The sequence below is a fragment of the Martes martes genome (assembly GCF_963455335.1).
Source record: "Martes martes genome assembly, chromosome: 2".
Taxonomy (NCBI): domain Eukaryota; kingdom Metazoa; phylum Chordata; class Mammalia; order Carnivora; family Mustelidae; genus Martes; species Martes martes.
The window spans coordinates 193,630,071-193,733,782 of NC_137889.1; the positions used below are offsets into that span (position 1 = coordinate 193,630,071).

Below are 103,712 nucleotides of genomic sequence, written 5' to 3' on the forward strand. Positions count from 1 at the left end.
GGGTGTGGTGAAAAAACAATGAATACTGTTATGCTGAAAATAAAAAAATAAAAAAAAATAAAAAAAACAATACAGATGATGAAAGGTGGTGATTAAAACTATTAAGAAGGAAGTCCCATACATTTATGAAATTTCTCTTTCTGAACATATTTGAAAAGGGGGCAGCTGAACATCATTTACAGAGAATACCTAGGTTTTGGGGGTGGAAAGAGAAGGACATCTGACAGAATGATCTCTTTATCTGTGAAACTATACTTTTAAATAAAATGTGGGAGATAGATTCTGTCAATGGAATGAAATGCATAAAAATAGAACTTCACAGGAAATCTATGACAACTGATTAGGATTCTCTTTATTGCATAGTTTTGTTACTCAAATTTTTTTTAAATAATCCAAAATATAGACTAAAATATTACAAAGTAGAGTATTTAAAATATGCTCTGTTAAATGCTCACTTTGGACTAATTTTGATATTTTCCATAGTCAACTACATAATAACTTTTAAAAGGTTTCGAGTAGGAAAAAGAAATGTTCCCAGTAGATTGATTATAGAGTTCTCCAATATATTATAGTAAAATATGCTTTGGATTATAATCATTCTTATTTTTTTAGATTTTATTTGTTTATTTATTTTTTTGAGACAGAGAAAGAGAGAGAGGGTACGCAGGTGGGGGGAGGGAGAGGGACAAGCACACTACGCTGAGGGGGGACTTGATCTCATACAGTGGAGTACTTGATCTCATGACCCTGAGATCATGACCTGAACTGAAATCATAAGGCATGCAGGTGCCCCTGGATTATAATCATTCTTAAAGCCATCAAATAAAAAACAATTTCATTTGCCTATTTTTCTTTTTTCAGTAAATTAACATTAATAATTATACATAGGAGTTGTATTTATATTATTTCTTTTCAAGCAAATGATATACACAATTTCAACAAAACAATAGTATTTGCAAAATATACAAAGCAACAGTATTGATAAATGAAAATGGTAACATTGTATAAAAACTTAATGACTATCTTAGGGGAAGTTTGACATCAACTGTGCTGATACCAGTATCCAGTAATATGCTTTGCACTTTTCAAACAGGTTTTAAACATTCTCTGACTTTTGGATGTTATTATTCACAGGAAAGTTTCATAAACATCATGAGGTAGTTAAATGAATGTTCCATTTCACAGATTGAAAGCAGTAGGAAGCAAAATTTTGTTTTTTTAATTGTATGATGTGATTGCATTGCTCTCATCTCTTATTAACTATAGTTAAAACTTTAAGGCAAGGAAAATATTGAAACCTGTAAAAGGATGTTTATTGTATTTACAAAAACAGCTTAATCAAAAATTTTAATTTGCTGCATTTTAATGGGCTTTATGTAGTTTTATCTGCTTATAAAATAAATTTTCTAGTGTGGCAGTAAAAAGACCAAAGAGAAAAACAGACATTTGCTATATTAGTAGAATTCAAAATCTTTTGTTGGTCCTCATTTAAAAATAGTACAGATTTTTAATTTATGCCATATTTAGGCTTTAAATTACTGCCAATTTAACTAGTTCTACAGCTTTGCCTCATTAAAATTATCCCCAGGTGTAGTTGGATATACTTTTAAGTGGTGGTGTTTGTCTCAATTATAGAACTGTTTTGGTCCAGTGATACTTTGTTGAAAACCATGTGAATTTGATTTATCTCACCTTTTCTTTCCTTTCCTTTCCTTTCCTTTCCTTTCCTTTCCTTTCCTTTCCTTTCCTTTCCTTTCCTTTCCTTTCCTTTCCTTTCCTTTCCTTTCCTTTCCTTTCCTTCTTTCTTTCTTTCTTTCTTTCTTTCTTTCTTTCTTTCTTTCTTTCTTTCTTTCTTTCTTTCCTTTCTTTCTTTCTCTTTCTTTTTGGAAGGAGAAACAGTGGATTGGCAACAATCTAATTCCAGTGACTTCTAGAACTGCAGTGTTCCTGGCTAGTGACATCTCCATAACTCAGATGAGAGTGGTGAGGAGAAGATGAGACTAGCCAAGGCCTATTTCATTTTCATGACTTCATGAGGGGATGACTTAGACATATCCCCTCTCCCTCAAACAAACATATTAACAAAGTGACATATATATTCAGTTGAAAAGGGTAGATTCCCATTAAGGTATTTTTGTTCTTATTGTTGAATTATGAATTTCATTGAGAGTTGGTTAAACACTGCAAAAATTTTGGTCCAGTCTTGGACCAAATCTTGCTCTATCATTAAAAACTAATGCTTTAGTTCTCATGGCACCCCAATTCCATCAGGATTCTGCAGGGATTATGTGCCGTATTATGTTTACTGTCCGCTTAATGAATTTGACCTGTCTTTTAAAGCAATGCATCAAACAAATTGTAGTTTTTGTGTTTGTTTGTTTGTTTTAAATATGCCAGTATTACTGTAACATTTACAACACAGGAAGCAAAACCAAGTTTGCTTTTTTTTATGCACAATATTTTTGCTAAATTCACAAGGCAATACTATTGATAAATAAAAATATCAACACCGTAAAAAAAAAAAAGCCCCTTTTTACAGTCTAAATATATTTGCACCATCGTCTGTACTGGTAACAGTTTACAATGATACACTTAGCATTTTTTAGCAGGCTTTAAACATTCTTTGACTTTTCAATTTATTATTCAATTGGAAAGCCTCACAACAATGCCATGAGGTAGATCATTTAATGTCCCATTTGGTAGGTGGAAAACATGAGGTAAAAGAAACTTGTGCAAGGACACGCAGTTCATATGGGGCAGAGCCAAAACATGAGATAACATCACTCAACATGTCAGATATCAAACGAAAAATAGGACATATAAATCACGTTTTAAAAATGTACTTTTCCAAAAATAAATCTACTTTTCCATTTTTCAGATTACTTATGGCCTTCTGCTTTTATTTTTCTCATTTGTGTTAAAATGTTATTGAATTGAATTGAGCATTGAATTATTTAAATCAGTGTATAGTTTCACACGTACTTAACAAAAAATCTATCAGCCTTATGAAATGTAAATATAGTTACACAAAAGCACATATTCATTGTTATAGAACTTACATAGCAGAAATTTATTTATTTTGTAGACAGATTTTTTTTTCCTGTTTCTACCAAAGACTGAATTTACCTTTTATATAAAAAGGTCTGCCTTCAATCAGACACATCTTAAATTTGCTAAATATTGTCCAGAAAGCCTTGGATATTTTTCTGCATATAAAAGGAAGTGTAAACATTTGTTTTTTTCTGATTTTTCTATTGATATTTAGTTAATAGTAGTCATCAACTCAGAAATTTGGTGACATTTTCTTTTTAAAAGGAAAGTGTACATGGATGACCTTTTTTAATTATATCTTAATATTAAGACGTAAATAACAACTAGGACATTTTTAAGGTTGTATTTATCTTGTTTGCATATATTGCAGCTAAATTCACATACATAGAAATTAACAAAACTGTCATTAAAAAAACAGAAAGGTTAGATTTTTCTCTGATAAATTGGAACAAATCTAGCACTTGAGATCTCACATCTGCACCTTGAAGATGAATACTGCTACATGTCTCTAGTCACAACCCTGGTGACAGATGACCACGCAGCTGCAGCTGTGCCTATGAGCAGACACAGTCCCAAATATACTGAGATATCAAAAATGATTCTGAAAATCTAGTAGATCATTTAAGGTTTTCTTAAAAATTTTTTACAGTGTAATTTAAGCATTCTGAAACTAATTACATGATTCTAAGGAAGGGACAGTTTTAAAAAAGTATATTGGTTTATGGAGTCCAAGGTACATTAATAATAATTCATAGTAAGTAGTCCATATTGAGATACTGTGTGCAGACAGTGTTCCAAGTGCTTTACTTTCATGAATGCATTTAATCCTCATAACAACCATATGAGGTAGGTACTATTTTTATTCCTATTGTAGAGATGAGAGTGCTAATGCACAGAGCTGTTAAGAAACCTGTGCAAGGGGGCACCTGGGTGGCTCAGTGGGTTAAGCCTCTGCCTTCGGCTCAGGTCATGGTCCCAGGGTTCTAGGATTGAGCCCCACATCCAGACTCTCTGCTCAGCAGGGAGCAGGCTTCCCCCTTCCTCTTTGCCTACCTCTCTGCCTACTTGTGATATCTCTCTCTCTGTCAAATAAATAAATAAAATCTTAAAAAAAAAAAAAAAAGAACCCTGTGCAAGGACACACAGTTCATATGGGGCAGAGCCAATATTTAAGCTTGGGCAGCCTGGTTCCAAAGCCTGTGCTCTCTACCACTAGACTCTGGGCTATATTTAAGCCCCAATGTCATTCACTCATTTGACAAATTAAATTAATTTATCTTAAAGCTCACAGAAGCTTTCCTTTCCTCCATATACAGGAAACATCCATGTTGTGCTTAATATATACGAGGTACTATCCTAAGTGCTTATACGAATCAGTTCTCCTGACATGATAGATATCTGACCTATCAGAGAGCTAAAGACTTACAGAGGTACCAGTTACCATCTGCTGATGTAGAAATTTCTAAATAAATAATTGGATAGCTCATTCCACCGAAAATCTGAGAAGTGTTTTCGCTGCTGTTAATCTTTTGAAAGCAACTCTGCTAGCCTATGTCCCATCTTTTTATCTTTCTCATACACATGGAAGAATGCTCCCAAGTTTCTTCTTTTTCCTTCTTTCTGGTTTAACTTCATTTGATATATGAATGGCAAGATGCTGTTAAAGAATAAATCAGAAATGTTTCTTAACAATACAACATGCTTCCTGAAGCTAGTTTTTGCATATATAACAATATTAACAGTAAGTTCAGATATACTCAAACATGTTTTAAGTGGCAACTCTTCTTGTTAATGATAATCCTTTGTATTATTATTCACAAACCCTGGTTGGAGTTCCAGTTATATTGTAAATCTGTGTTTCTCCATTCCAGCCATTGAATGTCCAGCTATCAGTCCCAGAATGTTGAAACTCTGAATTCTCAGGGAGTGATATTTTGCAACAAGAGTTACAGGTGCTCCAGGTACAGTAGGTTTTTGGCAGCCCAGCAGCTCCTCATATCCTGTGAAAAGTGATGTTCTTTGTCTTCCATTGGGGGAAACCATTTATAAATACTGATCTTATTAATAAGTATCACAGTTTCTCTTCTGAGTGAGGAGTTGGTGTTATTGCCGTTTGCTGTGTCTTCCTCCCTCAGGGTAGAGAAAGAGCTCAGTCACTTGTATGCAAAGACCACCTTGTGATACTAGATTGGTCTGAGTCAGAGGATTTCTTGACATCCAGAAAAACCACTGATCCAAACCACATGATTATAAATAATATACAATATGCAGTCATTTCAGCTTCGTGTGCCATGGACAATTCACACTAGATACCAGTCTTGGAGGCAATCCATTCTCGATACTGAGTCACTCTGGTGTAAACCCCAGGTTTTTTGGGAAGAGCACATGATTGTCCCCAACTTACTATACCAACTAAGTACCAGATGTCATGATTATCATAAACCAGCGGTCCACCAGAATCACCCTTGAAAAAAAAAAACACAAAAATATATTTAAAATTATTAACTCTAATTTAATTTAGGAGGAAGGTCATTACAATCCTCTCTCTTCCACAGGGAAAAAAAAAAAAGGAAATTAGTACATGGTATAGGCATCTAGATTAGAGATAGGTTATATAATGTTTCTCTGAATTGAGATACAATTTTGTCCTAAACATTAAAGTGCATTGTTTCCCAGAAAGACTAAACCTCATTCACATGGAATTTTTACGTTATTTCTGGTTCAACATTCTTAGATTTTTTTTGTTAGTTTGATTAGACACTTCATGCATGGTTTAGTAAGTACGTATATAAAATATTAAATATGAAGTTAACATTTGCAAGAATAGGTGAAAGGTTTTGATGATGTCTGAATATTGTTAGGTAGACTCTATATTATTGATTGATTCTTGGTCTCCTTGTCTTTCATGCCCCTAATTCTAATTTATGCTTGCTTGCTTAATTTTATATAAGCCCCTTTAAATCTGTTTGGAACAAGGACAATTATGTAAATAAACAGATACACATGTAGAGGTTGAAAAAGTAGTCTTAGTAGTTGAACTGTCAGGTTTCAGGACTAGCTCTATTAATTATGGACTGTGTGACTTAGGATAAGATACTTAACTTCTCTGTGCCCCTTCTACCTCATTCATTTGTTCTTTTATCAACTATCTATTGAGTTCCAATTATGTGTCCCAGGCATTTTGAAGGGCATTCAGGATTCAATGATGACTGAAAGTGAATGGTCCCCATACTCATAAACTTGAAGTTTAGGTTATAAAAACATTAAACAAACCCATGAATAAATGCAAAGTGACAGCTATGATAAATGCTAAGGAAACATACATAAGGGAATGTGACTGGTCAGGGAGGTCAAGAAAGTTTTTCTTGATGAGATGTAATTGAGTTGATATCTAAATGATTTAACCATGAAAAGGAAGGTGGTGACATAACATGTTCTAGGCAGAGCAAACGACACTACAAATGCTCTGTAGAATGGAGGAGACTGGTATATGCAAAAGTCTGGGGAATAAAAAGGGGGACTGAAGAGAAGACAGCAAGGGGGCAAGTGGTGTGTGATGAAGCCGGAGAAGTCAGGAGACTAGCTCTTGAGGAACCCTGTGGATCTTTCTTAGAAGTTATATTTTCTATCTTAAGAAAGAAGGTAAGCCACTGAAGTGTTTTAAGGATTTTGACATGATCAGATTAGCACCTTATTAGAAATCATCCTGGCTTTCATTTGGCTAATGCAGTAAAGGAGCATAAGCGTGAATATAAGGAAATTAGCTAGATGTCTAATTCCTTTGAGGGAGCGGTAAGGAAAAAGTAGGGAAAGGGGAGCAAGAGATGACAGTGATATTTAAGGAGGTAAAATCCTTGGGATTAGGTAATCAATTGGGTAAGGGGTAGGGAAAGAAAGCTAGAGTGCCTTCTATCTGGGGCTGAACAGAATTAAAGGAGATGTTGTTCTTAGAGACGAAGAAAGAAAATCAGGTGGGGAGGCAGAAAAGCAAAATCAGGTGTACCATTCTGAATTTGAGATACCTTTGAAATGTCCAAGGGGAGTTGCCAAGTAGGAGTTGAATATGTAAGTCTGGAGATCAAAGGGGAGGTTGGGACTAAAAGTATAAATTTGTGAATTATCCGTCAAAGGATGGTTTTTGGAGCTAAGGAAGAAAGTCAGATCTTTTAGAGAGAAAGTATAGCATAAAAAGAGGAGCAGAGACAGAATAGATCAAAATTTAATGGCTAGGATTAAGAGAATGAACTTGAAAAGAAAGGAAAGAGAAAAAGCAGAGATGTAAGATGAAAATCATTACAAGCCAAGGAAGACAAGAAAGAGGGAGAGGTAATCATTATTAAATGGTGCTAAGAGGTGGGGGGAAAAAAAAGAATAGGACAAAATTAACAAGACAGTAAACAAGTATTGGAGAGGGTGTGGAGAAAGGGGAACCCTCTTACACTGTTGGTGGGAATGCGAGTTGGTGCAGCCACTTTGGAAAACAGTGTGGAGATTCCTTAAGAAATTAAAAATAGAGCTACCCTATGACCCTGCAATTGCACTATTGGGTATTTACCCCAACAATACAGATGTAATGAAAAGAAGGGCCATCTGTACCCCAATGTTCATAGCAGCAATGGCCACGGTCGCCAAACTGTGGAAAGAACCAAGATGACCTTCAACGGACAAATGGATAAAGAAGATATGGTCCATATATACAATGGAGTATTATGCCTCCATCAGAAAGGATGAATACCCAACTTTTATATCAACATGGACGGGACTGGAAGAGATTATGCTGAGTGAAATAAGTCAAGCAGAGAGAGTCAAGTATCGTATGGTTTTACTTACTTGTGGAGCATAAGGAATAACATGGAGGACATGGGGAGATGGAGAGAAAAAGTGAGTTGGGGGAAATCAGAGGTGGAGACAAAGCATGAGAGACTGTGGACTTGAGAAACAAACTGAGGCTTTTGAAGGGGAGGGGGGGTGGGGGGATAGGTGAGCCTGGTGGTGGGTATTATGGAGGGCACATATTGCATGGAGCAGAGTGTGGCGCATAAACAATGAATTTTGGAATACTGAAAAAGAAATAAGATAAAATGAAATGGAAAAAATACATTTATTGGAGGTCATGGGGGGGTCAGTGGAAACCTCAGGAAGAGCTATTTTGATGAATTGATAGGGCAGAAACCATATTGAGATGGTTTAAAGGGAGGTGAGAAAATTGAGATAATGGGTATGGACATTTCCCCCAATATTTCATAGTAAAGAGATAAGATATGGTGCTGGTTGGAGGCATTATGGGTCAAGAAAAAGTTGTTGTTGTTTTTTCCACCTAACTTAAGAGAGATGAATAGAAAAGGATCTAGCTACAAGAGAAATGTTGACTATGAAAAGAGAGAAAATAATGTTAATGTAAACTTCCCCCAAAGGCCAAGAAGAACCTGAGCAGAGAAGGGATCAGCCTTAGAAAATAGGTTACTTTTCTGTTGTGACCTAAGCTGAAGGTGGATGAAATGGGTTCAAATGAAGGTAGGTCTGCCTGCTTGGTGCTAGGAAGATGAGGAAATTCTCTGCTTATGACTTACATTCTTCTTTGAAAACTGGAAAACAAAATCATCAGTTGAGAACAAAAAGGTAAAAAAACCCCACAGAAATTAGGGAAAGTGGAAAATGTTGGGAATATCCAGAGAAAGGTGGATTTGAAAAAAACAAACAAAAATAGTATGATTGTCCCTTTTATTATCTAGAACCTACTATAGTAGAACCAATGTGTTCTGTTGTATTTTTTCCAGGAGCATTTGACTTCATAGGTGTAGGCAGAGAGAGAGAGAGATTAAATAAGTTCTTCCAGCTTTGGGACTTTGTCAGACAGAAACACTGAAAAGAGAGATCGACAAGAAAACTTGAAATATTACAGAAGTGTTCAGAAAATGATTAATAGTGAAATCTAAGTTGGACAAATTGACAGTGGAAGAAAGGATTAATGGAACATGATAAGGCAAGGAAGCAATGGTCTGTAGATCCTTATGAAGTTGAAGATAAGTGATATTTTATTCAGCCAAAAGATTTTTGTGCCAGTCACTGTGTTAGCTCTTGGTAATACAGTGGTAAATCAAATCGACACCTCCTCAAAATCTGTGCCTTCATGCAATTTATATTCTAGTTTAGTGGGAGAAACAATCAACCATCTAAATAAAATATATTTTAGGGGCACCTGGGTGTCTCAGTGGGTTAAAGCCTCTGCCTTCAGCTCAGGTCATGATCTCAGGGTCCTGGGATCAAGCCCCACATTGGGCTGTCTGCTCAGCAGAGAGCCTGCTTCCCCCTCTCTCTCTGTCTGCCTCTCTGCCTACTTGTGATCTCTCTCTGTCAAATAAATAAATAAAATTTTAAAAAATATATATTGTATACTGGATGGTGATAAAAGCTAAAAGGCAAAATAAAACAATGAAAGGATTCAATCTACATATGTGTGGCATGTATGTTTGGGGGTGAGGACTGGTAGGTTGGGGTGTAACAGAGAGTGTGGCCTAGGGAGCAGGAATCGTTTGAAATGCAAGCAGGAAGGATTGAAGATAATTGTTAAATAGGAAGATTTGGGGAATTAGTATTTTTGGAGATGCAACAATTTTTGGTGACAAGGCTCAAGATGTGACCCTAGAAATAGTGACTGAGAAGAAGTGCAGACCAATGGGGGTTAGCAGGTCTAGTAACTGAGAGTCCAGCATTTCAATGGGTCTGTGTTAGTACTGCAGTCTTGGGATGGAGAGGAAGTGTGTTTCAGGTGTCAAGGTCATTGAAGAGGGGTAGGGACAAAGAGAGAGACTTGGAGGCCAGGGGATGAAAACACCATGCAAGAGAGATGATGCCAAAGCTGAATAAAGTGGTTTTCAGAGGACAGGTTTCTCTGTCTTCTGTTTCCAATTTTGTTAAAAAAAAAAAAAATAACAGAAGAGTAATTGTTTGAACCAGAAATAGGGAGCAATAGACTTTAATCTCCTAATTTATAAAATAGGCATAACAGTACCTCTTCAATTTCACTATAGTAAATGAAATAATATATATAATGTGCTTAGCACTTGGCTTGGCCTACATAAACACTCAATACAAGAATTTTTAATATTATGATTATTAAATAAACTGAATTCTTAGTGAAATAAGTGACTTTTTTTCCTCACCTAGGGGAAATATATGCCAAATTTAGAAATAGCTAATGGAAATTTTCTTTTCCAAGTTTTGACCTTGACTTTGGACTTACTTTACATGCATCTACTTTTCCTTCCATGAATCCAGCACACAGCATTCCTGAAGTGATCAAGCCATCATATACATCCTTCCTATTACACACATCAGTGCTTATGGTTTCCACCCTGGCTTGCCGAAGTTTATTTTGTGTGGGTCCTATTACACAAGCAAACATACACATACAAACTTTTTTGAATATAACTGTATCTAAAACATGGAAAACACATATGTTGTATATTCCTAGGAACAAAAACACAAAAACAAAAGAATATAAACATTAATTATAATTCCTTATTGCCTACTTTATGTTCTGTATGATAAATGCCTAAATGCAAGGAACTATAAACATACATCCCCCAATACTATATCATATTTGTGAATCTTCAAGTTATTAGAACCCCTACAATTATATGTAATAGTGTGCGTATACACTTTTTTTCTGTGAAGAGAGGGTTCATTCCATTCACCTTGACCAACTGGTACCCTTTTCTGTATATGGAAATCAAGGCTAAGGGAAGTACATTTGTTTTCTGAGATAGTCAAGAAGAAACCAGTGCATGAGCTGCACAGAGCTATTTGCCCTATTCTGTGCTATGTGCATTATTTAGGGGTGCCTTGAAGCTTGGGAAACAACCACTGCCCAAGATATGCCAGCAATCTGATGCCATTACAGAGCAAGGCTGGTGGTTATGGGAAGGAAGGAAGTAGCTTAGGACTCCAGAACAAAACCATTGGTGAGTAGTCCTAAACTAGTGATAAGGACAGAGAACAAGAAAGGAGACTTTTAGCAACATCTCACAAAGTCCAGTTGGACATGCATGGGGCATTTGGGAAATTTTACGCATGATAGAGTTTTGTCAAGTAAAGAAAAGCCAGGGGCACCTGAGTGGCTTTGTTGGTTAAATGTCTGTCTTCAGCTTAGGTCATGATCTCAGGGTCCTGGGATCCAGCCCTGCATCCGGGTCCCCGCTCAGCAGGGAGTCTGTTTCTCCTTCTCCCTCTTCACCAACCCCCTGCTTGTGCTCTCTCTCTCTCTCTCAAATAAATAAATAAAATCTTTAAAAATAAACAAAAGCAAAGAAAAAAAAAGCCAGATTAAGATATATTAGCGTTTGTCTCTTACTTTCTTCAGGATGATCTTTGATAGAACCTTAAACATTTCTTATTTCCCACTTTAAAACATTCAGCTACTCTCTCTCTTTAGAGTGGAATGAGCTAATAACTAAAAATTTTCAGTTCTAGTCTTTCATTTATAAAACGTGTTTCTTTCAACCACCCAGGAACTGAGACAGATGAAAATAAATATATGTTAAATTAACTAACCCAAATGAAGATTCTCAAAACATTCACAAAACACTTTCACATTTATAATCATCAGAAATCCTCATTAAAATGGGGAAACATTTAGACAAAAGAGAGAGAGAGAGAGAGAGAGAGAGAGAAGGAGAAAAAAGGAAAGAAGAGAAAGGAAAAAAAAAGAAAAGAAAAGCAAAAAGAAAAAAGCTATCACTGGGTGCCTCAGTGGCTCAGTCAGTTAAGTTTCTGACTCAGGTTTCAGCTCAAGTCATGGTCTCAGTGTCGTTAGATCGAACCCTGTGTTGCCCTCTGTGCTTAGTGTGGAAACTGCTTGAGATTCTCTCTCTCTCTTTTTCCTTCTCTCCCTCCGCTTCTGCCCCTCCTCCCACTTGCATGCATACACTCTCTTTCCCTAAAATCAATCAATCAATCAATCAATCTTTTTTTAAAAAAGCTATCATTAAGATCGTGATCTGAACTGTATGCTAACTAGGAGTTTCTACATCTGGGAAATGTACAATTTAGAATCATTTACTCCCCTGTAGCCCCATAGTATTTTGTCCCTTTATTGTAGCACCTAAAACAGTCTGTTCTGTTCTTCTATATTAGCTTCTCCCCTTTCTCACCACTGCTATAATTAAGTGTGAACTCAACGAAAGAGACCTGATTCCTTCTCCTTTTCGAACCCACAGCTTCCAGTTCTACTCTGGGCCATATACACTGGAGACATCAACATTATTTTTATGAAAAGTTTGAAAGTGGATTCCCTAGGACAGCTCGTTAGAGCTCAAGACAAATTTGCACTAAGTGTATTAGTTTGAACTACTCACCATCATCTACAATGGATCCGAAGCCTGTGACAAATACACTTGTTTTAGGTGGCAACTTTATGGATGAATCTGGAAGGCAAACTCTCTGGACTATATTTGAAAACTCAACTCGAGTAGTAAGCTGAGCCAAAGCAATGTCATTTTCATTTGTTTCTCTGTGGTAGTTTTCATGAACAATAATTTTCCCCAGGCTTCGTTGCACTGCAGGTGGTGTTATCGTTGTACCAAAAGTAGCAATCCATTGACTTGGGTCTTTATTTCTGCAAAAAATGAAAGGGTCAGGTTTGTGATGTTTGAGGGCATCCTTTAAAAGAGACTGAGATCGTATTTCTTCCAACTATTGGGATTATGCTCCCGAAAGATCTCTAAACTCACAGTATCCTAGTCTTTCTTCCATTCTCTCTTGAATTTATTCCCATCCCCATCATACCACAATACTGATTTCTCTTATGAAGGTCACCAGTGATCTCTACTTTATCACACTCAGTGGCTGGTTCCTGTTAGGTCTGTTGTCACACAGAGGCTGCCCTGGACCTGCTGAGATGTGTACTTCAATCACTGTATCTTATATTCCTCACTAGATATTAATAAATTGACATTCCGGGTTTATTTATGTTACATTTATGTAAATAGAGGTCTGTCATAAACTAAAATGGAAGTCACTCTCCAAAACAAGTACTATATTAACCCCCCAAATCAGAAAGCCTTTAATTAGCGGAACTCAAGTTCCCCCAAGGCATAAGGCTAGTTATTCTGAGGACTGTAAATGTGTATAAGTGAATCTCTTTTTTCTTCTCTAGTGAGAGAGTGACAATCACCTTAAATTCCTTAGGTCATTCTCATTACACCTCTACACATAAAGAAAGGTGTAGCCACCTTGGAACAATTTGGGTGTTACCCTTGGAAGAATGGTCAAGATTCTCCTCATATTACCAAGAATAGTTTTCTCTGAAAGGGAATGTGAACAGTGCCACTGGCCAGGGCTTTACTCAGAGCTTTTGTCTTTTGAGAGTTTAAAAGAAACCTCAGGGAGGAAAGATGATGTGTGCTTGACCTCCTGGGGCAACGTGGTGCCTGGGTATGTCCATGCATGTAAATTAACACAGTTGAGTCTTAAAAACTATAACTGTGAAAGCCCAAGCATCACACTCTTACCAGGTCGTATAGGACCAGTCTTCAATACGGTGGGGACAGTGGGACAGGTGATAGGTCACTCCAGTCATCTACACACCTTTCTGGACCACACAGCACACATGGATTCTTGAAGGAATAGCTCCAAGAGTGATGCCCTTTATTTTTTTCTTATTTTTAAAGTGATGGCGGATGTTGACAGAGGGAGGATAGCCCTCTGTTAGAGGCCCTCTGCACCTAAGAGCAAAACTTAAGCCCGCATCCAACTGTGTATATTACTCAGGAGAAAAGAATAATAACAGAAGCAGCTGAATTTTCTCCTTGAGCATGTGAAAGGGTTTATACTTGTTATGTGTATAACAGTCAGTCCTTACACTAAAATAATTTATGATATAGTAGAAAAGATAATACTAGTGTCATGACAATATAGGAAAATATGTGCTAGGAACCAGGAGAGTGATACAAACCAAACATCATAAATATTGAGAAAAGAGAGAGGGGCGCACGTGGAGGGGGTGTAGAGCAAGCGTAATGCATTCAGAGGACAGAGCAGGGCCCGTTTGGAATGGAGCAGAGGGGAAACTGCTGAGCTGGGCTCTTCCCAAGTGCTGAATTGATGACAGTCAACGACTGGGCAAGGAAGACTCACAACAGCCCTGCGGACTTACTTGCGGAAGCAGTGAGCGGCTGTGAGCAGCCAGGTGTTACTGATGAGGCTGGCTCCGCACTGATGGCCTGCCCCTATGAGCTGGAGGCTGACCTGCCATGGCCACTCCCCTTCCAGAGCTGTTTCCCTCCCTCGGACGATCCTTTCAGTAGAGGAGGATGCTGGTAAAGGCATATTTGAAGATGTCATCCTTATTCCACAGCCTGTCACAGAAACATACGTTAGCTTGTTTTCATGAAAAAGAGGAGGGAAAGAACGTATGCTGGTTTGCACTGGGTACAGATGCTTTGGCAGTCCACTGTGCCTGCTGTTTTTAACCCCTTTCTAGGACTCAGCGTCTGAGGTTAGTCCATAGGGGTCAACCTGATCCTTTGAGGCTCAAAAGAAACACTAACAGGTCAAGACCTCCAGCCCGGGAATTCACTTCTCTGTCTATTAAGCATATGTAGATGATTAAATAGATAAAACATTTATTGAACAATAAAAAAATATATATCCTCTACTAAATGTTTTAGGTTTATTTATAATAACACAAACAGAGCCTTGGAAAGAGAACTTAAATTAATAGAGGTCGCCCAGCTGGTAAGTGACGTAAGATTCGGAGGATCTACATCAAATTTGTGTGTTCTTGCCCCTGAGAGAGAGCCCAGTACTAAATGCAGGTCATGATTCTCCCTTGACATGAATTTATACATTGCCTTTGCAAGCCCTGAATTTAAATAGTCTTAATCATGATATTTTTGATTTTCTAAAATTTTAAAGTCTAGTTTCTAAAAAAATTCTGATTCCCTGGCAACAAACTCTGAATTTGTTAGAGTTCAATCAACCTCAATAAGACCTGAAAACATATTGATATATTTTATTAATGTGACTTTTATTTTTTTATTTATTTGTTTAAAGATTTTATTAATTTATGTATTTATGTATTTAGTTATCTATGAGAGAGAGAGAAAGCAGTGAGGGGGTTAGTGAGCGGAAGAGCAGAGGGGGAGGAAGAGGGACAAGCAGACTCTGTGCTGAGTCCAGAGCTTAATATGGGTCTCCATCTTAGGACCCTGACAGAGATCATGACCTGAGCCAAAATCAAGTCAGATGCTTACCTGGCTGAGCCACACATGCACCCTTATTTTTATCTTTTAAAAATAAACTCTATACCTAATGTGGGGCTCAAACTCATGACCCCACATTCAAGAGTGGTATGCTCTACCTACTAGCCAGCTAGGAGCCCCTATTAATGGAACTTTTAATTATTTATATTTTTATTAAAAATACTAGTTTTTTTTAAAAAGAAATTTTTTCAGAAACAGGTTAAAATATATGCCTGAAATCATATTTATAGATTCATCATAATTTTCTCAAAATTAAATAGCTCCAGTTTACAGTGACCATAAAATTGAACAAATAGGATTTCTGGGTTAATATAATGCCATATTGGTAGTGCTCAACTTCCTCTTAAAATAGGCATAGAAGTAACACTAATATAAATAATGTCTACTAGTTTTGAGCCAGGCCCTATAGGTAGTGTTACATATATTTTCTCCAATTTTCACAACAACTGTCTATGTTAGGTGTCATCCTCATATTGTAGATGAAAAATCTGAGTCTATGCTATTTTTCAAAGGCAAAAGGAGCAAATTCACGAAAACTTATGGAAAGATAAGAAAAAAATTTACAAATTCTGGTAAAAACTGCAATATCCAAAGGGGTTTGAAAGCAATTTCTTGGACCACGCAAGCTCTAACCTGTGAACCAGAATTGTGTGGGGAATCCTGGTAAGCTTGACAAAGCCTTTGGCTCCCTGCTATTGTGATTCCTCAGCCCAGGAAATTAAACTACACTGCACTTGTTCCTAGCCAAGCAGAAACTATAGTTTAAACCATCCCACTGTGACTCATAAACTCTTTTCTTCCTCTCCATGTATGCAGAAGCCACATTTCCTGGCACACCATCCTATCAGGACATACAGAAAAGATCAGAAGTTCTATGAAATGCAGTTACCCCATGAAGTGGTCTGAATGTGAACCCCTCACATTTATGTTAAAATCCTGACTCTTCGAGGTCATTGTATTAGCAGGTGAGGACTTTGGGAGATGCTTAACTCACCAGGGTGGAGCCCTGAATCCCACGAATGGGATTATGTCTTATTAAAGAGTCCAACTGCCTTATTAAAGAGTTTCCAGAGAGAGGGGCACCTGGGTGGCTCGGTGGGTTAAGCCTCTGCCTTCGGCTCAGGTCATGGTCTCAGGGTCCTGGGATCGAGCCCAAATCCGGCTCTCTGCTCAGCAGGGAGCCTGCTTCCCCATTTCTCTTTGCCTTTCTGCCTACTTGTGATCTCAATCTCTCTGTGTCAAATAAATAAATAAAATCTTAAAAAAAAAAAAAAGTTTCCAGAGAGATCCCTAGCCCCTTCTGCTCATGGCATGATGATACTTGAAATCTGTGAGTTGGAAGAGGTGCCTCACTTAGCCATGCTGGCATCCTGATCTGACACTTCCAGCCTCCAGAACTGTTAGCAATAAATTTCTGCTATTTATAAACCACCCAGTCCATGATATTTGGTTATGGCACCAAGAATGGAATGAGATGCCCCACGAAAGCAATTTAAACAGTGAATGGAAGAGCACTGGCATCAGTGCTATATTTGGTGGTACAAACCGGGAGGTTGATGTAGTTTTCATAAACTCTGCATCTAAGATCAAAACTTAAGCCTGCATCCAACTGTATAGCATGGTTAGGGCCCCCCAAATCAGATGATATATAAAATCAGAAGACAGACACATCTCTGGAAGTTATTTTCTACAAAAAATTTTAGGACATGTGTTTGGTATCAGGCAAGTTGTGCAAGAAAACATGACCTTAATGTAACAAAAGCAGCCAAACATAAGGGAAAAAATATACAGTGATGAGAGTACATATAACATAAGAGCTGTCCGTAATTAAATAAAATTCAAGAAATCACAGACACATCATAGGAGATACAAAATTCCCATGGAAGAAGACAAAAAGTGACACTAGACAACTGAGATAAGTGTTCTTGGGGAGTACATAATGGGTAAGATCTTTCTGAATGCAGAGGAGAGTGGAACTCTGAACTGGAACTAAAAATAATGATTGACGTGGAGGGCAGAAAATAGAATTCAAATAAATCACCTGTGTTCCCGAGGAACAGCGAAAAAATAGAACAATTGGAATGGAAATCATTCATCAAATTTATAATGGAAGAACATTTTTCCAGAACAAGAAAAATATATATACAGATTGAAAACATTCATAATATCTAGTCAAAATTCAGTGCAAAATATGCTTACATCTCACTCTCTTGGCAAAAAGTTATAGGGCAAAAGATTTCCTACATTCACCTCAGAACACAAAAGGTAACCTATGTCAGAATAAAAAATGCAACAGTTTTAGATTTCTTCTCTACAACAAAACACTAGTAGAAAATGGAATAATGTATATAGAATTTATAGTTAAAGTTTATGACCCAATAATCTTATAAGAAGTTGAGTTAAAGGAGATGGAAGTGGGAAGGCAGAAAATGTACATGCCAGATATTTCAGCAAGAATACAAGAAAACTGAGAAATTGTAACAGACGAAAACCTAACTAGTTACCACTGTTCTCTTGAGTTGTGAGAGAATGTTAAAATACAACATTAGAAAGATAGTTACAAAATTTATAATATCAATAATAATAACATGTATTTTTTTTTACTACCTCCTGCAAGTCATAAAACTTGAAATAGTAGGGGTATCTGGTGGCTCAGTTGGCTGAGCTACTGACTCTTAATTTTGGCTCAGGGCATGATCTCAGGGTCCTAGGATCAAGCCCTGCATCGGGATCCATGCTCAGTGGGGAGTCTGCTGGAGATTCTCTCTCTCATCTTCTCTCTCTGCCTCTCCCCACTGTGCTCTCTGACTCTCTCTCTCTGTTTCTCTAAAATAAGTGTAAAAACTTAAAAAAACCTCGATGTTGTATTTGGTATAAATTTTTTAAATTTAAATGTTTTAAATATTAAAAAAAAGCAGTAATAAAAACACCAAGTATTTGGTTTACAAAAACACAAGGTGAGCAAAAAAAGGCTTTATAAATTCTACTTCTAACTTTTCTGTGGTTTTTATTCATTATCTTTGTTACGAAATGGATAGTTAATTATGGGTTTTGGAACTTACGGCTGTTGAGAAGATTCCTCATCTTTTTACTGTCAATAGCTGGAATAAAGAAAACATTGAATTATTTGGTAGAAGAATATGTTCCTGTTTTTATGTGATTTTGTTCAAAAAGTCACTATAAGAAACGTTTATTATCCAAAGCATCCATATTTCAAGAGTATGTTATTTTTCATAGCCAACTAATATATACATAATTCTGATTTGATTTGGTCCAAAATGTATAATTTTATTGTAAAATGTAAAGAGAGCATTTTTGTTTTCTGTTTTTTGCTATGAGATCTGAAAAAAGAAATTAGGAAATTAGGAAGGAATGTTAAAGATAAATGTCCCTGATTGCCTTCTTTGGGAGATACAGTGTAACTCGAGGATGCAACCTCCAATTCCCATCACAGTTGGTGCTCAGTATATTAGATGTACCAGCCAATGTGTGTCAGGCATACGCCTGATGGCCAGTGTTGAAAGGGCAGCTCCAGGGAAATAAGGGCGTCATAGGTCCCTCACAGCCCAATTTTCCAGCCCTGGTCTACAAGGGATAGGAATTCACTCAGTGCAAGTTGGTGGCCTTCTCTCACTGAGGATTCTTCCTCAAGATGGATGTTGTAGAAGGTTGAAGCTCAGGCACCAGGAACCCACCCATACCACTTTATGCCTCCCTTCTCTGACATCTTTTTTCCCTTCAAAGTTCTCCTCGTGTTCATTTTAGTTTCATTGTTTGTTGGTTTGGTTTGGTTTGGTGTTTTGTTTTACTTTGGAATATAATTAACAGTGAAGGTAGGGACCATACTCTTCATTATTTCTAGTTACTTCATGAAAGTTGTCATTAATAAGTGTGAGGATTCTGTCTCAAAATGGATTTTAAGGATTTTCCTGATTTCCAACAACAGAGAAATTACCTTTAGACAAACTTTTTCTTAAACTCATGGATGCTTAAGGGGAAAAGACTTTCCAGCCCAAAGGACAAGCCTTATTTCTTGGTAATAGATCAGAAATAGCTGCCCTCGAAGTACTTAATCAGAACAGTGAACACAACTGGAACACCTGTGTGCGAGACTTATGCTAGTGTTTGGAGGGAGGGGTAAGGAACTAAAAAGGCACAGTAGGTACTGTGTGCTGACCTTGAGACTTACCATTTGAAACACATTATTATGCCTTTCTGCTTGGATTCCAACTAGCTGTGAGGTAGTTTTAATTTCTTAACATTTTGACCTCATTTTTTTTCTACTTTTGGGGAAAACCAAAACTTTTCTGATTTTTTTTTTGTAAGGAATAAATGAGGAAATGAATGAAACATCATTTTAAATTGGAAATAATCTAGAGAACCTCTTCATAGATCATGTCAATGGTTTGTCCTCCAGGAGTAAACCTTCATAAAGATGTTTGTTTCCCTGATACTGTAGAAGATAACCCCTGGAAGTGACCTGTAAAGACCTCGGGGAGTCAGAACACCTGTGCTTTAGTTTTGACCCTAAGACTTGCTAATCCCATGTCTTACATTTTCCTTGAGTCTCACTTCCTTAAAATGGCAGAAAATAATACTTATCCTTTCATGCTTTTGAAAAGATCCAACAGGGTATATCGGAAAAAACTTAGAGATCTTAGCAAAAGCCCTAAACAAATATGAAAATAAATTCCTAAAATTAAAGTTTGCCTTATAGTGAATTTCTATCTTAGTTTTTTTCTACACCGATATGTGTATATCAGTAGTGAAGTCTTAAAATGGAAGACACTGACCTAAATTCTTATGAAAAATAGAGAAGATTACAAAGGAACCACAAAGATAGTAAAAGAACTTACATGTGAGTGTAAAGGATGGTTTGTTTATAGTCAAAGGCAATTGTTTTGTCTTCAGACTTTGATATAAAATCCTTTCAATTTTTTTCTTGATTTGCTCAGCACTATCAGTAGATGGGTATCGAAACATGAGCACCATAAGAATTTTCATGCCGTGTTCATCTGGACTGAAGAGCAAAAAAGGAGATAAAGCCATATCTCTAGTCATTAACTACTTTTACCTATTAAGATTCATACTGAATTTTAAAAAACAATGGATGAAATATGTGTATATCAGATTTCTAAATTATCTCTAGAAATACTGGCTCAGTTTTGTAGCTGAAAAAATTGTTCTTGCTCTTTACTTGGCTCATCGTCAGCAGGGGAGTGGGAGAGAAGGAGATGTTCATGAAATCATGCTTTATATATACTTAAACAATTTGCTTTTCAAGACATTCTGAGCCATCATAACCAACAACATTTTTCAGCAGTGATACGGGAGAGACAATGCTCTGTGTTCATGAAACCCGGTTACCTTTGCCTCCTGAACACAGAGGTAGATTTCATTTGCTGGCCTCCTTTGCAGTTTATCAAAACTCTAGTGAATTCTGGGCAATGGAATGTGGGCAGAAAAGAGGTACTCCACCTCCGGCCTAGCCCTGACACCTCCCACGCCACCCTCCATGCTTTCACTCTTCCTGTATTTGCCAACCAGAAGCTGAAGTTCCAGTAGGCAATTTCCATTCCACATCTCCCCCAGCACCCACATCCTTAGTGCCACTTCTGACTCTTTGGATTTTGCCTTGGAAATGAAGTAAACCTTTATTGTGTTAAGCCATTTATTTGGGGGGATTTGATGGTCAGTTAATAAGTGTTTGGTAAGTGGATAATTAGAGAAAGCATTTATTAAAGGAAATCTTTTGATGCAGGGAACCCATATTATACTATAATGTATAGGTCTAGAAAGCCTCCAGCTGCCCTTTGAGGATGATTTTAACCTTAAAATAGATAAAGAATCAAAGAAGGAAGGAAGGAGGGAGGGAGGGAGAAAGCAAAGTAAGGAAGGAACGAAAGTAGAGAGGGGGAGAGAAGAAAAGGCAGGGGCTCCCTAACCACATGTATATTTACTCTGCCATCAAGAAGTGAAGCAGACAAATAAGTGTTAAAAATACTTATATTTGTATATTGATTGATAGCCACAGAAAAAGTCTAAAATTTTTTGTCAAAATAGGTAGAAAATAAGATATATTATGCCAGCAAATGCCAAGCATTTTGGACATCATATAAAAAGTATATTTGAGATGGATTCTAATAATTCATTTGAGTCTCTTACAACAAATATATGTTCCATTTATGCATATTGGCTTTTATCAGGACATAAAAATGAAAAGGTATTAGAAATAATAATAAAATTTTTAAATTTATTATTTAATAATAATTTAATAATTATAATTGAATAATAAAAATTATTAGAAATAATAATAAAAATCCAGTGACATTAAAGAAAAACCTTATTGCAGAGAAAGTCATCATCTGTTGTTGTTGGCTAGGCTTAGAATGAGGATAATTGAAAAGAGCTGTTCTAAATTCCTCTTAGCCCTGAGCTGAAGGAGTAGGTAAGTTACCAATGCCATTCGTCTCCTTCCACTGCCTGATAACTGACACTGACTCTTCACACAGAGCACTTTACATCTTCCTATTGTAACTGGGAAATATCTACACAGTAGAAGCTCCACTGCTCAGGGTTTATGAAATCTCTGTCTTCCTGCAGAGATTTGCTTGGAGGAGCTCGGTAGTCCTGCTGATGGAGTACTTCCTACGGGTACAGGTTTGAAGTTGCAAACTAAATTTACATACCTCAGTTTGATGACATGAGATTTGATAAACCGACTCCCTCCAGAACGTCGAAATATCCTAGACATCTGGTTAGACAAATTAAACAAGAGAAGTATTCATCAAAAAAAAAAAAAAATGCTGCTCCTTGTCTTTCCTAAAGAGTTGAGGCAAAGACAGTTTCAGTTTATTCCCAGACTGGAACTGGTTTATCATAGTGATGAGACTAAAAGAGGTTCTAATCCTTGCATAAACAAATAACTTTAACAAAATTGTGTACTTTTGTTAAGCCTCTGTAAAACAGGATAAAAATAATATCTACCTCATAGAGTTGTTTTGAAGATTAAATGAAATAATGTTTATCACACATTTCACACCTTGCCTAGTGTATAGTAAACTATTGATAATGTTCATTTTGATTGTTGTCAAATTAATTTAAGTATCTATGCTACTTTTAAAGGCAGCATCCTCACTTTTAATTAATAATGTAATTTTTTGAGAGGAAGAGAGAGAGTGAGCCCCTGCAGGGAGGGGAGGGGCAGAGGAAGAGGGAGAGAGAGATAATCCCAAGAAGTCTCCACATGCAGTGAGGAGCCTGATGCGACACGGATCTCACCACCCTGAGATCACAACCTGAGCTGGAATCAAGAATTGGACACTTCACCGACTGAGCCATGCAGGCGCCCCAGCATCCTCACGTTTAAGAAAGCTCATCCTAAATTTGTCTTATTCCCAAATATGGAAACTAGCCCACTATTTGTATCAACTCATTGCTTTATTAAATGATTACCCCATTACTAAAGCACTTGACACAATGAGTAACAATGTGTGCCCTTTGACTCTGACACCTGCACTGGTTACTCACCTTTGTGTCGCAGGCAGGCTTTCACAACTGGGACCAACTTTGGGAATAAGTTTCACCACACTCCATACCATTAGCATTTTATTACTCAGCTTTTCCAGCCGGAGCTGTTGAAGGTTTGGAGGCTCAGTGAGCTGATTTCCTGGAACCTAATTCCCAAAACCTAATTCCCACTGTTGAGGCTGTTCCTCACAGTAAAAAGCACTGGACTGAGTCAGAAATCAGAAATTACAGGTCCACATAAGTTTACACAAGGCCCACCTCCCAGCAAATCTAGCCCCCCTCCCCATATGACATTCTTGGGGAAAGGGATAGAATATTGCCTCCCTCCCCACAAGATTTCTCCCTCTCTCTGACTCCTTTAAACTAGTAATAATGCTCAGTTAGATTTTATCAACTAAATATTGAATCTCCCTCCCTTCCTCCAATTCTACTGCTGTGGTTTGAATTCAGCTCTTTCAAAACTCATGCCTGGGCCTCTGCAGTATCCCCTCACTGGCACGTTTCTGTGATTCTGCTCTGTCTTCTCTCCTCCCAGTTGTTCCCCCACAACGCTACCAATCAGGGTGATATTCCTAAAGCGCAAATCTGAGTATGTTATACTCCTGCTTCAAGCCCAGTATCTCCTTTGGTGTGAGCTGCACAATTTTATGCCTTCATTAACCCTTGCCTCACCTCTACCTTCAAAGCCTATTTTCTTATCTACTGAATGACTAGCTCTTTCCCCATCCCACAGGACTGGTTCACACCTTTATGGCTTTGCACATTCATTTCCTCTCCCTACAATGAACTTTTTTCCTCTGTCAAGTCCTTAAATGACAATTCTGTTAGCACCCAGACACTCTAGGGACAAATAAGTTATCTGTGACTTGCCCTCCTTGAAGTTCAGCACTCCTTTATTTGGGCCACCCCAGCGTGTTGCACGTGAGGCTGTTATGGTGATTGTCATGCTGGTTCACAGTTGTGCCTTTCCCACTCTAGACTGTGAGCTGTATGATGGTTGGGAATCTGTCTGACCCATCTTTTTACCTTCAGTGGTTTTTTTTTTTTTCAAGATTTTATTTATTTATTTGACAGACAGAGATCACAAGTAGGCAGAGAGGCGGGCAGAGAGAGAGGAAGGGAAGCAGGCTCCCCGCTGAGCAGAGAGCCCGATGCGGGACTCGATCCCGGGACCCTGAGATCATGACCTGAGCTGAAGGCAAAGGCTTTAACCCACTGAGCCACCCAGGTGCCCCTACCTTCAGTGTTTTGAACACTGCCTGACCCACAGTAAATACTTGATGCATGTTTGAATAAATCCATGAATGAACAAATGAATTAAGAATCAACAATATGGTAAAGGGAAGAAGATAATAACACATTGTTTTGTTTTATCTGCAAATCATGTTGACAAGTGTAAACAGAAATTCATGGGAATCGAAAGCAAGGAAGGAGCCAGGAGACTCCAGTGGTGACCCTCTTTTGTATGGTCGTTCCAGGGGTTTGGATCACTTTTGAGTTCTGTCACTTATGATTTCACTAAGCTTCTCTGAGCTCATTTTATTTCCATATTTCAGGGAACAGGGAGAAAACCTGACTTTAAGGTCATCAGCACTTTATATAAATGTCCTCTGAAATTCTGAACTGTGCACATAATTGTGTTTGGGGAAAAGATCAAGATTCTGATCATATCAGACTATAAGGAAGTGCTAAGAATCTATTCAAACTAAAATGTGATAATTAGCAAGATGATCGTTCCCTGTGGAGGTGACCTCTGTTTTAAAAATGGGTAGATTCTGGTAGAGTACAGTATTGGTGTGACCACTAATAATAACTTACATGTACTAAGTCCATAGTACAGGGTATGCATTGAGCCAGTTCTTTTGCTCAAACCCCATACCACCATAGGAGTAAAATATTTCTAAAATTCTCATCAGCCTCATTTTAAGATAAAGAAGCTGTGTCAGAACACTTAAGTAAACTTGTCTAAGGTGGCATTGTAAGTGCTGGTTCTAGCATATGAACTCGGGGAATCTGGCACTGGATCTTGTGCTTGTTCTAAAGTATGGTAAGTGACACTGAAAACCCTTATACTTAGATGACAGATGTTCAGGTTGGTGGTGGGTAGAGAGTCCTGGGGAAGGAAACCCTGAAAGAAGACCTCCGATACATCTTTTATTCCCAGAATCAAAACCTCATAAAAGATCATCTCTTGAGAGATTGCTTTTTTCCCAGCTTCTGAAAGACTGTTCCTTTTTTGGACACCTAATCATCACTGTCAGCAATTTCTGGAGAAAATTAATGTACTGTTTATACTTTTCTACTGAGAACTCAGTGACATTACATTTAGTCCAAATTACAAAAACTAATTGAATCCTTCCCTTTTCACAGTTCAAACCTAAGAATAGATTTTTTTTTTTGAGATTATTCTGTTTAAAATAAGAGAGTCTAAGCTAAGATGGGGAAAAAGTTCACCATTAAATCAGATCCTACGTGGAGTCCTTGGTTTGAACTCCAGCATCAAAAAACAAAATGACATATTTGAAAATACGTTTGACTCTAATAGTACATCCAGTTACTATCCTCCACAAGCTTGGGCTTGCACCTTCCCTCTGGCTGGGAACTACATGCAGATTAAGTCCTCATGAAAGATCAGTAGTTACTGGATGCCAGCTAGGGAATCCCTTTCCAGGTCCACCCATGAAAATAAGTCAGGCAAGTTCTGCAGATTTTCTGCTACTGTCAGGGGAATATGTAACAATAGAGGGTGAATACACCAATAAAACAAATCCCTGTCCCTTTCTCTCCAAGAAAACTTCCTGCTAGTTCAAAGGGATTTTCCCTTACTCTGAACTCCTAAAATACTTTTAGTTCATGTCGTATACATCTGACAATTATATTCTGTACTGTGACAGCTCTCATATTGCCATATTGTCTTGTTATCTAATCTATCTACTTTATATTCTTTTCCATGCACCAACTTTCATACACAAACTGTATTATAACTCCAATAAGTCAATAAGAGAAAGACAATATCATATGGTTTCACTCATATGAGGAATACCAGAAAAGCACAGAGGATCATAGGGAAAGGGAGGAAGAAATGGAATAGGAAGACATCAGAGAGGGAGACAAGTCATAAGAGATACTTAACTATAGGAAAGAAACTGAGGGTTTTTGGAAGGGAGGTAGGTGGGGGTATGGGATAGCTGGGTCGGGCATTAAGGAGGGCACATGATGTGATGCGCACTGGGTGTTATATGCAACCGATGAATTACTGAACTCTACATCTGAAACTAATGATGTTCTATATGTTGACTAACCAAATTTAAATTAAAAAAATAAATTCCAATAAGGAAGAAACTGTACTATTTAGACCTTGGCATCCTTCATGGTCTTGCACAAAATAGGAGTACAATAACATTTTCACTAACTAATTGATTCTCCAGTTGTGGTTAATCATAAACAACATTGTGAAGAAAAATATGCCCACTTATGCATCTCTTCATAACTCTTCCACTATGTTCTGTCTCCTTCCTTTTTTTTCTCATTTATTTATTCACTCAGTGCAATTGACTAAGAATATTCTATGTTTAAGGCACTGTGACAACACTGGATAAAAATTATTAAGCAAAAAGTTGTGGTCTCTGGACTCATAGAATAGAAGGATAGACAGTAATCAACAAAAATACATTAATTAAAAGATGTAACTACTAATATAGTAAAGTAATACAGGATAATGGCTCGGGGTATATAATGACTAAGTGTTCTCCAAGGAGGGGCATTTAAGTGATATCTGAAATATCAGAAGGAATAAGCAAAAGAACAAGATCATGGGACGATCTTCCAGGGGGAAGGAACAGAATGTGCAGAGCATCCAAAAAGAAGGCCAATATGGTTAGAGAACAATGAGCAAGGAGGAGAATGCATTGGAGGAATAGTCAGAACCAGAGCATTACATTCCTTGGAGGGCTTCATAAAAAGTTTGGATTTTGTGCTAAGTACATTTGGAAGCCACTTATGAAATTTTATGCAAATTAATATATAATATGTTTTTAAAAGATCATCTGGTTGCTATGTAGACAGGATAATGGAGGAGAGAGCCTGAATGGAGGCAAAGATTGTGGTAAGCCACAACACATTAGCTAGGTCCAGGATGGAGACAGTGAATTAGAAGTAGAAACAGCATTTGTGAATGGATTAGAAACAATGATAAGGGAAAATACTACTGTAGCAACTAGATGGACTGTGATGTCATTGGCCGAGTGGAAAAAATAGGAATTAGAGAGTGAGAAAGAGAATGACTTAAGAATTGGATTTAGATATAACATCAAGATGCCTATGAGAGATCCAAGTGGGAAATGTCAAGTAGACCACTGAATGCACAAGTCTGGGGTTTAGCGATACCTGGGTTAGAGATCAAAATTTTAGAATTAGAGTTATTGTATATTCATCGGTACTCCTCCCCCTCTTTTTTTTTTTCCTGCTAAGAGAACCATTCTTTCCTACAGGGAACTCATTCCATATGGCCCAGATAGAGCTAAACTTGCCCCTTTTCCCATCTACCACAAAGGTGACATAGATTTATTCTCTTGGTCACACTGATTAGTGTAGGATTGAGGAGGTATTCCAACTTTGGCCAACTAGATTGGTTCTTCAAATTTTCCTCCAAGGACTATTATGGAAAATTGTCTTTATCTTTTTCATTTAATACCTGGAAACATGTGAATATAGAGTAGATGTAAGCTGTATCATCTGCCACGTGGAGAAAGCCTGAAGACATAGTTTGAGCCTCTGAATCCCACCATACCTGAAGTCAAATGAATCTCTAGATTTTCCCATCATCTCTCCTCCTTCCCTTCCTCTCTTCCTTCCTTCCTCTTTGACTTGTTCATTGGGTTTCTGCTATTTTCTACCCAAACTGTCCCATTTATTATGGAAATTTACAGAGCAATAGAAGAAAAAGAAGCAAAATCAGGATCATGTCTCGGATGATCTGGAGGCCTAGGCCAATAGGAATTATATTGTCTCTAATCACAAGCAAATGATTTTTTTTCCTCTTAAGAAATTTATTAAGAAGCTGAATTCACATATAGTTGATGAATTGTGGTGAAAGAGGAATTGTAGCAAATATTTGTTTGGTAAAACGGCATTTACTGGGCAAGTGCACAAATGCTCCAGCTTCTACAAGAGTTGATTGGTAACAGCTCACACCAACACTTCTCCAGAGGCCTGCCCTTGTCTGACTCGAGCATCTTACTTATTGATGTCTGGGAGCTTGTGCTTCACCTTGCCTGGACAGCCCTTGTTGGTGTAATAGAAACAGCCCAGCCCTCTCACGTCTGGGTGCAATTACCTCTATGACGTAATTTAGTATTAACCTTTTGTATTATTCTGAGCATTGATTTTCAAAATGATGCTAATGATTCATTGAGGATGTAAAAAATATTAGAACTTCTATTTATATTTATTTTTAAATTAAAAAAAAAAGTTTTCAGAGCACTGTCCCCCAGGTGGGGAATCCTACCAGGAGTGCACTAATTACCTAATGTCTCCAAGGGGAAAGTAAGGATCAGTCTGTTAAAATGACATCTAGCTCAGTGATAGTTTTAGAATAGGTTCTCAGTAATTCCTTGCTGTATTGCTTTGAATTAAATAGTCATACTTCACTCATTGATTTTAACATAATGAAAGTAATAACTCCTAGTTTAAAAAAATAATTGTTATCTTATTTTAATTACTATATTAGGCATTTTTTAACTCTGCTGAGAACAATAGAACACATATTAAAAATAAATCCATTATTCAAACAAAACCATTCTGTGGCAAACACTCCCACACATCTGGCTCTGAGATTTCAGATGGGCCTTGAGGAAGAGAATGACACTAGAGAAAACAACTATCTGTAAAAAATTGTTGCTGAACCTCACATTGGAGCACCTAAATATATAAAACAAATATTAACAGAAATGTGGGGAGAAATAGCAATAAGATGCTAGTAGAGAATTTCAGTACACCACTTGAAACAATGAATAGATCATCTAGTCAGAAAATTAATGCAGAAACAGTGAACTTGAACAATGCTATAAACCAAGTGGCCCTAGCATACATGAATAGAACATTCTACCCAAGAGCAGCTGAATACACATTTTTCTCTCAAGTGTGCATAGAACATTCTCTAAGCTAGATCATATGTTAGGCCACAAAATAAGTCTCAATAAATTTAAGAAGATTCAAGTTTTATCAGTTATCTTTTCTGACCACAATGGTACAAAACTGGAAATCAAAAACAACAGAAAAATAAGAAAATACACAAATGTGGAAATAAAACAGCACATCCCTGAATAACCAATAATTCAAAGAAGAAATCAAAAGCAAAAATTAAAAAAAAAAGGCAAAAAATCTTGAGATAAGTGAATGTGGGTATACAACATACCAAAAACTTGAGCAATGCAGAAAAAATAGTTCTAACAGGGAAGTTTATAGTGATAAACACCTATATTAAGAAAAAAGAAAGATCAGGTACCTGGGTGGCTCAGTTGGTTAAGCCTCTGCCTTTGGCTCAGGTCATGATCCCTGCTCCCTCCCAGGCTCCCTGCTCAGTGAGTGGTAAACCTGCTTGTCCCTCTCCCTGCCCCCTCTCCCAGGCTCATGCTCTCTCTCACTAGCTATCTCTGTCTCTCGCTCTCAAATAAATAATCTTTTAATAAAAAAGAGAAAAAAGAAAATCTCAAATAAACAACCTAACTTCATACCTTAGGAAACTAGAAAAAAAGAAAAAACCCTAAAAACTAAGTCCAAAGCTACCAGAAGGAAGGAAATAACAGACCAGAACAGAAGTAAATGGAATAGGGACTAGAAAAATAATAGAAAAGATCAATGAAACTAGGAGTTGGCTTTTGGAGAAGGTAAACAAAATTGACAAATCTTTAGTTAGACTAAGGAAAAAAGAGAGAAGATGCAAATAAAGTCAAGAATAAAAGAGGAGACATTACAACTGATACCATAGAGATGAAAAAGGATGTTAAGAGACTGCTGTCTCCTGACTGAGAACCCCTGGACTAGACTGTGAGTCACAGAAACACAGCCTAGAAGAAAGTCTATCTGCTCTAAAAACTTTAGGAGAGACTCAGCACTTAGAAATACCAAATACAAAAGAGAAGGGGCATGAAAAGAGATTATAAAAGCCAGTAATATTTCTATACACCAATAAAAACCAGTAAGAAAATGTTCTTTAAAAAGACACTGATTAACAATGATAAAAAAGAGCCTCTAATATTACATTTAACCAAAGATGAACAAGGCCTTTAAGGAAAATATTTTAAAGTTTTAGTGAAATACAGTAAATATGTATAAATAAATGATGATGTTAATTATTTCTCTAGACCTCTAGATTTGAAGCATGCTAAATAAAAATCCCAATATGAAGGCATGCATGTATGTGTGTGTGTATATATATTCCTTGATATGGAAAAGAAAAGGGCCAAAAATAACCAAGACATACCTGGAGAAGATGGTGATAAATTCAGGTGAACTAGGTTGAAGGGTGGCCCCCTAAAGAGATACATCTATCTGGAACATGTGGATGTGACCTTATCGGACAGAGTCTTTGCAGATTCTATGTTAAGGATCTCAAGAAAACAACAATGTGGGCTGTCCGGCAACATCCTGAATCTAATGATACTAATCTCATAATCCAATGTCCTTACTGGACTGGAGAAACACGAAGGTCAGGATGGAGACAGAGACTGCAGCTATGTAGCTATGTGCCAGGGAATGCCTGAAGTTACCAGAAGCTGAAAGAGGCAATGAAGGGTTCTTCCCTAGTGCCTTCCAAGGGAGCCAGCACTGTTGATACTTTGCTTTCATATTTCTGGTTTCCATAACTGTGAGAGAATAAATTTCTATTGTTTTCAGCCACTAGTTTATGGCAATTTGGTACAACAACACTAGGAAACTAATACAACAGGTATCTACACTTATTGTCAAACTATGGAGGATAAAACATTGTAGTATTGACACAGTGGAAAAAAAGCTGATCAACAGAGCAGATTAGAGAGCAGAGCAACATCCTGATTCACACATGGAAACTTGACTTGTGGCAGAAATGGCATGGCAGATCAGGCAAGAAAAGACTGATTGTTCAACCAGTGGTGCTAAGAGAAATGCTTATTCATATAAGGGGGAAAAATGAAATTAAATCCTTAAGTCAAACACATATGCAAATATCAAGTCTATGTAGAATAAAGAAGACTTAAATGCAAAAAGGAAAAATGGTTTTTTTAAGACAGTGATATCAGGGTCAGAAAGGATTTCTTACACAAACACAAAGTACACTAATAATAAAAGAAAAGAATGATGTATATAACTATACTAAAATTCAGAACACTGTTCATTAAAATGTATTATAAAGAAAATGAAAAGCCAAGCCACAAAATGGAAAAAGATTCATTTCTCAAAAGGAAGCATTCATTTCCCAAAAAATCTTTCTCTTTTTCCCAAAAAATGTTTCTGAGAATAAATTAAAAGACAAAATTATAAGAGGAAATGGACATATTACAGTGTATGTTCAGTAAAAAGATAAAGAAAAAAAAGAAATAGGCAAAAAATAATGAGTACCTATCTATAAAGGACAAATGGTTGATAACCACTGATGAACATTATTAATAATAGGGAAAATGCAAATTAAATTCACAATGAGTCACTACTGTACATATGTACATACATACATGTATACATACCAACCAGTTTGGCAAAAGTCAATTTTGTAGAAGATTTTGATGAGAAGGTAGGGCAACATGAATTCATTCCCTGCTGGTGGTGATGCAAATGTCTACAAACCCCCTGGAAAACCATTGATCAGAATCTGCTAAAATTGAGTCTGAGCAAAACCTATGACCCAGCAAATCATCCGCTTGGCTTATGACCTGGGAAGGCTCTTGCACATGCATAGGAGTGCATGCACTAATCTGCAAGGATGTTAATTAGCTGCATTATCATAATTATAAAAGTGAAAATAGCTGAAATATTTGTCCACCTTAGAATGAATTAATAAATAGTAGTATATTCTTTCTAGGACATACTACACAGAAGTGAAAATAAATGATGTAGCTATAGTTACATGCATCAAAATGGGAAAACCTCAAAGAAATAATGTTGAGTGAAATAATGAAGTCACAGAAAGAAATAATATGATTATATTTACATAAATTTCAAATGAGGCAAAATTATATAATACGCTATTTGAGTATTCATACCCTGTGTTAAAACCACAGTATGATTAAATCCAAACTCAAAACAGTTTTTAACTATGAAGAAGAGAGGAAAAAGAACATATAGCAGTTTCCTAGGTACTGGTAAGTTTCTATTTCTGAAATTTGGTGGTGGGTTCTTGGATATTCACCTTAAAATGTTTTATGCTCTTTCTAAAGTATAGTGATATCCCAACAAAAATGAATGAAAGAAAAAATACCAAATACCAAGACACATCATTACAAAATTTCAGAAAACAAAAAGGAGAGTACAAAAGTTTCTAGAGAAAGAAGAGATTACTTAAAAAGAAACACAACTTCTCATATAATGAGTAATAAATATAATGAGTAATAAAAATGAACCAAGGCCTCAGGTGGTCTGAGGGAAAATGATTTTCAATTTAAAGGTTTACATTCTAACTGTCACTTGAGTGGACTGTAGAATAAAAGATTTATTCAACATAAAATAATTAATAAATGTTCTCTCCCATGCACTTTTTCTTTAGGAAGGTGCTTGAGGACATAACCCACCATTATCAAGGAAAATATGAGATGCAGGAAGCAATGGCTCACACACACTACAGCAATCCTGTTTGGACCCGGGTTACCTCTCTGAAGGGGACCTAGAAAGCAACCAGTTCAAATTGAAGCTGAAAGCAAAAAGTTTTGAGAAAGAATTAAAGAAACAGTAAGACTTTGGACATATCTGAGGATATAGTAAAATAACAGAGGACTTAAAATAAATGAGCGAGTTTTATTCAAAACTGCTTTTGGGAACACTCTCGTGTGGCAACACTATTGTAAAAAACACTGTTTTTGTTAAAGGACAAGCACTACTTAAATAGCTATGGAAATGAAAATACTATTCATTGCTTTTCAATATTTAGAATCAATCCATATGAAGATTAAAAAAATAAAATGAAGTACTTTCCTACATTGTTAATAAGTCAAAGAAAGGAAAGTACAGTGAGTGAAGGGTTGAAGTGCTAAAGTCATCTTTTAATTAAGCTAATAAATAATTATACTAATTTAGTCTTCTTTCTATAGAGCTATTCCTTCATTGTTCCAGAATAACTCTCGGAAGCTTTAAGGAGTACACTCTAAGCTAATATACTGGGTTTTGCTAAACAAATCTACGGTCTCCACAGACATGGTTCTCATGGGACAAAAATGGAAGACTATTCTATTTGACTTTCTGCTATGATAGGTAAAGATTTAGTTTGCTAATATACTTTGAAAATTAGAAATGCCTTGATAAATGCACAGTTTTCAAGGGAAACCATGAGTGGCATAAGTAGATTTGAGATTGACATTAAAAGTTTTAGATGCGGGCACCTGGGTTTCTTATGTGGTTAATCGTCTTTATCTTGATTTTGGCTCAGGTCGTGATTTCAGGGTCATGAGATCCAGTCTGCACTGGACTCCACACTGGGCCTGGAGCCTGCTTATGAATCTCTCTCCCTCTCCCTCTGCCCCTCCCTGCCCCAATCTATTTCTCTTTCAAAGAAAAAATTACAGGTGCATATTTTGTATGTGATGCTTTACATGCTTTTTAAAACATAAGTAAGAAAATGATAAGGCAAACATGGAAATCATATGTTCTTATGTTAAAAAAGTTGAAGGAAAATGAACCAGAACAGAAAATCAAGAATTAAAAATAGGAAGTACATCTGTTTCAACCAACACTTTTCTTGGTTGCTAATTAGTAGCCTACTCTAATCTACATATGTTTAATGGTATGTAACATTATTCTAAATATTTTACATATATTAAGTTATTTAATCCTCACAACCGTATGGCTTAGATATTATCTACATTTTGCACAAGAAGAGTTTGAGGCATGGAAACTAAGTTCTTATAGCAACCACACTGAAAGTGAAACAGAAAAACACGTGAACTTTTAAAATTTCTATTAGGCTTACCATTCTCTCAATCTGATGACTCCTTTCTATAAACTCTCTTGAGCTTTTCATTCCATAATTTTCTTTGTACTTTATATTTGTGATTTTAAAAGAGGCAAGGTAATAGAATGACTTATCATCTGAAAGGCAAACATAAATAAAAGATAAATAAATAAATAAATAAATAAATAAATAAAAGATCCATGCTTAAATATAATCAGTTTCTAGTTTCCCAACCCCAGGAAATAGGTTTATTTCTTCTTGGTACAAAAGTTATTATGGACATTTTTCAAACATTTTGTAATTGTATCATTGTATCCAGCTAAAATAGAAAATTCAGGCCTCCAAGTACACTTTAGAATATTTTTTACAGTGTTTATGCATATCAAAATTTTTATACAATTGGACATGCAAAATGAAAAATAAATATTGAAAGCAATTGCTGAAAGTCATGTAAAAATTATCAATTTCCTCAAAGAACTGTAACATAGATTTATTTTAGGTAAGCTGTGTTATGAAGATACATTGAACAGGCTATCAGTTTTCTCTATGCTGCTAATAAATATTAGTATTCATTGTTTTCACTTTTTGCCTATTCACGTCTTAATTCTCAGCAGTCCACTCTTGACATACCACTGAAACTTCCGTTGTCAAGGACAACAGTTGTAATATGTAATAGCTACCTTTTTAAGGGTCTTTTTACTTTTCTTTTTTTAAAATCTTGATTGTTTTTCAGCCTTAATCATATTCCCTGAAACCCCATTTTAGGCCTTGTGGACCCATATTCTAACTTTCTTCCTCCCTGGCCACACTTTTTCAGTGACCTTGGAGAACTCTTTATTTCTACTGCTATCCTTAGCCACCCACTGTTCTATCCTTGCTCGGGACATGTAAATAACCACTTCTGGGTGAGCCTAGCAGAGATATCCTCAACCATCAATTATTTGTTGATGTTAAAAGATCAATTAGGTTGGTGTACCTGGGTGGCTCAGTTGGTTAAGCACCTGCTTTTTCAGCTCAGGTCACGATCTCAGGGTTCTGGGATCAGGCTCCCTGCTCAGTGGGGAGTTCACTTGTCCTTCTCCCTCTGCTCACCCTCTCTGTCTCTCTCTCAAATAAATAAAATCTTCAAAAAAAAAAAATCAACTGGGGCACATTCACATTTTCAAGAGTAAATGTGAACAAATAGTAATTCCAGTTGGGCAACACCAAACCAAAAGTGATCAGGAGCCCTCCACCAACAGGAGTGAGGGGAGGTTTGTATAGAGAAGATGCAGAAGCAAAGCAAGGAAATTATTTGATTGGCTATAGCTTAAGCAGTTGCCTTATATTGGTTTAGGAAAAAAAATATGAAACTTGGTACATGGTGTGATTTGTCTTTAAAGATTAAGCTTTTCACTCTTCTTTCTCATTTTAAAGTTTTATCACTTTAAAAAATTTTTATTTATTTGAGAGAGAGGGCAAGAGAGGAGAGAGAGAGAGAGAGAGAGAGAACTAGTAGGGGTGGGGGAAGAAGGAGGAGAGGGAGAAGCAGAATCCCAGCTGAAGAGTGATCTTGATCCTAGAGTCATGACCTAAACTGAAGGTAGATGCTTAACTGACAGAGCCACCCAGGTACCCCAAAACTATATCGCTTTTAGATGTGTCTATCTATGTAATAATGTTTGTTGCAAGTCTCACTGGCTAGAAATATGTAACACTGAACTCAATACTGGAGCAAACAATAATTTAACATCAATAAGAGATTAGTAATTAAAATTTTAATATCATGCAAATAGTATTTTTTATACGAGAGAATTTCAAGATATTAAGTCACAGAGCACTTAGCATTAGGCAATAGAAATGTGACCTGGATACTTACCCTCAACAACAAAATGCGTGACAATACCAATTGCAATTCCTATGATTGCTACAATTGCCAAAGTGAAAAGAGCTAGACGTATAGGATCCCAAAAATGCTGTCTTCTTTGATATTCAACTCGTGGGTAATCAGCTTCTGAAAATTCAAGTGGTCTGTGATAATAGAAACAATAATAAAACAATAAGAAAGTCATTATGATTCCACTTTATGTCCACTTAATACATTCCTCTAAAAAAATAGTTTATACTGCTAACTAATAATAGGATACTTAGATCTTGAAAAGAACACAAGGATTTGATTTGTATACACTTTTTTTAATTAAAGATTTTATTTATTTATTTGACAGAGAGAGATCACAGTAGACAGGGAGGCAGGCAGAGAGAGAGAGAGCTGAGCAGAGAGCTTGATGCGGGACTCGATCCCAGGACCCTGAGATCATGACCTGAGCCGAAGGCAGCGGCTTAACCCACTGAGCCACCCAGGCGCCCTATACACTTTTCCAATAGCCCAATCACAGTACAAATTTTGGTTAAAGTTCTACTGATACTGACATTCAAGTAAGAATATCTTCTTATGGCATTTTGTCTGACATATTAGCAATTTGATATTTGAATGGTGAAACACAAAGATTAAGTTATTAAAAAGGTAATTTATAAATAACATTTTCATATTTTAATAAGGGAGTTTCTAGCAACAGAATTATACAATAATCTCATCAATTCTACTTGATTAAAAATTTAAAAAAACCTTTACATGAATACTTTTTTAATGACCTTAAGAATTTCTTAATGATTTCTTTTAAAAGTAGCAACATTACTTTTGAAGACCTGATTATGGTTCTTTGTATTTTAGTAGCACTCCCAATGAAATCAGAAATTGTGAATTGTACTTGATAAGTACAGTCCCGAAGAAGACTATTTCCATTTGACTTTTACCTATCCCTACTCACGTACTACCTCCCCACTCAAAATATCTTGTTATTAAGATTATCAATCTTTTGATTATTTATTAATCAAAATTTATTAACTTTATTTTCCAAATGGCAGAATAACATTCAGTGTTTAATATCATTCAAGAAAGATATTTTATGTTTTTATATTTTTAATCTTATTTAACAATATTTATTGTAAACTTTATTCATTAAATGAGATAATAGCATTCTTAGGATGGTACCTACCACACTACAACAATGTTTCAGGAGCAGTTCTAGATGCTTAGAGACACAAAGATTTTAAGATATACTTTTTGCTTATTGGAAACTCACTCTTTTATAAGAGGATACAGATGTAGAATCAAGTAATTAATAAATAGTGTGAAATGTGCCAAAATAAAACTTGATGCAAGAATAGAAAGCAATTAACTTTTTGGGATCTGTGTCAGGATGTTTTATCAGGTGACATGATTAAACTTTGAGTGTTAAAAGTTCTCCAGGCATAAAAAAGGAAAAAAGAAAAGAAAAAAATTAACATATGCAAAAAAAGGGGGGGGTGCTAAGGATGTGAAATGGTATTCATTACTAATATAGTAGTCCCCTTTTATTCCCTTGGAATATGTTCTGAAATCCCCAGTGGATGCCTGGAATTGTGAATAGTGCCAAACCCTTTTTTTTTCTTATACATACATATGTATGATAAAGTTTGATTTATAAATAAGGTATAGTAAGAGATTGACAATAATAATAAAATAGAGCAATTATAACAATATACTGTAATAAAAGTTATGTATATATGATTTCTCTCAAAACATCTTACTGCACCATGCTCATTCTTCTTCTTGTGATGATGCGAGATGAAAAAAATGAATGATATAAGCACTGTGACTAGCATTAAGCTACTACTACCTTCTGACAAGTCAGAAGGAGGATCATCTGCTTCAGGTAGACCATAGGCAACTGAAACCACAGAAAGTCATGTCTCTAATAAATAGGGAGTGTGGGGGGTGCTACTGTAATTAGTACTGGGAGTGAAAATATAAAATACTGCTTTTGCCCTTAAGGAATTTGTGGTCTCCAAAGTATGTGCATGATTGCATTCTTTCTCAGCACTACTGTACTAGAAAGAGGATATGCTAAGGCTGGTGGACTGATTGGGTCATGAGGAGTCCCATAACCCAAAGTAAAAAGTTTGAAATTGACTCTGCAGAAGACGGGGAGCCAATAAAAGCTGTAATCAGACTGAGAATTTAGGATAATCACAGGATGAGGATTAGAGCAGGAGTGCAGACAGGAAGACCAATTTAAAGGTTATTTTGAAGGTCCAGGAGAAAGATGGTGAGGATGGTGAGGACCTGAGCCAAGGCTGAAGCAGTGGGGTGGAGAAGAGATCGATTTAGCTGCAATTCTTGACTTTTGTTGGCTGATTAAGTAGTTGTGGGACAAGGAAAGGATTAATGGCTCCCTCGTTTTGATGTTCAGATAAATGATTGTGCCTCCTGGCGGCACGATGAGAAAGATTAAAGGAAAAGACAGTGATTTCAATTCAGACATCAATGGTGTTAATAACGACCAACGTGCTATCCTTACACTTGGGTCTGAGCCAAATGGAAAGTACCCATTTAATGCCTTTTTCTCTTTGACTTATTTTATTTCAGTGGTGTCACTGACAAATGTTTGCATGACTCTAATAAAAGTAGCTGTTAAGGTTGGCACTACACAGCCCAGAACAAACAAAAATTTATTAGTATCCCCATATACAATACCTCCTTCTTCACCCTAATTGAAGTCTCCATATACAAAATCTGTGGTATTAAGTATTCTTGATTATTTAGTTTGTGGATATTTTGGTTGTCACATTTTTTTCTCACTTCCTTTTTTTCCTAAGTTTTGGCAATTTGGTTGTTTTTATCTGAGCCCTTCAAGATGCAAAAAATGACAAGAATAAAATTCTGTCAAATTTGTGGGGTTATAGACACACAGTAAGTCATGATAACATTGCATCATGGTAAAGAAGATTTTTTACTCCTGACATAAATGTTGCTATTCTTTGAATATATGAAAGCTGAATGTTAGGAACACAGTCCAGATCCTAGATCCGAATAATCATTTGCATACAAAAGCTAAAGAATTCTGAGATGCAACTGTTGGTTCCAGTTCAAGATGGCGACCCAGGAGGGTCCTGAGCTCATCTCTCACTGACACACACAACCTACAGCTACATATGGAACAATGGACTCTGAAAAAACCTGAAAACTACTTGAGTGACTACGGCACTTCAGAAAGTGAGAAGGAAACCTCGTGGAAGTGGGTAGGAGAAGCTGAGATATAATCTCGTGATAAACCCCAACCCTGGCACGGCGACCCACAACTGGGAAGGAATGCAAAACCTGGAGCTTTTTCCTGAGGAGCAAATGGTTTGAATCCCACATTGAGCATCCTAACTTTTCAAACTTGAGAGAGGAGTCCGCAAAACATCTAGCTTTGAAAACCAGCCAAGCTCACCTTCACAAGACTCACGAGTTTGTAGCAAACAGATAATGGCTCTAAAAGAGCTCCCTGGGAGTTTCTCCACTCCAGAGACCAGCTATTTCATTCTTATGACTTAACTCCGGTATATACAGCAGACTAAGTACATTATCCCAGACCGAAACGATGTACATTAAAAAGTTCAATCTTACACCTTTCTCTGCAGACAGCCTCGCAAATGGCCTGATGAAGAGAATAAACATAACCTCTCATACAGCCCCCCTACAACATGTCACTTGTGTAGAATTAACAATTAAGTCTCAGAGTTACGTCTTCTTTTAAAGGCAGTTTCTTTGATGATAAGCACTGTAGTCATACCTAAATAAATAGGTGAGAAAGCTTGCCTCCTCTCAATAACTAGTTGTACTTAGCTCTAAGATTATTGTATAAAAGATGGCTATTAGACATATGAAACTTCTCAGAGAGTTCAGTCTTGAACTTTTAGGAAGTTTATTTAAGCAATTGAAATTGAGTTGCTTTTCCCCAGTTGCTTTTACAGAACTTTTCTTAAAATAGAGACTTTTATAGCAGATAAATTGCAGTTCTAAGTAGCATAGTTTAAGCAGAAATATGCAGAAGGAAGTAGGCCCCCTTTATTATATTTCTGCACATTAAATGGCATGTGTGTTTTTTATGTTAAATCGTAAAAAATGAAGATAGTCTATTTGTATCTAGGTTATTCTTATTCCAGAATTCTCAAAGTTAATCCATTTGTATCCTCTTAAAGAGTTAAATTGAAATATATGTAAGCGGGGACATCTAGGTAGCTCAGTTGGTTAAGCATCTGCCTTTGGCTCAGGTCATGATCTCAGGGTCCTAGGATTGCGTTCCATGATCTCAGGGTCCTAGGACTGAGTTCCATGTCACCCAGTGGGGAGCCTGCTTCTCCCTCTCCCTTTGCCTGCAGCTCCCCCTGCTTGTGCTCTCTCTCTCCTTCTCTATCAAAATAAATTCATAAAATCTTTTTTTAAAAAAAGAAATATATGTAAGCATATATGGTTCAGGTGGACTGTACCAGTCACAAGAGGGCACTTTTAAGGTAAGAGATATCCCCAAGCTAGAGTAAAACTTCCTTAATCACCAAACACAGCTACTGGACATTATTGAGATGGAATAATTAAAAGAGTCAGATGGCAAAAGAATTAATTTTTAATTTCATAATTGGGATTTATATTCTGCCTGTCATTTTGCTTGACATAACTTAAGTCATTAATTTGAGACACTTTGCAGCGTGTGTTTTGGTACAGTACACTGTCTCTTCTTAAAGATTTTATTTATTTATTGGACAGAGAGACAGAGAGAGAGCATGAGAGGGGAGAAGGTCAGAGGGAGAAGCAGACTCCTTGCTAAGCAGGGAGCCCGATGAGGGACTCGATCCCGGGACTCTGGGATCATGACCTGAGCCGAAGGCAGTCTCTTAACCAACTGAGCCACCCAGTCACCCTACACTGTCTCTTTTTAAACCTTAATCTGTTTTAGTTAATTCAGTTATGAAATTGGGATTTGAAACAGTTCGTTACTGAAATACATTGACATTACTTTTCCCATTTCTAAACTTCATATTACAGTATGTGTGTGTGTGTGTGTGTGTATGTGTGTGTGCTTGATTCTCTAAAGTTATATAACTGGAAAGAATTTGTGCTATTATTGAATAATTATTTGTTGGTTTACCATTGGTGTTACTCTTGGTGTTAACATAAAGCATTTGTGCTATTATTGAATAATTATTTGTTGGTTTACCATTGGTGTTACTCTTGGTGTTAACATTGATAGACTAATTCTCAGCTTCTCTAATTACTAATTATAATCTGCTTTTCAGGTCACATACATATATATGTAATAGGTATTTAACAATAACTAATAGAAATATTACATAAATGAAATATCTCTATTATTTATACTATAGTATTTTATTTGTTGATGCAGAAGCAAAGCTTGGTCTATTCCTTGTAAACTCAGTTATTATCTAAGTTCTCTGACCTCCACATAGACTAGAAGCTTTTCCAGTACTTTTTATCTCCCATAGTCTTACTATGTGACTATTGAGTTCATAGTTAAAGGTCCCAAAGTTACATTATCACACTACCATAATAATTACAATTAGTTTATTGATATAAAATGTCAAGTATTTTTAGACAAAGCTCTGCTAGTACTGAATTTGGAACATACCCAGACCCACGTGATGCATGATCTGGTCAGTAGGATTGTTATATGTCCTTTTGCTATACTTAATTCAATTCTACTTAAGAAACTTTTATTATGTACCTAATATATTCCTAGTAGTGGGGATATAAGAATTTAAAAACAAATATACTTTGTATTCAGGGAGATTATGGTAGAGTAGAAAGGTATAAAATAATAATATCAATACAGTGTCATAGGAAAAATAACAGATTTACCCAGTACAGTGATAAGTAAACATGGAGGATTGAATAATAAAGGTTGTTTAGGAAAGGGACAAAAAGGCATACAGGAAAGACTTCTTGGAAGATGTGATGACTGATCAGGGCCCTTGAAGGTCAAGGGCGTTCTCCAGCATGTGATAGTGGTTAAATACATCCTACTCCTGTTTATTCCTTGCTTGCAATTAGAACAACTTCTCATTATCATAAAAGCACCTTTTTAAATAGGAACATGACCACAGAATTTATTGGGAAGTCAAAGAAAACCAATGAATAGTATTTTTCACCACCATGCTAATAAAAAATTGATAAAGTCAATAAAAGAAAACAACTCATGCATTTTGGATAGAAGATGAGAAGTAAGAAGAGTTTAAGAGATTTTGGAAAACCATGTTAATGACTTAAACAGTCTAATTTAGTTCAGCTGATGGTAGTGAGGTTCTTTTTGGGAAATCTCTCTCTCTTTTTTTTTTTAATTTATTTCTTTTCAGCGTAACAGTATTCATTGTCTTTGCACCACACCCAGTGCTCCATGCAATACGTGCCCTCCTTAATACCCACCACCTGGCTCCCCCAACCTCCCACCCCCCACCTTCAAAACCCTCAGGTTGTTTTTCAGTGTCCATAGTCTCTCATGGTTCACCTCCCCTTCCAATTTCCCTCAACTCCCTTCTCCTCTCCATCTCCCCATGTCCTCCATGTTATTTGTTATGCTCCACAAATAAGTGAAACCGCATGATAATTGGCTCTCTCTGCTTGACTTATTTCACTCAGCATAATCTCTTCCAGTCCCATCCATGTTGATACAAAAGTTGGGTATTCATCCTTTCTGATGGAGGCATAATACTCCATAGTATATATGGACCACATCTTCCTTATCCATTCGTCCATTGAAGGTCATCTTGGTTCTTTCCACAGTCTGGCGACCGTGGCCATTGCTGCTATAAACATTGGGGTACAGATGGCCCTTCTTTTCACTATATCTGTATCTTTGGGGTAAATACCCAGTAGTGCAATTGCAGGGTCATAGGGAAGCTCTATTTTTAATTTCTTGAGGAATCTCCACACTGTTCTCCAAAGTGGCTGTACCAACTTGCATTCCCACCAACAGTGTACCTCCCAAAAAACAAGAGCCCAGGACCTGATGGATTCCCTGGGGAATTCTACCAAACTTTCAAAGAAGAAATAACACCTATTCTCCTGAAGCTGTTTCAAAAATTGAAGCAGAAGGGAAATCTCTTTTTATGGAAGACTTGCCAATGATAGAAAATGTGAATCAAAACCTTGTCAGATTGCAGGTAGTAAAGGAGAGGAACTCTCCTTTGTCCTCATTGTGTTGTTGCAGCATTTGAAATAATACAGACATCTATGATGGATACATGGGTTGCTTCCATAATTTGGCTATTGAAAGCAATGCTAAAATAAGCATAGGGGTGCATATACCTTTTTGATTAGAGGGTTTTTTTTTTGGGTGAATGAATATTCAGTAGTGGAATTACTGGATCATATGGTATTTCTATTTTTAATTTGAGGAATATCCCTACTCTTTTCCACAGTGTCAGCACCAATTTACATTTCTTCCAGTAGTGCACGTGGGTTCCATTTTGACACATCCTTAGCAACACTTGTTATTTCTTATCTTTTTGATTTTAGCCACTCTGACAGGCATAAGGTGATATCTCATTATAGTTTTGATTTGCATTTCCATGATGATTAGTGATGATGTTGAGCATCTTTCATGTGTCTATTCATATGTCTTTGGAAGAATGTCTATTCAGCTCCTCTGCCCATTTTTAAATCAAATGGTGTGTGGTTTTTTTTTTTTTTGATGTTGAGTTGTATAAATTTTTTATCTATTTTATTTTTTAAACTCTTATCAGATATATCATTAGTGGACAAGGGAGATATGGTGTGTGTTTATGTGTGTGTGTATGTATAATGGAATATTTTGCAGTCATAAAAAAGAATGAGGTAATGCCACTTGGGACATCACGGAAGAACCTAAAGAATATTATGCTAAATAAAATAAGTCAGACTGGGAAAGACAAATACCATATGATTTCACTCATATGTGGAATCTGAAAAACAAAACAAATGGATAAACGAGAAATAATAATCAGAATCAGACCTATAAATATAGAGAACCAACTGAAGTTTGCCAGAGGGGAGGGGGTGGGGCAAAATGGGTTAAGGGGAGTGGGAGATACAGGTTTCCAGTTATGGAATGAGTAAGTCATGGGAATAAAAGACCCTGCATTGGGAATATAGTCAATGATACTGTTGTAACAGTGTTTCATGGTGACAGATGGTAGCTACACTTGTGGCAAGCACAGCATGACATATAGAGAAGCTGACTCACTATACTGTATACCTGAAATTACTGTAACATTGTATGTCAGCTGTACTTAAGTAAAAAAATTACAATCAATCAATCAGTAATACAGTCATTTAAATAGCGATGACACGTACTTTCATGATGCTTTAGACTTGATAAGAATTTAAAAGACTAGGAACACAAATGAAAGGACTCTGACAAGAAATGCCCTTGGTTTTGTTCAAAAGGCCCATGAGAGCATATCCTAAAACTGTGATAGTAAATGACTACGGCAGCATAAAGAACTAGCAAAGTGGTGGGAAACTGGGGGAATTTCAAGTATGAGTTAGTCATCAAAATTGGGTTCTCTATCAGGTAGAGATTACTGGTTTGGCAGGTAATGGAGAAGGGCAAAGTTTCAGAGTGTGGGCAGAAATCAGATAGCACCCTGCTCCTTTATTGTAATGTGTAATAAGTCTGTACATTGCAGGGGGATGGGTATGTTAATCCCATTAAATCCTCTTTACATAATGTAATAGAATAGAAAAGCATATAGGACATTCTAGGATATTTGTGATAATTTCATGGGCTTTCCAAAGCTTCCTTTAAAAAATTTTTTTTAGACCTATGATTTCTAGATCCAGCATAAGATCTATTCCCCTTTTTAGCTTATCTTCAAAATCATGGTTGCTATCTTCTAAAAACCCAAAGGCAACCTCTTCCCATGCTATAATATTGGCAAGATCAGCTCCACCTCTGTGAAAGCAACTACATGAACAATAACATTTGGTAATTTAATTCTTACAAATATGGAAAACATTTCCATAGTTTTTGTGTGTCCTTCAAAAACACACCAGGCTCTTCAAAATCTTTTATTTTCTGGATGACTAAAAAATTGCATTAGAATGACCACATCTTCTGCCTGAAAAAAGATTTTTGTGGTTATTATGATTGCCAAACACACTGTTGGTCAGACACCTTTGATTTAATTCATTCAGTCAACATATGTTCATTCAGCATCTACTTGTTTCAGGCACTATTTTAGGTTATAGGGATATAGCAGGACTAAAGATACATTCTCTGCCCTCATGCCTCCTGGTTAGGAAGACAGACAGTGAACAACACAAAATATATATATAAATATGGGGGTGGGAGGTGCCTGGGTGGCTCAGTGGGTTAAGCCGCTGCCTTCGGCTCAGGTCATGATCTCAGGGTCCTGGGATCGAGTCCCGCATCGGGCTCTCTGCTCAGCAGGGAGCCTGCTTCCTCCTCTCTCTCTGCCTGCCTCTCTGCCTACTTGTGATCTCTGTCAAATAAATAAATAAAATCTTTAAAAAAATAAATAAATATGGGGGTGAGGTGGGATTAAGGTGATCAGAAGAGATGTCTCTGCAAAGATGACATCTAAGCAGACACAACCAAGTGAAGATGGGGTCACGCAAACTTGTTTGAGGGACAAGTACTATAAACAAAGGGAGCAGTAAGTATGGGTATCCTGAGGTGGGAGCAGATTTGGTATGTGGACAGAAGCCTGAGTAGGTCAATGTGACCTGGATGCAGTGAGCAAGCAGAGGAGAGAAGCCAAGGTCAGAGAGAGTCACATAACAGTTCATAACCTAACCAGCCACTATAAGGACCCTTTTATGTTATCCTGAGTGAGAAGGGAAACCATTACAGAGTTTTGATCAGTGGGATGGAGAGATCTTTTTAAAAGCATCACTCTGTAGAGAACAGACAGTGGTAGAGGGAGAAGATAGCATGAAGGGTAAAAGTAGGGAAGCTTGCTAGGGGACCACTGCAGAAGTTCAGGTGGGAGATGATGGTGGCTTGGACTAGGATGCTAACAGTGGGGAGATCAAAATACATAATTGGACTCAGAATATATTTTGAAGGCCTTGCTGACAGATGTTCCTGATGAATTGGTGCAGAATGTGAAAGAAAGTGTTAAGGAGGACTCCACCATGTTTAGCCTGAGCAAGGGAAAGAAATATTTTGAAGAGGCTGAAAACCCTTTCTCAAATTAACGCTTCATGGAACTCTACTGTATAACACTGATTTAAAACACAGCTGTTCTGTAACAGAGAGGATATATGGAACTCTACCAGTATGTAATTTCCTCACTGAGACACGTTCACAAGAATCAACTGCTAAATGTCATATGAACTCTTTAACATAAGCCTGAAGATTCCCCATGATGGAGCCCTCAACAGCTGTCACATAGCCCCTAATCATCTCTCTCACTTTGAATTCTCCAGCCTTTACCTGTCATGCACCCAAGGAGCACTTTTCCAAGTGGCACCTCTATAAAGTCTTTTCAACATAGGAAACTCCTGAGCAGGCTTTGACCTGTAAGGAATCAGGTGGTAGACATTGACCTAAGCCATTTATTCCCTTTCTGTCAGAGGGCCTCAGAAGAGATAAAGCAAAGCTGGGATTCTAGAGAATAAAGTCCTGGTAAAGAGACCTGCTTCCTCTGAAACTGGTTGCAGATACAAATGTATTTGTGAGTATGGGGGTAGGGACATGACGACTCCTTTTTTGACTTTACCCAGGAATATGTAGATTCTCAGAATTCATAGTTAAATATAACTTATTATTAATCCATTTCACTTACCAATGCTGAAGTCCCCTTTATCGTATCACTACTCTAGACCAACCTGTTCTTAAAACCCTTCCTTCCTGGGGTGCCTGGGTGGCTCATCATTAAGTGTCTGCCTTCGGCTCAGGTCATGACCCCAGGGTCCTGGGATCCAGCCCCACATCGGGCTTTCTGCTGAGTGGGAAGCCGCCTTTTCCCTTTCCCACTCTCCCTGTGTCTCTCTCTGTCAAATGAATAAATAAAATCTTTAAAAAAACAAAAACAGAACCAAAACCCTTCCTTCTTAACTTCTTTGAGGAAGCTCCTCTCACCTTTAAGTAACCTGATGATGGTTTTTAGGAATGCATTCCTAAACATTACATCTATCACACTAGTTATATTTGCTTAGGATTATATAAAATGGATCTAATCCTTCTGTCACATGTAATTCATTAAACAGGTTCTTACTGAGCACCTACTGTATGCCCAGCACCATTATAGGTCTGATTAACAAACCTAATTTCCTGTTGTCATGTAAATTAAAATTGGGTGAAGATTTCCAGTTTCTTCCACCAGTTGGCCAAACCAAAGGATTAAATGTCCTTACTGCCTAGGGAAGACAGTTAGGAATGGGCTGAGAAAGCATTTCCCAAACATCTTTTAAGAATTAAAAAAAAATATTAATAGGAACTATATAATAGGTGAATATAAATGATGAAAGCACAGATCCCTGAGAACTTTATAACTTTATAAATATGCTTTTTTTTTTCATTCTGAATTTAAGGCTTTGGCTTTGATTAAAATCAACCAAGTAAGTGATGTCTCTCAAAATTAGAAACAGAGCCAATAATTTATGTTGAATAAGGTTAGTTTGACTCAGTAACATGAAGAAAAGGGGGAAGAGTTGGCTATGGGTTTAAGTAACAAAAGAGAAGTTATTTTGTGGGGATTATATAAACATCCTTTAACAGAGTATGACCAATATTATTCAATCTTTTTTATCACTTTCACATAACTTCCTCATTGGGCATTATCTCTGTGTTTGTTCTTAATGTCATTAACTGTTACAAAGAAACCCTCTAAAATTAATTTGAAGTGGATGAAGTGACTCTATCAGATAGTTGATGCCATCAGAATGAGAATTTAAATCTCTGATTATCCTTGGTACTAAAGAAATGTAAATAAACAAGTTTAAGGTAAATGATGTACACTCCTCCATGTGCAGCATACATATTTATGCGCTAATCGGGTGTTCTCACAGCAGCAACCCTGAGGGGAAATTCTTTTTATGTCTTACACATGTCTTAACGTATTTGTATTCAACCTGAAGCACAGATACACATTAGATATTCTTTTTGGGAACAGTTCTCTCTACTTCTTGCCAAAAAGCCTTCATTTCTGGGAATGCCCATGATTAATAATAACTCTTTAATGACATGGGTTATCTGAGGTTAATAACTTTCCTTAAAACACACACATAGTGAGGAACACATGTTATTGGAGAGAAACAGCAACAGAAAACAATATAATATTCATTTTAAATGCAATTTTTAATGTACAAAGGAACTTGTGAAACTTAGCAATATCCATAGACTTAGATCGCCTCTCTCTAGTGTTTGGCCATGGATATAGGGCAAAGTAGGATTAAATCACCAACAATGGCCTGTCTTTCACTGTGGTCCACTCTATGGTCAGTTAAAAAGCATAAAGTTTGTTTTGAGTGATTTGAGTTGAGATAAAATATAGTTCTTAGAAGCACCCTCTGGAGCCTGCTACCTCTAAATCCCCATTTTAATGCTTACTAGCTGTGTGACTTTAGCAAGATACTTAACTTTTTTGTGCTTCAGTTTTTTTTTTAAATCAGCAAAATAGGTAATATAGTATCTACTTCCTTTAAAAAAATACTACTTCATAAGTTTCTTGTGAAAATAAAATGAGACTATATATGTAAAGTGCGATGAGTACCATAAATGGTTTCGCAACTATTAAAATGCCATTAACTTGATGATTTTCATTTTTAAAAAGGACAGCTTTTCCAGGTATAATTCAATCCAAGTGTCTTCCCTGCCTTTCAATATGGTCATTTTCACATGGTCAATTTTGATTCTCACTCCAGGAGAATGTTTTTCTGCATTCTTACCTGACTTTCTTCTTGCTTTGAAAAATAAAATGATTCTAGTAAATTCTAAGGATGGGAATGGAGAGTAACAACAATTCAATTATTTTTCAAAGATGGTATTAAGTCCTCTCAAGAGAGCCATGGTCATCATGCATTTTGATCCCATTTTTTTCTTTCATGCCTTATTTAGGTTGAAGCTCAACAAGTAGAGGTGGTTTCTATATAAATCCTGTATTATACTGGATGTTTTACTGTAATATAATTAAACCTCAGCACTGTATTTCTAGAACACAGTTATTTTCCCTTTCTTTACCTTGCTTGCCTAGTTCACATTTTACAGTTGAAGCTTACACATCTACTATCACAATTTCCCTCATCTCAGTTAAGTGTTTCTGAGATCATTCCTTCTATCACATTGAATCTCTAATAAACACATTTTCTTCCCCCAAATTTTAGGAATACTCTTAGGACAATTCAGACATTCTTGCCTGCTGTATTGAGAGACAATGAAACAGATTGCTTAATACTTGCGGATAGCAGATAACTTTTTAATAATCTTTTGTCAAAGAGGTTGCTGCCTGGGTTCTCCTCTAGGATTCTCAAGGTCTCCTGTCTCACATTTAGGGAGGCAGATTTGTGTGTTTCTTACTTTGCAACATCTCCCCTCTGTCAATCATGGTGTTGGGCAGTTGACACATTTTATCTAAAATTTGTCCAATAATTTACCGTGTAGCTATTAATAGTTTCCTTAATGATGAATTAACTAATACTCAGATTAATTTGGACAAGGTAATTTTGGCAAAAACAGGGAAAAGAATTTGAATTCAGGACTATGATTCCAACTCTCCAATTATTTTTGTAATCTACACATTTACCTTTGATAATTAAACCCATAAATAATTAAACTCGGAGATGTGGTTTAAGTCTGTCTCACTATGTTCTTACTGAACTATCAGAATGGAGTTTAAGCTATTCTCTTTGATTTCACTTTTGTACTCTGGAAATTTATCCAACACTCTTGAACAGAAATATTTGAAAAGTGCTTTTCTGATGGTGTTTCTTCTGCTTATATGTCTTCTCCAGCTGCATACTCTCTACTGAATTGAGAATAAAAGGATAGAAAATGATTATGTGTATAGTTACATTTTCAAATATTTCATAATTCAAGCTGTCATATGTCCTCATTATTCTGGCTTTGTAATAGTTTACCCTGAATCACTAAAAAGTCTTAAGTCTGCATCTTTGCATTGAAAGTGTTTTTGTTTGTTTGTTTGTTTGTTTTTTGCTGGCAGAAAAATAGACACATAGATCAATGGAACAGAACAGGAACCCAGGAATGGACTCACAACCATTATGCTCAACTAATCTTCAACAAAGCAGGAGAAAATATCTAATGGAAAAAAGACAGTCTCTTCAAAAAATGATATTGGGGAAACTGGACAGCAACATGCAGAAGAATGAAAGTGGACCACTTTCTTACATCATACACAAGAATAAATTTAAAATGGACGAAAGACCTAAATGTGAGAAAGGACACCTCAAAATCGTGGAGTAGAACACAGGCAGCAACCTCTTTGATATTGGCAATAGCAACTTCTTACTAGACATGTATCTGGAGGTGAGGGAAACAAAAGCAAACATGAGATAGAGGAGTCTAAGATGGCAGAGGAGACTTTGGTTTCTTCTGGCCCCAGGAACTCAGCTAGATAGTTATCAAATCAAATCTTCTTCAGAAGAGACTTTGGTTTCTTCTGGTCCCAGGAACTCAGCTAGATAGTTATCAAATCATTCTGAAGACCTATGAACTCAACCAGAGATCTAAGAATAGCTGCAACACTACAAATAGAAAAGCAACCACTTTTTGCAAGGTAGGAGGTGTGGAGAAGTGAATCTTAGGTGATATATGGGAAGTTAAACTTCAGGGGAAGAGAGTTTCCATAAGCCAGCTATTGGAAAGTGATTAAGAGCGCAGTGCACAATCAGAAATTTTAGAAGTGTGCCCTGGTGTGCGATGTCCCTGCCTGAAAGGTACTCAATTGGCAAAGCAGGGTGGATTCCTAGTTGGGACAGTGTGGTCTCAGGATCCCCAGGCTCACAGAGAGAAGAGGGTGGTGGCTGAGTGAGGCAGAGTTCCCAGGCATTGAAGCATGAAAGCCAGCTGAAATCAGCAAGCCCAGGAGTGAGTGGATTCTCAGCTCAGGGTTGCCATAAACCATGAACAACAATATGGTCAGGCAACTGCTCTCTGACCAGGGGCCCAGCAAACAGCAGAACCACACTGGGACTACCCTTCCTACCCTGGGAGGAGTGGTGTGAGTGCACGCTGCAGGACTTTGTAGGGTTTAGAGAGTCAAAACAAGGTAATATGACTGAGATAGAAACACTTGGTCACAGACTGGGTGAGCATGGAATGAGGATGGAGATCAGGGAGACAGGAGTGACTGACTGCTCTTCCCAGAGGGTGCACTAAGGAGTGGGACCTCGAGGTTTTGGCTCCAGCACTGGAGACTGGGAGGTTGTCAATTTCATTCTCATTCTCTAAAGCATCATGGAAAGCCTACAGGGAACAAAAGCTACATAGAACAATCCAGAGTAGATTACTTAGCCTGGTCCCCTGGCAAAGGAGATGCAATTCCACCTGGGCAAAGACACTTGAGAATCAGCACAACAGGCCCTTTCCCCAGAAGATCAGCAAGAACATCCAACCAAGACCAAGTTTACTGATCAATGAGAACTGCAAAACTTCAGTGCTAGGGGAATACAGTACATAGAATTTATGTTTTTTCCCCCATGATTCTTTTATTCTTTCAATTTTAATTTTTTCTTTCCTTTGTCAAACAATTTCTTATTTTGTCAACTCTTTCCTTAAGTCTTTTTTAATTTTCATTTTTATGTTATATTCTATCCTTTCATTGTATTTAATTATATATATATAGTATAACATATATATTATATATATGTAACATATATATATATATGTGTGTGTGTGTGTGTGTGTGTGTGTGTGTGTGTGTGTTTCTTTATAGTTTTGGGATGTAGCTTCTTCTAACAGACCAAAATACAACCAGGATATAGTATATTGCTCTGCTCTGTTCACCTGTCTTTTTCTTTCTTTTGTCATTCTTTTTCTTTTTTTGTCTTTTAATTTTCATTTTTACAGTCACATTCTATTCTTTCATTATATTTAACTCTATTTTTGTTTATATGTGTTTTTCTTTCTTTACAATTTTGGGATCTAGTTTTCTAACAAACAGACCAAAATACACACAGAATCCAGTTTACTGCTCTGTTCTTTTCACCTGTTTGATTATGTTCTTTTTTTTTTTTCAGGTTTGGGTCTCTTCTGATTTGTTTAGTGTCTATTTCTCTGGAGTCATTGTTGCCATTTTAGAATTTTGGTCTCTCATTCATCTATTCTTTTCTGGACAGGATGACAGGACTGAAAAACTCACCTCAAAAAAGTGAACAAGAGGCAGTACTGACTGCCAGGGAATTATTCAATATGGATACAGTAAGATGTCAGAACTAGAATACAGAGTAATGACTATAAACATACTAGCTGGACTTGAAAAAAAAAAAAACATAGAAGACACTAGAGAATCCCTTTCTGGAGAAATAAAAGAATGAAAATCTAATCAAATCATAATGAAAAAGGCAATTAATGAGATACCAAAAAATGGAAACTCTAACTTCTGGGATAAATGAAGCAGAAGAGAAAATTAGTGATATAGAAGACAAAATGATGGAGAGTAAGGCTGAGAAAAAAGAGCGATAAACAACTACTGGATCACGAGAGGAGAATTTGAGGGCTAAGTGATACCATAAAGTGAAACAATGTTAGAATAATTGGGATCCCAGAAGAAGAGGAAAGAGAGAGGGCAGGGACAGATGGTATATTGGAGCAAGTTATAGCAAGAACTTCCCTAATCTGGGGAAGGAGACAGGCATTCAAATCCTTCCTTAATCTGAGGAAGGAAACAGGCATGGAGATCTCCCTCAAAATCATGTAAATAGGGGCACCTGGGTGGCTCAGTGTGTTAAGCCTCTGCCTCCAGCCCAGGTCATGATCTCAGGGTCCTGAGATCAAGCCGCCCATCATGCTCTCTGCTCAGCAGGAAGCCTGCTTCCCCCACCCCCCCCGCCCATCTGCCTCTCTGACTACTTGTGATTTCTCTCTCTGTGTGTCAAATAAGTAAATAAAATCTTCAAAAAATCAATGTAAATAGATCAACACCTCAACATATAAAAATGAAACTTATAAATCTCAGAGACAAAGAGAAAATCCTGAAAGCAGCTCAGAACAAGAGGTCCATAATGAGGTTAGAAATATTAGGCTCACATCAGATCTATCCACAGAGTTCTGGCAAGCCAAAAACGACCAGCATGCTAAATATCAAAAATATGGAGCCAAGAATACTTTATCCGCAAAGGTTTCATTCAAAATAGAAGGAGAGATAAAAAGCTTCCAGGACAAACAGAAACTAAAAGAATTTGTGATCCCTAAATCAGACCTGCAAGTAATATTAAAGGGTATCCTTTAAGTGAAGAGAGAGTCCAAAAGTAACACAGACCCGAAAGGAACAGAGACAATCTACAGAAATAGTTTCATTATTGGTAATACAATAGCACTAACTTCATATCCTTCAATAGTTCCTATGAATGTAAATGTGCTTACTGCCCCAATCAAAAGACACAGGGTATCAGATTGGATAAAAAAGCAGGACCCGGGCGCCTGGGTGGCTCAGTGGGTTAAGTCACTGCCTTTGGCTCAGGTCATGATCTCGGGGTCCTGGGATCGAGTCCCGCATCGGGCTCTTTGCTCAGCAGGGAGCCTGCTTCCCTCTCTCTCTCTCTGCCTGCCTCTCTGCCTGCTTGTGATCTCCTCTGTCAAATAAATAAATAAAATCTTAAAAAAAAAAAAAGCAGGACCCATCAATATAATGTCTGCCAAAGACACATTTTAGACCCAAAGACACCTCCAGATTTACAATGAGGGGGTGGAAAATCATTTATTATGTTAATGGACATTTAAAGAAAGTTGGATGGACAATCTTTGTATCAGACAAATTAGATTTTAAACCAAAGACTATAATAAGAGATGAAGGAGAACACTATATCATAATTAAAGGGTCTATCCAACAAGAAGATCTAACAATTGTAAATGTTTGTGCCCCTAACATGGGAGTAGCCAATTCTATAAACCCATTAATAACAAAATTAAAGGAACACATTGGTAATAATACAATAATAGTAGGAGACATTCACTGCAATGGGCAGATCATCTAAGCAGAAGGAGAACAAGGAAACAAGGACTTTGAGTGATTCACTGGACTAAATTGGACTGGAACAGAATACACATTACTCCCAAGTACACACTGAACATTCTCCAGAATAGATCACATACTGGGTCACAAATCAGGTCTCAACTGGTACCAAAAGATTGGGATAATTCCCTGCATATTTTCAGACCACAGTGCTTTGAAATTGGAACTCAATCACAAGAGGAATGTTGGAAAGAATCAGATACATGGAGGCTAAAGAACATCATACTAAAGAATGAAGGGGTCAACCAGGAAATTAAAGAATAATTTAAAAATTCATGGAAACAAATGAAACTGTTCAAAACCTCTGAGATACAGCAAAGGCAGACCTCAAAAAGCAATACAAGCCTTTCTTAAGAAACAAGATAGATCTCAAATATTTAAGCTAACCCTACACCTAAAGGAGATGGAGAAAGGACAACAAATAAAGTCTAAACCCAGCAGGAAAAGAGAAGTAATAAAGATCACAGCAGACATCCATGAAATAGAAACCAAAAGAACAAAACAGATCACTGAAACTAAGAGCTAGTTCTTTGAGAGAATTAATAAGATCAATGACCCCCTGGCCAGATTTATCATAAAGAAAAGAGAAAGGACCCAAATAAATAAAATCATGAATGAAAGAGGAGAGATTGCAACCAACATCAAGGAAATACAAATAATTATAAGAACAAATTATGAGCAATTATATGCCAACAAATAGGGTGATAAGGAAGAAATGGATATATTACACTACCAAAACTGAAACAGGAAGAAATAGAAAGCCTGAACAGACCCATAACCAGCAAGGAAATTGAAGCAGTAATCAAAATCTCCAAACAAACAAGGAGTCCAGGGATGGGTGGCTTCCCAGGGGAATTCTACCAAACATTTAAAGAAGGACTTTCTTCTTTATACCTATTCTTCTAAGGCTGTGTCAAAAAATAGAAATGGAAGGAAAACTTTCCAAATCTTTTTATGAGGCCAGTATTACCTTGATCCCCAAACCAGACAAATACCCCACCAAAAAGGAGAATTACAGACAAATGTCCCTGATGAGCTTGGATGCAAAAATTCTCATCAAGATACTAGCCAATAAGATCCAACAGTACATTAAAAGAATTATTCACCACGACCAAATGGGATTTATTCTTGGGCTGCAAAGGTGGTTCAAGATCCTCAAATCAAACAATGTGATACAGTACATTAACAAAAGAAGGGACAAGAACCATATTATCCTCTCGATAGATGCTGAAAAAACATTTGACAAATATTTTTTGAATAAAACCCTTCACAGTGTAGGGATAGAGGGAATATACCTCAATATCATAAAAGCCATATATAAAGGCATATCATGAAAAGCTCAAAGTGAATATCATTCTCAGTAAGGAAAAACTTCAAGCTTTTCCCCTAAGGTCAGGAACCTGACAGGGATGACCACTCTTCCCACTGTTGTTCAACATAGAACTAGAAGTCTTAGCCTCAGCAATCAGCCAACAAAAAGAAACAAAAGTCATTCAAATTTGCAAAGAAGAAGTCAAACTCTCACTCTTTGCAGATGACATGATTCTCTATGTGAAAAACTCAAAAAACTCTTCCCCCAAATTGCTAGAACTCATAGAGGAATTCAGCAATGTGGCAGGATATACAATCAATATACAGAAAGCAGTTGTATTTCTATACACTAACAATGAGACAGAAGAAAGAGAAATTAAGGAGTCAATCCCATTTACAATTGCACTAAAATCCATGATACTTAGGAATAAAGCTAACCAAATAGGCAAAGAATCTGTACTCAGAAAACTATAACACACTCATGAAAGAAATTGAATATGTTCCATGCTCATGGACTGGAAGAACAAATATTGTTAAAGTGTCTATACTACTTAGAGAAATCTACACGTTCAATGCAATCCTTATCAAATGTGTAGCTTAAACTGGAGTATATTATGCTGAGTAAAATAAGTCAATCTGAGAAAGACAATTATCATATGGTTTCACTCCTATGTGGAAGGTTAGAAACAGTGCAGAGGATCATAGGGAAAGGGGAGGGAAATGGAATGGAAATTGGAGAGGGAGACAAACTATGAGAGACTCTTAACTATAGGAAACAAACTGAGGGGAGGTAGTGGGGGGATTGGGCAACTGGGTGATATGCATTAAAGAGGATAAGTGATGTGATGAGCACGGGGCGTTACATGCAACCGATGAATTATTGAACTCTACATCTGAAACTAGCGATGTACTATGTGTTGGCTAAATGAATTTAAATAAAAAATAATAAAAAAAATAAAAAAATAAAAAATAAAAAAAATTTGAGAATAGAGGTACACTACAACCCCGCAATTGCACTAGTGGGTATCTACTTCAAAGATACAAATGTAGTGATCCAAACAGTCACCTCACCCTAATGTTTATAGTAGCAATGTCCACAATGGCCAGACTATGGAAAGATGTCAGATGTCCATTGACAGATGAACGGATAAAGAAGATCTTGTATGTACATACAATGGAATATTACTCAGCCATCAAAAAAAGAAATCTTGCCATTTGCAGTGACATGATGGAACTAGAAGATATTATGCTAAGCAAAATAAGTCAATGAGAGAAAGACAATTATCATATGTTCTCACTCATATGTGGAATTTAAGAAACAAAACAGAAGATCAGAGGGGAAGGAAGGGAAAAATAAAACAAGACAAAACCAGAGAGGGAGACTCTTATCATAGGGAAAAAGCCGAGGGTTGTCAGAGGGGAGGGTCGGGGACGTGGCAGGTGGGGAGAAGGGATAGCTACATGAGGAACATTAAGGAGGGCACAAGATGTAATGAGCACTGGGTGTTATATAAGACTAGCGAATCACTGAACTCTACCTCTGAAACTAATAATAGATTATATGTTAATTATTGAATTTAAATTAGAAATATGCTAACAATAAATAAAATAAATGCACGTAGAAAGATTAAAAAAAGCAAACATGAACTATTGGGACTTCATCAAGATAAAAAGCTTCTGATAATGAAGGAAACAATCAATAAAACTAAAAGGCAACCTATGGAATGGGAGAAGATATTTGCAAACAACATATCTGATAAAGGGTTAGTATCCAAAGTCTATAAAGAACTTACTAAACACAACACCAGAAAAACAAATCATCCATTCGTGAAATAGGCAGAAGATATGAATAGAGATTTTTCCAAAGAAGGTATACAAATGGTAACAGACAGACACATTAAAATACGCTCAAAATCATTCATCATCAGGAAAGTGCAAATCAAAACCACCTCACACCTGTCAGAATGGCTAAAATTAACAACTTAGGAAACAACAGATGTTGGTGAGAATTTGGGAAGGGAAACCCTCTTACACTGTTGGTGGGAATGCAAAGTAGTGCAGCCACTCTGGAAAACAGTATGGAGGTGCCTCAAAAATTTAAAAATACAATTACCCTACATTCTAGCAATTGCACTACTAAGTATTTACCCAAAGGATGGAAAACACTGATTTGAAGGGGCATATTCACCTGGATGTTTACAGCAACATTATCAACAGTAACTAAATTATAGAAAGAGCCCAAATATCCATTGACTGATGGATAAAGAAGAAATGGTATATATATATATATATATATATATATATATATATATATTGCAATATTACTCAGCCACAAAAAAGGATGATATCTTGCCATTTGCAGTGACATGGATGGAGCTAGAGTGTCATGCTAGGTGAAATAAGGAAGTCAGAGAAACAAATAACTATTATGATTTCACTCATATGTGGAATTTAAGAAACAGAACAGATGAATATAGTGAGAGGAAGAAAAAAAAAGGAAGGCAAACCATAAGGGACTATTAACAGTGGAGAACAATTGAGAGTTGCTGGAGGGGAGGTGAATGGGGGATGGGTTAATGGGTGATGGATATTAAGGACACTTGGTAGGACGAGCACTAGGTGTTTTATGTGGGTGATGAATCACTAAATTCTACACCTAAAACCAATAGTACAGTATATGTTAAATAACTACAATTTAAAAAAAAAAAACCTTGAAACAAACAAATTAAAAAAGAAAAGCTCTTTTGCTTGAAATATCCCTTCCCCAGACATCTTTTTGTCTCATGACATGATTTCATTCGGGTGACCATTTGAAAATCATTGCAGAGACGATTTCTGATTAATTTAAGATAGCCCATATCAGTTTCTATCCCTTTATTCTTCTTTGTTGTTTTTGTTGTATTTATCATTATTCAAATTATGATGTATTTTTACTTATTTTTGCCTCTTTCATTAAAATATATTAACTTAATTCCAGGTACATGGTAGCTATCAAGTAACCATCTGATGAATAAATGAACTTAACATTTAACTTAACATTTGCTTTCCTAAAAACAATTGCTGCTGTTTCAGTATTTTATTATACAAACCTCAATCAAGTTGAGTTATAAGTTTATATCAAAGGTGTATTCAGTTGTTTTCATTATTTTTCAGATATACATATAGCTAAACAAGAGATACAGCTGTATATTGTAAATATCTCAAGAGAACAAGTCGTGTCTCATATTGATTTAATATAACATTTAATTTTTTTCTTGTTCACTGCAGTGAATCAGCATCTAAGGGAAATAAATGCCCTTCTAAATTCACCCAGACAGAGAGACTCTGACTCAAAAATTTATTTATTTTTAAATATTTATTATTATTATTATTTTAATTTTAATTTATTTTTGAGAGAAAAAGAGAGTGGTGGGGGGAGAAACAGGGAGAGAGGGAAAGAGAGAATCTTAAGCAGGCTCCATACCCAGTGCAGAGCCTGATGCAGGACCCAGTCTCATGACCTAAGGTGAAATCAAGTCAGTTGCTTACCCAACTGAGCCACCCAGGAGCTCCTTTAAAAATTTAACTGGAAGCAGTTTATGGAGTACCTGCATCACAACCTTTAGTTGGTATTAGAATGATCCCAAGGAGAGAGGGTCACGACACATGGAACACTTTCCTTCACAGAGAAATTCCCATCAGAGCTTTGTCACCATTAGTTTGTATTTAAATATTTAAAAATCTAGTGTAAAGGTTAGAAAGGATTAGTAATAAAACTCTTCCATCAATAAGCATTTTAGTAAAATTTTTGTTATAAATTAATAGTTTTAGTTTTACTTGATAGAACCACAGATAGAAATAGGTTAGTCACAGTAATATTAACATTGAAAACTCATCCTATCAAAACCTGTTCAGTAGGCTTGTAATAACAAAGTGATACCATTTAGATAGTCTCTTTTAGATACATCTCCATTTCGTTATTAAAAACAGAGTCATAGCAGTGTAATGACCAAATGTTCTGGTAGCCTCTGATATTTGAAAGAAATTTATTTACCTGAAAATTAAATATTTAACAAGCACACATATCTGCATATTGACCAATAACCTAGTAAACAAGTTTTTTAATGCTAACAATGTTCCATTAGTATTCATTCACCACTCTTTTTTACTGAACAAATAGAAGCCTACTATGTGGTATAAGCCTAAGGATATGTCAGTAAGTGAAACAGTGTCACCCTCATGAAGCTTACGATGAATGTTCTAACACACTCAGAAAAATAAATGAGTAAAAACTATATAGCATATCAGATGGTAATAAATCCTATGGGAGAAAAATAGAGCAACTCTTGTGTAATAGTGAATTGGGTTGCACGAGTCAAACATTTAATAGAGTGGTTAAGGAAACTCTCACTGTGAAGCCAGCCTTTGAGCAAGACCATATTAAAGTGAAGAAATAAGACATGCATATGGTAAGGAAAGGTTCTCTTAGGCAGAGGCAACATCTTGTGCAATGACGCTAAATCAGGAATGTGCCTGGTGTGCTTAAGAAGTAGCAAGTGGTAGGCATAAAAAAACTTTATTATTTTTAATTGCTTCAAAAGATAATTGATTGTATTAAGCAAAATTAGTAACAACATATTATGAGCTTTATACACTGTGGGATTTAGAATATGAGAAAAAATAAAATGTTTTCCAAAAATAGCCCAAGGGATGGGAGAAAGAAACTGGAACAATACAACATAAACTTCTTATATCAGGTGAAGTGGTATAATATTATTTGAAAATAAATTGTAATAATATAAAGATATATATTGTAAATCATAAAGAGATACTTAAAACTTTTAAGAAAGAGTTATAACTAATAGTAGAGATAAAGTGTATAATAGAGATAAAGTGGAAAAAATATATAATTGACTAATCCAAAAGAAGGCAGAAAAGAGTAAAAGGTGAAAAAGAACAGATGAAACAAATACAAAGCAATTAGCAAAATGGTTACATTTAAATACATTGTGATGAGCACTGGAGGTTGTATATAAATGATGAATCACTAAAGTCTACTCCTGAAGCTAGTATTACACTATATGTTAATTAACTTGAATTTAAATAAAAACTTAAAACAAAATGCCTACATACATACATACAACCATATCAGTAATGACACTAAATGTAAATTATTTTTAAAACTCCAGTTAAGAGGCAAAAATTACTAGATTGGTTATAGAAGTAAGACCCAACTAAATCCTGTCTACAAAAAAACCTACTATACTTATAAAGGTATAAGTTAAAAGTAAAAGGATAGAAAAGTTATGTATTTTACAAAACCAATCAAAAGAAAGATATAGTGACTCTATTAATATTTGACAAAATTGGACCACACACACAAAAAAGGGAATTATGGAGAACTAAAGATGATGCATAATAATAAAGGAGGTCATTTTACCAACATAGCAATGATAGAACAATCCGAAATGTGTGTGTAACGAATAATGGAGCTTCAAAGTACCTGAAGCAGATACCATTATAAGTCAGTGCAGAAATCAACAAATCCACATTGATAGTTTGAAATATCAACACTCCTTAGTAACTGATAGAACTGATAGACTGAAGAAAGGAAACAAAATATCTTAGGAGCATTATCAACCATGATTCCCCAGTTGACACTTTTAGAACGCCCCACCTAACAACAGCGTAATATATATTGTTTTTCACTGCCTACGGAACATTTACCAAGAAAAAACACAATCTGGTTCACACCCCAGTAAATTAAAAATAAATTAAATCTTAACAGGAGAATCAACCTACAAATTGATAACAGAAAGATATCTGGAAAATCCCCCAAATATTGGAAAATTAAATAACAACGTTCTAAGTGACTGACTTATGGATTAAAAAGAAGTCACAATTAGAAATATTTTGAAGGAAAAATTATCTACTGTATAAAAATGTGTGGGATGCACCTAAGACAATGTTTAAGAGAAAATTTTATAGCTTTTTAAATTTATTTATTCATTTTTTTAAAGATTGTATTTATTTGTTTGTTGGGAGAGAGAGAGAGCACACAAGCCAGGGGAGTGGCAGGCAGAGGGAGAAGCTGCTCACCAAGGAGCCTGATATGGGGCTTGACCCCAAGACGCTGGGATCAGGACCTGAGCTGAAGGCAGGCGTTCAACTGACTGAGCCACCCAGGCATCCCCAAATTTTATAGTTTTAAATTTTTTCATTATAAAATAAGAAAATGATAATCTTACCTCTACCTTAAGACACTAGAAAAAAGTAGCGTAAGGTAAACCAAGACAAAGTAAAGGAAGGAATAATAAAGATAAGAGCAAAAGCTAATGAAATTGAAAATAGAAAAACAGATAACGGAGCTTCAAAGTACCTCAATAATCACCAAAAACTTAAAATGACCCAAACATCCATCAACTACTAAATGGATAAAGAAATTGTAGTATAACCATGCAATGTACTCCTCCTCAGCCATAAAAGCCTACATGTTATACATGCAACAAGAAGGATAAACCTCTCAATGGTTTTATGATAGATACAAAAAACTAAGAAAGAAGTTAGACACAAAAGACTATATACTGTTTGACTCCATCTATATGACCTCTGAAAAAGGTAAAATTTTAGGAACAAAAATAAGACCAGCGATTCCTAGAAACTGGGGCAGGAATAGAAGATTCGCTATCAATGGGCACAGGTCACTTTTTAAGGTAATGGATAAAGTCTATATCTTGATTGTATACATTTGTCAAAACTCACAGAACTGTACCACTAGAAGAATAAATTTACCAAAAAGGAAAATTAGGAAGAAAATTCTCATGAATATAAAAGGTAAATCAATCCTCTGGAACATCATGCATAATTATAGTGACTGCACTCAAGGAAAGTGCTAATGGACACAGAGTAAGTCCAAAGAAAGGAAACTAAAATGATCAAGCGGTCCCTAGAACTGCCATATGAGCTTAGAGTAGAAATACTAGACTCAAATCTGAAAAGAGTATAATGCTGAGTAGTGTCATTATCAAAAACTTGTTTAAAGAATCCCAAAAAAGAAAGTGTTAAAAAGAGTGATCATCCTTTAAAAATAAAATCAAGTGAAATAGAAATTAGGACTTCTGAAAATAATACATTTATGAAACTCCTTCCAAGAGGTTGTGCTGATGGGAAACATGGTGGAGAAAAAGAGAACTTGTACATGTTTATAAGTACTGAAACCACAGGGGTGCTTGAGTGGCGCAGTCGGTTAAATGGCTAACTCTTAGTTTTGACTCAGTTGTGATCTCAGGGTCCTGAGATCAAGCCCTGCTTCAGGCTCCATGTTCAGCATGGAGTCTGCTTCAGATTCTCTCTCTCTCTCCCTCTGCCCCTCCTACTTGAGCTCTCTCTCTCTCTAAAATGAATAAATAAATATTTAAAGACTATATATTGAAACTATATATGGCAACTAGAAAATATTGTAGTGTATTTAATCTCTAGCGTTGATAACAGGAAAGCAATGCAGATTATTACATGATACACCATGTCCTGAAGTTGTCACTGGCAACACATTATTAAGCTGGATGGGCCCTTATAAGTGAAGTTCATGACCTTAAGGACATTCAACAAAAATGATTTATTTAGATGTAAGAAAAGAAGAACTCCTTTCCTTCTGTAACAAATATCTTGGTGGGGTCCATGCATTTGTGCCAAGTATTCTTGGAAAATCCTATGTATATTTTGCTTGCTATTTTTTCATGTTAAGACTCTCTTAGTAAGTCTTAGTCCTTATTTAGGAAGATTACCCTCTGTCATAGTAAGATTATTACTAGGTGAAAGGTTCAGCAAGGCTTAGGCCATTCCATCTCCACATGTTAAATTATAACAAGGTGGGGGGAGAAAAATAATAAAAAATACACTTCATTTAAACCTTACTCTATGGCGTAAGAACTTTTTAGTGTTCATTACTTTGAAATGTCTGTTCTAGAGAGTAGAGGAAACCTATCACTTTCCCAAATGGAGAATGGAAGTGTGTAATTAGGAATCTTTATTTGTTAATTATCTGGAGTATCAGAAGGTGTCCCTTAAAGATCCCTTGAAGTTACTCTCAAGGGAAAAGTATTCACATCATGTTCACAGACTGAATAGTCCAATCTCTTTTCATATTCTTCAGTTAACATGGCAGTAGGTAAAGGTGTCTTCTCAAAATTTTAAACAAATATTTGTCATAATGAAAAGAGAAAGTTCTCACCAAAAAAGAAACCTGAATACCCAATACAGGTAATATTCAATGATTATTTAATGTTATCCTGAATAGAAAGTTGGGTGTCTTTACTGAAAAGCCTTTCTGGTTCATGTTTGCTTTTTTTTTTTTTAATATAATTTTTTCTTTTTTTATTAACATATAATGTATTATTACCCCAGGGGTACAGGTCTGTGAATCACCAGGTTTACACACTTCACAGCACTCACCATAGCACATACCTTCCCCAATGTCGATAACCCCACCACCCTTTCCCTACCCCCCACCCCCAGCAACCTTCATGTTTGCTTCTTAGAGTTCTCAATCTTCAACTCACTGGACTATAAAGAGAGCTACTAATTATCACTTATCCGTGGGCAAAATTTTCTTAAAACACATCCCTACATTTATTTCACCCCCACATAATTAGTGTTAGCTAATCTTGGTCGTTCCATACCCCTGGCCAATGGCTGTTCAAGAGTAGACAGGTCAATTCACTTTTAGCCAATGATATGGGGTGGGGGGAGTTGGTTGGGGGATTGCTAAGAAAGATTTCCTTTCTTTTAAAATGAGTCAAACTCAGGGGCACCTGGGTGGCTCAGTCCATTAAGCATCTGCCTTCACCTCAGGTCATGATACCAGGGTCCTGTGATCAAGCCTCATGTCGGGCTCTCTGATCAGAAGCCTTCTTCTCCTTCCCCCCTCTGCCCTCCTCTTGTTCATGCTCTATCTCTCAAATAAATAAATAAATAAAATCATTAAAAATGGCTCCTTTTCTTTTCCTCCGGACACTATGTGTCAGTGTGACTCATGGGACTGCTACAGCTACCTTGCAAGTCTTGAGAAAAGTCAGCCTGAGGACAAAGCTGATTCACTAAGAACAGCATAGGGGAGAGAGAGAAAGAACCTGGCTCTCATGTAACGCAGTTGAGCTGCCATATCAAATAGGACTAAGACCAATCCTGTTCTTAGAAATACTGTTATATTAAGTAATTTTCTTCTTGTGTAAGCCAGTTTGAGGCTGGGTTTTTAATTAATTGTAATTGAAAGCACCTAAACTAATACACATTTTTAAATGTTAATTCCACAGCCTTAAGTACCTTCCAAGAATATGCAAAGGTTTTTTTTTTCCTCCCCAGAATTAAAGATTCAGTTCAAGCCCTATTATAACTTTGATATAGTTTTGATAGTTCAAACACAGGCTTTTGTATTACATGCATATAAAATATTGAAAAAGAAAACTCTATAACCCAAACATTCCTATATTTTATGCAGTTTGGATGCATCCATTACAAATGCTTGATATGTTAATTACAAATATTTCTAGCAATTCTTTGAAATCAGGTCTTCAGGATTTTCCTTGGTAAAGAATTTTAATATTTATATATTCATTCAAAAATAGTTATTGAAATTTTTTACTGGTTGGGGGTAGAATGGTTAACCAGACATATTCATAGAGTTTACAGCCCAGGGGGAAATGCAAACATTAAAAAATATTATAGGAATATCTATATAGTTATCGTAATGAAAACTGCTAAGGGAAATGCAAGGTGTTCTTCTATGCATATAACATGGAAATTTTATCTAGTGTAGGGGATTAGAGAAGATTCCCGGAGGACATTTAAACTAAAACCTGAAGGATTATCTAATTAGGTAGTTAGATGTTCTAATCAGGCAGAGGAAGCGGCACATGTTGGGTGAGTTGAAGTTTGGCAAATTCAAATACTGAAATAAGATCGGGGTGGATTAAACACTGTGAGTGTAAAAGAGAACAGCCTCAAGTCACTGCAAAAAGATAAACAAAATAATTCCACAAACATTTTTTGTGTATGAGTATACAAAATTAGCTCTATAAACCTGGGCACTATTATATAAAGTTCATTAACAAATAATAAGAAAAATATGCAAAGTTCATCATGTTACTCTGAATATTTTTAAAATTTAGTCATTGTAAAAATATGAGAAAAACAGCATTAACATGGATACCATAGACAAAAGTTATGCAAATTATAGAAATATTACCTGTGATCATTATATATATAAGTATCCTAGCATATTATTAACATTCTTCTGTTCTTTTTACCTATATTTCATATTATTACTTTATATTATTCTATTACTCTCTTCAGCCATTGATTACATGCTAATTTATTTTTGCTTGTGTGTGTAAAATTTTTATCCAAAATTGTAAACTCTTTCTAAAGAGTAGAGGTTTCTCTTCTATTTCCAAAAGGCCCTTGCATGGCAGTTATTTAGAAACTGGTTGACTTAGAAGATTTCAACTATGACTGAGTCACAATGAACTCCAGATACACAACTTGCCAGTATTTTATGGAGATAAACAGGACATAAATCAACATTTGACACACAACAATTAGGAACAACCAAGAATCAAATCAAGAATCCCTGGTCTGATGTTTTATTCTGTTCCCTGAGGCTGCAGACAAATAATGACACATGTCATCTCATCATAAGGAGAACAACAAGACTGTCCCATTAAAGTTCTGAACTTCAGGTCAGGTAATAGGCAAGGCATTTACTTTTTTCCTCAAGTATGACCCAGGAATCCTCTTTTAAAATATTGACATAGGAGAAATTGAAAAGAAAAATGCTAAGTTACTAAGAAGTGCATATCACCTCCCCTTCTATATAGCACATCCAGCTGATTGGATCTATACTGGATCTATACCTTCCATGTCCAGTCTCCTTTCTTTGTTTCATGAAATAGCCTAATGGCCTCTCAATAACTTTTCTTTTTAACTCAATTCCATTTCTTTCAACCAAAATAATTTTACTCAGCCTCATCCAACACAGCATAATATGTTTCCTGAGATATCACATTCTGCTATTTGTGACCGAGTTTGGGAGAAAAAAAATTTTTTTTTTTCAAGAAAGAGGGAAAGAGGGACGCCTGGGTGGCTCAGTGGGTTAAGCTGCTGCCTTCGGCTCAGGTCATGATCCCAGGGTCCTGGGATCGAGTCCCACATCGGGCTCCTTGCTCAGCAGGGAGCCTGCTTCTCTTGCTGCCTCTGCTGCCTCTCTGCCTGCTTGTGTGTACTCTCTCTCTGACAAATAAATAAATAAAATCTTTAAAAAAAAAAAAAAAGAAAGAGGGAACGAGAGAGAAGCAGAGGGAAAGGGAGAGACAGAATCTTAAGCAGGCTCCATTCCCTGCACAGAGCCCCATGCTGGACTCAATCTTACAACCCCTAGGTGGTGACCTGAGCCTAAAACAAGTCAGATGCTCAACTGATTGAGCCTCCCAGGCACCCCTGAGAGAACATCTTAAGGGACAGAACTAAAGTGCTGTTAGTGACTGAAAAGCTAAGCGTACACTCTCCTGACAAATATTTTGTATATTTGTTGATGTAAAACATTTTTGGTATGCCAATCTTAAAAAATCTTCAATATTTTGTCTATTATTCAAAGACAAAATAGTTATACAGAGTACTATTAGTTACAATAAATTTGAACTGCTATATACTTTATTATATATATGTTTATATAGCATATATAAACTTATTTTACATTTATGCTATATAAATATATATATTTATAGCTACTATATAAATATACTTTGCTATATATATATCTGTATGTGTGTTTATTTTTATATACTACTGTATATACAAATATGTTTATTTGTATATACTGTTGGTATCTGTGATATATATATATACACACACATATATAAATACACACACCACACACATTCTGTTTGGTATCTGTTATATATATATATATATATATATATATATATATATATATCTGTGATATATATATCACAGTGTCCTATTGTCCTATTGTACTGCTATGTAGTTTCTAGCAAAATAAATAATTAAATACATAAAATTGTTTTTTAAAATGCAGTTACTTTCAATAAGTAGCCAGTGTTCTTTACTTAGATTCCTGTATGACTGAGTGGCATAAATGTTTGTATTTCAGTGGTATTTTGCAATCCAGTTCAGTGGGAGGAGGTATGATTAAGATATAAATGTCCTAGATATAGGAGATCAACAATGTTCTCATTTGCAATTAATATAATCTGCATGTTAAATAAACAAAATTAACATGTCCCAGAATCTTTCTGTCACATTTCTGAAGGGCCATGTGTGAAAGAGGTAATGAGTAGGTTGGAGTGCTAGATTGTATACAGAGAAGTTTAAGAGTTTCTCATTCTCATTTTCCCCTCAAATGCTCAATTGCCTTATCATTGATGAATTAACTAAAATATCATGCAACCCAAATGCTATTTCATTAGACTTATACTTCTTTCAAATAGTCATTTTTTATTTTTTGAAGGTCTGAGGATATATTAAGTGGTCCACTGGTAATTAATTAATTGCTATAATAAAATTATCTAATTCCCAGTAGTTTAAAGAAAACCTATGTAGCTGTGGAATCACAGAAAATCATTGGATTTTAACTTCTGAACTTTTATTTATTTATTTGTTAATTTTTAAAAAAGATTTTATTTATTTATTTGACAGAGAGAGATAGAGGAAACAGAGAGAGAGATGGGAGCAGGAAGCCCACTTCCAGGACTCTGGAATCAGGACTGGAGCTGAAGGCAGATGTTTAACAACTGAGCCACCCAGGTGCCCCTAACTTCTGAACTTTTGAAGAAATCTTACAAACTGAATATAGTTTAAACAGTGTAAATATTAAATTTTGTCCGTGTAAGAATACTTTGGATTTCATTACTGAATTTCATAATCTGATAGATTCTACTTCTATTTTTATGAATGGATCAATAGAAATTTACTACTACATTTGCATGAATGTCCATTAATCAACTTATTATAGTATTACATCTGGCTGCAGATAAAACTCTAAAAAGGAATTACAGCCAGAGGGGAACTTGGGTAGCTCAGTTGGTTAACCGTCTGCCTTTGGCTCAGGTCATGATCCCAGAATCCTGTGATCGAGTCCTGTATCCGGATCCTTGCTCAGTGGGAAGCCTGCTTCTCCCTCTGCCTTCTTCTCCCCACTGCTTGTGCTCACTGTCTCTCTCTCTCTCTGACAAATAAATAAATAAAATCTTAAAAAAAAACAAACCCAGAATTACAACCAGAAAAAAACTTATTTCATAGCTATACAAATAGTAATAGCCATATTTCATTAAGTATACTGCAGGATTTAGAATGCAATTCCCATATATTTTCTCCTATACAATTAAACAGTTAAGTACCATAAATGCAACATTAGTATATGAATCAAAGAAAATGCAATTCTAGTAGGTAGATTCCATTCTAAATGTTTATTTCATTTATGTTAATGAATAGGTAACACATAATTAAAGCAGATAATCCAGTTCTAGGCACCTAGAACAACTCCTTACACATTAGCCTTGCATCAAAGTACATTTTACTTAAAATTTATTTCCAGAAAGACAGTCATGAATATAGTATTCTTTATCCTCATTAGTTTAGAGATATGCACGTTCTCCCTGAGTTCCTGATCCACTTTAAAAAAAAATTTTTGAGGGGATGTAGCTTGATCTTTGAATCTGAATTCCAGTTTAAAAATATCACACATAGGTGGTATGTAGATTAGTTTATTCTCATTGGGTACTAAGAATATAGTCAGTTGGCTTTACTATGTACCTTGATAATAAATGGAACTCTATGCAACTCTATCTCAGTCATGCAAATTTTAAACTAATGGAGAGCCCTGAGAGAGTCAGGACAAATCACACAATACAAATAGATCTACACAACACTACTAAAAATTTGATTCAAAAGCCAGAAGTTTATGAACAAAGCTATTCTCAGTTAATAAGCTGTATCCTTCCATGTTGCCAGTTACATTGAAGTAATACTTAACATTTTAAAAAGCTGTTGTCAGCAAGAGAACAATGACAGCTAATCAGTTAAATAAATAACAATAAAGAGAAATGAATGGTTTTGCCAATTTTAAAGAAGTAGTAAATACTGACTAAATTCTTGCTGCTCTTGTTGGGCCAATGGGTAAGGAACACAGGAGCAGTCCTAAACAAGAAATACTTGCCCCAAAGAAGATGAATCATGAAAGGCAAGGATTCTAAGTTTATCTTTTCCTTGAAAGAGGGTAAATTTCTTAGGTTGACTACTGATAATGCAAAAAAGTGAAGATATTTGTCTCAGCCATTTTATCTGATCATATCCCAAGTACCCAATCACAATATCCCATGAGTTAATATGTTCTTAAAAGTGACATGAGGTATAAGCAATAGAAAAATAAATTAATCCTTTCTCTATCTTGCCAGTAGCAGAAATGGTGGCCAGTAACACTAAAACAACTGAAGTCTGAGATTGGAAATGAAGGTATAATCAGGGGATAATAATCATCAAGGAGAAGATGATTATGGAAGGATGAATGATAACAGGGAGGAGAAGATAGGTAGTAGGGCCATAATGGGACAGGAAATGCCTCACTGACTTAGTAGAGAGGAAAGCTAAAATGATAACACTGATGTAGTTTCGAGGTGGTGTCTATGCTATTATGTTCAACCCTGTCTGTAACAGGTCTCCACAGCTCCTTCATGTCTACACATATGACCAAAATCATGAGTTCAGTGTGAAAGATGGGAGTAACATAACTGACCTGATTTTTACATTTAATTAATTAATTAATTAAGAGAGTGAAAGAGAGAGCATGAGCAGGGGGGAGAGGCAGAGGGAGAAGCAGACTCCTAACTGAGCCCAGAGCCCGATGTGTGGCCTGATCCTAGGATCCCAGGATCATGACCTGAGCAGAAGGTGGATGCCCAACTGACTGAGCCAATCAGGGACCCCGAGCTGACCTACTTTTTTTAATTCTTTTTTAAAATTTTTTATTTCTTTTTAGTGTAACAGTATTCATTGTTTTTAAATTACTTTTAAAAACTTTAATAAAGATGAAGCCATAGAGTCTTACTTTGTATATTTTCTCTTATGATTTGACACTGCCACATTGTACTAAAGGTATCATTCATTCTAAGTCCTTTTGTTTATTCAGGTTTGTTTGACGGATTATGAAAAGAAGTGGTGCAGAGAATCTGTCAACAGGTGTAAAAGGGCGAGATACAAGAGTTAAGGCAATTGTTGAATACCTTATAGATCAAATGATTAACTGGATTTTTCCCCCTTTCTGCTTACAGTAGTTTATAGACACACCCTACAATCTGTTTGGCACTGGATTTTATTTTTTTTTCTATTTTCAGCAGTTAATTTTTGCCAACTTGCTCTACCTTATCTCATCTTTTGAGATTTGTGTCCAAGGTTGTTTGACACTCTTGTATCTAAGCCATCCAGTGTTCTTTAGATACTATGAAGGATTTTTCAAATGTCCTGATAGTTTCCTTAAATTGTGTAATTTTTAAGTTGCATCAGTCATTCCATATATATATATATATATATATATATATATTCCATATATATGTGTGTGTGTGTGTGTGTGTATTCATTCTAGGATACATAAAATAAGACCTGGAAGAGATTTGATTAGTTTGAACCATATGAAATTTTTGATACTCAATCATTTTTAACCATAAAAGGAGCAATTTCATATGGTTCCCACTAGTAGATCACACTACTGTATATTTTCTATAGTTATATTTTAAGATAATTTATTTTAATTATATATAAAATACCTAAGTTGTGGGCTGCTATCTTTACCCAATGAGAATGTTACATAAATTACTGAATGCTTCAAAGTAGCCTGTTTTCAAATATTGAGCAGTAATAAATAATTAATTATAAAATCTTAAAAACTTTGCAAAATAATCAGAGACTTTTAAATACATTTTACTACTGGCAACTAAAGGGAATCAGTTAAAAGTCAAAGTTTAGTCATTTACACTATTGGAAGAAAATAAAATGTACAGAATCCAAAACAGCAAATATCTCTCATATGTCTTTTTTTTTTTAAGATTTTATTTGTTTATTTGACAGACAGAGATCAAGCAGGCAGAGAGGCAGGCAGAGAGAGAGGGGGATGCAGGCTCCCTGCTGAGCAGAGAGCCCAGTGCCGGGCTCGATCCCAGCACCCTGAGATCATGACCTGAGCCGAAGGCAGAGGTTTTAACCCACTGAGCCACCCAAGTGCCCCTCATATGTCTTTGAATTGACTTCTCAACCTGAATTTCAAATGTGAATGTTCCTGAAAAGTTAAGGATTCAAATGTTCCATAAATAATTAAACCATATAATGAATATATGATTCAAGAGCATGAAAAATTTCTTGCTATTTTTCCCCAAATATCCATCCATTATGCTAACACATCGAACCCCACAGTACTCCAAAGACACAACATCTTTTTTAAAGACTACCACAAATAACTGGACACAGCAACAGAGAAGTATTTTCTTGGTTAGGGTACTGGTTTATATGTGTTCCTACAATTGTTAAATAGTGTTAAGAGGGTTAGATCCTATTTAGATCTTCAGAAGTCTTAGGTGTAGTGGGAAACTTTTTCAATATTTAACATTTTCAAATGCATTTCACAAATTTAGCTTTCACTTATCTGTGGACAAAAGTAGGCTGTAGAGTGTTATCATATAAACTGAAAGTCTATTTTTTTAAAAATGCCAGCAGTTATCACTACCAGGATTATCACTGATTCCAGAAATTATCAAAAGAAATAAAGTTAAGTAGAAAAGATTTTTGGAAAAAAGTACAAAACCTTTACCTCATACTGATCACATTTTAAATTCATATCCATTTGTTTTAGTTGTTTACCATGTCTCCTCTAAATTGTAAACACCATAAAAGTAGAGAATGTTTATTACACTCACGTACATGTCTATGTGTATATTTATGTGCATGTGATATGTGTAAATATGTGCACATAATATAAACTCACTATAGATATGTGTATATATAGTACATGTGTACATGTATATATGTATATATATTACGTGTGTATGTAATGGGCTACTGGTATGCCATAAGTTAGAATAATAAACATTAGTTGAATTAATGAATAAATAAAGCTGTAAAATCTAGTCTAGGCATTTATATGATGCTTTCATCTCTTCTACAATAAATTCCCATCAGCACCATGGCATAAGTTTATTTCAAATGAATGAATTCTCTCCACTATTTAACTTTTTATTTACCTTCTGATTACTATCTCAAATTATCTCATAGACCTTCTCGAATAGATTTGTAATGAAAAGTAAACTCCGGGGTCTTGGGTGGCATAGTCTGTTGGACATTGGACTCTTGCTTTTGGCTCAGATTGTGATCTCAGGTTCATGAGATCGAGGCCCTCATTGGGCTCCACGCTCAGCATGGAGTCAGCTTGAGAGCCCTGCTCCTTCTGCCGCATGCACGCTCTCTCTCAAATAAATAAACAAATCTTTAAAAAAAAAAAGTAAACTTTAAATTTTCATTTACTCCAACGTTTCCTCTTTTCTTAGTCTCTGTTCTTTGGCTTTATGTTTATATTTGGCCCATGTTTCCATAAGTCAATAGACAAATGTTGAGGGTCTACATTGGGCCAGGCAATGTGTTTGGTCTGGGAATACAGAGAGCTGTCTGTTAAACTCTGGGCCATAATTGTAAACAAATAGTTAACCATACAGAGAAGTGCCAACAGAAGTATAGAAATGTTTATGTGATTTTTTTTTTTTTTTTTTTTTAGAGAGAGAGTGTGAGGGAAGAGTAGAGGGAGAGAGAGAGAAAATCTTAAGCAGCCTCCACGCCCAGTGTCCAATGTGGGGCTTGATCTAACAACCCTGAGAGCATGACCTGAGCTGAAATCAAGAGTTGGAGGCTTAACCAACTAATCCCCTGGAACCCCTGTTTATGTGATTTTTTTTTAACAGGATGGCTGTGCTTCAGGAATAATGAAGACATAATATATGATGTAAGAGAAAAATTTCACAGTTATTTTGATTAGAATCTTCAAGGAAGATATAGGGTCTCATCAACTGTAAGAAGGAACATTCATTTTAGGCAGAAGAAACAACTTGTACATTGGCAGCCTCCCTGCCATTCCTTTCATTTAGTTCTGCCACTAAAGTATCTATATTGCTGGTAACCATATCTCTTACTTCTGCCTCACCTGTGGGAGGCACCAGATTTAAGGACTAGTGGAAAAAAAATATATACTCTGGGATAATATAAATGCTTTTTAGAGCCTCAAGAAAGTTAATGTCCTCCATATTAACTAGCTATTAAGTTCTTTGAAATCATGGAATTTAAAAGGATTTTAAGGCTAATGCAGTGTTTTTAAAATATTTTTGACCATGACCCACAGTAAGAAGTGTTCTATATCACAGCATGGAACATACACATAATCATATATCTAAAACAATAGTTCCAGGGCGCCTGGGTGGCTCAGTGGGTTAAGCCTCTGCCTTCAGCTCAGGTCATGATCTCAGGGTTCTGGAATCGAGTCCCGCATCGGGCTCTCTGTTCAGCAGTGAGCCTGCTTCCCCTCTCTCTCTGCCTGTCTCTCTGCCTACTTGTGATCTCTCTCTCTCTGTCAATAAATAAATAAAATCCTTAAAAAAGAAAACAACGACAGTTCCACAATACAATACTTAGACTTACTAGTTATGATATAGTAAAAATATAACAAAGTTAATATCAGATATTACTCCACAGTTATTTAACAAAGAAAAAAACCAAAATGAATAAACCAGATAAACCAAGATAAATACCCAGATAAACCAAGTAGCAAATCAACAAAATAGCTTTGTGTTTACTCACAAAAATGGCTTCAAGTCCCATTAATGGTGACAACTCCTCCTCCATTTATGTTAGTGTAAACTCCCCACACTTTACATGTAGAAGAAGTGAAGTCTTGGACGTAAGTGACTTGTCAAGACAAATGAGTGCAAAGCTGGATCCAGAACACATCTAAATCTCATGTTAGTACTCTTTCCACTACACTACAGTGAGAAGAACAGAACTTCTGAGAAGCTATAGCATCTAATTCGTTCATTCTTTGAAACTGAGACTCTTTGCCCCTTGAGCAAAATACCTTTACTAAGGAAGTCAGTGAACCCACTGCCTAACCTTTAATCTTTATATCACAATCCACTTTTTTGACAGAGGATCTGTGTTAAAAATTATACTGGTCTAGAATCCAGTTAGAAGAGATACTTAGTTATAAGAGATACAGAATTATAAACTTTGGATCAAACCTGGAGAGGCTTCAATATAGAAATTTCCTGTGTCAGTAATAATACTTTTAGGGTGGGAAAGTGAGTGAATGGAGATGATACTAGAAGTTGGGAAGAGGAGAATTCCACTGATAGAAAAGGCATACCACAGAATTCTGAGCAAAAAGAGAATGAGAGAACTTCAAGTTCTTTGCTAATTCTTTAAAACTGAAATTGTTAGGATACTATAGTTATATGAATGTTTGTTATATATAAAAGTATTTTTTCTATTTGTACATTTTGTCTTACTCTGTCCTTATCTTTGTGAATTAGAAATAACACTTTCAGGGGTTTCTGGATGGATCAGTCAGTTAAAATGTTCTTGGTTTTGGCTCAGGTCATGATCTCAGGGTCTTGAGATCAAGCCCCACATCAGGCTCTGCACTCAGCGGGGAATCTGCTTGAGATTCTTTCCCACGGACCCCCCCCCCCGACTCATGTCTTTCTCTCTCTTTCTTTCTCTCTCTAATAAATAAATAAATCTTTAAAAAGAAGAAATAGCACTTTCTCATGTTTAATAAGAAGTATACCTCTTGTGGGGCACCTGGGTGGCACAATTGGTTTAGTATCTGACTCTTTCTTTTTTTTTTTTTTTTTTTTTTAAGATTTTACTTATTTGTTTGACACAGAGAGAGAGATTACAAGTAGGCAGAGAGGCAGGCAGAGAGAGAGGGGGAAGTAGGCTCCCTGCTGAGCAGAGAGCCCGATGTGGGGCTCGATCCCAGGACCCTGAGATCGTGACCTGAGCCGAAGGCAGAGGCTTAACCCACTGAGCCACCCAAGTGCCCTTAAGTGTCTGACTCTTGATTTTAGCTCAGGTCATGATCTCAAGATCATGAGATCGAGCTGCATGTTAGGTTCTGTGCTCAGTTGTGGACTCACCTTGAGATTCTCTCTCTCCCTCCCACTCTGCCCCTCCCACTTGTTCTCCTCCCTCTCTAAAATAAATAAATAAATCATAAAAGAAGAACACCTTTCATATTTAACAAGAGGTACCTATCATATGCTATATCAAGCTGTCCTGAAAGGGCCTTTGGGGAGAAGCTCTCTCTATGTGTGAAATAGATCATCTTCCTCAGGCTCACGCTATTATTTCAGAGTAATTTAGGAAGGGCAAGAACACTCATTATCTAAGAGTGCTGGAGCCTACAGGCTTAAAGTATTGTACTTCACTGAAGACAAAAATCAAATGACTGTACAATTATAATGATCACAGAAACATGACTAAGTTTGAACCTCAGTCAGCAGACCACATGGGAAATTGGTGTCTATAGAGAAGTCAAGAACCTCTTTGAGAAGAAACAAGGTTAGACTAAGCAGGCGTTTGAATGAAATCACTCATATCAAATATTAGTTATTCATTTCTGAGTCTATAAAATGATAGCCTGAAATTACCTAAATGTATATACATATACAAATTTATTTACCATAAATTCATCACTTGATCAATTATTTCAGAGCGCAATTGTGAAAAATGTCACATACACTGTAGATTTTTTTAACTCAATAATTATTTAGATATTTAGGTACAAATATTTTAATTTTCATCCTTCATTCATGATACGTATAATCTTAATGCTACCACACTTTTTATTATTTAGAATTAAAAATTGAAATTCCAATAAACTCTCCTTTTATATTTCAGGTTTTCCAGATATACTTCACAAAGCAAGACAGACAAAAATTTATACCAAACTATTGATCATACCAAAGAAATTATTATAAATTTTTTTATATAAATTATTCTTTTGAAGCATAGGTTTTTCTAAATGTTTAAATATAATATAGTTAGATATATTACTGCACATCATTTCTATTTCTGTTATTTAGAAAGGAACACGTTGGCTCCTTTTGTTTAAAAAACTCGTGTGTGTAGAAATACAACAAAATAAAACTTTAACCCAAAATACAGTAACGCACATTAAAAAAACAAAAACCAAAAAACAAAGAAACCACCTTATTTTTAAAGCACTCTTGACCAGCCAGCATTTGTCCTGCCTGTCTCAGGAGTTGTGTCTGTTGGTAACTCTGTCCCTGTTGGTAACTGACTGAGAAAAGCTGAGTACTTACGCGTACATCATGGACCCAGGACTGGGGCAGCTTCTATCCAGTCACCATCTGATCTCTATCAGCCAGGTCAGGGCTGGGAGGCTGGAAAATAACGAGAGTCACTGGCAACAAGAAAGGAAACAAGTCCAACGTGTTTAGTGACTGAGATCTCGAGTCCTGATATAGCCTGATAAGAACATGATCAATTTTGTGCCAGCTAGTTCAACACCGTGAAGTAATTATTAATACTTCATAGCGCAGAGAAGCTCCAAGCAGTGGACGGCACACAGAGTGCAACTGCTGATGATTCAGAAGACCACACTTTTCCAGTTGGGGAGGTATGATCGGCATTGAGGTGTGGCTCCAATTTGTTTAAAAAAAAAAAAAAAAACCAACAAAACATTAGAGTACATCAATGGTACTTCCTTCTTCATGAGAATTGTTATGTCTCTTCCCATGCGGTATGGTGGTGTGGTAAGAACCTAAGAACCTGAGCTATGGGCTTGGGACAAGCACCTTGCCACCTTGCTGGTGTGACCCTGGGCAAGCTGCTTAGCTCATTGGGACTTATTTTGCTCAAAAGTAAAATGGCAGGACTGTATTAGCTTTTTCTACTGTTGTCCATTTTAGTTCTAAAGATTACAGATTTTATTGAAAGAATGTATTTACCCCCAAAACGCAAAAGAAGAAGGTGGTTGTTTTAGTTTTTACTTTTTATTTTTTTTAAAGAATAGCTTAGGGGTGCCTGGCTCAGTCATTTAAGTGTCCGACTCTTGATTTTGGCTCGGGTCATGAACTCAGGGTCCTGATACTGAGCCCTTGCATTAGGCTCCACACGCAGGGAGTCTGCTTGGGATTCTCTCCCTTTCCCTCGCCTTCTGCCCCTCCCTCCACTCATGCACCCTCTCTGTCTCCTCTCTCTCTAAAATAAATAAAACCATTTTTTAAAAAAATAGCTTATTTCATCTTAATGGTGTGTGAATACCTCAGTATTTATAAATAGTTGTTTTAGATAATTGAATTTTTTCAGAGATCTTGGTCTGAATATATGAACTTCTAGTGAAGATAGTAAAGTTTCAGCATGAATATTACAATTTTAAGAGCTGCTTTTAAAGGCTTAGAGCCAGGAGATATTAAAGAAAAGAAAGCTTTAAATATGAGTCTTCATTGTTCTTATAGAAAACCTTTATTTAAAACACTATAAGCTATATGAATGTAATATTAACATTTTAATTATAATATTCAACAGTCATTAAAATGAAATATATTTCCCAAGACATTTTACAAATGGAAAAACTGAGCCAGATTGTCAGTTAGTGTAATCATTGATAATATGACAAAAAAACATATAACAATATAATTTTGAAAAGGAATAAAAATTTCTGAGTAAATAGTTCACAAAACTTACTGGAACACTTTACCTATGTTAAAACTTATAACTTAATTTAGCAAAAAGTAATTTTATTCTTTGGAGATTTGATTTTTTTCCAAAAGTAAAAAATCATTAAAAAAATCTAATAAAAAAGTGCTAGAAAAATTACATTAATTTTAATATATGACTATAACACACTATTATTTCTATATTATAATACTGTGCTAACTTGAAATTAGCATTATATATATATGCTTTTAAAATGTTTTTAATGTTTACATTAAAATATTCTTCATTAATAAATTAATATTATATTTGTATACATTAATATTGTAATTGAATTTGTTAAAGTTTATAAAAATATCCTCAGCTCTTTATGTTAGTAAATAATAATACAGAGAAAATAAACTCTTGGCTCAAGTGGAGAAAATTATGCTATACAAGAATCACGTGAGTACAAGAACCAGCTTTGAGGTCTGGAATGAGATGTGGTTTGCATATATTTCTTATATTCATAAATATTCAAAAAAAGAAGCTCAATTGTTTCCCTTAGGAATCTTTCTTCTTATGCCATTCTCTCAAGTTATTTTCTATCTGATTTCAAATTTTCTGTTTCTTTCATTATTTTTGTTTTTTTCCTCTTCTGCTTTCAGCAAATATGTAAAATAACTCATCTTTTTTCTCTGAGGTAATATCTTTACCATGGTGCGGTGGCAGCACCCTAGGGCCCTGAGTAAGATGACTGGGTTCACTTACTGGTGCTATCATCTACTGACTATGTAATGTTTAGGAAAATTCTTGACCTTTCTACATCTCAGTTTCTTTCTCTGTAAAATGGGGATAACTACTTGGGCATAGTTTAAATGAGAGAAGAATGTCAAGAAGTTAAAATAGTGTCTGGTTCATAATAAAGTCCACAAAAATATTAGGTCTTTTATTCTCTCCAACTCTCTTTTTTTCTAAGAGTAGTGTTATGTTGCTAATTACTTTCAATGAATTTCAAAAGTGGAATTTCCAAATTCCCATTTATATGGTTTCTCTTTTCAGCAATATATTATGTCTGCACAACTTTTAAATTTTTTAAAAGATTTTATTTATTTATTTGACAGAGATCACAAGTAGGCAGACAGGCAGGCAGAGAGAGAAGAAGGGAAGCAGGTTCCCTGCCAAGCAGAGAGCCAGATGCTGGGCTAGATCCCAGGACCCTGAGATCATGACCTGAGCTGAAGGCAGAGGCTTTAACACACTGAGCCATCCAGGCGCCCCACTACTTTTAAATTTTAATTAAATTAATTTTAATTGTAATACATAATTAAGGATATTGATGGATTAAGGTCTAATTAGTGTAGCATTTTTTGATTTTTTAAAAGAATATTCCTTATAAGACTGAGTAACTATCAGCTAATTTTGAAGATTGGCAGGCACTAGTTATTTATACTATAGAAGTGAAATTACTACATGTGAATTTTATTTCATTGGTTCTTAGAACCTTCAGCACACCTTGCTCCATGTGTACAGGAACAATACTGGTTTCTATTGCTGCCTTGTTGATTGATTTATTATCAGTCAAAAGACAATAAGTGTATGTTGCAAAATGTCAATAGGGAAAGTCAATAATAAGATGACATTACGTTATGACATCAAGGGGAAAGTTAAGATACTCCCAAACTGATCACATTTCTTTAGTTTCCAAAATAAAAGAAAGGAGTAGGAAAAGATAACTTTTAGAATAGAATCTAAAGGGTTTGTATACATTTCCCTATAATTTCAGATTTTATAATAAATTAGTTAAGCTTATGAACTTAATAGAGTTATAACAAAGAAATAACTTAGCTTCATACTTAGTAATAGCCCAAGGTTTGAGAAGTGGCCTTAAATTTTATCTTGCATTTATTAAGGCAATCAGCATACTATTTTGCCATTGAAGAGAGAACATAAGGGGATTTAGCGGAGTTTTATACCTTCCCAAGTATGAGGACTGCCAAAGGGTGATTATATGGAAGGAAGAGACTGACCTCAAGGGTGCCAATGAATTCTATGGACTAGAATGAATGTATCCTTGACCGATGGAAAAGGAAACCAAATTGAATTATTTGCCCAGAAAACTGAGGTAACAAAAATTGGAGACACTTACTCTAATATCAACTCATTTACATGTATCATTTCCTTGTGCTTATTAAATTAAGGAACCAAGAATATCAAAAGATGGTAAATGTGCCTTTTTTTTTTTTTTTTTCATCTCAAGAAGTAGATTTTGGAGGTTTTCAGCCAGTGTGCAAGCCAATAGGTTTTTTTTTTCCCCCCTCAGATCCTAACTGTTTCCTTTAGAAAAGTTTTATTTGTAAGCAAAATATATATTTTACATGTAAGAGAAATTTTTTCAATATAAATAGCTCAATTACTTCATTATAACCACCTTCAATGATGTAGACATACTCTATTATCATTTAAATATGACATATTAAGTGATGTCCTTGCTGATAAATATCTGTATTATCTAAATCTATAAATCTAAGATAACTTATCAGTCTCTACATTTAAAAATACTCCTGCTCAAATTATTTTACAAGTAATTATAAAATATATTTCTGCATCCTTATATGTAGAGTTCACTTTTTTATGCTTTGTGATCCATCTATCATCAAACTAAATGTTGGGAAACAGAAGATTTGCACATGGTTATACCGAAGTGAACTGGCTAATAGTAGTAGCACTGAGATTCTGTTTCTAATAATCAGTCATTTATTTTCATTCTTTGGGTGACATTCTTGGAAAATATTTTATGTATAAGCTGTTTAACTCTTCAGAAAAAAATTAGTAGGTTCTGTTGTTCTAGAATATTATATGAACTTCAACTCAAATTTTGGAAATTGAAAAATCTTTTACGTGACAACTGTTTAACTTTTGGGAAAAAATTAGGTTCTGTTGTGATAAAACACTACATCAACTTCAACTCAAATTTTGGAAATTCTTATGTTACACTTTCAGTATATCTATAGTTTACGGATATCCTCTTTCATGATACTTTTAATTCTGGCCTTCTAAAAAGAATAGGGCTTCTGTGTATAAAAATGGCTTTATAACATCTGTAAGAGCATTTTTACATGGTTGAGGAAGTCTAAAAATATGTGTTCCTGAGGTTGTACAGTAGTAGTCCATAACTACTGATTAACTAAAACCTGTCAGCTTCAGAAAGAAAAAAACTTGAGCCTGATCTCCAACTTGATAACCCCCTTGAGTGCTAGATGGTAGGGTAGTCAAATAGGGAAAAATTGAAAAACCACAAACTTCTTAATGCCAAGGATCCTTCCACCAAAAGAGTCTTTCTTTAAAAATTCTGTGTGGCTGTCTGGGTGACTCAGTGGTCAAGCATCTGGCTTCAGCTCAGGTCATGATCCCAGGGCCCTGGGGTGGAGCCCTACATCAGGCTCCCTGCTCTGCAGCAAGCCTGCTTCTCCCTCTCCTATTTCCCCTGTCCGTGTTCCCTCTCTTGCTCTGTCTTTCTCTGTTAAAAAAATATATAAAATCTTTAATGGGGCGCCTGGGTGGCTCAGTGGGTTAAAGCCGCTGCCTTCGGCTCGGGTCATGATCCCATCGTCCTGGGATCGAGCCCCGCATCGGGCTCTCTGCTCGGCAGGGGGCCTGCTTCCTCCTCTCTCTCTGCCTGCCTCTCTGCCTACTTGTGATCTCTGTCTGTCAAATAAATAAATAAAATCTTTAAAAAAAAATATATAAAATCTTTAAAAAAAATTCTTTAAGCATAGGTATAGCATCAGAATCAAATGGCAAATTCCAAAATGGCCATAAATACTATGCCCAAGTGATACAAGGAAGGGTTTCCCTGGGTCTTCACAGAGAATGTGCATGCTTCTCTGCCATCAGGAAGATCAGAAAACTAATGCCCTGGATCAGTGAAATGACCAATGAGCAAGGAATGGCTAAATTCATGAACAGCAACAGAAAAAAAAACCCATGTTGAAAGCTTTCTAGAAGATGTGCTGGACATCATCATGCAATGCTATGAAGAGCATAGCTTGTGACTATGAGTAAGATTCCGTGTCTTCCATGCTGATTTCCCAACATCAAGCTGCTGAACTGGGAACTCCACATCTAGGTTTTTGCTTCATCTCTCAAGTGGATGGATCCATTTGTCCAGGAAACTCTTCCCCCCAAACTGATGCATTTTCTGGTCTCAAAGTCATAATTGTCTTTCATCCTCTTTATTGGAATTCATTCTGTCTCAGGGCCTTGACATGTTTTCATGATATGTGTGTTGATGCACAATTAATTGGAGGACAGCTGGCAGCTTGCTGGCCACAAGTGGCAGTTTCATTCTGAGCATTGCCAAAATGCTGCTGCCCAATTTAACCCGTTTCTTTCCCAGAATACGATACTTTTAACCTTTGCTAGCAGTACAATGCTGTTTGGTCAACTAGAGTATTTTCTTACTTAGAAATATGATGAGGTTAATAGTTGGAAGTGGAGAAGCTGAAACTTTTTCCTCTAGGAGACTAGCAAAGGTAAGGGAAGAACAATAAGAAATAACCACAGGAATTCTATAGCAGTGATTCAGTTCATCCTAAGATTTCTTTACCAGATGTGTGAATGAAGCAATCTTTCATAGACACATATCTAGACTCGTTTTTAGAGTAAAGGGAAAAAATAGAATAGAGGGAAGTAACCTTTTTAAAAACAACTATGAGAATGCCAGATATATGCCCCCTCAAAAAAAGGACAATATAATATATTATATGTATATATAATATAATATAATATAATCTTTTCAAGATGAGGAGTAGAATAAAAACGTGATCAGGCTAGGGGTTCATTTGGCAGTGGCACTGGCATTTACTGTTTTGGCTTCCATCATATTTTGATATACTGCAATTTCACATATTTGATTAGGTGAATTGCTTATGAATAAAATTATCTAGTTTTAGATAAACTCTTCATAGAATGGAAAAGGTTGAGTATAGGTAATAAAGAAACAAACAGAAGTTTGACCTATTGAGAAGTGTTAGCTTTTTCAGAGAAGCATGGGAGAAAGTGCATGCTCTTGTTTCTAATACCTTTAATTAATATAATACATCCAGCCTCTTTCTAAAATGTAATTCTTTATTCAAGTATCACTGAAATCTCTTTGCATTAATATCTACTCTTCTAGTGTCTTTTGTCTCCCCATACCAATGCCATTGTTTTGGTGTATAGCATTCCTAGGTGTTAAAACATGAGCTATGAATATGATCTAATATTTTCTGGTATGCACTTTCAAAAAATAATTAGGTATTTCTCACTTGGAATTAAGCAGACTGAGATAGTCTCATCTTCATCAAATGATACTGGATCTGAGTAAGATGGATGAATGTATGCTACATTCTTACATATTAGCTATATATGTCAGTGACTTTACAAGGAAAAATGTGTCAAGCTGAAAAGCCCCTCCAGCAGGGTTAAATGCAAAGAGACTGTTCTGTGACACATGTGCTAAATAAGCATTTATTTTTCTTCATAATTTTTGAATAGAAAGAAATCCTTTCAGACCTCAGGTAGGAGGTTTTTTATAACAGCTCCTCCAGATTTTTTTTCAAAACAAATTTCTCGTTCATGAATTAATTAATCCTCATGGCTCTATAAGACTCTCCTCTATTCAGACAGTTCCTCAATCTGTATACCCACTTTACTCCCTCATTAAAGTTGTCGTCCGATAGATGCCGGTTGAGTTCTTGTTTCACTGTCTTACCATAACTATATTCAATCATATATTTAAAAAATATTTTCTTTACCACTTACTATGTGCCAGGCATCGTCAGAAACATTTTCTTGACCATCTACTATGTGCCAGGCATTGTGCCTTTCATATGGCTAAGGCTAAACTAGTAAATGTGACACCTTCCTGCTCTCGGAGAATTTTACAGTCTAGTCAGTTATCTCAAAGTTAACAAATTTTTGTGCCTCCAAGTTTCTATGTCATTGTCAGTGATGCCACCCAATGTCTTAATCACCTACACTCAAAATTTGAAAGGTATCTTTGACTCAGTACTCACTTTAATTCTCTGTGTCTAGCCAATGATTTTGGTAATTCTTCCCTCAAAGTATTTTTTTGGTTCATATATTCCTTTCTCATCCTAAACTAGCTTACACTCTTTTTTTTTTTTTTTTTAGGCAACAGTGGTTATTTTATTAACTTCATGGGAACTTTGACGAATACAGAAAAAGATAAATATTCCATTAAAAACAGGATTATCAGACATTCCTTGTTTTATTAAAATTTGAACCCCATTGACATGCTGGAACATTATACCTGTTTAGTCACCCTCTTAAGGTTTCTGATAAAAAGGGTGGTAGTTAAACCCGAGAGAATTTGGTTTCATTCCTTTTCAGTGCACAAACAGGTATCTCGTGGATAGCCTGGAGCATTTTGTAAATGGATTGGCCATGGAGATTAAATTAAGAAGGAATTAATGGATATAAAAGGCTTTTTATTGCTTTCTGTGTACCTGATTGTCAAAAAGGTACACATTTTTCATCTGGTAATGTAAAGCTTACACTCTTTTAACAGCTTGCCAGCTGAGTTCTATGACTCTTGCTCTTTTCTCCTTCCATGTCACCTTCATGCTTATTAAAGACTAATTGTCCATAAACAGGACTTTCATCATGTGACTATTTTAAAAAGCTTATAATGGCTTCCATATTTTCTACCTCATCAAGAATGTGCTCAATGAAATTCTAAAATCCTCTGAGAATCAAGTTCACCCCAACTCTATCTCCCATGATACATTGCATCATGAACTTTAAGCCTAATTAAGCATTGTCATTCTTAAAGCATGTAATATTCATTCTGACTTTGTAATTTCTGTTATTACAGCCTCCTTCCCACTGGAGTGTTCTCTCTATTATTTTCTCTCACTTAATTATGAACTTCATAAAAGCTCAACCCAATTACCACCTCCTTAATGAAATCTTTGACAGTTTAGGGTAACACAAAGTGCAGTTCCTGGGGTGCAGGATGAGCCTGCATGGCTCAGTCAGTTAAGTGTCTGCTTTTGGCTCCGGTCATGATCTCAGGGTCCTGGGATGGAGCCCCACATCTGGCTCCCTGCTCAGCAGGGATTCGGCTTTGCCCTCTGTCCCTTCTCCTGGCTGTGTGTGCGTGTTCTGTCTCTCAAATAAATAAGTAAAATCTTTTAGAAAAATAAAAATAAAATAAAGTGCAATTCCTGTGTACTGACTGCTTTGATTCAAATTCCTGTCCCATCACTGATTCTGTGATTTTGGTTAAACCTTTTAATCTCTCTGTGCCTCAATTTCTTCACTTGTAAGAGAAAGATGAAAAATTGCACCTATCTTTTAGAATAGTTGTGCATAACAAGTGAAATTATGAATGTAGATGACCTGGGAGAGAATCTAACAAGAGTAGTTACTCAATAAACATTACATCATTCTCATAATCAATAATTTAGTTAATAATGGTATATTGTTCTAGAACTCTTACCTTCTTCACTGGTAGACTTCTCAAACACTTATAATGTATGATACAGTTTCGTGTTTTTGCTATTATGTATTCTAGTTTTGTCTCTTCAACTTTATTTGAAATCCAAAAGACCAGAAAGTGGATCTTTTCCTTCTGAGGTATCTCCTGGTATCTGATATAGACCCATAGGATGGACAATTAATACTCACTGGTTAATTTACCTTATTCCATTTCAAACTACAATTAGTAGTTTACATAACTTCTGGAAATTGGAAATATGATCTTTTTCTCTCTTTTTAATTTTGAAAGTAAAAAAAAACACCATAAAAATTGCACTGTTAGCTTTTCAGAACTCTTTGTGAACTTCATCTTTCTTGGCTGCTAAGTAAAAAGGAATCTTCTAATAAATTATACTTAAGAGAAAAATAGGATAGCCATTTCCTCTAAACATTTTCTTTCCTTTATTGGTGGCTGATTTTAGGTATTGCAGTGACTTATATCTTACTCATAAATGGCTTATAGTCTTCATTGATAACTTGATAATAGAGATTGACTCTGGTATGTAATAACTTGGGATTTCCATCGCTGCTCTGAAGCAGTGTCACCCCATGTCTGAAGTCAGGGGTTATAGAAGCAGTCTATTCTACATGCAGGAAAATAGGACGGTACTGTGTCTGTAAAGAATTTAAAAACAAAAGGAAAGTTACTGAAGTTGGTGTGGTCTATTGTGAATTAAGCTGATATGTACATTTGTGTACAAGTTTGAGGGTGAATATATGTTTTCATTTCTCTGGTAAATAGCTAAGAATGGAATGGTTGATTTGTATTGTAAGTGTATATGTAACTTTATCAGAAACTGCCAAATCACGTCTCAAATTGGTTGTACAATTTTACATTCCTACCAGGAATTTATGGGCATTCCATTGTTCCCAAATATCCACCAACAGATGAATGGATGATTGCTGTATACCAGGTAACAGACTGGTGTTTAGCAACAAGAAGGGAACTACTGATACCCTCAACATCATGGAAATAATCTCAGAAACAGTATAGTGAGTGAAAAAAGTCAGACATAAAAAGCATTTATTGAATGATTATATTTATATGCAGCAGTCGAAAAGGCAAGTCTAATTGATAGTGATAGAAAACACATCAGTGGGCGTATGTGGCATAGAGCTGAACATGTAAGGATTAAGTGGGAAGAGCAATGGAGATAATCTATATATTGATCGTGGTAGTGTGACACAAGTATATAACTTTGTGACCACTCATTGAATTTTTATGTAAATTATATTTTGATGAAGTAGATCTTTAAAATTATTTATGTGGTTTAGGGCATGAACTCCAATTTTGTGTAAGTCAGTGTCCTTAAAAGAAATGCAATAAAGAACGGTCTTCATTTGAAAAAAAAAAAAAAAAAGTTGGTGTGGTCATTATTGTCACCATGCACCAGCAATTCTAAACAACAATAATTGATAAAATATTCCTCCCTGATGGGGGTGGACTAGTCCCACTTATTCTCTACCCACCCCCCCCACCTCCTATATCATGCTCTAAAGTTATCCTTGTGGGTATTAGATCTTTCCTGGTCAGTATTGAGAGTTCTGACACATCTTGGTGCAGCTTTTTTCCCTCAAAAATTTTTATTATGTTCTACAGTAAAAATGCATTTTATATCACAGCATCATACACATATAGATACATATATACTTTTCACAAAACAGTCTTTTGTACTAGCAGATAATAGCACTGATTTTGAAAAATATCACTCTAATTTGATCCTTAACCATCCAAACCAAAGCTACAAAGACTGTTCTAGAATGAATTAAGTAGGTCCCCTGGGGTCCCATGAACTATTGAAAATTAGATTTCTGATATTGAGAGGTGAAAATAGAAATGAAAGAGCTGATTTACTTTCTTTGGCCTCTTTACTAGAAGGCACAGACAACAGAGAAAATTGTACATCAAAGTCAATACCCAGGCTGAGAGGTGGATATCACCCAAAGACCTCCCAACTTTGCTCTTTGGAATTTCCATTTTCAAGTCTGTACCTGACCTGAGTACCATCTTTCAACTTTTCCTCCAAATGTACTCCCTGTCTGAAAACATACTATTATTCTCATTGAATTCTGGCCAATTTCTGGTTTCATCCCCAATTCACATAACACTGAAGTTCACTAATCTCCATCACTTTTTACACCATGTGCCTTGTTTCATTCATATCCATTGAGTGTACAAACTCTTTAGGTATTTCTGTCACCATCTATGCATAATTCAAATACTTCTCACCGGGGGTGTTATTTTATGCCTATAATTCATTAATGAAACCAGTCATGATGCAATGCTGGCTGGCCAGGATTTCCTCATGAAGCTGTGGTTAGATCCCTAATCAACAGCAACATGAGAAGTTTACACGTAAGGATACATCTCAAATATTATGAATTATTCTCTCTTATATACTCTTTAGTTTATGATAGAGACCAGTTGTAAACAGGGGCTTAATCATTGTTATATAATTTCCAAAAATGTATTATACACAGCTAAAATTTTATGAAATATATTTAAGTAAAAATTTTAAAGGGGGTGATTTATTCTGAGTTCTACATAAATAACCATTCAGTTATTTTATACCAAGTGAGAAAGTGACCTTAAATCTGTTTCAGTAAGGATTGTAGGAAATGATTATAGATTAATATGCATACTTTTTCTAGCTAATTTTAATATAGGCTATCATTTCTCCTGAGTCATGGTTTTTCCCATTGTTAAAATGAGGGATTTCAACATTATATGCTCAGATATATGACTATATATGTTCATGATAACATGATATGTCAGGAATTGTAAAAGGACATTTAACCATTGAAAGGCTGGTAGGTAAATTACTCTTTGCAGACAACGTGATTTTCTAAATAGAAAATCTAATTGAATTTAAATTAAACGAAAAGAAAATCCAAGTTAGTTAAGGATTAATCAGCTAAACTAGCAAAAGAATTCAAAGTGAATATAGCGAGGAATAACTTTGTCAGTATTAACCAATTGTGAATAATAAAATCTGAGGCAGCTGGGTGGCTCAGTCAGTTAAGCAGCTGCCTTCAGTTCGGGTCATGATCCCAGGACCCTGGGATTGAGCCCTGCATAGGTTTCCCTGCTCAGGGGAGAGCCTGCTTCTCCCTCTCCCTCTGCCTGCAACTCAGCCTACTTGTGTTATCTCTCTGTCAACAACACCACCAAAATAATAATAATAATAATAATAATAATAATAATAATAATAATAATGTAATATAAATAATAAAATAATAATAAAAACAATAATATCTTTTCACAAAAGCAAAAGTGATACATTATAACTAGTAATAGCCTTAATAAATATGCAATAACCACATATACAAAGCTATACACATTTTAAAAAGAAGAAAAAACACTACAAAGACTGCAGAAAAAAAATTCCAAAAAGCTAAATGGATGATTTTTATATGTGAAAACTATTAACACACCTCCCATTGATTAAATGGAATATTTTTTAAATGTGAAAATTCATATTAGATTTGGAGATGGGGAAGAGGAGAAGTAGAGAAGAGAGAGAAGAAAATGGGCAGGAAACAATTAAAAAAATGAGAGAAGAAACAAAATTTAATGTTTAAATGTTCCTTTAGGTATAAACCTCAGGATGTTCTCAGATTGTGGCTCTTCTCATGCTTTTTTTTTTTTTTTCCTTCTTCTCATGCTTTTTATCTTTATCTCTCAGAGGCTTCCATTTAGCAATTTTACCCAAATAATCACAGTAAAAAAATGTGTGGTTTTTACAGAGCAGATATGGTAGCAGCTAGGACAGTACTACCTGGAAAATTAGGCTTATGTTCCAAATTTGATTTTCAGCATTGACTCTTTCTGTGTCTAGTTTAACACCTCAAAACATTAACTTAATAAAGTAGAGCACTCTTAGTGGACTGAAAGAGTGGGTGAAAGTTTCAAAGATCACCAGCTCATGGAATTAAAAGCAACATTGTAAATCAATATTTTGCATTCAAGATCAAAGATTTCACATATCAGAAGGTAGAGAATAAATAGCAGTATACTGAAAAGAATATTTGACTAGGAAACCAGATTCCAGTTCCAGAATTAGTCACATACTGACCTTGTCTGTTATCTACTTCTCTCTGGGCTTCTATTTTTGTTTCTGCCAAAAGAAATTTTGGACTACCTCATCCCCTGTCTTTTTCTATTCTAAAATAATTATACTTCCATGATTTTAATCCCATAACCTATGGCAAACCTAAGACCATTTGCAGTAGGGTCAAAATTCCGATTATCAACATGTATCTTGTTCAAGATCCTCAATGTGACTGTGGAATCGATTATGTTAGGTGCTGAGGGCCAGGAGATAAGCATTAATTAAACAAATAAAATGTATCACCCAGAACACTAGCATTATACATTTTAAAGCTTCTGATCTGCACAGTCATCAGATGCATAATCACTATGTTAAATATGTCATGGACTGAGTCACTGAATGAAAAAGAACGCATAGCATTTTTTTGTGGGCTTATATATTTTTTAAAATCTAGCTTTAAAGCTAATGAATTAGCACTCTATCATTACATAGGTCTGTTATGCTTGACTTCCTTGCAAAGAATTAAATCAGTGGTCCTCAAATGTTTTGGTCTCAGGACTACCACACAACCTTAAAAATTACTGAAGACCTTAAATATAGTTTATGTAGACTACCTATCAATAATTACTATATTAGAAATTAAAATAAGAAATTTAAAATATTTATTTAAAATAAAAATAAGCCTTTTAAAAATATCATTTTTATTTTTAAAAACTTTAGTTCTAAAAAAACGTGAATCTTATTTTATGTCTATTTGCTCTTGAACTCACTGTATTGCCATGTGTTGTTTTGACTGAAATATTTTAGGAACATTCTGCCTCACACAGAGATGTAATTAGAAAGAAAGAGTATTTTGATAGGCTTTCAAATAATTATGGATATTCTTTGATTTTACACCAAACATGAAAGAGGTAAGTTGTTGCTATGTAGAATCCAAATTTTTGTACTTTGTTATGTTAAAATCCATCAGTCTTTGTCACACTTGATGGGATCTTTAAGTGTGTACGATTTTGTAATATCATGTATTGGGTCTTTGTAAAGTACTGATTCACTTAATTCACATAATCACCCATATTCCCAAGTGTTAACACATTTCATTATATAATATCAAGAAACCCATATTTCTTTTCTTTTTTTAAGACTTTATTTATTTATTTGACAGACAGAGATCACAAGCAGGCAGAGAGGCAGGCAGAGAGAGAGGAGGAAGCAGGCTCTCCATGGAGCAGAGAGTCCAATGTGGGGCTCAATCCCAGGACCCTGGGATCATGACCTGAGCCGAAGGCAGAGGCTTTAACCCACTGAGCCCCCCAGGCACCCCAAGAAACCCATGTTTCTTAATATCAACACCAACCTCATTATAAAAAGTAAGTATGTTGGAAAGCTGTAAAATTTACAGGGGTTATGCAAGTTTTCAAAAATTCTAATTTTCACTTGTGAGTTTGAATTTTATCACAAACAACAAATAGTTAGTTGTTTTCTTTGAAGTGACAAACTGACTTTATTAATTTTTTATAAGCTACCTGCCAAAAAAACTAAATCTAAATAAATGATGCTGCATGTTAAATAGTAGCTTTTTCAGCTTTTTTCAAATATCTAAGAACTTTCCTCAAAACCATTACACTTCAATTTGCAGCAGAAATGTTGATGTACGGCTTTCATTTTGTCATCAGGAGTATTAATAAAGGTCTTACACAATGGTCAAGCTTTAATAAAATTAATACATCAATAACCTGATGATAACTTCTTCATCAATAACATTCTTAAGTGAAACTGGAATTCTTTTTTTTTTTTTTTCTGGAATGCTTGAAAACAAAAAATGTAATGTAATGGCAATGGGGTGCAGTTTGGTTCCACTGCTTTGATTCACACTAGGGTGCAGCAGTTTCAATCATCATTGTTTTTGCTTCAATCAGTACAAATATCAACATGGCAAAACTGCTAATGATACTTTAATTTTGATGTCAACAGCCTGTGAGAGTCTCAGGGATATCCCAGGAGTCCCTAGTACACACTGATCTAAAGTCTTCGAACAAATAAATGCCATTATAAACCTCCCAAGATATTTTTAAAGTTGACTTTTAAAAAAAGTACGTTTTTATGCAATAAATGGAAATGCCTCATAATTCAAGGTTCAAGGTGAGAGAATAAAATTTGAACAAGACAGATTTAGAATGTCAGCATAAGAAGTAAATTTTTAAAAGTCATGTCATAGTAACTACAATAGGACATAAAGAGGACAGCAAATGGACTTTAGAAATATGTGTTTAATCCTTTCAACCATTGCTTGCATACCTTATAGTTTATAGTCTTGAAGTGGTTCGGCCATTAGACAGTTTCTACTTCTTTGGCTGGCAGCAGTTGGAAATGGTCCAAAATGCAACTCTGGAATCTTGTCTCTGGCATCCAAAATACATGAAAGATAATGTAGAGTTAACCTCCTTCTCCCAGAACTTAACCTTTAAATCTGAGTCAGACAAGGCCCTGGTTTCAAAAAGGTTCTTGCCAATTTGAAACTAGTCACATGCCATCTTTTTAAGCCAATCACAGGGCCATGCTAAAAACAACAGCTGGGCGATTGGGACATCATTCCAACACACCTAGAATCACCACTATCATTTTCGCTGACTCTCTACCAGAAAGTTCTAAGGACGGCACATAATCCCATCAAATCTTACAGCACCCAACATGTAGAAAGAAAAAGTTATGTTCACTCTATACAAGGGTTACCCAGTTTGACCCAAGCCTCACAGTGAGTCAAAAGTTAAAATATTGATGAAAGAATTTGGATATGGGATCTTTATTTCAAGAAATACCTTTTTTTCTTATTCATATTCCTTTACGCAGCTGAAGGAAATGAATAGGAAATAACCTCTACAGTCATCATTTTTAGAGTGCTTTTTGCCAGCACATAAAATGGCTTTGTGCTATTAAATATCTGCCAGTGAAACATTATAGTATGGAACTAATATTTATTCTGCTCCTACTTCTGTAAGACATGCTTTTAGGCACAAAAGCTTTGAAGGGTTTGGTAGACATTATTATTACTTAAACTAAATTACAGTACTTTTAGTGTTTGGTTAAAACATCTAATTCAAAAGGTTGGTGTAAAAATACCCACAAAAAAAATCTGTAGCTACCTTTTGGCTTTAAATTATTCCTAATTAACAAAGGAAATATGTTCCAGCTACTACACACTATGCTCTTAGTGTATCTGTGGCAGTAGTAGATTGTATCTAATACTTGAAACATGAATCAACTAGGAGTTACATGACTCCTCAACAGCTGCTAATTACAGGGCAATGACTGAGAAACTACTTGCTGAATCCTCTACTCTTTCCAACCAGTCAGTATTGCAAGTTCTCAGGGCTCAGCCTTCAGATATTTCTCTACCCCGTTTACTCCTGACTTGCATGGACTTCATTTGTGTCAAAAACACTCTCGATATATTCATGATTCCCAGACTCACACTTCCAGTCCAGACCCCTTCTCTGAATCCCAGACTGGTACATCCAAATCTCTGCTCAACATACTCATGTTTCACCAGACATCTTATATTTAACGTGTCCTAGCCTTAACAATTAGTTCGCCCTAATCTTCCTGACTGCTTCTTCCCACTCAATCAATTGCAGTAAACTGCACCACTCCTCATCCAGTTGGTCATGACAAAAATCTTGAAGCCATCCTAGACTGTTTTCCACATCCAATCCATTAGAATACCCTCGTCTCTATCTTCAAAATTCAGATCTGACCACTTGTCACCATCTCTACCTATTCCACACTAATCAATAACCTGATCATCAGTCATCTGAAATACTGCATTTCCTCCTAAGCATCACTGCTTCCATAATTAGCCTCGTTCAGCAGTCTTTCCTATATACAACAATTAGAGTGATCTCACTTAAATACTAGTCAGATTATGCTGCTGCCTTGCATTAACCCCTCAAATGCCTTTTCAGCACAGTTAGAATAACATTGTTTTATCTTGGCATACAAAACCATATTTGATCGTGCCCTACTACTTCTCTGCTGTTTCCAACCTAATTTTCACTCAGTTCCAGCCATGCTGTCCTCAGCCTTCGCAGTTTCCATACTCTCCCCTTTGAAACTTTTCCCGGAGATACTTACAAGTCTCACTCCTTCATTTCTTTCACATCTCCACTCAAATGTCACCTCATCAAAGGCGCTTCTCTTCATGTTCTCTAAAATAGTGGCTCCATCACTCTCTATCCTCAACCTCTGATTACTTGTTTTTCTTAGCATTTATAGCTTGTTATCTCTGTCTCTGTCTACATATATATCACATACATATATGTATGTATATATCCATTTATTATTTAGTAGAGTGAAAACACGGATCCTTGCCCCTTTAATGCTTACAACAGTGCTTGGCACATAGTTGTTAATATTGTTGAAGTAACAAATGAATCAAGTACTCATTCATAAGGACTTTGTACATAAACAATATACAAATATCTAATTTCTGAGATATCTTCACTAGCTGTACCTAATGGCCAGTTTTTTAATAATAATAATAAAGTGCTAGAAATTAATGCTGGAACCACATACATAGCACCTATAAATTTTATATATTTATAAATGTATATATACATACTCACTATTTCTAGTTATATGTGTATATATTATTTCTAGAAATACACACACACACACACACACACACACACACACACACAGACCAGCCAAGTGAGAACAAGTAAAGCCTATTTATTCAGAGTTTCTATAGGAAGGGAGTCAGAAATTAACATTTATTTGTGTTTGGTCGGCTCAAGGGCAGGCAGAGCAGGGGGAAACTGTAGAAGGGTTAAATTAAAAGTAAGGCAGCCTATTTGATTGGATAAGGGTGCATATTTAGTTTTCTGTGATTGGTCCTATGTTGAAAGTAGAGGAAAATATTAAAGAAGTTCTCAGCTATTAATCAGATTATTAATCAAGTCCTGGTCATCTGGGGCTAATTGCTTATTTGGCCTCTTGGACTGGTCATTGCAGATAGTGAGTTGGCTTTCTGGGCTGGTTGCTGAAGGTAATGGATCAGAGTTGTATATAATCTGCCCATTGCTTACTTGTATATTCAGCCTATAAGCAGGTAACTTTCAGTAAGATACATATAATTTATTATATATTTTAAAAATATTTTTATAATAATATTTTTAATCTCCTTTAATATTTTTGTTGTCTTTTAAGTGTCTGTAGTTAAAGAACATCTCTAGGTATTGCCGCTAGTGATAAACATCTAGAACAAATAGGCTCATTTAGCAATGGTAGTTAAAATTCTGTGTTCAAGGGGCGCCTGGGTGGCTCAGCGGATTGAGCCTCTGCCTTCGGCTCAGGTCAGGGTCCCAGCGTCCTGGGATCGAGCCCCGCGTCGGGCTCTCCGCTCAGCGGGGGGCCTGCTTCCTCCTCTCTCTCTGCCTGCTTCTGCCTACTTGTGATCTCTGTCAAATAAATAAATTAAATTAAAAAAAAAAAATTCTGTGTTCAAGAATTTCTTATTTAAAAATGGCAAAGAGTATTACCTAAAATACCTATAATGACAAAAATAAGATGAAAAACATATTCTATAGGATCTTACAAGGATATAATAGAGTGAGACAAGATTAGAAGAAATAATAGCCAAGAATTTCTAAGAACTGAGGGCACAAATCTTCATATTGGAGAAACTAAAAAATTGAAAGCAAGATAAAATGCTTTTATAAGTTCTCATCTATAGAATATTTCAGTAAAAGAACTTATAAAACTCAACACCCCCAAAATGAATAATCTAATTTAAAAATGGGCGGAAGATGTGAATAGACATTTTTTGAAAGAAGACATACAGATGGCTAATAGACACATGAAAAGATGCTCAACATCACTGGTCATCAGGAACTACAAATCAAAATTACAATGTGATAGCCCCTCACACCTGTCAGAATGGCTAAAACTCACAGTATAAGCAAAAACAGGTGTTGGCAAGGATGTGGAGAAACATCCTTCATTTATTCTCCTAATTCAAGGGAATGCTCTTGCACTGTTCGTGGGAATGCAGAGCAGTACAGCCAGGCTGGGAAACAGTGTGGAGTTTCCTCAAAAAGTTAAAAGTAGTACTACTCTAACACTCAGGATTACATTACTAGGTATTTACTCAAAGAACACAAAATACAGATTCAAAGGGATATATGCACCCCATATTTATGGCAGCATTATCTACAATAGCTAAATTATGGAAAGAGCCCAAATGTCTATTGACTGACGAATGGATGATGGAGAGGTAATTTATGTACTCAATGGAATACTATTCAGCTATAAAATACTATTCAGCTATAAAAGGGATGAAATCCTGCCATTTGCAAAGACATGGATGGAGCCAGACAGTATTATGCTAAGTGAAATGTCAGTCAGAGAAAGACAAATCCCATATGATTACACTCAGATGTAGAATTTAAGAAACAAAACAGAGGAGCAAAGAGAAAAAGAGAGTCAGGCAAACCAGTAAACAGACTCTTAACTGTGGAGAACAAACTCATGGTCACCAGAGGGGAGGTGAGTAGGGGGATGAGTGAAATGCCTGATGGGGATGAAGGAGCGTATGTGCCGTAATGAGCACCAGGTGATGGAAGGAATTGTTGAATCACTATATGGTACACCTGAAACAAATACTACACTATATATTAACTAATGGGAATTTAAATACAAATTAAAAATAAAAATAAGAATTAAAAAAGAATAAAAAATAGAACTACCCTAGGATCCAGTAATCACACTACTGCGTATTATCCAAAGAATAAAAAACACTAGTTCAAAGGGTACATGCACCTGTATGTTTATAGCAGCATTTTTTACAATATCCAAAATATGGAAGCAGGCCATGTGTCTATCGATTGGTGAACAAATAAAGATGTGAGATATATACAATGGAATATTATTCAGCCATAGAAAAGAATGAAATCTTGCCATTTGCCATGACATGGATGGAGCTAGACAGTATAATGCTAAGTGAAATAAGTCAGTCAGAGAAAGAAAAATACCATGATTTCACTCATATATGGAATGTAAGAGACTAAACAAATGAGAAAGGGGGAACAGAGAGAGACAAATCAAGAAATAGACTCTTAATTATAGAGAACAAATTGGTGATTACCAGACATGAGGTGGGGAATGGGATGGGTTAATTAGATGTTGGGATTAAGGAAGGCACGTGTTGTGATGAGCACCAGGTGATGTATGGAATTGTTGAATTACAATATTGTACATCTGAAACTAATAATGACACTATCAGTTAACTAACTGAAAGTAAAATAAAAACTTAAAAAAAGAAGCCAAATAGCCGGTGTCATGTAACTGGTAGAAAACACTGGCATACATATTTGCATGTGAGTAAATATTTGAGGAAATAAGGATGTGACAAAATATAGTTCCAGAGCAGTTCCTAATTTAACCAAGATTTGCTGATTTCCTGTTGCTATACTGAGCATTTTCAGTACTTTTTTTCCTTAATCCTAACAATGCTGTGAAGTATACACTATTATTCCCATTAATCTGGAAAGAAAACTAAGATCAGGGAGACTGAGTAAATTTCTCAAGCCACAGTATAACTAACAGAATTGGAATTGGAATGTAATTTTTCTCATTGGATAGTTGGTGATCTAAGATCTTCTACAATTAGACTTTCTTCCTGAAGTCAAATCCTCATCACCATATTAAAGAAGATCGTCAAAGGCTTTAAAACTGTAAAAACAGAATCTTTGTGGACTTGGTTATAGTTATTTGATTGAGAGGCCAAAGAGGAACAGAAAAGAAAAATCATATTTACTGGGGCACCTGGGTGGCTCAGTGGGTTAAGCCTCTGCCTTTGGCTCATCATGATCCCAGGACCCTGGGATGGAGCCCCGCATAGGGCTCTCTGCTCAGCAGGGAGCCTGCTTCCTCCTCTCTCTCTGCCTGCCTGTCTGCCTACTTGTGATCTCTGTCCATCAAATAAATAAATAAAATCTTAAAAAAAAAAAAGAAAATCATATTTACTGGGCTCCAGAAAGTAATGGAAGTTGCCCTAGGAGAACTGTGACAAATTTCCTGATTCTGACCTCTGCATTTCATAGGCATGGTGGTGGAAGGGAGTTATATACGTACCTACTGAGGTCATTAGCACTGAAAATATCTTACTTGATTTGCAAGAGGTAGAGTTTAAGATTTTTTAGAGACAGACATATCAGAAATAGTTCTGATGTAGCAATAGGTCAGTATATGGATAAACAGGTTGTCCCATATGTAATTGTTTGTTTGCTTACTATAATAATTTATATTGATCATATTATTCATTCATGGTCAATATCCAGAGAAAATCTGCTAACACACTGTTTAAAGAATAACACCCAGTCATGAGAGAAGAAAGAACAGTATGACCCCTATTTCCATTCCTGTTATAGGAAGAAAATGAAGTGGACCCTATCAAACTCTTGGGAGAAGGAAGTTCAGACACACAAAATGCTTTAGGGGAACTGTCAACTTTTCCCCTATAATTTGTGATAATCTAACTGATGTATGTGTGCAAATGTCAGAATAAAGGTCAGGGGACCCAAAAAATGTGACAGGGCATCAAGTAATGTAACACATATTAAAAACTTAGATATCTCCTGACATAATACTATATATTGAGTACTTTGGGTCATATCAAATTTCTCATCAAATCGTCAGTATATCCTTTGATAACCTGCTTGCTTTACACATAAACACAGATCTTGTTTCTTGCTGTACTGAGCATTTAAGCAATCTCATGACACGTATTCATTGTCTTATGATGACTGAGGTTGCAGGAGTTCAAAATGTATTGTCACTTGGATGACTCAGCTTCCAAGTGACAATACATATTACCTAATTTTAGATAACATGTTAGAGGTTTAACCTGTCTTGGGTTAGAAGAGGCTCTGATTAATGTCTATATCATTTGAGCACTGAAACAAATAGCTATGCTGTGTACTTATTTCTCAAAAGCAGGGTTCTTTCACATGTTTAAGCTGCCTGCTTCTAGAACAGAGACTTATTTCCCTCTTATGTGTTTCATAATTTGGGACAATTCTTCTGTGGCGACTCTTATATTAATAAGAAATTCTCATTTCAGGCAAAGAACTAATGATAACTATGAAGAGGAAGTGAAGGGTCTTCTGGTGGTATTTTAATTTGAGTTATGTACGAAAATGAATGCTTATAACATAATCAATTAATTTGCTTTGTGGTATGTGCTTGAAACTAGTACTTTGTAGATGTGTTTATTTATTCAGCAAATATTTACCTAAAGCCCACCATGTAGAGATACTGTTCTAGATGTTGGAGTGATAGTAGTGAATACAGCAGAGTTCTTGTCTCTATGGGAGCTTATAGTCAAAAAAAGGAGACAGAGGCCCACCAAGGCCGAGCTTCTGGAACAATAGGTCACCACTCTTCGTGGGGGAAGGTGCTTTACTACATGCTAGGTGTTATGTTAAATGCCTTATATGCGTTATGTTATGTACAAGACTTGGTACTATTATCATTTCTGCTTTGTAGACAAAGACATGAGGGCCTGGGAAATTTAAGAAGCTTGGCAAAGTTCATACAGCTGGGTGGTGGCAGGGACAGAAATCCAATGCAGGTCTAATGATCGCTGTGTCCACGCTTTAAACCATGTCTCCAGTGTGCCTGTACTGCGTCCAGTGTGCTGTTCTACTTTAAACTTGGTGAATATGACATAATATACAGGAACGGTGATGCCATTAAATAATGAATGGGCAGAGAAAGGGGAACACATATGTGAGTCAGACGATGAAGTGTGCAGATGTTAAGTTTATGGGGCCTTAAATTGTTTGGAGTGGTCAAAGAGGCAACTGGAGATTTGAAACAGTCTCTAGGTCTAAACCTGGAAATTATTACTGCGGTCATGTACTTGAATTGGCTGTGTATTTACACTTTCCCTCCACTAGATCATGTGGTTTTTAGAGCAGAATCCATTCGTAAATATGTATATCTTTATTTATCATGAAACTTGATATTGTCATTTGCAAGAACATTCTTGACACCTTCCTTTAAAATGGAACTTAATCTTTGCTCTTCCCGAATCACATTTAACCTCTTCTAGATGTGTGTGATGGCACCTTTATAAAAATTGTGCCCTCTGGACTGTTAGCTGTCTTCATTTATTTGATACTTGGTGCAAATTGATAAGAACATGCACAAATCATCTCTATTTGTATTTTTTGATTACCAGAAAAAAGGACTGGAAGGGAAGTTTTTACTTTGTCCTCTCCCGCCTCCTCATGGGACTATACTTTGCCCATTTATGAAAGGTGTCAAGTAAGTATGAAAGTTTGACATATATGGAAACTACGTGAAGCGGGCTACTTGGGCCGTAGTGCCCTCTGCTGGGAGAAGTGATAGAACATACATGTTCTTTTCTAATAAGCCCAGATTTCAGAGGTGAAATTTGAAAGCTTATTCATTCCTTAAGCAAATATATTTGGGATACTATCTAGAAAAATAATTCAAAATAATATACTTATTTAAATACCAGGCTGTTTTACAGAATTTAAAATATAATTCAGCTTATAAAGTTGGATTAACACAAATTTTAATAACACATCTGTGGAAAGCAAATACATATACCTGTTTTCTTTTCCCACTTCTACCCACTTAAGGAAAAAATTTAGCTTTCCAATATGAGACTGAACTTTTGATCATTATACTGTAAAGAATCTCTTGCTTACTATCTAAGCCCTCTAGTTCTATTTCCTCTTTTTGACCTGAAACTTCGGTATGAATCCGTCTACTAGTCATCATTCGGCAATCATTTGGGCTGATTAACAGAGCACTTTATTGTTTATCTATAGAAACTGTCCATTCTTTGTAGTAGCAGAAATTAGTGCCAGGGGTCTGTTTCACAGAACTAGGTTAGGCCAATTTAATTTATGCCTCTCCAAATATCCAAGTGCTCTCTCCCATTTCTCAGACCCCTTCAAGTTTAAGGGGCCATTTGAGTTCCGTCTAATCATCTAAGACCCTTAGTGAATATATGTTCAGTTCCATTAGTAGATCTGTTAGCAGCTTTCTCTTTCTCTGCCACGGAGATTGTGGAGGCTACGTGTTCACATGGCACAGCTGTAAGGACCTATTTAGCCAGAGCGCTTCCATCCGGTTAAACAATAACTTTGTTGTTTAAAACTAAACTGTCCCTGCCCCTCTTTCCCCAGGGGACTTACTTAAAAACAAGTTCCGGAAACCAATCCCAGGTAACAAAGCCCAAATACAAGGGTGGGTCAGGCCAGGTGGAGACATCCAATCAGTGGGGGGATTCATACTGTCTCCCTAGTTACCAAGGAGTATGGGCCCCGCCCTTTGGGTGCCTTTTGGGTGCCAATTCTGACCAAGGTGGTAGGCTAGTTCAAATATCTACTAGGGTAAATTGTAATTCAATTGGTCACTTATGTGTGACCTAGCAGGACTGTGCAGCTTTCTCTGTGTGTTACAATCTCATTGGCCACCTGTGTGTGGCCAGGCCCAACCACATGGCCTTTGCCCTTAAAAGCTAGTCTGGGGGGCAGAGAGGGGTCACCCTCTCTATAAGAGACACGGCCCCGAACGGTCGGTTTGATTCTTGATGCTTGGCACAAAATAAAGCTTTGCTTGACCTTCGCTTTGTATCAGTCTCACTCCTTTAATCACGGACCCATTATTGGGGGACCTAACAATAGCCCAGATAAAAGCAGCCTGAATTGCTGATCCAGCTGCTTTGATGAGTCATCCTACTCACAATAGTCTAGGATCGAGAAATAAATTGTGACACGTTAAGCTATGGAGATTTAGGTGTGTGTGACAACAATATGATCCAGCCTATCCTAATAAATGATGCTGCATTCAGTCATGGGATTTGAGAGTGTGTTTCCTCTGCTTTCGGTGCCCTACCCAAGTACCTCCACCCCTTCACTGAGAAGTCTTTTTTTGATTTCTTCCTGTTCATCTTCTATGGCTTATCTCACCTTTGATTGCCCCCATCCCTCTTCCTAGTTAGCTGCCTCTTCAACATGCTTCTTTTGTGCCTATGTATGGATGAATGATTCCTGGTTATTTATGGATGGACAAAGTTGTTTTGTGGTTGTTAGAGATACTTCTCTTTAGAAAAATTAGCATAGCTCAGTGGTTTCAAAAGTTTGGTCTGCATACCCAGCTGGTCTCTGAGACCTTTTCAAGAGGTCTGTGAAACCAAACCAGTGGTTCAAAGCAATAGTGGTTAAAACTGCTGACACTTTAGTAAATCAAGGTGTTGGCATCGGACTCTACCAGGAGTCATCCTATCATCGTATTCTTCACTGCCACACATTCACAGAGGGGAAAATTTTTAACTTCATTTAAGCATTCCCTGGATGAAACATTAAGAATTATATTAGAATTACATTAAGAATTCACTGGAAGAAACATTAAAAATTATGAAATCTTGAGGCTGAGTGTGTCTTTGTAATATTCTGGATGACCAAAAGAGAAGTACACATAAACCTTGCCACTGTCAAGTTAAGGTTGTTTTTCTCTCTAACAAGGCATTAAACATGAAGGTAGTTGGGAAGTTCGTGGAGGAACTTCACACCCCCCCACCCCCCATTTCAAGTATCTGTCAATGGGCTGCAGATTATAAGGACATTTAATTGAATCTACATTCCCTTCTGGAAGCTAGGCCATTGATAGAAATGCTTTGTTCTTGTAAATTGCTAAGACATTTGTAAAACTGAGGGAGAATCATGTCTTGCAGGATTGTGATCTCCATAAGTTAACTATTTGTTTTTCCTTTAGGGCAGCGGGGAGTGGAGGTGGGGAGTGTCAGCTCCTGTTTGTCCTCAGTTTGCCTTCTCTTCCCTCATCATTTTCATACGAGAATATCTGCAAATACTTGAAAACACTATTAACATTCTCTTCCCTTTTTCAGCTACATACCTGTGTAATGCTAGATTTTTTTCATATACTTCAACAACAACAACGACAACAACAACAAAACAGATTGAATGAAGAAGCAGAGATGAAAAACCAGCCACCTTCTATTAATCCAGATATTAAAGATAATGCCATATTTCTCATTTTTTTTTCTATTGGAGAATATCACTATTTTTAAATAAAAATTCTGTGATTTATGTTCACATGTAATAAATTTAATACTGCTATTTTTAGTGGATTAAATATTTTGAATGGTTTTCAGTTTAATTCTTAGTATGATAAATATCAATAGATACAGGCTTTATATAAACAAAGATTCTTTGAGGGTCTCAGTAGTTTTGAAGAACGTAAAGGGACCCCAAGAGCTCAGAGTTTGAGAACCACCGATATAATCTGAGATCTGGGATATGGACGTGGTAAAGCTAGCATAGCAGATTTAGCTATATCTCTTTTCTATCATTTAAAAAATGATAGTATTTTTCTATCATTTAAAAAAAATCCACAAATGTATCCATTTTTAAATAGCGTATGAGTGGATGTGATGCTAATTGGCAGTACTTGATTTTCTAAAAATGGTCAATAAAATTTAATAGAAAACGGCTGCCTTTGCATTGCTACTCTTCATCCAAAAGACCAGCAACCACCTGACCGAACTTCTCAGCCTGGCAGGCCTCAACCCTGGCTGGACGGGCCTCGTCCTCAGGCATGACTGGGAGCCTTCTGCACCTAGTTATGAGGGACCCGCATGCTGCATACCCATTGGCCTGCCTGAGCCTCTCCCTCCAGCCTGAAGGTAAATTTCTAACTACCTTCCAGCCTTCTCTCAACCCATAGACCAAGTGGAAACAGTAACAGAAAAAGAGGGGGAAGAAAGAGCAAAAAATAAACAAGAAAACACACACCACACATACACAGAAACTTGTCATTGTACAAAGACAGTCTGCTTTCAAGTTTGTTTTAATTAAAATACATTATACATTTTCATGGTTCATAGCTACTTCTTTTTATATGTATTACAAATGAAGAATTTCCACAAAAACCTGTATCAACACTGAAGAATTACTGTACCTGGTCTCTGGCGGTCTA

At 36.0% G+C, this 103,712-nt stretch overlaps 1 protein-coding gene across 1 annotated transcript; it reads right to left on the reverse strand.

The window, feature by feature from the left end:
- Positions 1–3,251: 3,251 nt before the first annotated feature.
- TMPRSS11F (transmembrane serine protease 11F) lies at positions 3,252–76,829 on the reverse strand. Its single transcript, XM_080796898.1, has 10 exons — positions 76,749–76,829; positions 35,837–35,988; positions 33,997–34,115; positions 22,004–22,068; positions 20,171–20,334; positions 18,377–18,415; positions 14,207–14,408; positions 12,408–12,667; positions 10,295–10,437; positions 3,252–5,515 (listed from the first exon to the last, which is right to left on the reverse strand). The coding sequence occupies exons 1-10, from the start codon at positions 76,757–76,759 to the stop codon at positions 5,357–5,359; spliced, it is 1,314 nt and encodes a 437-aa protein (XP_080653024.1). The 5' UTR covers positions 76,760–76,829; the 3' UTR covers positions 3,252–5,356.
- Between the last annotated feature and the right edge of the window lie 26,883 nt (positions 76,830–103,712).

What these genes read in the sequence shown, in the direction of transcription:
- TMPRSS11F (XM_080796898.1), bottom strand. An exon ending in ACCATCCTTTACACTCACAT is followed by an intron (nt 18,416 to 20,170) that starts GTAAGTTCTTTT and finishes TCTTTATTCCAG; the next exon opens with CTATTGACAGTAAAAAGATG. An exon ending in GCCGCTCACTGCTTCCGCAA is followed by an intron (nt 12,668 to 14,206) that starts GTAAGTCCGCAG and finishes CATTTTTTGCAG; the next exon opens with AAATAAAGACCCAAGTCAAT.